This window comes from Aristolochia californica, unplaced genomic scaffold, assembly GCF_029961685.1.
Source record: "Aristolochia californica isolate CCGP_79_NKW_82.1479 unplaced genomic scaffold, dmAriCali1.0.hap1 SCAF_16, whole genome shotgun sequence".
Lineage (NCBI taxonomy): Eukaryota > Viridiplantae > Streptophyta > Magnoliopsida > Piperales > Aristolochiaceae > Aristolochia > Aristolochia californica.
In genome coordinates, this window is record NW_027181837.1 from 3,090,990 (window position 1) to 3,214,270 (window position 123,281).

Genomic DNA, 123,281 nt, shown 5'->3' on the forward strand with positions numbered 1-123,281 from the left:
GCCTTAGCGATAGCTTCAGCCCAATCAAGTCACACGGGGCAGGGAGCACTCCGCAACCGTACGTGCTGCTAGGGATTTCCTGGTGCACGTATTGGGATGGTTGTAGTGAACGGTTTAAGGTTAAAATTAAGTTATTACTTCAACCATGGAATATTTTTAGTTAATTACTTGAATAATATGAACATTATGTAAAAAATATTTTAATAATTATTTTACTTATTAAAAAATATTTTCTATTTCATAAAAATAAAATATGTTTATTTGATGATTATTTTTCTAAACATGAAACTTATTATATTTATAAATATTAATTATTCACTTTTTAATGTTAGACTCAATTTATTAAGTGAAATAAAAATGGGATAGACCTAAGATTCAAGTAGGAATGAACTCATTATATTTCAAAATTCTCTTTTTCTTGTTCTCTTCTCTCTCAAATAATATATTTGTTTCCAATTCTTTTCCGTCGGATTATTTTCTAAAAATTTTGAACATGTCATGTACGTCTTGACACACTTGCTAGTTCATGAACAAAAAGAGTATTTTTTCTTAATTTAATCTCAGTGGTTGCCACACTATCTAAATGCGATAGGTAAACTACTTATCGATTCAATATTAGGGCTTGAGTGCATGCTTTTGGTGAATGATTTCAAATAAAAAACAATATAATGTTAGATATTAATCTTTAAGTTGGCTTTTAGAAGGGTATTAAAAGGTATTGTTTGTTATATTTATTCGAACGATTAATTGCAAAACTGATACATGAAAATATGAAATAGTTGAAAAGCTTATAGTTCATTGTCAATAACATTTTTTTAAGCTTGGTTAATTTCATTCTCCATATTCCTTTTGATGATGTTCCAAAGACTATAGTTGTTGAGGATGGTGGTTCAAATCAAGCAATATGGTGCATTACTTCATAACACCATGTTTAGAATAGTTCTACATTGACTTTGGATTAAAACAAAGACCTAACTTCGGTCAATTATATCGGAAAAGACCGACTCAACATATAACAAGAGGGCATCCAAGTTTTCAAGACAATAAAAAAAAAAGTGTCCAACAAAAATGACAAATGCACTTCAAAGTGTCACAAAAGTGATCAAGTTTGACAATCCCATTGTCATGAGCAAGTTACTCCAAGAAAGCTCATTTATTGAGGTTTTAAAGAACAATAGTTATTGTACAAGCTATGCAAATTGACATTGAAATACTATACAAAAGTAGTCATCGAATTTCGAAGTAGACAAGCTAGTGGTAGGCACATCTTGGGTTATTTTCGTATAGATTTTAAATTATGTCGAAAACTTCAAAAATCAGAATTTTGATTGGTAGCTTTGAACCGGAGGAGATTTGTCTTTCTGGTAAGACTTTCACTTGGTCCAATAGGCAACGACCTCCTATCCTTTCCAAGCTGGATCGCTTCTTCATCACTGGTGATTGGCTTAGGTTCTATGAGAATGCATGTGGTTCTGTTTTAAGCACATGTTCAAATCATCAGCCAAGTATTGTCAAACCGAAAGGGGGCAGGGCCCCATTTGTCGAGTTTGGGGCAGAATTTTAAGAGGCTACAATGTAACAAGCCATCATGCTTTTACCATTTCTAGTCATATTTTGATGAACAAAAAATCAGAATTTGCTGTCATCTTAACTCCATCTGTTTTTCCTTGAATTGTCCTCTAACTCCATTTATGACTCATCTTTGTGCTGGTTACTCGCATTTATTATTTTTTCTACTTGCTTTTGATTTCAAAGCTATTTAATGTGTCCAACCATAAAAAAAACAATACCTCGTTTGGTATTTGAGGTAATTAGGCTATTTTGCTTGACATAGTCTTCATGATAATTTTAGTTCATGGAGTGTATAGATCTTGCATCAGCAAAAACAGAGACTAAAGAAGCCAATGGCAAACACTACAAAAAAAAAAACAGAAGCAGATGGCAAAATGATTTTTCTCCTGAGCAAAGACATTATTCAAAGAAAAAAAATACACGCAAAAAAGAATACATACAGTTTCACCAATAGTCACCACAGGAGCAAGACCCATTTTCAAAATGGTGGAAACGATTTCGATCCCTCACCACAATTCTGCGGCCTGTTATCTTTGAAATCAATTTGGTGACAGTATGACAATCCAAACAGACTCGAAGGTTCTTAACAATCCTAATTGTTGTCCCTGGCTTTGTACTAATAAGTCCATAAGCGATTGCTAACTTCTCACTATGAACTTGGAGCACTCTCTCTTTCTCTGACTCGTCAATGTCATGCAGCACTGTCTCAGTTTCCGGAACATACCCTTCTCTCTTGAGCAAAACACCTAATTCTTCCAGCATATTATAAATTCCTTTGATCTTCTGGTGTTTCGTATCCCCAGCCACGAATTCATGTGTCTTATTGTCAACTTGGATTAAGCTGCATCCAGGCTCCTTCTGAATCCCCTTATCTTTCATTAGAGTCCTCACTCGAGCAACTTCTTCCCATTTCCCTGCCGCTGCATACAAGTTTGATAGCAGAATGTAAGTTCCAGAATTTGCAAGATCATTTTTCACCAAGAAATCTGCTATTTTCTCTCCCAAGTCCAATTTGCGATGAAGTGTGCAGGAACCCAGCAGTGAGCCCCATATGACAGGATCTGACTCCATCTGCATACTGTTCACTAGCTCATAAGCTTCCTCAATGTAACCAGCCCGTCCCAGGAGATCAACCATGCAACCATAATGCTCAATCTTTGGCTGAATTGCATACTCCTTCTTCATCAGTTTGAAGAAACGACGGCCTTCGCTTACCATGCCAGCATGACTGCAAGCACTCAGTATACCAATAAATGTTATATCAGTGGGCTGCAATTGCAACTCACACATTTGAGAAAATAACTGGAGGGCCTCTTGACTACGCCCATGCATTGCATACCCAATAATCATCGAGTTCCAAGCAACCACATCCTTAATAGTTATTCTGTCAAACACAGAACAAGCATCCTCCAGGTTACCGCACTTGCAGTACATATCAATCAACGCAGTCTCCAATTGTAAATTGAGCTTAATCTCGTTATTCTTAATATAAGAATGGACCCACTTTCCTAATTCTAAATCACCCATCTGCGCACAGGCAGATAACACCCCTAGAAGCGTCACGCCATTAGGTCTCACCTTCTTCCTCAACAACATTTCTCGAAATAACGCCAAAGATTGTTCAGGCTGGCCATGCTGCGCATATCCATCGATCATGACGTTCCAGATCACAACATCCTTTTCATGGCTCTCATCGAAAAGCATCCTTGCTTCGTTAATATCACCCAGCTTGGTATAACAAGTGATCATAGCGGTCAAGGAAACCAAGTTTTTAACAGGCATCATATCAAACACTTTACGTGCAGAGACAACATCCCCGGCGCGAGTGTACGCATCAAGCAGAGATGTACTCACGTACAGGTCGCTGACGAGCCCGAGCTTCAAAACATGAGAGTGCAAAGCAATGGAATGAGGGATAGAGGTCGACTTGAGAAGCGAAGAGAAGGTGAATGCATTTGGAGAGACCTGGAGGGAGAGCATTTGGAGAAAGAGGAGAAGGGATTGGTGGGGCTGAGGGGAGAGAGCGTATGAGTCAATGAGAGACGAAAAAGCGAAGACATTGGGGTTTTGGGAGCAGTTGACTACTGAGTGGGCGGAGTGGAGGAGACCGAGAGACGCATAGGCGCGCTGGAGCTTGAAGGAAATGATTGGGTGGTCGCCCCATCCGCGACGGAGGAGGAAAGCGTGGGCTCGAAGGACTTCATCAGGAGTCCGGCATTGGGAGGCGAGGAGTGATGCTCGTTCGAAAGAGAGAGACGGAGCACCGCCGGCAAAGGTGGCGAGTGCGGCCATAAAGGCCGTTCGAGTGACTTCAGAATTTCAGCAAATGGCGCGATGATTTCATGATCCAAGGAAGTCCGAAACTGCAAAAACAAATAAATTAAATTAAATAACGAGTAATATCCGAATAAGCCTTTTTTATTTCCAAATGCTGCTAATTGGGTGAAAACGCCAAGGTTTAAATACAATTAATTAATTTAAATATCCTAACAATCTCGATTATTTATCAATTACTTATAATGCACTAGAATTTCGATGTCTTAATTAGTTATTATCAAAATGTAGTTGTTGATCATGACAATCTCTTCAATATTTCATTCTATCTTCTTCGATTGGTTGTTTTCAGTTTAATGGAAGAAGATTATTTGAAGAGATTCTACTTGTGAGCTTCATCGTTTCAAGACTACTGCCTCCGTCAGCAAGCTATACTCAAATAAGCCGAACTGGTTCATCACTTCTCCACCTATAGTACGTTTTTACGGAGAATTCTTCATATCGAATCGTTGTAATTGATATTCAATCTAGAAAGAGAGAAAGTTAATGTTTGTTGTCAAGTTAGCTCTACCTAACATCAAACGAAGAAGTCTCGTGGCGATTACTTTGGCTGTCCTTCACTCGCCTCTTATCTGGCTTCATCTCCGTCCCGGAGCAAGAACCCAGAAGCCAGAAAAGAGCACGGGAAAATCGTTAAGGAAGACGAAGGATGAAAGTTGGTCTGGTTGTTCTACCGGTCCCGGGACGAGGCCACATCATATCAACCGTCGAATTTGCAAAGCAGATTAACCGGCACAACCACTTCTCCATTACCATCCTCACTATGGCTCCACCAATTCCAGGCTTTCACACCCTCCCCGCAACCTTCTACGAGTCTGTTGCCTCCTCCGGCCTCGATATCAACTTCCTTCATCTCCCACCGGTCGATCCGCCGAATGAACCTGCCATCGAAGTCTTCATCTCACTCTACGTCGCCAGACACGCCACCCACGTTAAGGATTCCATTGTCCGCCTGCAGTCGTCTATCCGAGTTGTGGCTCTCGTGGTGGACCTCTTTGCTACTACCATGGCAGATGTGGGCGACGAGCTGGGTATTCCCACCTACCTTTTCTTCACATCTGGAGCGGCCTTGCTTTCTCTCATGCTGTATTTCCCCACCCTGGATAAGAAAATTGAGTCTGAGTTCGAGGACTTGGAGGAGAACGTAGACGTCCCCGGACTTGGATCTTTGCCACCGCTCGTCATGCCGACGCCGCTGATGAACCGAAAAAGCGAAGGATGCAAATTGTTCGAGGAATTCGGTCGGAGGTTCAGATACATGAAAGGCATTATAGTCAACACCTTCCGGGAGCTGGAGCCGGCGACGCTCAAAGCAGTTGATGAAGGCCAGTGTTTACCGGATTATCCGACCCCGCCAGTCTTCCCGGTGGGTCCGATCCTTGCCCTAGAAGATCAGGATCCATCACATCCCTGCATCACATGGCTAGATACTCAACCTCCCCAGTCGGTCGTCTTCCTCTGCTTCGGAAGCGGGGGTGCCCTGCCGGAGCCGCAGGTGAAGGAAGTAGCCCTCGGACTCGAAAGGTCAGGATACCGATTCCTGTGGTCGATCCGGACGCGCCGTTCCCCCAGTTTCACCCTTCCTACAGACGCTGACCTGGACGAGGTCCTGCCGGAGGGGTTCATTGGCCGCACCAAGGAACGTGGCCTCGTGTGGCCGCGATGGGTGCCGCAAACGGCCATTCTATCCCACGAGGCTATCGGCGGGTTCGTCTCCCACTGCGGGTGGAATTCGACCTTGGAAAGCCTGTGGTTTGGGGTGCCCATACTAGCTTGGCCACTCGCAGCAGAGCAGAGATTAAATGGGTTCGAGCTAGTGAGAGACATTGGGGTGGCTGTGGAGCTGGAGATGAACTACAGGGGGCAGTCGTTGGTCGGAGCGGCGGAGGTAGAGAGGGGCGTGAGGTGTTTAATGGGTGAAAGTGAGAAAGGGAAGAGGGCAAGAGATAAGGCCACGGAAGCGAGAGCGGCGAGTCGGGCGGCAGTGGATGCAGGGGGGTCGTCGTTCGAAGCGACGACGCGCTTGACTGAACAGTTTCTGGCACTTGACGTTTGACGGGGTAGGAAAAAGTGTTAAGGTGAAAGTGAGAGTAAAAAACAAAGTTAAAGTAAAAATAAATTAATTTTTTGTGTTAGTGCGGTTAATATAAAGTGTAGCTTCTTTGTGTTTGTGTGCCCATGGAAATTGGAGTGAAAGAAAATTATTTGTTTGTGTTAGCGTGCCAATGGAAAATGCAATTAAAGTGAATTACTTGTTTGTGTTAGTGTACGCAATGGAAAATGTACTTTAAAGTATTTGTTTGTGTTAGTGTGCACAATGGAAAGTGTGATGTAAAGTGTAAATTAATTAATTATTAATATAATATTTTGATATATCTGACTATTAGAAAATTAAATTAATATTAATTAATTAATTAATTAACTATATTAAATATAATAATTAAACATATGCTTACTTTTATACTATTAAAATTGTAATCAAGTTGTAATTTTGTAATATCTAAATATGAAATAGTTATTTAAAAAGGATATTCTGTTAAATAAAGTTAGTCTATTAGTAATATCAAAATAATATTAATTTATTAACTTAATATATAAAAAGTAAAATATTTACACAAATAGTTACTTTTATAATATAAAAAAACTTAATATAATTATTATATTAAAAGTGTTTAAATTCTCACTCTTAAACTATTCATTATCCAACGTACTACATAAACAACGAAATAATTAAAACAAAAATACCACAAATATAACTCAATCACCTATTTAATATAAAAAACCTACAACTGTACAAAATACAACAAAAAAAAAAAATTTAATGCCATTAAAACATAATAGTGAATAATTTTGTCACATATGAATTGCTTATACATCTTAAAAATATGATGCTCTTGAAGATTGTACCGAAGACACCTTCTAAGTGTTTATTTGAGTGCCCACATCATCCTCGAAATCATCATCATTATCACTATCTTCATCTTTATTTGCGTTGTTATTTTCACAAAGTTCTCCACCAGAATCATCACTTGAATCATGTTCTTCATTTTCAAAAAAATCCATGTAATCATCCTCCATGCATATATGATTATGCAATACATAGCAAACAATCACAATTTTAACCTGGACTTCAAAATTAAAAGGAGGAACATCTTTTAATATTTTGAAACAAGATTTTAAAGCCCTAAATGTACGCTTGATAGTATTCCATAAAGATGAATATCTTCGGTTAAATTCTCTTTCATTTGTAGGAGTATTATCTCCAAATTCTTGCAAGTGATAGTGAGTCCCTCAATAGGGAGCAAAAAATCCTAGACGATTTACATATCCAACGTCTACCAAATAATATTTGCATAGAATAAAATATTTATCTATCATAAACTAATAAAAATAATAATAAATTAAAATAGACAAGAGAAAGAAGTGACATTTACCCTTAGAAACACAAAGTTTATCTTCTCTGGTTAATGTTGACTTCAATACACGTGAATCAGCTACTGATCTCTCCCATCCAGCAAGTATATAAGTGAATTACATGTCAAATATATATGCTACCATTATGTTCTATGAGAGGAAACCCTTCATGTTCCAGAATCTTGCTTGTTGATCAAACGGGATATGTGTTATAATATGAGTACCATCGATGACACCAATACAATTCTAATAAAAAAATTTCATTAATACAAATATATATTTCATATTAACTGAAAATTATTCATCAAACAACTTTATATTTACCTTAAAGTAAGGATAATAGATATCATTGTTCAAAATCTTTGAATGAGTATGTTTTGAAGGTCGCTTGATGTAATCAGATTGTAGTTTGACAATAGCATCTAACACGTAGTAATGGTTCAATTTGATCTTTCAAATGTCTCTGAAATAACACTGTATGATTGTTGTTGACCATAATGAGACAAAAATATGCAAGCTATTTTTTTCACATATATTGTCCTTGTATCAAATAAGAGTCCTCTATTTTTCAAGATTCCATCCAACTTGAGAAAAATAGTTTGATTCATCCTATACACTTTTCAAAATCTAATAGGTGATCTTTCTAATGCTTTCTTTAAATATCGTAGACACCCATATAATAAGAACGTTGTACTCGCCTATTATGATCATTTAAGTATAAACTGACAAGGGCAAGTACAGTTGTGTAAGCTGCAATAAAAATACATATTTTTTCCCTATCTGGTAGATTATCCATGGGTACATGCAATATTAGACACTCGATATTGAAAATATGGTTCAAACACATTCAATTATCTATGTTTGAACGTGTCAACACAACCTGTACCATTAAAAATATCTCAACATCTACGTATTGAATACAAAAATTAACTCATATCAATAAATAATTTTCAACCACTTTGTCATACCAAAAACACATTCAATTTTTACCCACATTCATGTCAACGGTTAACCACATACACATGCACTGTTTATGACAAATACTCATTAATCAACGTCATTCATACAAAATCAAATGTGTCTCGTAAATACAGGTTAAAGCTGTCAACATTTATGTGTACGTCTATTACATTGCATTGAAGTTACACATCAACCAGTCATACTGATCTTCTTGTGTCATCTTGACAAACATATCCTTCTTATCTTTGGTGTCAAGCAACTGTGGGGCACAAAATTTGACTTCTCTAAGCAAGTTAGCTATTGCCTTGACGACTTTGAACCATGGAAGTTGTGCATCAATATGTATGGGACTAACGACCCTCAAAAGGGTTGATGACATATTGCTAATGGCATCAACGACAATTTTAGCATTGTCAGTAAATGGTTCGAATCTCTTCCTATGTCGAGTAGCAGAAATTCTATTCCCAATATTTCTTGGTGTTTTGCTTCTCGAAGGATCCTCACTAGGAGACTTTACACCGTTAGTTATTGGGAACTCCTAATTGAATCATCTTCATCTATGTCTTCAATCATTGAGCCTTGTGCAATATTAGGAAGGTTTTCTTCTGACTCATCACTTGTTTGACTTGTTACCCCATGACAATAGAATTTCTAATAACTACAACCAATTTTTCATATAGTGGACAACCTTCCCGCCTATATTTATCGGCTTCTCTGTGCTCCTACATGAAAAGTCATCACTTAAAAAACTTAAAAAATCCTAATTAATAATGCAAGAAACATAACATTTTATGTTATATTTACAAACCTTTATGTAATTTTGTCACACTATCTTACTTGGGGTGATTTTCTATGTTGTTGGATCCTACCCAAAGCCGCTAGTGTTGAGGCACGTTATCACGATTTGATAGGTTTTTTTCCAAGTCCACATGCGGTTTTTCAACTGTTCATTCGTCTTTTGGTTCATTGTGTCCAAATTAAACATATTCACAAAGTTGTTGAAAACTTCATATTTCTAAATTGCATTGGGTATTTTGTTACCTAAATTGACTTGCTCAATGAGAAAATCAAGCATTTTACTGTCTTCCTTACACGTCCATGAGTCATACTTTCTCTTTGAAGTTTCATCCATAATGCCTTTACCATTTCTCCTTCCAGTCATCTAAAGCTCATGAAAAGTAAATAATGAATAAAAAATAATTTGTTTTTGAGAAATAGGAAAGGAGAGGGGAAGGGAGAATTTGTATTTGAAGCACATAATGACCGCCCCCCGACTTTGCCTTACCACTTAAGGGAGAATAAAAAAGGGGAGGTTGAACAGTGATAGCAGAAAACTTAATTCACAATTAAAATTTTTAGCCATGAACTTTTACAAGAAATTGGTTCTACATAAAAAAGTAAAACTTTAATTCACAATTTGTTTGGAATTACACAGCTGATGGGAGGAGCTCTATAGAAGGCTAGAATGAAATGTATGTAATAAAAATATAGTAATGAAAAAAATTGCCTCTTTATACTATTGTTACAGAAATGTATGTTGGAATAAAAACTGGCATATCCACTAGGAAACAATAACACCGAAAAGAAAACAAGATACCGCCAATATAAAAAAATTGAAGAAAGATTTAAAATAATGTTTATGTTTATAAAAACTGGCATATCCAGTATCCAGTTTGATGCCTTCTTTGCAGAGACAAAAAACACCTTCAGATTTTGAGGATGACAAAGGAATAAGCAACAATGATAATATGTGTCAAATGGCAAGAAACAACTAAGAGATGGAACTAAAACCAGCAATACATGGATAGCATGAAGGATGATAGCATAGCCATTTCAATTATTTATGGTACATTTTGTAAGTAGCCACACTTCTTTTCTCAATCTTTAGTTTTTCTCATATGAAATAAAAACCAATACCTCTGTTAGACTATCCAAAATTGGTGTTCAAACCAGAAACTATAGCTCTACACCTCAAAACTTCAAAGAATGAATCTCGAAACTAGAAACTAGAGCACTACATCTCAAAACCAGAAACTAGAGCACTAGATCAATTTGGATAACCAAGCAAAAAATAAATCTCAAAAAGGCTTGGCAATAAGCCTACATCTTGCCTAAATTTAAGTGACCTAATTTGTGGAAAAAATAGAATTTAAAAAAAATTAATATGCTCCATATTGTCTAAAAGGGTTCCAAGTCCAAATCTGACCAATTAAAAATAATTTTGAATAAGATCTAGGCACTGGTGGGTGCCCCAAATTTGACTTGATTTCAGACATATGCAATGATACAAATTCATTTAAGCTGCAATGGTAATAAATCACTAGTGGTAAGTTGGAATACAAGCAAAAAAAGAAGAAGCACTATGTGGGTTGACTAAAACAACAAGACAATGATGGTCAACCCAACTTTGATAGCTTATCTGCCAAGGAAATCAACAGACCTACTGATATGTAGCCAACTATGAACATTTTTTTGTGAGTATAGATATGGCAAAAGGAGTTATAAAATGCCTCCAAGGAGGCTTGAGAGAGCTCTTGCACAGCTAAAAATAGCCTCATACCTTTGATTAATAGTGAAAATCTGCAGAGAACAACAACTACCCAAACTATAAGGAACAAAGAAGAAACTAGAGAAATAGGAAACAAACTACCCTAGAAATAGAGCAATTTCATCGAAACGTTCGAAAATGGAAACGAAAATGGAGTTATGAAAAATGGAAATGGAAAATGGAGTTCTAAGAAAATGGAAACGAAACATAAAATGAGAAGAAGAACGATTTCAGCCTCATACCTTTGATTCCCAGGAAGAAGGGTTTACCTGTTGAATAATTCATATACAAATCAAGAATTCAGGAGTTGGAAAAACTGTATATTCAAAAATCAAAATGGCTTACAAATAGCCTTACAGAGAAACATAAATTCTTCCATTTAACATTCTGGAAGAAACAGTCTAAGGAATAAAAATAGTCCCAAATGAATAGGTCCTTCTAACAATTCTAACAACTTTAACATCCTCCCTTAAACTAAATGCTTTTAGCAATCAATTTACACCTGGATCTGAACAAACACCCAACAAATTGCGTATCTTCAAGAAAGCGTCAAGCTTTAATGGCTTTGTCATTATATCTGCAACTTGCTCCTGCGTATGACAATAAACTATCTTTATAATTTCATCTTTTGTTAGCTCACGAAGGAAATGAAAAAGAACATCAATGTGTTTGCAGCGACCAAACATCACTGGATTTTTAGAAAGTTTGATTGCTGAACTGTTATCACAGTAAACGGTTGTGGAATCATGTTGAGCATGACTGAGATTTTCCAATATCCTTCTTATCCATATTGTTTGACAGTCACATGAGGTTACAACAATGAACTCAACTTCAGTAGTGGACAAAGCGACTACAGGTTGTTTCTTCGAGGACCAAGACACTGCTCTTGAGCCTAACATAAACACATAACCTCAAGTGTTTTTCCTCTCATCTAAATCCCCAACATAATCACTATCTGCGTAGGCAATCAATTCCTCACTTCCTCCCTTCTTTTAGAACACACCAAAATTAATAGTACCTTTCAAATACCTTAATATCCTCTTTATTGCTAGGAGATGAAGTTTAGTAGGGCAATCCATGAATCTACTAATGAGACTCATACAAACATAGCATCTGGACAAGTGGCAGTCAAATACATAAGACTTCCCACAATTTTCTTATAGAAACTACTGTCTATCCTCACTCCATCTCCTTTTTTCATGAGCATGAATCCAAGAACTATATTGCAAACTGGGTTGCACTTGTCCATGTTGAACCTCTTCAATACTTCCTGTACATATTTCTTTTGACTAATAAATATGTTATCTGATCTTTGCATCGCCTCAATGCCAAGAAAGTATCTCATTTTTCGAAGATCAGTCATATCAAATTCAAACATCATGTTTTTTTAAACTCAGCAAGCATAGACTCATCATTCCCAGTAAATATAAGATCATCCACATAGAAACACACAATTAAGATCTTACCTTCATTTCCAGTCTTGATGAATAAAGTATGTTCATGGTGGCATTTCTCAAATCCTTCTTTCATAAAATAGGACACTATACGATTATACCAAGCTCGTAGAGCTTGTTTAAGTCCATACAAGGCTTTTTTCAATCTTAAAACCTTGTGCTCATTGCTTTTCTATTCATAGCCAAGTGGTTATTCGGCAAATACTTTTTCACTTAGTTCACCATGCAAAAAGGCTGATTTTACGTCTAATTGGTAGGTTGTCCATTCCTTTAGAGCTGCAAGAGAAATCACTAGTCAAATTGTATCTAACCGAGCTCTAAGTACAAAAACCTTAGTATAATCTACTCCATGTTTTTTAGTGTATTCCTATGCGACCAACCGGACTTTGTACTTATCCATTTCTCCATTCTCATTAAGCTTTGTCTTATAAACCCATTTTACCCCAACCTTCTTTGCGTCAGTAGGTAAGTTTGTCAACCCCTACGTATCATTTCTCTCTATGGCTTCTATTTCTGCATCTATTGCTTTTCTCCACTTCATACTTTTCACAGCATCACCAAATGAGATTGGGTCACGACCTGCAAACAAAGCTTGCTATGTAGTATTTTCTTCTTCAGAGAGACCTTTTCCACTTTCGTAATCTCTCATCCAAGCTAGTGGCCTTCTAACTCTTTCTGCATTCTCATTACTCCTATTTTCTTCATTTGACTCATCTGAATGATCACCCTCTATATCTTCTGTTGAATTGTCACGATGATCAGTTTCTATGTTTCCTCCATTGTTATTTATTTGGAGGGATTCTTTGTCACTTTCTCCCCAATCCAGATCAGCTATAATAGATTCTTCATAACTCTTGCTCCAATCCCAATTGTTTTCTTTCTCAAACTTCACATCTATGCTTACTATTATCTTCTGAGAAACTAGGTCATACAATCTGTATGCCTTTGATTCCTCACTAACTCCGAGTATAATACATCTCACACTCTTATCATCAAGCTTAGTCCTCTTATTATCAGGAATATGAACATGTGATATGCAACCAAACACCCTGAAATGATCAACTGATGGTTTAATTCCACTCCAAACTTCTTCTAGAGTCTTGTTTTTAACTACCAAAGTTGGACTTCTATTCAGAACATAGATAGTCCAATTGATTGCTTCAGGCTAGAAATTTTTTGGAATCTTTCTTCCTGAAAGCATGCTTTGAACCATATTCATAATGGTTTGATTTTTTATCTCTGCAACTCCTTTCTGTTGTGGAGTATATGTTGTAGTCAGTTGTCTACGTATACCATTTTTTTTACAAAAATTTGTGAACTTGTGTGATGTAAATTCTCCTTCACGATCAGTGCAAAGACATCTTATATATGAACTACTTTCTTTCTCAACACGACTATTATAATTCTTGAAAGTAATAAAAGCATCTGATTTATCTACCAAGAAATAAACCCAAGTTTTGCAGCTAAAATCATCAATGAAAGTGATTAGGTACCTTTTCTTTCTGTTTGAAGTAGGGTTGATTGGTCCATAGATGTCGGCATGCACTGGTTGAAGATTCTGAGAAGCCCTTCATGTGCTCTCTTTTGGAAATGGATCTCTACATTGTTTTCCTACCAAACAGTCTTCACATACCGTCGAAGGAGTTGTGAATTGAGGCAGTCCATTCACCATTCTTTTTTACTAAAGAGTTTTTAAGCCATTGAAACTTAAATGTCCATATCTAGAGTGCCAAAGCGGAGCTGGATCCTCTATAAAAGAAAAAAAACATATTCTTTTTGCTATTTCTAGGCAGGTAAGATGAACATTCTGTTTGAGGTCATTGTAGTCTCCATGATCAATCCTCTCTCAGGATGATGAATTTTACATTTCCCATGTTGTATGAGAATTGCAAGCCCCTTTTCTTGTAGTTATCCAACACTTAGCAAATTCGTCTTCAGTTCTTGAAAATAAAACACCTCAGTGATGACCTGCACAAGTCCATTCACCAGTATTCGTATGCGTCCTTTTCCTATCACAGCCATGCTTGATTCGTCTCCCACGCATGGAGAAAAGTTCCTTTTTTGCCACACATATGAGTGTTGCAACCTGAATCAAGAAACCATAACTCCTCTTTACTAGCTTCCTTGGAATTCACATATACCATTAACAACATTTCTTCATTAACTTTTACATAGTGTGCCTTTGTCTATGCCCCCTTTGTTGGACATTCATATTGAAAATGTCCAAGTTTATGACACTTGTAACACTCAATGGTAGACTTGTCAAAATTTTGCCTACCTCGTCCGCTCCCTCTAAATCCGCCATGACCTCATCCTCTTCCTCCTGATTGTCCTTCATAAGTAACCTTCAATGTTTGTTCTTCCATAACATGACTATTGATGCGTTGTTCATGCACTAGAATACTGCTTTATAACTCATCAATGGACAAGGTGTCTAGATAATGAGACTCTTCAATAGAGCACACAACATAGTTGAATTTTGTAGTCATAGATTTGAGAATCCTTTTAATTACCACAATATCCTCCTTTTTCTCACCACGAACTCTCATCTTGTTAGCTATAGTAATGGTTCAAGCAAAATATTCATTTACAAATTCTCTTACCTTCATGTTAGGTACCTCAAATTCCTTTTGAAGTGCTTGTCCTTGTACACACTGCACCTGTACCGTCCCTTTGTACTTTTGCTTCGAGGAGTCCCAAATATTCTTCGATGTATTCTTATTCAAAATAGTCTCTAGAACTGATCGATCTCCTGCTTATTGAAGCTCCCTGCGTGTACTCCTTCTAAATTGGTCGACTGTGAAGGAAAGGAGCTCCCGATGCCAAATTTGTGAAGTGTTCGGTTTTCTCCTTGCTCTTTTGCTTTGGCCTCTTGTCTTTCAGTTCTTTCTTTTTTGGGGGTCTCTTATTGAGATTTCTTCCCTTACGAAGAAATATAATCTTACCTTCTCAGTACATATTCTGTAATATTTGTAATTACGTGATTTCCTTTAATCACTCAACTCTCCATGTATAGTTTGTAAAATGGTTATTTAAACCGATGATGTGAATGATAAAATATGAAAGTAATTGAAGTAATATTTTTGAGTTTGTATCAGAGCAGGAGAATCCTATTCTCCCCCTTGGTATCAGAGCAGGAGAATCCTATTCTCCTTCTCCTTCTCCTTCTCGTCGTTGAACGAAAGCTCTGTCTGTAGTTTCTCAGAGCCGAAGAACAGAGCGAAAGCTCTGTCCCGAAATCTCAGTCACCGAAGAACAGAGCGAAAGCTGTCCCGAAATCTCAGTTACCGAAGAATAGAGAAAGCTCTGTCCCGTAATCTCAGTCGCTGTTCGAAAGTTTCGTCGGTCGCTGACAACCTCAGCCGAGCCACCGCTCGGCATTCAACTTTGTCGTTGAAAAAAAAAAAACAAAGTAGGTCTGCTTCGTGAACGAAGAAGACGTTGTTTGTGTTTCTCTTCGGTCGTGGCTGTTACACAAAATCGCCCCCACCTGAACTCCCGAAATCCGCTAATGAACCGCCGCCGAACCACCTTCCAGCGATCGGCCTTCCATCAGAAACCATCGTCGACCGACGACGAAGAGCCTCACCAGCACCGCACCAACGTGCATCTCGAGGAAGACGAACCTACTCGAGTAGACCTTCCAGACGTCACCGACGACAACGACGACGGTCTTCCAGCAAACCGCCAGCCCAATCGGCGTCAGCGAAGAGGAAGAGAGGCACCGTCTCGTCGAAGAAGACAAGGTATAGGAAATTTAATTTCTTTCCCACATAAACTTAGGTCCCGGTTTTATTATTTTGCTGAGCGACCCAGTCTCGGACTGGACCAAGATCAACCCAGCAAGAGTAAACAAACCAGACCAGACCGAATCTTTTCACGGACCAGACCAGATCGGACCAAAAATAGAGACCCAAATCGAGTCAACCCAGTGACTGAAAGCGAACCGGACCAGTATTTTTGGGTGACCGAATCTTTATTCATCAAGACCGAATCTTTTCACGGACCAGATCAGACCGGACTGAGAGAAAAAAAATATTGATGAAGTCTTATTTAAAAAGCGGACCGGACGAAACCAGATTAACCCAGTGAACAGAAAGCGAACCGGACCAGTATTTTTGGGTGATCGTCACCGATCTTCTTGCATCATGTCGAAGGAATCAAAACCAGAGAATATTTGTACTCACTATGGTGAGACTGGGCAACAAAGTCAAGATGTTATGAACTTATGGGTATCCAGAATGGTGGGATCCTACTAAAGCGCCTCACAAATGGAACACTAAACCAAATAATCATGCTTCCGTTGCAGTTGCAGAACCCTCCACCTCCGCTACATCCGGTAAGGTTCTTAATACTTCCACTCCTATTAGAAATAGTGAATGGATAATTGATTCTGGTGCTACTGATCATATGTCCTTTGACAATCATCATGTTGAAATTATGAAACCATCTGAACAACATATTGTATCTACAATAAATGGTACTCCCTCTCTCGTTATTGGAGAAGGTTCCATCACTCTCACAGAAAATCTGAGTCTTGATTCTGTATTAGTTGTTCCAACCCTCCATCATAATTTATTATCAGTGGCTCAAATAACTCAAACTTTGCATTGTATTGTGATTTTTTGGCCTAACCATGGTGTGTATAAGGACATTCGAACTCAGAAGACAATTGGTTGTAGTACTAGAAGGGGGAAACTCTATTACCTTGATCTGAAGCCAAAAAGTCCTCAATAGTTAGCTCAAGCATGCTCCGTGAATAAATCTACAGAAAATGAGATTTGGTTAAGGCATAAAAGTTTGGGTCACTCATCTTTTGGTTAGTTAAGGAAATTGTTTCCAAAACTATTTGCTAGATTATCTGTTTCAGATTTTAAGTGTGAGGTATGTTAATGGACTAAAAGCCATCATATTCCATTTCAAATAAGCATGAATAGGAGTCCAACACCCTTTATGATTATCCAGTCTGATGTATGAGGTCCAACAAATATAGCCTCTCTAAGTGATAAATGGTGGTTTGTTTCCTTTATTGATGATCACACCCAGATGACTTGGATTTGCTTAATGAAATCAAAAAGTGAAGTTAGTTCACTGTTTTAACAATTTCACAAAATGGTAGTCACTCAATACCATTCTACAATACAAAATCTCCGCAGTGACAATGGTAGAGAATTTATTAATCAAGGTTTGAAAGAGTATCTAGATGATCATGGTATTAGTCATCAAACTACTTGTGTGTACATGTTAAGTACCTAGCCAATACTACCCAAAAGACCGGCCTGTTAGGAGCGGAAGACATAGGTACTTAACCCAGGACCATAACATCACACCCCTCCTTCACGGGCCGACGTCCACGGTGGCCCACTTGCGATGGCCCACTCTAGCGATGGCCCACTCCACCAAGGTCGCCCCCTTCGCAGTCACCCCCTCTGGGATTCGAACGAGCGACGAGGGAGCTAGCTCTGATACCAAATGTTATGCACCTAGCCAATACTATCCAAAAAATCAGCCTGTGAGAAGCAGAAGACATAGGTACATAACCCAAGACCGTAACATAATATGCCAATTTTGAGTGGATACTGAACAAAAAACTTAAAACCAGTTTCCTGCACATCAAGATCATTAAAAAAAAAGAAAAATGCCAAACTCACTTTTCCCCAGTCTTGATTGTGTTGTGTAAGTTTGTTAGTAAATCCAACTAAAAAAACAAATCCGTGTAAACTACATTCTAAGCATATCTAGGACACTGAAATTCCTTTCAAAATTAAGCCTCTTAATTTTCAGATAGAATAGGCAAGAAAACTTCATTTTTCAAAAACCTAACTACTTTGATATTCTTCAAATTGGTTGCATCAGTACTACTCTACAACTTTTGAGAGAAATTATTAACAAAACCTAACTATAAACATTCTCTTCAAACAAATACACATGCATAATTAAGAAATGATCCACAAAATATAGTTCAATAAAATGTGTTTTGTATAACTAATATAAATCATAAATAAAAATATTTCATAAAAGAAAAGTGAGAAGATAGTAGTATTGGAAATAGAAGTAATAGTGGAATGAAGCAAAGAAACAGTGGTAGTAACAAATAAAGAGTCCATGGAGAGAGAGAACCGAATGAACCAATTCGTAATTTGGAAAAAGCAACAACCAACAACAACAATGAAGAGCTTCATTCTTCTATTGAAGACTATCAAAAACACATTTAGTTGAGCAAGAGTAGTAAGATGTCTTTGGCAATGAGTAGAATGAAGTATAAAGAATCATACAAGATTTTGAATTAAATAGAATGAAGAAGCAAGCCAAATCAGAGGAGAGTGGAAATCGGAGGAGAGGTGAGGAAGAGCAAGGGAAGGGAGAGGAGAGGGAGGCAAGGAATTGAAGGAGAGGGGTTGACGGAGATCATAGAGGAGGGGAAAAACCGGTGGAGTGGAGAGGGATAAGGAGAGGGCGAGGGACGGAAGGGAGATGAGACGGAGGAGAGGGAGAGAGTTGTACCTGATCGAAGACCGAAGAGAGTGTTGAGAGGAGGAACATAAGAGATAAATCTAAAGAGGAAGTGACTTTGCATAAACGAATTAGGTCAAGGCATCGAACATATTGGAGCATAATGCTTTTCAAGGTAGGAGATTTTTAGCATCTGATGGCTGGAAAACCTTACTTGGAAAATCATTTGTTTTTCTAGGTAAGGTATTCTAGGTAGATATGTGTTTCCTGGATAAGTGGCGCACAAATGAATTTGTAAAACACATTTATACCTAGACAACGTTTTTTTTCCTTTTCCTGGAAACGAGTTTAATAGGGCCTTAAGGTTATTCAGAGCCAAACTATTGAAGTTAACCATTTTAGTAAGACCTAGGAAAATAAACCACAGATATTCCACACATTGTTTAAATATTGAGAAAATTTTAAAAAGATAGTGGATTTCAAAAAAATTAAGTATGAATAGCCAATATATTAGCTTTCCGTGACAGGAGTTTCTTGAACTTAACTTTATCAATTTGGTATTTCACCATCCTAATTTGAAGTTAACTAGTCTTGAACTCAAACTTTTATGCATATATAGTGAGAATGTGGGACAAACTAAGTATTAGTCTTACATGAAAGTTCCATTATAGTAGTGTCTTATAGATATGTATATGTATCTTTGCCAGTCTCTTCATGAACAAACCCTAATTCTTTATTTGTCTATTTTTTTTTATAGATTTCAGGGATATATTACAAAAATATGATCATGCTAGAAAGAATCATAACTGTCACTTGGTTGATGATTCGTCACTTCAACTGTGTCAGTGCTCTACAATGCTGACAACCCTTTTTATTCTTTTTACCAACTCTTCTTTTGTGTAATTAATGTTATTTTTTCTAGTTCCATATTGATTGGCTGTCCTTCACTTGCCTCTGATCTGGTTTCATCTCCACCTCGGAGCAAGCCTAAAGCCAGAAAAGAGCAGGGGAAAACCCGTTAAGGGAGACGAAGGATGAAAGTTGGTCTGGTTGTTCTACCGGTGCCGGGACGAGGCCACCTCATATCAACCGTCGAATTTGCAAAGCAGATTAACCAGCACAACCACTTCTCCATTACCATCCTCACTATAGCTCCGCCCGTTCCAGGTATTCTCACACTCCCCGCTACCTTCTACGAGTCTGTTACCTCCTCCGGCCTCGATATCAACTTCCTTGATCTCCCACCGGTCGACCCGCCGAATGAACCTTCCGTCGAGGCTTTCATTTCGCTCTACATCGCTAGACACGCCACCCACGTTAAGGATTCCATTATCTGCTTGCAGTCGTCCATCCGAGTCGTGGCTCTCGTGGTGGACTTCTTTGCTACTACCATGGCAGAGGTGGGCGACGAGCTGGGTATTCCCACCTACCTTTTCTTTACATCTGGTGCGACGATGCTTTCTCTTATGCTGTATCTCCCCATCCTGGATAAGAAAATTGAGTCCGATTTCGAGGATTTGGTGGAGAACTTAGACATCCCCGGGCTTGGATCTTTGCCACCGCTCGTCATGCCGACGACGCTGATGAACAGAAAAAACGAAGGATGCAAGTGGTTCGTGGAACACGGTCGGCGGTTCAGATACATGAAAGGCATTATAGTCAACACCTTCCGGGAGCTGGAGCCGGCGACGCTCGAAGCAATTGATGAAGGCCAGTGTTTACCAGATTATCCGACCCCGCCAGTGTTCCCGGTGGGTAGTCCTTCCAGGAGGGAACCCATCCTATAATTACTTTTGCCCAAGCTCACTTAACTTCGGAGTTCTGAGTCAGATACCTAACCAATACAACCCGAAAAGACTAATCGTTTAAGGTGCGGAAAGCCGAGTATCTAACTCAGAACACAAACTCTAACAAGAGTGGACGGAACCACTTTGACACCCACCCCGCCCATTCTGGAGCCGCTTCTCACGGGATACGAACACGGGCCGTGGCGTGCCTAACTCTGATACCATGTCAAAGTCCTAGGCAAGAGTCCTTCCCAGGAGGTCACCCATCCTATAATTACTCTTGCCCAAACTCACTTAACTTCGGAATTCTGAGTCAGATACCTAGCCAATACAACCCGAAAAGACTAGTCGTTTAAGGTGCGGAAAGCCGAGTATCTAACTCAGAACACAAACTCTAACAAGAGTGGACGGAACCACTTTGACAGTCCGATCCTTGCCCTAGAAGATCAGGATCCATCCCATCCCTGCATCACATGGCTGGATACTCAACCTCCCCGGTCGGTCGTATTCCTCTGCTTCGGAAGCAGGGGTGCCCTGCCGGACCCGCAGGTGAAGGAAGTAGCCCTCGGACTCGAAAGGTCAGGATACCGATTCCTGTGGTCGATCCGGACCCGCCGTTCCCCCAATTACACCCCTCTTACAGACGCCATCCTGGACGAGGTCATGCCGGATGGGTTCATTGACCGCACCAAGGGACGTGGCCTCGTGTGGCCGCGATGGGTCCCGCAAACGGCCATTCTATCCCACGAGGCGATCGGCGGGTTCGTCTCCCACTGCGGATGGAATTCGACCTTGGAAAGCCTGTGGTTTGGGGTGCCCATACTAGCCTGGCCACTCGCAGCAGAGCAGAGGCTAAATAGGTTCGTGCTAGTGAGAGACATTGGGGTGGCTGAGGAGGTGGAGATGAACTACAGGGGGGAGGCGTTGGTCGCAGCGGCGGAGGTAGAGAGGGGCGTGAGGTGTTTGATGGGGGAGAGTGAGAAAGGGAAGAGGGCAAGAAACAAGGCAATGGAAGTGAGAACGGCGAGTCGGGCGGCAGTGGATGCCGAGGGATCGTCGTTCGAAGCGGTGACGCGCCTCACTGAACAGTTTCTGGCACTTGGACACTGAGGGGGCTTAGTGATTTTCGCTTTATCGAAAGTGAAAGTGAATGTGCAATTTTGAGTGAATTACGAGTGTGCTGAAATGAAATTGCAGTGTGAAATAATTTCTTATATTAGTGTTTACAATGGAAATTGCAATGCAAAATAATTTCTTATGTTAGTGTTCACAAAGGGAAATATAGTAGAAAGTGGAGTGATTTTATTAATAAAATATTATGATAAATTTAAGGTTCTGAAGATACTTTTATTAAAGTTTTAAATTAATCAAATAAAATATTTATTTAATTTTTATAAAAATATTTTAATCTATTTAAATATATAAAATTAGTATACTTAAAAAATCATGGTTGCTTTTTTTAATCAAATTCTTATTTTTACGATATCTAAATTATCACTCTTAAATTAGTAATTTAATATCATATTAAAAGTCTTGAATATAATAAATAAATGAAAAGGATATATATTAATAAATTAATATAGATTTTAAATTAGTCTAAATTTATAAAAAACTAAAAAAGTAAAACAAAATTATTAATTTAATTAATAATAAAAATAAAAATCCTTAAAAAATATATTGACTTCTACAAAATCTAAATAATCACTCTTAAATTAGTAATTTAATATATTATTAAAAGTCATATATATATAAATACATAATTAGGGTATTTTATTATATAAAAATACTTTGATAGATTTAACTTTTATAAGATGGTTATTACTTTTATCCACTATTGTTAATATCACTATAAATATTACTAAAGTTATTAATATACTTTTCTATACATATCATCATTTAATTTATTAAAACGATTAAGTAAATATATATACATATTAGTTAATTATTAATATAAATTAATTAATACTAGATCATAATAACACATGATTGTTTAATAATATAATAGTTCATTATTTAATAATATTATTAAATTCTAAATTATTTACCTATTAGTTAATTATTAATTGTAACCACTAATATAATTTATTAACTATTTAAGTATTAATCAATAAAATATATTAGTAATTTATTACAATTATTATGTTTATTTTTATTACCATAATTTTAACATTAATTATAGTACACAATTAGTTATTATACCAATCATTAATCATTAATTTTTAGCCAATAATTGTCATGGTTTTATTAATAAATTATTTAGGTGTCTACTATCAACCATTAATTAGTAATTAATTAACCCTTCGTTGTTAACTACTATTAACAATGGTAATGTCGGATTTCCCATGAAAATTCCATCATCAACTCCCCTTTGTCGCCCTTGAAAATAACACCAATAAATCACACAACAAAATATTCAAATGTGAGGGAAATGGGGAAAATCATAAGGTATGTAAAGAAGATGGTTTTTTTTCCTTTATTCTAGTGGTGTCGAGGACTGTGGAGACTAAGACCCAATAGCTGCAATGCAAGAAAATTGTTTGAGGGCCAAGGAATGAAAGAAAAATTGAGAGAAATGAGAAAGAAAGGAAACAACAAAGCCATGACTATTAAGCAGAGGAGGAAAAAGACATTGTAGAGATGAAATCGAGGTTAGAAAAGAAGGAGAGGAAATAACAAGCATGGAAAAAGACATTGTAAAGACCATTAAGCACCGAAACCAAGCATAGAAATAACACATGATTGTCATAAAAGGAGGAAGAAGACAACATCGAGGGAGGAAGAGGAGGGATGAGAGCTAAGAAGCGTCGTGATTACCTCCCAGGAAGTGAAAGACATAAGATGGAAATAACAAAGAAACAACAAAAACATTGCAGTGAAAGCGCCAAAATCAAACATGGAAATAACACAAGATGAAACCAAGGGAGGAAGAGGAGGGATGGGGACTAAGAAGTACCACGATTACCTCCTAGGCATCGACAAGTGGAGCATCGAGAGAGAGTGAGTGTTGAGAGGGAGGTAGAGAGGAGCATTGAGAGAGGGTCAGTCGAGAGGGACGCAATGACGAGTGTCGTGAGAGAGCGAGTGAAAGTGAAATCCGAGGGTAAACATTAATATTTTACTTTCACTCGTTTGACACGGGAGTGAGTGAAAGTGAATTACACAGGTGATTAATTTTTAATTTAACTTGTTGAACGCACACTAACGATTTTGAGTAAGTGAAAATAATTTTACATTGATTTTCACTTTCCCTTAGTGGGCAAAATCTCTCCACTCTCCTGTAATATATGTACCAACTTTCTGGAATGTCAACCATGAATGACTATGCTCTCCATAGAATTATAGTAGTTAAATGGGAGAAGAGGAAACATTAGTTTTTAGTATTTTAAGGAGAGGGATCAAGCACCACTTATACACCTTAATTGATTTTTTATTTGAAAAGAATAATCATAATACTTAAATTATAGCATTCAAATACCTTCACGAGCTAATACAAACTATTAGTTATTGAGGCACGTCTCCCCTTTCAGTTGTCCATGAAGACGAAATAGTCACATGAACCAATGAAGAAGAAGAGGATAGAAGCACACTTAACCTTGGGCATTAGTGTCCTTGGTTGGACATTTATATCCCAGGAAAAGCAAGAAATGATACAACAAGCTTTTCCTAGGAAACATATTTTCAAGAAACTTTCAGATAAAAACCTGTAAGTTCCTTACTAGGAAATTACATTGAAAATTTTAAATTTTTACAAGGAAAATTAAATAGATCTATTATTGCCATTTCCAAGGAAATAAATAAAAATTGATAATCAATCTCACATTACCATACTTATTCAATAAATTTTTAGTAAAATAAAATGTCAAATACAAAATTCAAAAACTTTTAATTTAAAAAAATAGTTCATATTAAATCAACTATTGTACTATATAAAATTGTCCCACATTTGAGCTGCTATATTGTTACGAAAATGGTTAGCTAATCTAGCTTATTCATTTTTCCTTCTTCTCCCTAATATTGAGACAGTAGGTTTGTTAATTAGTTCCTCTAAATCATATTCACCCCCTTCTTGATTTTGTCTAAATGCTACATCATCCCCAATAACATCTATTGGTTCCTCTCCTTCAATCCCTTCATCATTGCGATATGATATCATATAAAATTATAAATGATACAACATGCAAATACAACTTTCACTTGAGTCTTGTATGGCTATGGAAGTGCTCGATCCAAAATTATAAACTATTTGTTAAACACCTAGCTAATACTATCCAAAAGACCGACCTAGTAGGTAGCGAAAAGCCAAACACTTAACCCAGGATCGTAACATTACACACCCCTTGAAGAAAGTGTTTGCCCTCAAGCTCTTACGAGCCAACGCTCAACAAGCTCCTCCGTTACGAGCCGCGTCCACGACGGCCCACTCTAGTGACGACCCACTCTAGCGACGACCCACTCTGATACCAAATGTTAAGCACCTAGCCAATACTACCCAAAAGATCGGCCTTGTAGGTAGCTGAAACCAAAAACTTAACCCAGGATCATAACACTATTGTTTCCTCATACAAAAAACCTGCTTAATTATGCTTCTTAATGATGAATGACGATGGTTGAATAACTCTGTTGTAGTTTGAAGAAAATGATTTTCATCATATTCATTTAAATGATATCTAGTTGAAAGATAAGATGCCCAAAAACCATGCAAGTTAGCATAACTAGCATCTACCAAGTAATATTTTCCTACAATATGAAACAACAACAGTGATTAATCTGAATCAAGGTACCATGCACAAAAATAAATAAATAAAATAAACATATTACCCCTAGGGACGACAAGCCCGTTCGATGCATCCAATGCATGCATCAAAATGCGAACATTAACTACTGAACCTTTAATTTGAGTATCACCTTTATTTTTTTATGAACATTTCTACTTGAAGGAGGATGTATACAATCATTTTTTAATTTGAGTATCACCTTTAATATTCTATTGAAATATGTACTAATAGTCTAAATTAAACATCTGAAATGTTCCATTGACACTGGATACCTTTAGCCTTGACCTATGGTAACCATAAATATAACAACTTGTTCTTCAACTTTAATGTTTTTGGTATCCACAAAAGTCTCCTATTTCTTATAAAATTATAGAGGTTGGTAAAAACATATGGTCACATCCTATACACTTGTCAAAACAAATGTTCTTTATGCTCCAACATTAAGCGTATATGAGCCCCTTTACCCAACCTAATTTTTTTGAGGCGCATCTACATTTTCAAAATAAATTGATATTAAGACTAGAGAAGTTATCATATGATAACTAAAGCAACAAAAGACTCTCAGTGGTAACAACCATGGTACTCTTGACACCTGTATAATGAAAAAAATCTAAATACCAATCTATATAACAAACACATACAAATTAAGAATTCATTGATACCAACCTGAAAATTCACATATATTACTAATAATTCATATATAACATTAAAATAGTAAATTTTCATTATCAACAAGAGAAATCAAAACATAAAAGTCAAATTATAAAAATCCATAACATAATGATTATAACATGAATAAACTAACATAATATTTTCCTCTTTTATCCTCATATTATCCTCCTATTACGTCCTCTTATTACTTCCATCTTCATAGATGAACTTTAAAAACTCCTTCCTTTTTCCAATATCATATCGAACAAATAACACTTTCTTTTTATTTGTATCCAACAAAGAAGGACACAATGGCAAAGATTTGTGTCCGAAGTAGGAATTTCCTGAAAAGCATCAATTAATTTATTTGCTTTAGAACTATTACCAACTTTTGCTAATTTTTGAACTGCATAAGAAAGTTTTTCTATACAAGCCACCATTGCTTCCTCCTTTTCCCCATTACTCAATCTCAAAGTTTACGCTTACTCAACAAAAAGAGTTTGATGACCTTGACTATGACTACTAGTTGAGCCACCTCCATCAATTGATCCAGGTATTTGTTCAATCCTTAAATCCATTACACCATCATATCCTATTTGCACTTCATCTTGCTCATTATGACTAACTTCTGTAGCTTCATTTGTTTCACTTTCACAACCTACCATAACAGTAAAACTTCCAATTACTAAATTTTCTCCAACCACAATATAGAGGAGTTCATAGTTGCAAAAACATTGATGTCTAAAGTGCTCAATATCATTGTTTTTTCTACAAAAAAAATACAAAATAAAATTTCACCAAAATATCATTTAAAGTCTATTATGCAATAAATCGTAGTACATGACATACAACCTGAATAAACTCTTCCAAAACATGTGGAGGCACTTCAATTTGCTTAATTTCATGGTCCCACGTCCATCCACTTGATGATAGTAGTATGACTAAGTATTATTTTTCCATATATTTTTATGATTGATAACATTATCTTTCGTCTCTTCTCTTCCTGTTTGGTCTTTGAATTCTTGTAGCACTTTGGGCCATGTATCACTCCTCCATTGGCCATTTCCTAACTAAGATCCGTTATAGACCTCCTTAGACAACATAATAAGCATGGTCATATCATCATGTGGAGTCTATGTTTCATATTATCCCATATTCGCTTATCACTGCCTTTAGACATCTAAAGGATACCATACCGTGAATTTTACTAAACTCTTTTTTTTAGAAAAAAATTATTAAGCACTCTACTAGAAAGACATATCAAACTTTAAAACTTCAGCCTCTGAAATCCTCTTCTATCTACCAAAAAGACCGCCCATATAACATAAATTAATTTTTTTTCGTGACTTTCACTTCTTGTGCCTCTTCTCTCACGAATCTATCATTTTGGCTCATTTTCCCCATCTCCCACTTCCACCCAATTCACAACATGAGCCTCATAACTTCCATTTCAAAAAGGAATTTTATATACAAAAACAATCCATTAAAATTACAAGACATCGCATATTGTTGCACAACAACACAATGTTTGCAGTACCAACTATGCACAAGTGAAACATTCACACACAATTACAATTCCTTGTAACCCACAATTAAGATAAATATCAGACATCAAATTTAAAAATCCAATATAAAATTATAACACATATAGTCAATGTTGTACAAAAATATTTCATACTAGGCAGCTATCATTATTTCAGGTTTCTAAATGTTATAACATGTTAATTAAGCAAAAGAAACTGATTAAGCTTTCTTACCATATGTAGAAGATCACAATAGCCAGAAACAAATGTGCCTTACAACTTGTAGAGAGCAACCCCTTTCTTTTGTTCCTGTTTGAAAAATTTTCACATTCAGTCTAAAAACACGAAACTAGTTAATATCCACTTGGGACTAGATAAAGTAAATATAAATAACCCTTACAAAAAATTCAAGAAAAAAACCAGTAAGATTCACCAATTCCGTATTCTAGAATGGCCAAGATCTCCTGCTCATGCTGACACTACCTGTTCCCAAAGACATTCTTAGTTTTCATTAACTATTTCCATGATTTTCAAGAGAAAACAATAATTTCAGCATTAACCTCAATTCCTTTCAATATTTTCTAAACAGAGCTCCTTCAATTATGTAATAATTTTGTAAATATTTTAGTTTGGGGTGTGAGATTGAAATAGTTTCATTATTTGGAGACCAAGTCAAGTACAAGACATTGGGCCCATTCATTGAATTCCTTTATCTTGTAAAGTAATATAAAATAAGCACAAATACCAAACATACATGCGGTGTCATCAAGGATGTTGAATGCCTTTAATTTAACTTTGCTATAAAAGTTCAAAATAGAAGGATTGCCATTCCAAAAAGGATCACATTTCACTAATAAAATTAGTGAGAGTAAATCAAGTTGAGTTCTTCTAAACTCACCAAGCTCATTTTTCTCAATTTTCAAGTCTACAAACAAATCAATATATAAGGAATTGCATCAGTTGTGAAGCATCAAGATGCTTGGCTTAAGAGAGTGATGAATCCTCCAGAGTCGTTATCAAAAAGAGTTTCAGATCCATTTTCGAAGTTTAAATCAAGATTACCCTATGTATACATACATAAAATACTTTTTTGAAGAAGTTCAAGAAAATAACAAAGTTGGTTCCATTCAATGTATCACCATAGAATGCACGAGTCCGGCCAATATATCTAGCATCTAAGGAAAAATATCTTGGACACATACATAGGTCCACATCTAGCTAAACTATTTCACACCTAGGATGAGATGTCTTGCATCTCATACCGGATCATGGACTACTCGGGTACTTTGTTACGAACCTATGGTAGAATGAAAAGGTTGATAACATCATACTAATTCAAAAGATAGTATATTATTGTGTTTCTAAGAAAATCTCTCTCTTGTCATACTTCCTCAAAAGAAGCTACCTCTAAGTTCCATATCTCTTGCAATGCAAATAAACAGTTTGCGACCACCCGAGAAGAAACCACATAATTCTAACTAAGCAATAGGTTTTGTATTGGAAGCTGGCATAAACGTTCAATTCCATTATACGGATGTCAATATCTAAACCATATAAGTCAGCAGGGGCAAGGGAAAGGCAACACATTTGAACCAGCATATGTGGATCATGAGTTTAAGAAAGATCACTCATTTAAAAGGATTAATTTTCTTCTATATGATTGAAAACAAGAGAACTATGTTCCTGAAGGAAAAACTCGACATAAATGCACTGAAGAAAAGAAATTTCGAGAAATATTCTTGTAGAAAAAATGAAAGTATCTGATTCACAATATTAAGTTTAATGCTCCATTCAATGGAAAGACCAATGCAATAGTGCAACATTTTTGGCAGTTAATTCCTTATTATCTCAAGTCAGTTTCATTTCCAGATAGCACATAATACACCAATTTTGAGTGGATACTAAATAGAAAATTTAAAAGCAGTTACATGCGCATCAAGATCATTAAAAAGAAAGAAAAAAAATAAACATGACAAACTCACATTTTCAAGTCCTGATTCAGCAATAGTGTTTACATGTGTGTAAGCTTGTTAGTAATAGTGGAATGAAGCAAAGAAACATTGGTACTAACAAATAGAGCGTCCCTAGAAAGCGAGAACCGAATGAACCAATTCGCAATTTGGAAGAAGCAACAACCAACAACAACAATGAGGAGCTCCTTTCTTCTGCTAAATACTATCTTAAACATATTTCATTGAGAAAGAGTTGTGAGATGTCTCCGACGATGAGCATAATGAAGCAAATAAAATCATACAAGATCATAAATTAAACATAATAAAGCAACAAGCCAAATAGGCAGAGAGAGGAAATTGGAGGAGAGAGAGAGAGGAGGGAGAGGGAAGGAAGAAAATGACTGGGGTTGATGAAGATCACAGATGAGGGGAGAAATAGGTGGAGAGGAGAGGGTGAGGGAGAGAGTATTACTTGATTGAGGACCGAAGAGATCATTGAGAGGAGGAGAGTGTCATGGAAAAATTTAAAGAGAAAGCGGCAAATGAATTAGATCGAGGCATTGAACAGATTGAAGCCTAATGTTTTTCCAGGTCAAAGATTTCTGGTGTCAGATGGCAAGAAAACTTTACCTGAAAAATCATTCATTTTTCCATGTAAGGTTTTTCAGGTAGATATGCGTTTCTTAGAAAAGTGGGGCACTAATGTATCCAAAAAAGACTTTTCTACTAGGAAAGTTTTTTTTCGTTTTTCGAGGAAAGGGCACTAATAAGGCCTTAGGGTTCTTCGGTGCCAAACTATTGAAATTATGCATTTTAGTAAGACCTAGGAAAATAAACTATAGAAAGAAATCAATGTACCTTATGTAAATTCAAAATAATTAAATTTCGTGTTGATGTATACCTCTTTAACAACAACTTTTTTCATAAGTTAAAAAAATAATAATTTAAATAAGACTTAATAATTCAACTTTAGACAAGTATTCATTATCTTCAGAAGATATTTGCCTTTTGAAATACAGAAAATAGTGTTCAATAATAAGCAGACTTCCAACTCCAAAATAAGTAAGAACATGAGAACACGAGATAGTGTGTTTCTCCTTCTCACTTGAGGATCTATATATAGGCCCTTTATACAGGAATGTTGAAAAGACAAAAAGCCTCTCACATAGTGTATATTGAAGACTCAAACGTGCTACGCTAGTTGCAATTTCTAAAACAGCCCATCACCTCTTCAAATTAAAAAAATTATCATATTCCACGCATTGTTTAAATTTTAAAAATACTGAGAAAATTTTAAAAAGATAGTATATTTTGAAAAATCAAGTATGAATAGCCAATACAATAGTTTTCAGTGACAGGAGTTTCTTGAACATGAACTTTATCAATTTGGTATTTTGCCATCCCCAATCTTAAGTTAACTAGTCTTGAACTCAAAATTTTATGCATATATTGTGATAATATTGGACAGTCTAAGTATTGGTCTTACATGAAAGTTCCATTACAGTAGTGTCTTATGGATATGTAGCAGTATCTCTGCATGTCTCTTCATGAACAAACCCTAATTTTTTATTGGTCCATTTTCTATAGATTTCAGGGATATATTACATAAATATGATCATACTAGCAAGAATTAATATGGGTTCACTAAGATATGTATCATTAATCTCTTTGATGAAGTGTTGTTCAAGTTTATGCACACTCTATCACAATTTTTTTTCCTATAAAATGTTTAATTGGTGCTAAGGAGGGCAATACAAGTCGTTGCTTACAGCTGATGGCTAGCAAAGTGGAATGCCATCAGAGGCGAATGCTATCTGATTGATGTGTTGAGACGTACCATTTGATGATTTGTCACTTCAACTGTGTCGGTGCTTCTTTGATGGTTCCACAGAAGAAATAAACTCCATCAAATTCTGAGTATCTTTTTAAGAAGAGAGTCTAGGATGAGCATAATAAATTACATTTTAGAAATTTCACAAGAATTGAATACTTACTATCATGGTTTCTAGGACAGTGAAGTATATCATCACTATTATTGGAAAGGAAAGGGAATGATGAGAATGGATTGAGATGCCATGATTTTAGTTGAATTAGTTGAGCATCGAGATCATAAGCAGGAAAGGGGAAAACAAGGAAGAAAAACTAATTGAAAAAGCCGAAGAGATGGATGATAAGATTAGGCTAACCACTTCCAATTTACAATAGATTAAAGAAAATCTTAACCTTTAATTTTTTTCTATTTTATCGTGCTATCATCTATGGTTGCCCATTTTCATTTTTGAATCATAAACAATGCTTTTTTTTAGGTAAATTGCATGCTTCCATGTAACTTGTTTTTTGGTATTAAGGGTAGGAATATGATCCTCAACTTTGCTTGAAGTCAACTACATATTAGAAATGACTACTATAGAGAGAGAGATAGAGAGAGAGAGAGAGATCAAACAGACAAACTCGGTGCTTTTGAGCATTCCTCCAGAATCTCCTATAATACTCGCTTCATAGCAATGTAACAAAAATTGAAGTAAAAAAAAATGGGAGGAGCCAAGGGTAATTCCTCCTCTTTTTGAAACACAACACGTCGATGACATAGCTCCCTCTGCATGGACATGTGGGACTTTGAGTCCAAGAAAGATGCATGGCCACCACCTGTCATCAGAACTTTCGGGCTAAATTATTTCCTAATTGTCATCTTCCTTTTTAACGACCGCGCCTATGGGCCCTTTTCAACCACATCGCACTGAACCTCCACCAAGATAAAACATTGGATGAGAGAGTTCTTATATTTCTTCATGTACAACTGATAAATTGAACCCAACATGAACCCAAAAGATTCTGGTCATCTCGGTTTCTGGTTTACTTTTCTAGTCCCATGGCTGCAATTTAGATCCTACCAAGCTCTAATACTCTCAAACCAAAAAGGAAAGAGGAGAAAATTGTTGGATATTAAACTTGACTGGAATCAAAGAATCGGTTGAAGGAGTTATTCTCATTTAAATAGTATAAATAATATGTCATTGGAAAATTATACTTGTCTAGGTTCCGATGAATCAAACCATTTATGAATTGAAGTTTTCTAGAATAAGTTATTGCCAATTTACTACAAATTGCTCAAAAAAATCGAAAATTCATGCATTCATTGATTAGTGTCTTTTGGTGCGATAAGATGTATTTAGATAATGTATTTGGTTATAAGTCATTAAATGTAGAAGTGTCTTTTGAGTAGTATAAATACCCATGTGCTCAAGCTTTGACAATGTAAGCAATTAAATCAAGAATTTTTTTTATCCTTTGTCGTTCTTTTTCCTTTCTCTTTCTTTGAGTTGCTTGCCCACCTTTGCTTCCAACAAAGTGGTATCAGCACATGGTTGAGAGAATGAGATCAAAGGGAATATCTCTTTCTTTCAATATCCATAATTATCCCAAACCAACAATGAGAGTTGGTTAATTCGAATGAAGTTTATACTTGGTTCTCAAGTATTATGGGAGATCGTTGAGAAAGGTTTCGAAGAACCAAAAAATGAAGCGCCTTTGCTAACAAATGAAAATGAAGTTTTGGAGAAAACAGAGGAACAAGGATCAATGTGTATTTACCATCAGTCATCAAGGGTTGGACTATGACATATTCGTGAGGGTTGTCAATGACACGAAATCCAAACAAGCATGGGATACTCTTAAAAAATCTATCATGGGAGTTGACAAAGTTAAGAAGATACATCTTCAAACTCTTGAGGGCTAAGTTTGAATAACTTTTGATGAAGGAGAATGATTCTATCTCAGATTTCTTCACTAGAGTCTTGGCGATGGTGAATCAAATGAAGAGGCTAGGAGGAAAGATTGAAGATGTTCTGGTTGTAGAGAATATTTTATGCTCCTTCAACTCAAAATTCAACCATGTGGTGGTAGCCATTGAAGGGTCTAAAGACGTGGAGTTCATGTCCATTGATGAATTAAATGGGTCATTACGAGCCCATGAGGAGAGAATGAATCGAGGCAAACAATAGCAAGTCAAGCAAGACTTGCAAGCAAAGTTCTCTCTCAAATCTAAAAGTGAAAGCAAATCGAGAAGTGGAAGAGGTCGTGGACATGGACGTGGTAAAGGAAGAGGTAATGATGAGAAAAACTTTATTTTTGAGAAAAGAAACCAGACTTTTTAAAGAGGTCGTGAAAGAGGAAGAGGAAGAGGCAACTATTGGAGAAATAATGAGGTAAGAATTGACAAATCTAATATTGAATGCTATTTTTGTGAAAAATATGGATATTATTCATGGGAGTGTCAATTCAAGAAAGTAGATGAAAAGTTAAAATTGATTGAGTACAATGAAGATGTTGAGGAGCCTACACTATTCCTTTCACTAAAGGATGAGCCCATGAGTGAAAATAATACATGTTACTTTGATAATGGCGCTAGCAACCACATGACAGGTGATAAAAGAAAATTTGTGGAATTTGACAATAATGTAACGGGCCATATACGCTTTGGTGACGATACAAAGGTGGAGATTAAAGGCAAAAGTATGATCTTATTTCAAATAAAAGGTGGTGACCACAAAATTCTTCATAATGTTTATTACATTCCCAAAATAAAAAGTAATATTTGGAGTATTGGGCAACGTTTGGAGAGTGACTACAAAATCACCATGAAAGATCGCTTTCTTTGGCTTAGAGATCGAGAAATTAATTGGGATGAAATGTCACAATGATAAAGAATTGAATGTTTATGCTTTATATGAAGAACATTGGAACAATTTGTTTGAAAGTTTGGATGAAAGATTCATCATTGATTTGGTACATGAGATTTGGTCATCTAAACTCTAAAGGACTCAAAGATTTAGGAGAGAAGAATATGGTGAAAGACATTCCAAAAGTTAATTATCACGATTAAGTACGTGAAGAACGCTAACATGGCAAACATTCAAAAAAGTTTTTTGAAACAATCCATTAGAAGAGCCACCACTTCACTTGAACTAATCCATGTTGATGTATATGGTCCTATCAAGCCTTAATCTCTTAACTATTAAAGGAGTTTCATTTGGAATTTGAGATGGAATATGTATAGTCATCAAGTTGTCGACATTTTCACAAAGCCTCTCAAATTTAAAAGTTTTTAGAAGCGGCGAATGCTAATTGGTGTTGCAAAGATATCAAGTATAAGAGGGGGTGTTGGATAGTAAACTTGACTGGAATCAAATAATTAGTTGAAGGGGTTATTCTCATTTAAATGGTAAAAATAATATGTCATTGGAAAACAATACCTGTCTAGGTTCAATGAATCAAACCATTCATAAATTGAAAATTTCTAGAAGAAGTTATTGCCAATTTACTACAGGTTGTTCAACAAAACCGAAAAATGCACGCGTTCATTGATTAGTGTCTTTTGGTGTGATTAAAATGTATCTGTTTATTAGCGTCTTTTGGTGTGATAATATGTATCTAGAATGTATTTGGTTACAAGTCATTAAATATAGAAGTGTCTATTGAGTAGTATAAATGCCCATGTACTAGGTTGTCCTCTCGTCTGGTCTCATCTCCACCTTGGAGCAAGAACCGAGAAGCCAGAAAAGAGCAAGGGAAAACCCATTAAGAAGACGAAAGATGAAAGATGGTCTGGTTTTTCTACCGGTGCCCGGACGAGGCCACCTCATATCAACCGTCGAATTTGCAAAGCAGATTAACCAGCACAACCACTTCTCCATTACCATCCTCACTATGGCTCCGCCAGTTCCAGGCATTCTCACCCTCCCCGCTACCTTCTACGAGTCTGTCTCCTGCCTCGATATCAACTTTCTTGATCTTCCACCGGTCGACCTGCCGAAAGAATCTTCTGTCGTGGCCTTCATCTCGCTCTACGTCGCTGGACACGCCACCCACGTTAAGGATTCCATTCTCCGTCTGCAGTCGTCTATCCGAGTTGTGGCTCTCGTGGTGGACCTCTTTGCTACTACCATGGCAGAGGTGGGCGACGAGCTGGGTATTCCCACCTACCTTTTCTTCACATCTGGAGCGGCCTCGCTTTCTCTCATGCTGTATCTCCCCACCCTCGATAAGAAGATTGAGTCCGAGTTCGAGGACTTGGAGGAGAACGTAGACGTCCCCGGGCTTGGATCTTTGCCACCGCTCGTCATGCCGACGTCGCTGATGAACAGAAAAAGCGAAGGATGCAAGTGGTTCGTGGAACACGGTCGGCGGTTCAGATACATGAAAGGCATTATAGTAAACACGTTCCGGGAGCTGGAGCCGGCGACGCTCAAAGCAATTGATGAAGGCCAGTGTTTACCGGATTATCCGACCCCGCCAGTGTTCCCGGTGGGTCCGATCCTTGCCCTAGAAGATCAGGATCCATCCCATCCCTGCATCACATGGCTGGATACTCAACCTCCCCAGTCCGTCGTCTTCCTCTGCTTCGGAAGCTTGGGTGCCCTGCCGGAGCCGCAGGTGAAGGAAATGGCTCTCGGACTCGAAAGGTCAGGATACCGATTCCTGTGGTCGATCCGGATCCGCCGTTCCTCCAATTTCACCCCTCCTACAGACGCCTACCTGGATGAGGTCCTGCCGGAAGGGTTCATTGACCGCACCAAGGAACGTGGCCTCGTGTGGCCGCGATGGGTGCAGCAAACAGCCATTCTATCCCACGAGGCGATCGGCGGGTTCGTCTCGCACTGTGGTTGGAATTCGACCTTGGAAAGCCTGTGGTTTGGGGTGCCCATACTGGCCTGGCCACTCGAAGCAGAACAGAGGCTAAATGGGTTCGAGCTAGTGAGAGGCATTGGGGTGGCTGAGGAGCTGGAGATGAACTACAGGGGGCAAACGTTGGTCGGAGAGGCGGAGGTAGAGAGGGGAGTGAGGTGTTTGATGGGGGAGAGTGAGAAAGGGAAGAGGGCTAGAGACAAGGCAAAGGAAGTGAAAGCGGCGAGTCGGGCGGCAGTGGATGCCGGGGGATCGTCGTTCGAAGCGATGACGCGCATCACTGAACACTTTCTCGCACTGGCACGTTGACGGGGTTCAGAGCATTTTCAAAGTGAATGGAAAGTTTGTTTAAAATAATATAAAGTAAATTTTTTTTTTTTTTTTTGTCTTAATGTGGTTTGAGTTATTTTTTATGGAAAATGTAGGGAAAAGAGAAGAATGAGTTTATTTATAAAATACACTGATAGGTTTAACTTTATTTTTTAAGTTTTATTTAATTTTTTATTTATAAAATAAATTAAATTATAAATTACAAAATTTTAAAATATTAATTTAAATAAATATAAAAATTATATACTAAAAAAAACATGGCTACTTTTATAATGTCTAAATACTTAATCAAATTCTTACTTTTACAATATCTAAATTAGTAATTTAATATAATATTTAAAGTCATGGATATAATAAATAAATAAATAGTCAATTTTATTAATAAAATAAGATATATTTTAGATTTGTCTAAATTAATAAAATAATTTAAAAAATATAATAAAATTATTAATTTAATTAATTATAAAAAATACCTAAACATAGATGTTTACTTTTATAATGTCCAAATGTTTGCTCAAATTCTTACTTCTATAGTATCAAAATTTTCACTCTTAAATTAGTAATTTAATATAAAAATCATAAGGTATGCAATTTTTCCTCTAAATCATGTTCACCCTCTTCTTGATCTTGTCTAAATGCTACATCATCCCTAATAATTTCTACTCGTTCCTATCCTTCAATCCCTTCATTATTGCGATATGATATCTCTACAAAATTGTATATGTTTACTACATGCAATGACAACTTTCATTTGAGTTTATATGGATATGGAAATGCTCGATCCAAAATTGTAAACCATTGCTTCCACATACCAAAAGTCCTCTTAATTATGCTTCTTAATGATGAACGTCCATGGGTGAATAACTCTACTGAAGTTTTAGGGAAATGATTTTCATCATATTCATTTGAAGAACGACAAGGTGCCAAAAAACTAGTTAACTTAAGACTGGAGATGGTGAAAGACCATATTGATAAAGTTCAAATTCAAAAAACTCCTGTCAGAAAAAGCTAATGTATTGACTATTCATACTTAATTTTATTTCTCACAATCTTGTGCTCTCACATTCTTACTTATTTTGGAGTTAGAAGTCATTATAAAATACTATTTTGTATTTCAAGATGCAAATCTCTTTTGAAGATAATGATTACTTGCCTAAAGTTGAATTTTTAAGTCTTATGTAAATTATTATTTTTAGTTAACTTATGAATAAAGTGGTCGTTAAAGAGGTATGCATCGACACAAAATTTAATTGCTTTGAATTTACATAAGGTACATTGATTTATTTTTGTGGTTTATTTTCCTAGGTCTTACTAAAATTCTTAATTCAATAGTTTGGCATCTAAGAACCCTAAGGCCACCATTTCCAGGAAAAGCAAAATAGTCATTTCCATGTAGAAATGTGTTTTCTAGATTCGTTTGTGCCCTACATTTCTAGGAAACACATATCTACCTGAAAAACCTAACGTGAAAAAATGAATGATTTTCCAAGTAAGGTTTTCCATCCATCAAATGCCAGAAATCTCTGACCAGGAAAAACATCAGACTCCAATCTATTCGATGCCTCGACCTAATTTGTTTCGGCAAAGCCACTTCCTCTTCAGATTTCTCCCTGACTCTCTCTCCTCATCTCAACGCTCTCTTCGGTCCTCGATTAGGTAATACTCTCTCTCTCCCTCTCTCTCTCTCTCTCCTCTCCACCAGTTTCCCCCCTCTTCTGTGATCTTCATTGACTGCTCTCATTCCGTTCCTTCTCTCCCTCTCCTCTCCCTTCCCTTGCTCTTCCTCTCCTCCAATTTGGGTTGCTGGTTCATTCTCTTTAATTCATGCTTCATCAACCCCTCTCATTCCGTTCCTTCCCTCCCTCTCCTCCCCCTCCTCTCCTTTCCCTTGCTCTTCATCACCTCTGATTTCCCTTGTTGCTTCATTCTCTTTAAATCATGATCTTGTATGATTTTTTTGCTTCATTTTGCTCATCACCAGAGACATCTCACAACTCATTCTCAAAAAAATGTGTTTAAGATAGTCTTGAATAGAAGAAGGAGCCACTCTTTGTTGTTGTTGACTGCTACTTCTTCAAAATTGTGAATTGGTTCCTTCAGTTCTCGCTCTCCAGGGCCCCTCTATTTGATTGTTTCTTTGCTTCATTCCACTTAGGGGTGGTATTGAATCGAGATAAGCCCAAACCTGCTTATGTTCAAGTCGGACTTGATTTAAATATTCTGAACTCGAGCTCCAGCCGAGCCTAGCCTTGAGCCTAAAATTGTAATCGAGCTCGAGCCCAATAATTTTAACCGAGTTCGAGCTCCAACTTACATTTAAAACTTTGCATTAAATACATGTTAAATAAATTGAATATAAAATTATCTATACACTCACAAGTACTGATAACCAAGATAAGAAAATAATCCTACCACTATCAATGTGAAAATTGTAGCGGACAGACTCTGTGTTTCACCAGCTGGGGACATCATCGAAATGCTTAGCCTATAGAGATCCTCCTCTTTCATGCCTACTGAGACAATCCCAGAACCATGCTTGATCATAAAAGCCAAAACTTGAGGTGTCACAAAGTATGCTGCCAAAATAATGTTTCCTTCCCCTTCACCATTTCATCGTTTACATCAATCACAAACTATTGGATGGAGGTGATTCAGATTTCAGAAGAACTGATCTAGAAAGTGATCTGAAGTAAACCCATAAAAAACAACCAAATGTCTATGATGAAAGTTAATTTCTATTTGAACAGTCCAATTGCTTAAGCGATAAATGCAAAATTTCTGAAATATGCAAAGTCACAGACATGCCCATGGCGCAAAGCTTCCAATGCCTTATCAATGGAGGGGAACCCTTCCGTAGGACGGCCAGGGTCACCCTCTGCATCAGTAACAAAGAAATCAACATTCTCATGCATTATTTCTACTTCTAATGTCTCAAAAGAAGAGATATTTGGCTTGTTGGACTCAGCAAAAATGGATCCATTTTCATTCTTCCCCAATGCTCCAAATCCATCTCCTTCTACTGTGTAGCAAGTCAATTTGAACCACCCTTTTTTTTTGTAAAGCCACCCCTAATTCCACTATTACATCTGTTTCAAGTACTATTATCTCCTCACTTTTATTTTTTGTTGGAAGATAGGCCCAAGCCCACACGATCAAGGAAGACCTATATATCTAAGAGTATTATAAGATGGGTCACACGACCAAGGAAGGCCCACAAGATGGACCCAAGAACATAAGAAGTAGGACCCACCATGATTACCACAAGCTGACATCCTTATCACATAAATTGGAAGATCGAGAAGGACTCACAAAGGTATCTTTATCTTATGGTCACGTCCTAGAAGAGTTCTAGTTTGAGTTATGTTTGTCTTTTATTTATATTGAGTTATTTAATTATTCTAGGACTTATATTTAACTGTCAGAGTTTGGTTGTAATTGGGACAAAGATAGTTTTATTGTAATACCCATATTGGTTGAATTTGGATTTGGCCAACTATCATATTTGGTTCCAGGTTTTCAAGTTTGTAGCATAAATATGTTTAATTTCTCTTCAAAGATGTAGAATAGTATTGATGCAACCTATTTAGAGAATATCAAAGCTATTGGAAGATAGGGCCCAAGCCCACACGACCAAGGAAGACCCATATATCCAAGTGTGTTGGAAGATGGGCCCAAGCCCATAAGACCATCGAAGACTTATGCATCCAAGAAATATAGAAGATGGATTCAAGGCCCACATATCAAGGAGAAGGCCCATAGGTCCAAATATAATGATGGCAGGATGGTAAATAAAGAGTCATCTCATAGAAATAGCATTGATGTAATTAGGTTAAAGTTCCAGGGTTAAAACCTAAACCCTAAACCCTAAGTTCAGGGGTATTATTATAATACAGTAGTTTCATTAATCTACAAATAGAGCTTCAGGGGGAGCGGGATTCGAAGGCGGAATGTGGTGCCCATCTCTGATACCATGTCAAGAGGCTGGCCAATACAACCTAAAAGTCTAGTCGTTTAAGTGCGGAAAGCCAACCTACTCTAGAGAGGTGGACCAGAACCACCTCTAACACCCGATTTCTATCAAGTCGAAGAAAATCATATCTCGTTGCTGTTTTCAGAAGTGTCTGCCGCTTTGTTGGTTAACAGTAGATTTAAAAAATTTCCTGTTGGGAAAGTTTCCATTTCCGTCTTCAAGATTTCTTTCTGGATTGTTTTGCTGCAACTTGAAACCGAGTAGCACCAGTTTGCCGAAATATTCGTTGCTACTCCTACCATTTCAGAAACTTGCTATCTGGAAAGATGTTGTCCTAAGACACTCTCTTGGTTTATAAAGAACCATATCTTTCTCCTCTGACTGGAAGCCAAAACTTTCTCGGCTGAATCGGAAGAAGACAGTTGTCGATTTCATGTTTCCTAAGTTAGGAAACTTATTAAAGCTCGGGCCCGAGCCTGTTCCAACCCAACCTGGACCGACCGCATTCCCAACAAACCAGCCAAGCTATCGACCCGAGGTTGCTCCCTTATGTTATGCCGGGTCAACCCAGACCAACTCGAACCGAGTCAACTCGGGTCTGGATCAGTTTGACTCAGGCCACTTATTTTTTACCTCAGTATACGTGTTTAAACCAAAACATATACATATTTTTGCAGCGACTCAGATATATTGGTCTACTATTTGACTCAAGGAAACCTACATATCCAAGTGTATTGGAAGATGGGCCCAAATTCATAAGACCAAGGAAGACCCATGCATCCAAGGGATATAGAAGACATGCTCAAGGCCTACAAATCAAGGAGAAGGCCCATAGGCCCACATACAACTATGGAATGATGGTAAATAAAGAATCATCTCATAGAGATGACATTGATGAAATTAGGTTAAAGTTCTAGGGTTGAAACCATAAACTCTAAACCCTAAGTTCAGGGGTATTATTGTAATATAATAGTTTCATTACTCTATAAATAGAGCTTCAGGGGGAGAGTTAGGACATCAAGTCCATAATATCTTCTTCCTTTGGTTTTTTCACCTTTTTCTCCATGAGCTAAATTCATGGAGTCCTGAAAATCAACAAAAAATAGTTAGGTTTTTGAAAATTGAAGTTTCCTACCTATTCTATCTAAAAAGTAAGAGGCTTGATTTTGAAAGGAATTTCATTGTCCCCGAGATGCTTAGTGTGTAGTTTACGAGGCTCTATTTTGTATTTCATGGGTTTATAGTTGGATTTACCAACAAAGTTACACATATGTAAACACAATTGCAGGATTAGGACCGAGAAATATGAGTTTGTCATTTTTATTTTTTTTCTCTTTTAATGATCTTGAATGCACATGTAATTGCTTTTGGCATATTATGTACTCCCCGGAAATGAAACTAACTAGAAAGAATATGGAATTAACTGCAAAAAAATGCATTGGTCTTTCTTATACTTAATATTGTGAATCCATTACTTTCATTTTTTTTGAAGAATATTTTTTTAATTTTTTTTTTTATCAAACAAATTGTTGATGGTATGTGAATGGTTCCAATGAGCTCTTTTCAATCTTTTTTTAACTCATGATCCATTTATCCCAATGAGTCATCTATCCAATAGTTGTAATTGAGATTCTATCCTGCTATTCTCTATTTAAGTATTCCGAACGAATCTTTTTTTGTTGCTGTGGTTGTTATTGCTGATGTTTCAAAGAAGGGAATCTTTAGAATACAAAATCAAACAAAATCAAACAAAATCCAATTAATGGATTATAAAAATGAAACAAAACAACAAACGCAGAAGTGTCTGGGCGGGCGATTAATACAATTAATGGAGGTCCCGCAAGGGCTCCAAACAAAACGAAAAAACTAAAACACAGCTGGTCTTAAGAGTTAGGTCTACCGAACAACAAACGCAGGAAGTGTCTGGGCGATTACTTTTGCTCTTCTTCTCTCGCCTCTTATCTGGTTTCATCTCCACCCCGGAGCAAGAACCCAGAAGCCTGAAAAGAACAGGGGAAAACCCGTTAAGGAAGACGAAGGATGAAAGTTGGTCTGGTTATTCTACCGGTGCCGGGACGAGGCCACCTCATATCAACCGTCGAATTTGCAAAGCAGATTAACCAGCACAACCACTTCTCCATTACCATCCTCACTATGGCTCCGCCAGTTCCAGGCATTCTCACCCTCCCCGCTACCTTCTACGAGTCTGTTGCCTCCTCCGGCCTCGATATCAACTTCCTTGATCTCCCACCGGTCGACCCGCCGAATGAACCTTCCGTCGAGGCCTTCATCTCGCTCTACATCGCCGGGCACGCCACCCACGTTAAGGATTCCATTCTCCGCCTGCAGTCGTCTATCCGAGTTGTGGCTCTCGTGGTGGACCTCTTTGCTACTACCATCGCAGAGGTGGGCGACGAGCTGGGTATTCCCACCTACCTTTTCTTCACATCTGGTGCGGCGATGCTTTCTCTCATGCTGTATCTCCCCACCCTGGATAAGAAAATTGAAGCCGATTTCGAGGATTTGGAGGAGAACTTAGACATCCCCGGGCTTGGTTCTTTGCCACCGCTCGTCATGCCGACGCCGCTGATGAACAGAAAAAGCGAAGGATGCAAGTGGTTCGTGGAACACGGTCGGCGGTTCAGATACATGAAAGGCATCATAGTCAACACCTTCCAGGAGCTGGAGCCGGCGACGCTAAAAGCAATTGATGAAGGCCAGTGTTTACCGGATTATCCGACCCCGCCAGTGTTCCCGGTGGGTCCGATCCTTGCCCTAGAAGATCAGGATCCATCCCATCCCTGCATCAATTGGCTGGATACTCAACCTCCCCGGTCGGTCGTCTTTCTCTGCTTCGGAAGCAGGGGTGCCTTGCCGGAGCCGCAGGTGAAGGAAGTAGCCCTCGGACTCGAAAGGTCAGGATACCGATTCCTGTGGTCGATCCGGACCCGCCGTTCCCCCAATTACACCCCTCTTACAGACGCCAACCTGGACGAGGTCCTGCCGGAGGGGTTCATTGACCGCACCAAGGGACGTGGCCTCGTGTGGCCGCGATGGGTCCAGCAAACGGCCATTCTATCCCACGAGGCGATCGGCGGGTTCGTCTCCCACTGCGGGTGGAATTCGACCTTGGAAAGCCTGTGGTTTGGGGTGCCCATACTAGCCTGGCCACTCGCAGCAGAGCAGAGGCTAAATAGGTTGGTGCTAGTGAGAGACATTGGGGTGGCTGAGGAGGTGGAGATGAACTACAGGGGGGAGGCGTTGGTCGGAGCGGCGGAGGTAGAGAGGGGCGTGAGGTGTTTGATGGGGGAGAGTGAGAAAGGGAAGAGGGCAAGAAACAAGGCAATGGAAGTGAGAACGGCGAGTCGGGCGGCAGTGGATGCCGGGGGATCGTCGTTGGAAGCGATGACACGCCTCACTGAACACTTTCTCGCACTTGGACATTGAGGGGGCTCAGTGATCTTTCAAAACGAAACCAGTGGAAACTGAATGTGACTGAATCAGTGAAAGTGCAACTTTCAAGTGTAAAATAATTTCTTATATTTGTGTTTGCAATGGAAAATCTTGTAGAAAGTGGCGAATGACTTTATTAATAAAATACTCTTATAGATTTAACGATAGTTTTATTTAATTTTTAAATTAATAAATAAAAAAAAATTTAAAAAAATATTAATCTAATTAAATTAAAAATAATAATATAAAAATTATCTTTCTTAAATTAGTATTTTGATATAATATTAAAAGTCATGAATATTAAAGTGATTAAGTTAATATATATTATCATTTAATTTATTAAAGTGATTAAGTTAATATATGTATGATATGTCTTATTAAACTATACTAGAACATAATATAATAGTTAATAACACATGAAAATTGCACCATCAATTCCCCTTATTTTAAAGAGAAAACAACAAGAATGGAAAAAGACATTGCAAAGACTATTAAGCGCCTAAATCAAGCATAGAAATAACACATGATTGTCAGAAAAGGAGGGAGAAGACGAAATCGAGGGAGGAAGAGGAAGAATGGGATAGGAACTAAGAAGCGCCGCGATTACCTCCCAAGCAGTGAAAGATACAAGATGAAAATAACAAAGGAAACAACAAAGGCATTACAGTGAAAGCACCCAAATCAAGCATGGAAATAACATAAGAGGGTAAAAACAGGAGGAAGCAAACACAATGCAGTGAAGAAGAGGAGGAATGGGGACTAAGAAGCACCACGATTACCTACCAGCCGTCGACGAGAGGAGCATAAAGAGAAAGAGAGTGTTCAAAGGGATGCAGAGAGGGTCGGTCGAGAGGGACGAGAGGAGCATAAAGAGAAAGAGAGTGTTCAAAGGGATGCAGAGAGGGTCGGTCAAGAGGGACGCAAAAAAAGTGTTGAGAGAGAGAACTGAAAGTGAAATCAGAGGGTAGTAAACATTAGGAGCGAGTGGAAGTGAATAACATAGGTGATTAATTTTCACTTTAGGGGGGTTAGTGCACAATGTAAGTTCAAGGGGAAAGTGGGAGGGAAAGTGAAGTTCTTTCCCTAGGGAAAGTGAGAGGGAAAGTAAAGTATTTGTTTGAGTTAGTATGCACAATGGAAAGTGCAGTGTAAAGTATTTATTTATGTTAGTGTGAACAATGTAAAGTGTGGTGTAAAGTGCAGATAAATTATTTATTAAATAAAATATTTTGATATATCTGACTTTTAGAAAATTAAATTAATATTAGTTAATAAATAAAATATATTAAATATAAAAATCAAATATCTATTTTTTTAAAATTTATTCATCAAAATATCTATATTTGACCAGGTCAAAACGGTCAACGAACCAAGACATGGCAAAAGAAAAACAGCAATTGGAGAAGATACTTTTCTGTGGAAAATAGAAAACAAGTGGGAAGAATGACCAGTGAATTTAAAGATAGGTATTTTATTTTATTTTAAAAATTATCCCGACATGGTTACTTAAACAAGTAAGAAAAGCAGAAGAGGCGGCGGCAGCACGAGCGAATTGGTGTCTGATCGTCATCTAAATCGCGGAGCCATCCGCAAAAATCCAGAATCGAGAAAGCGAAGGGTAAGAAAGTAGAGGAGGATGAGCATGAAGGAGGGTTTGGTAGTTCTCCCGGTGCCGGGAAGAGGCCACCTGGTATCGACCGTCGAGTTTGCAAAGCTCATTAACAAGCACAACCACTTCTCCATCACCGTCCTAACTATGGCCCCTCCCTTTCCTGACCTTCCCATAGTTCCCGATTCCTATTTCGAGTCCGTAGCCTCCTCCGGCCTCGATATCAACTTCCTGGAACTAAAGCCAGTCGATCCGCCGGACGATCCTTCTTTAGATGATTTCATCTTGAGCTACATCGACAGCCACACTTCCGATGTGAAGACTTCCATCCTCGGTCTGCAGTCGTCCATCCGAGTGGTAGCTCTCGTGGTGGATTTTTTTGCTACTACCGTTCAAGAGGTGGGCAACCAGCTGGGCATTCCCACCTACCTCTTCTTCACCTCCGGAGCCTCCTTGCTTTCTCTCATGCTGTATCTCCCAACCCTGGATATTAAAGTCGAATCCGAGTTCGAGGACTTGGAAGAGGACGTAGAGATCCCCGGGCTTGGGCCGTTGCCGCCGCTCGTCATGCCGGCGCCGTTGTTGAAAAAGAAAAGCAAGAGATATTTGTGGTTCGTGGAATCAAGTCGGAGGTTTAGATACATGAAAGGCTTAATAGTCAACACCTTCCGGGAACTAGAGCCAGCGGCGCTCGAAGCTATCGCTGAAGGTCGGAGTTTACCCGACTATCCCACCCCGCCGGTCTTCCCAGTGGGTCCGGTTCTTGTCCTAGAAGAGAAAGATCCATCACATCCCTGCATCACATGGCTGGATAATCAGCCTCCCCGGTCGGTCGTCTTCCTCTGCTTTGGAAGCATGGGTGCCCTCCCAGAGCCGCAGGTGAAGGAACTAGCCCTCGGACTCGAAAATTCGGGACACCGATTCCTGTGGTCGATTCGGACCCGGCGCAACCAAAATGTGTTCTCCCCTCCCACCAACGCCGACTTGGATGAGGTCCTGCCGGAGGGGTTCCTTGACCGAACGAAGGAGCGTGGCTTCGTATGGCCGCGATGGGCGCCGCAGACGGATATTCTATCCCACGAGGCGATCGGCGGGTTCGTTTCCCACTGCGGGTGGAACTCGACCTTGGAAAGCATGTGGTTTGGAGTGCCGATACTCCCCTGGCCACTCCGCGCAGAGCAGAGGCTAAATGGGTTCAAGCTGGTGAGTGAGATTGGGGTGGCTGTGGAGCTGGAGATGAACTACAGAGGGCAGTCGTTGGTTGGCGCATCTGAAGTAGAAAGGGGCGTGAGGTCTTTGATGGGGAACACCGAGGAAGGGAAGAAAGCAAGAGATAAAGCCATAGAAATGAGGGCGGCGAGTCGCGCAGCAGTGGATGCAGGAGGGTCGTCGTTCGATGCTTTGTCGCGCCTTACTGAGCAGCTTCTCTCTGATGGACTATGAGAGTTTAATTCCCATATTCTCAAGTTTCCAACGGAATGTCGACCATGAAAGTAGGGCTTTCACGAAATTCTGCTTCTCACATGATGTTTGATTAAATCTGTACCTGGATAAAATTATTGTAGTCATGAGGGATTAAGAAAGATGAAATGGAATAAAACGGAAAACTGCTCGTGTATGAAATGCGAAAACTCCTACAAGTTTTTTTCCGACGGATCAGCAATTACTCATCAACCACGATTAATTAACTCCAAAACAATCTTTCTGATTCGCTTAAATACTTTCTTATTTCTCGACCGGGTAATCTGACACAACCAACAAACCATCACGCTCTGCCTCGCCGAGAAGTGATGTTGGCCCCATGCTTTTGTCAGCTGTGGCTACACATAGAAGGCCCTCTTTTTGCCATGTTTTGCTTCTGGATATTTCATAGAGCATTCATTAGAAGCACTAGGAACACTCCATTATGGGTGGCATCGAGCCGAGCCGAGCCGAGCCCGAACCTGCTTATGTTTGAGTCGAACTTGATTTAAATATTTCGAGCCAAGCTTCGAGCCGAGCCTCGTCTCGAGCCTAAAATTGTTATCAAGTTCGAGCCCAACGAGTTCGAGCCGAGCTTCGAGCCTCAACATACATTTAAAACTTTTCAAAAAATATAGATCGAATAAAATGTATATAAAATTATACATATATTTTATGTAAAATTGGGCATGACATTTACATAAAATTGGGCATAACCTCTACTTAAAAGTTAGCATAATATATATAATACTTGTATAAAATTTGGCATAACCTCTACTTAAAATTGGGCATAATCATAGTCTCTAGAAACGTATTTCTACTAAAATATCTTTTCAATTTATTTAAGAGTCATGAGGAAAGGACAAAGAGTTTTTTTTTTCCCTGTTTATGATCTCACATGTAGGGGTGGCTTTGAATAAATTATATATAAAATTATGCATACATTTTAAAAAAATATAATGATAGGGGCGGTTCAGGATTGAATTTCAATAATGGATTAAAATGCACCAATATTAATATTTTTTACTCCAATTGTTGTCTAGCTTGTTTTGTAATTTTTGAATCTGGCCATAATTTATCATGGCGTCCTTAGTGCCCTTAGATAAAAATTTATATTCTAGGAAAAACTAAAAATATTTTTCCTATGATACATATTCCCAAAAAAACCTTTAAATAAAATCTTATTACTATTAGTGACTTATTAGAAAATTAAAAGAAATATTTTAAAATTTTCTTAGGAAAGTTAAATGGACCTTTTATTGTCTCTTCTAGGGAAATAAATAAAAATTAATAATCAATCTAATATATTATTATACTTATCGATAAACTTTGAATTAAATAAAATATCAAAAACAAAATTGCAATGAAAATTGCTTAATGCCAAAAGTATTACAGCATCAACTGTTAAATACTTATTCAAAAATTTTCTATACAATTTTTTACCCCATCTTGGTACGAAAAATCTTACTTAGAAAATTATATGATTTTTAATAAAAAATTTCAATTAGAAAAACAAACATGAGACACTAATAGTTTATAGAAAATTATTTCTATAAAATTTATTTTTAATTTTTTCCAGAGGAAAAAGTTTTTTATTTATTTTTTATTTTATGATCTCGCACGTGTGAAATCGTACGTGCGAGATCATCTTCTCGAATGGGAAGGGGGAGATTATTTCTCCCATGTTCTGGTTTTCCGCCGAGACGCGGAGGGAAGGGGGTTACGGCACCGGGGAGGACCTATCGTCGAGGATGACGGCCACGACGGAGTCGGCGGCGACGGAAACAGAGGCGACTGCGAGGAGAGGAAAAAATCGAACGGACGGCCACAAAGGCGGCCGGCGAGCAGCTGCGACGGCGGTATAGACGCCGGCGAACAACTACGACGGTGGTAGAGGCGGCGACAACAACCGATGGGAGGGATCGGCGGTGACGAGGTGGGAGGAAAAATTTCCCCCCCCCCTCGCTTTCGCTCCCTCTCCCGCTCCCCCACTCGCTCGCGACCCGTAACCGAGTCATACCGATCCGACTCATTTCGAGCCGGCTCGCGAACCGACGAACCGAACCTAGCTTCAGTCAAGCTCGGCTCGTTAAGGTAAACGAGCCGATTTTGGTGCTCGAGCTCGTTAAATAACGAATCGAACCGAATCGATACCGAACCCAACCGAGCCGGCTCGCAAACCAGCTCGGTTCGAAGCCACCCCTAGCAAGGACGAAAGATTTCGTTGGCAATCAAAATTCCTTGGCTGAGCGAGGAAGAGCCTCTGATGCTTCGGTTTGCGGGACAAGCGAAGCTTTGGACAGATGCGGCCTCATTTGGCAATGGCCGTCTTGGTGCCATGATTTGGGGCGGCGGTGTTGCTTATGAGAAAATCCAACTGACTGTTATAGTTTGTTTTTACCTCGCTCTTGCTGTTTTTTGTCACCCTACATCTTTTTGTATTACATTGAAGGAATCAACTCTAGATTGTTCATATTTAATCCGAAACCTCGTTCTTATGTAAGTAAACTATGATATATAGTCCCAGATCATGGAGATGCAAATTGGAGGACGTGAGAAACTTGAATATATTATGACAAAAATACCACTCCCACAAGAAACTGATACTTCCTATGCAAAGTGGTATTCTGAAAATCAAAATGTAAGGGGTAGTTGCTAACCTCTTTGTCGCCAGATATTATGAAGTACTATATTCGACTACGCACTGCATGTGAAATCTGGAATTCTTTGGCCAAAACTTTCTACGATGGGTCAAATAAATCATAACTTTTTTCATTGAATGAGAGAGTTTTCTCCACCAAATATACTGGTTACCCTCTATCAACATATTATGGTGATCTTGTAGAAAATTTCCAAGAACTTGATCATCATGATAGGATTATAATGAAAGATCCTAATGATGTTATTGCCTATAGAGAATTCGTTGCAAGATTGCATGTACACATTTTCTTAAACGGATTGGATGCAGAATTCAAACAAATCCAAGGCGAGATTCCTAGAAAGGACGTGATATTATCCTGAATAGTATAAATTCATTTATTTGCTTAAGAACTATTACCAAATTTTACTAAATTTTGAATTGTAGCAAAAAGTTGTTTAATATAAGCCACCTAGGCTTAGTTCCTCTCCCCCATTACTCTATCTCGAAGTTTATTGTTGAATTTAGGATCCCTTTTCCAATATTCCAAGCAAGGGAAGAGAGAAAGAAAAAAGAGAAAAGGGGAAAAAGGCTCTCGAGTAGAGAGAAGAAGAGAAGATGAACAATGTATGTGCCAAGCAAAGAGATAGAGATTTACTCAAGAGAGAATAGTAGAACTTGATTAATTCCGAATTACAACACCTCTATTTATAGTAGAGGAAGTGATAGAGTCCTTATACAATTAACCTTTAAATCTCTTAATTACCTTCTAACTCTACTCTCTAAGATAAGTCTATGATGAAAAAATAACACAATCTAATAGAGTTCTAATATAAGCTGAACTATAACTCTTCTTTAAGAACGTGGACATAAGGGAGGAGGCCAACTCGTGACCTTATCTTTGTGGGTCTCACATAATCGTCCACCTCATATTGATAAGATTTTAGCTCGTGGTATCTTTGTGGGTCCCATTTGATCTTTAAGTTTTCTAATCATTTCAGCTTGTGCTTCTTATTTTCTTAACTTGTGCTAGCTTGGGTGAGAACTTTTCTTGGCATCCCACATCCTCATGGTGGATCCCACCAGCTCGTGCACTATGGTGGGTCCCACATTATAAAACTCCCCCTCAAGTTGGTGGTGAGAAAACATCATAGATGCCTAGCTTACTGCAGATGGTAGACATATTCTTGTGAGTGATCGGTTTGGTGAGAATATCTACAACTTGGTTTTGTGATGATATATGCTTTAGAGATAAAAGACCCACTTGGAACTTTTCTCGTATAAAATGGCAGTCCACTTCAATATGCTTTGTTCTTTCATGGAAGACTGGATTCAACGTAATATGTATTGCTGTTTGATTATCACAATATAGGTCATCGAATATTTTTTGTACAATCCCAATTTAGTGAGAAGAGATTTCATCTATAGGAGTTCGCTAACAGTGTGTGTCGAGCTTGCATCGAGCCGAGCCGAGCCCGAACCTGCTTATGTTCGAGTCGAGTTTGATTTAAATATTTCGAGCCGAGCTTCGAGCCGAGCCTCGTCTCGAGCCTAAAATTGTTATCGAGCTCGAGCCCAATGAGTTTGAGCTGAGCTCGAGCCTCAACATACATTTAAAACTTTCCAAAAAATATATTCGAATAAAATGTATATAAAATTATGCATACATTTTACATAAAATTGGGTATGACCTCTACATAAAATTGGGCATAACTTATATATATAATATGTGTATAAGATTGGGCATAACCTCTACTTAAAATTTAGCATAATCTATATATATAATACTTGTATAAAATTCGGCACGACCTCTACTTAAAATTGGGCATAATCAATATATATAATACCTGCATAAACACTCCATAAACACTCCATAAAATTGTCTATACATTCCATAAACACTTCATGATATTGTTTATACATTCCATAAAATAATCAAAACACTCCATACACAGCGTTACATTATAAATAAACTCCATACAATAATCAAACACAACAAAATTAAATAAAATATCACTATCAATTTACAATCACCCAAATAAAAACTATAAATCCTTTAAATAAAATCCTATTACTATTACAGACTTATTAGAAAATTACAAGAAATATTTTAAAATTTTCTTATGAAAGTTAAATGGACCTCTTCTTGCCTTTTCTAAGGAAATAAATAAAAATTAATAATTAACCTAATATATTATTATACTTATCGATAAATTTTTAATCACATAAAATGTCAAACACAAAATTGCTATGAAAATTGCCTCATGCCCAAAGTATTATATCATCCACTGTCAAATACTTATTCAAAATTTTTCTATATGGTTTTCTAACCCATCTTGGCAAGAATATTTTACTTGGAAAATTATATGATTTTTTAAAAAGAATTTATAATTAGAAAAATATTTTGAAAAAATATGAGGCACTAATGGTCCCTATATTTCTATTAAAAATGTCTTTACAATATTTATTGAAATAACCACTAATAGTCTCTAGAAACGTATTTCTACTAAAATATCTTTTCAATTTATTTAAGAGCCATGAGGAAGGGACAAAGAGTTTTTTTTCCCTTGTTTATGATCTCGCACGTATGGGTGGCTTTGAATAAATTATATATAAAATTATGCATATATTTTTAAAAAATATAATGATAGGGGAGGTTCAGGATTGAATTTCAATAATGGATTAAAATGCACCAATATTAATATTTTTTACTCCAATTGTTGTCTAGCTTGTTTTGTAATTTTTGAATCTGGCCATAATTTATTATGGCCTCCTTAGTGCCCCTAGATAAAAATTTATATCCTAGGAAAAACTAAAAATATTTTTCCTATGATACATATTCCTAAAAAAACCTTTAAATAAAATCTTATTACTATTAGTGACTTATTAGAAAATTACAGGAAATATTTTAAAATTTTCTTAGGAAAGTTAAATGGACCTTTTATTGTCTCTTCTAGGGAAATAAATAAAAATTAATAATCAATCTAATATATTATTATACTTATCGATAAATTTTTAATTAAATAAAATATCAAACACAAAATTGCAATGAAAATTGTTTCATGCTAAAAGTATTACAACATCAACTGTTAAATACTTATTCAAAAATTTTCTATACAGTTTTCTACCCCATCTTGGTACGAAAAATCTTACTTAGAAAATTATATGATTTTTAATAAAAAATTTAAATTAAAAAAATATTTTAAAAAAATGAGACACTAATAGTTTATAGAAAATTATTTCTATAAAATTTATTTTAAATTTTTTCCAGAGGAAAAAGTTTTTTTTATTTTTTATTTTATGATCTTGCACGTGCGAAATCGCATGTGCGAGATCATCTTCTCGCGAGGAAGGGGGAGATTATTTCTCCCCTGTTCTAGTTTTCCGCCGAGACGACACGGACTGAGGGTGTTACGGCGCTGGGGAGGACCAATCGTCGGGAATGACGGCCACAACGGAGTCGGCGGCGACGGAAGCGGTGGTGACGGAAGTGGCGGCGACGGCGAGGAGAGGAAGAAATCGAACGGACGGCCACAGAGGCGGCCGGCGAGCAACTGCGACGGCGGTATAGACGCCGGCGAACAGCTACGACGGCGGTAGAGGCGGCGACAACAACCGATGGGAGGGGTCGGCGGTGACGAGGGGGGACTAAAATTTTTTCCCCCCCTCGCTCTTGCTCCCGCTCCCTCTCCCCCGCTCGCTGGCTTGTGATCCCGTTGTCGATTCATACCGATCCGACTCATTTTGAGCCGACTCGTGAGCCGACGAACCGAACCTAGCTTTGGATGAGCTCGGCTCGTTAAGGTAAACGAGCCGATTTCGGTGCTCGAGCTCAATAAATGATGAATCGAACCGAGCCGGCTCACGAACCGGCTCGGTTCGAAGCCACCCCTATGTGTCATGGCTCTGTATTTTGCTTCTATACGAGACCGTGCTACTAGGGGTGACTTCGAACCGAGCCGGCTCAGTACTGGCTCGGTTCGATTCGTCATCTATCGAGCTCAAGCAGAGCTCGAGCACCGAAATTGGCTCGTTTACCTTAACGAGCCGAGCTCGACCGAAGCCAGGTTCGGTTTGTCGGCTCGCGAGCCGGCTCGAAGTGAGTCGAATCGGTATGGATCGGTATAGGATCGCCAGCGAGCGGGTGAGCGGGAGCGGGATCGAGAGCAAGGGGGGAAGATTTTTTTCCTCCCCCCTCGTCACCCCGACCCCTCCCATCGGTTGTTGTCGCCTACTCTACCGCCGTCGCAGCTGTTTGCCGGCCATCTCTACTGCCATCGCAGCTGCTCACCGGCCGCCTCTGTGGCCGTCCGTTCGATTTCTTCCTCTCCTCGCCGTCACCTCAGTTTACGTCGTCGCCGCCTCCGTCGTAGCCGTCATCCCCGACGATAGGACCTCCCCGGCGTCGTAACGCCCTTCCCTCCGCGACGTCTCAGCGGAAAACCATAACAGGGGAGAAATAATCTCCCCCCTCCCTCGCGGGAATCTCGGCGAAAAACCAGAACAAGGGAGAAATAATCTCCCCCATCCCTCGCGTGAAGATGATCTCGCATGTGCGAGATCATAAAATAAAAAAATAAAAAAAATATTTTCCTCTGGAAAAAATTAAAAATAAATTTTATAGAAATAATTTTCTATAAACTATTAGTGTCTCATGTTTTTTTAAACATTTTTCTAATTGAATTTTTTATTAAAAATCATATAATTTTCTAAGTAAGATTTTTCGTACCAAGATGGGGTAGAAAACTATATAGAAATTTTTTGAATAAGTATTTAACAGTTAATGCTGTAATACTTTTAGCATGAAGCAATTTTCATTGCAATTTTGTGTTTGATATTGTATTTAATTAAAATTTTATCGATAAGTATAATAATATATTAGATTGATTATTAATTTTTATTTATTTCCCTAGAAGAGACAATAAAAGGTCCATTTAACTTTCCTAAGAAAATTTTAAAATATTTCCTGTAATTTTCTAATAAGTCACTAATAGCAATAAGATTTTATTTAAAGGTTTTTTTGGGAATATGTATCATAGGAAAAATATTTTTAGTTTTTCTTAGAATATAAATTTTTATCTAGGGGCACTAAGGGGGCCATAATAAATTATGGCCAGATTCAAAAATTACAAAACAAGCTAGACAACAATTGGAGTAAAAAATATTAATATTGGTAAATTTTAATCCATTATTGAAATTCAATTTTTAACCTCCCCCATCATTTATATATAAAAATGTATGCATAACTTTAAAATATTTTTTTAATTATAAATTCTTTTTAAAAATTCATATAATTTTCTAAGTAAGATTTTCTTGCCAAGATGGGTTAGAAAACCATATAGAAATTTTTTGAATAAGTATTTGACAATTGATGATATAATACTTTGAGCGTGAGACGATTTTCATAGCAATTTTGTGTTTGCCATTTTATGTGATTAAAAATTTATCGATAAGTATAATAATATAGTATATTAATTATTAATTTTTATTTATTTCCTTAGAAAAAGGCAATAAGAGGTCCATTTAACTGTCCTAAGAAAAATTTAAAATATTTCTTGTAATTTTCTAGTAAGTCTGTAATAGTAATAGGATTTTATTTAAAGGATTTATAGTTTTTATTTGGGTGATTGTAAATTGATAGTGATATTTTATTTTATTTTGTTGTGTTTGATTATTGTATGAAGTTTATTTATAATGTTATGCAGTGTATGGAGTGTTTAGACTATTTTATGGAGTGTATAAACAATTTCATGAAGTGTTTATGAAATGTATAGACTATTTTATGGAGTGTTTATGGAGTGTTTATGCAGGTATTATGTATATTGATTATGCCCAATTTTAAGTAGAAGTCATGCCGAATTTTATACAAGTATTATATATATATATATAGATTATGCCCAATCTTATACATGTATTATATATATAAGTTATGCCCAATTTTATGTAAAATGTATGCATAATTTTATATACATTTTATTCGATATATATTTTTTGAAAAGTTTTAAATGTATGTTGAGGCTCGAGCTCGGCTCGAACTCGTTGGGCTTGAGCTCGATAACAATTTTAGACTCGAGACGAGGCTCGGCTCGAAGCTCGACTCGAAATATTTAAATCAAGCTCGGCTCGAACATAAGCAGGTTCGGGCTCGGCTCGGCTCGATGCCACCCCTATGTGCTACTACATTTTGCCTCTTGCATCTCCATGTAACCAAATTCCCTCCAACCATTGTACAAAATCCCGAAGTAGATTTCCTGTCATTTGGGGATCTGGCCCAATCTGCCTCTGAGAATCCTTCGAGGTTGAAGTGACTATGATTTTTATAGAGAAACCCTCTTCCTGTAGATCCTTTAAGATATCATAATATCCTTTCAAGTACTTGCCAATGACTAAGTTATGGTTTGTGTATGTAATGACTCACCACACTTACTGCATATGATATATCTGGCCTTGTTATACACATGTAAATAAGTTTTACACTAGTCATTGATATTTTTCGATATCCACATCTTCTCCAGTACCTGCACATAATTTTGTATTTGAGTCCATAGGAGTGTCTGCTGGTTGGCATCTCAACATTCTTGTGTCCTCTAGTAGATCAAGGGCATACTTTTTTTGGGATAGCACAATCCCATATCTGGATTGCAATACTTCAATACCTAAAAAATATTTGAATATTCCAAGAGTCTTTGTCTTGAATTCAGCAAATATTTTTTCTTTTGTTTCCTGGATGCCCTCGGAGTCATCAACATATACTGCCAAAATTACCTTGCCTCTAGGTGTGTTTTTAATAAAAACTGAGTGATCTCTAGAGCATCTGTAAAATCCTGCCCGTATGAAGGCTTGATTAAATTTCTCAAACCATCCACTAGGGGACTGTTTAAGACCATACAGAGATTTTTTATAGTCGGCATACTGGCTCCCCCTCAACCGCATACCTAGGTGGTCATTGGATATAAATTTCTTCTTTGAAGTCCCCATTTAGAAAGGCATTTTTCACTTTAAGTTGATATACTTGCTAGGAAGAGTTAGCTACTAGAGATAATAACACACGTCTAGAGTTCATTTTTGCCCCTGGAGAGAGGGTTTCCTCATAATCAATTCCATGACATTGTATATAGCCCTTAGACACGAGGCGAGCCCTCATCCGAGCCACAGACCCATCCAGATTGTGTTTCACTGTAAACACCCATTTGCAACCGATGTGTTTCTTTTCTGATGGAAGTGGGACTAGAGCCCATGTCTGATTTTCATAAAGTGCCTGCATTTCTTCATCCATTGTTGCCTTCCACCCTAGACGTTTGAGAGCCTCCTGATAGGACTGTGGTACAAATATCAAAGAAATAGAAGAGAAAAATTGACAACATGCAGGGGACAGACGATGATGAGACACAAAATATGATATGGGATGAGACGTAGAGGGTATGGTGCATGATCTGGGTTCTTTTCTTTGTGCGATAGGATGAGTATCATATTTTTGGGCCAATAAAAATTGGAGAAGATGAACTTACCTCAGTGGGACTCGTAAACTCAGCAGGTGTGGTGTCAACCGGTGTTTTTGGGGGCCAAGAATTTTTTTAGCACTGGGCACAACAGGTCGAGGAGCACCTGGTATTGAAGATAAACGTGGAGGAACATTGTTAGAATAGTATGGAGAATCTTCAAAAAATGTGACATCCCTGGACACAAGTAAGCGTTGAAGAGTGGGATTATAACAAACATAACCCTTTTGTGTATGAGAGTATCCTAGAAAGATACACTTGATAGATTTAGGATCAAGTTCACTGTGTTTTGGGGAGAAAATTTAGACAAAACATTGACACCCAAAGATTTTTAAAGGCAGTGAAAACGGATCATCATTTGGTAACAATATAGAGTAAGGAGATTTCTTACCAAGAACGGAAGATGGTAGACGATTTATAAGAAAGCAAATGGTAAGGACTGGATGAGGCCAATAAAAGTATGGAACTTTCATGACATATAATAAACCTCGAGCTACCTCAAGAATATGACGATTTTTCTTTTCGGCTACACCATTTTGTTGATGAGTGTAGGCACATGATGTTTGATGGATAATACCATTTTCTTGACAAAAAAAGTCAAGTTCTTTGGAAATGTATTCTTTGGCATTATCAGACCAAAGCATTTTTATGTTCTGACCAAACTAAGATAGGATGAAAAAACTTAAAAATCAATAGTGTTTCAGAACGTTCCTTCAATAGAAACAACCAAGTGGTACGAGTGAAGTCATAAATATATGTAATAAAATACCTAACTTGAGAAATATTTGAGACGCCCAAGGGTTCCCATTCATCTGTAAGAATTAATGAAAATGGAGTAATACTTTTGACTTCTGGACGAGATGAATATGTACTCATTTGATGAATGAATGTCCCAACCGGTTGTGTAGCCTTGTCTCAATTTCACTGGTGGAAACAGTATTTATTTTTGGCACATCCAGGTAGTATAGCCTCCTTTGTTCACGGCCTCCTCCAATCACCTGCTTTGTTATAAGATCCTGAAATACACACGAAGTAGGTGAGAAGGTGACAGAGCAATTAAAATACTTTGTCAGTTGACAAACAAATAACAGATTCAAAGGGAAGGTAGGAACAAATAGAATATCAGTGAGCGGAAGTGATGGTGTAACGGAAGTGGATCCTTTCCCTTGAACCTTGGTTTGAGAACCGTCAGTTATGGTAACAAACTTATGTGAAAGACACAAACATACAAAATGTAATAAATGTATGTTACCTGTAAGATGCTCGGAGGCTCCTGAGTCAATTATTTAGGGTGAAGATGAGACAGATAGCATACTTGAAGTAGTAGTGGCAGCGGTATTTAATGAGGAACTTGGAGAAGAACCCATCATTTTCTGAAACAACTCATATTCTTCATCAGTAAAAATTTTCTTTTGAGTTGATTTTGTGGGCTGATCTTCCTTTGTCTCACCTACCAAGGCTTGAGTAGCCTTTGTCAAGTCTGAGTTGTCATTGGCATTATAACATATTCTCCATAGTGACCATTTTTTCCATAGTAATTCATTTCCTTGTAATAACATGTATCAATAGTGTGGCCATATCTCCCAAAATGAGTGCATTCTTTACACAATTTTTCCATGCTTTTGATTAGCCAGCTAATCACAATGGTATCATTTTTTAACCATATGTTATAAAAAAATGTCTCCTTGATCAATAGGTGGTCCATGATTGGTGAGATGACAAAGCAGGTCCTTTGTTATAAAAAACCTCTGAACCGATGTGGACCAACTCATAAAATTTGATACCCATCGTAAGGGTATTGTGGTAATTATGAGAATACCACCTTTACTACTCACATTTTCTTTAGCCATAACAGGCACTTCAACGAAAATAATTCTCCAAAAAATTCTAATTAAAATATCCAAGTAGTATTCTTTTAAACAACTTGGTGCATGGAGAAATTTAGCATTAACGCTAAACAATCATTATTTTGATTTTTTTCTAAGTAAATAACCACTCATAATAGACTCAATATCAATCTTCTATATCAGGGGAATCTTGTTCCCATGAAAAAAATATATTTGTTTCAACAATTTGATCATGGACTGGTCTCGGTTAATAGAAAATCCAAACCGACAAAACTGCTGTGATAGCTTCTTCTAGATCAGGAGGCATTCAAATCCACAATCTCATAAGATGAAAAAAATTCACATACTAATCTTTAAATCATCTTAAAAATCTGGAAACCAGTGGCATGAAGTAATAAAAAAAATAATGAAGGAACTTATCTCTCGCTTTTTTATCTTCCTTCACAAGGGGCCTTCTATGAGTAGTGTTGATCATATCTTCATAGAACATTCCTTTTGATGTAAGGATCCTAAATTTAATGCTCTGATACCATGTTGAATTTAGGATCTCTTTTCCAATATTCTGAGCATGGGAAGAGAGAAAGAAAAATGAGAAAAGGGGAAGAAGGTTCTAGGGTAGAGAGAAGAAGAGACGGGGAACAAGGTGTGCGCCAAGCAAAGAGAGAGAGATTTGCTCAAGAGAGAAATGTAGAACTTGATTAATTCTGAATTACAACACCACTATTTATAACAGAGGGAGTGATAGAGTCCTTATTCAATTAACCTTTACATCTCCTAATTACATTCCAACTCTAACTCTCAAAGATAAGTCTATCATGAAAGGATAATACAATCTAATAGAGTTCTAATATAAGTTGAACTATAACACTTCTTCAAGAACGTGGACATCAGGGAGGAAGCCAGCTCGTGGCCTTATCCTTGTGGGTCCCACGTGATCTTCCAACTCATATTGAAAAGATTTCAGCTCTTGGTATCTTTGTGGGTCCCACTTGATCTTCAGTCATCTAACTCATATCAACTTGTGGTTCTTATGTTCTTAACTCGTGCTAGCTTGGGCGAGGACTCTTCTAGGCATCCCACATCCTCATGGTGGGTCCCACCAGCTCGTGCGCCATGGTGGGTCCCACATTGTAACATGACTCAACAAAAGGAGTTTAACGACCTCAACTATGGCCACAATTATAGCCACCTCCATCACTTGATCCGGGTGTTTGTTCAATCCTTAATCCATTACACCACCATATCCTATTTGTACTTCATATTGCTCATTACGACTTACTTATGTAGCTTCATTTTTTTTCACTTTCACCACTTGCCATAGCAGTAAAACTTCCAATTGCTAAATTTTCTCCAACCACAGTGTAGAGGAGTTCATAATTGCACAACTTTGATGCCTTTTTTTCAACAAAAAGAATGTACAAAAATAAAATTTAATGATAATATCAATTAAAGTTTATTAAACAATATATTGTAGTACATGTCATATTACATGAATAAACTCTTCCCAAACATGTGGAGGCACTTCCATTAGCTAGCTTTCATGGCCTTAGGTCCAACCACTTGATGATAGCAATATGCTCATCCTTCTGTATTATTTTTTCCATATTTTGTTTTACGATTGATAACATTATCTTTCATCTTTTCTATTCCCATTTTGTCTTTGAATTCTTGTAGTACTCTGGGCCATGTATCACTCCTCCATTGGCCATTTCCTAACTTAGATCCTTTATAGACCTTCTCAGACAAGATAGTAAGTATAGTCATACATCATGAGGAGTCCATATTTCATATAGTCCCCATTGTCGCGGAGCAATTCCATCAAACATCTATAGGATATCATACAATGAATTTTACTAAACTATTTGTTTTAGAAAAGTATTAAGCACATTACTACTGAAAGGACATATCAAACCTTAAAAACAACCTCTCTCAAATCCTCTTCTATCTACCAAAAAGACCATCCACAATGAAACAAATCAATTTTTTTCTTGCCATTCACTTCATGTGCCTCTTCTCTCCCATCTCCCATCTCCCATCTCCCACCTTCGGCTCATGAGCCTCATAATTTCCAATTCAAAAAGGAATTTCATATATGACAACAATCCATTAAAATCACATGATAGTGCATATTGTTGCACTACAACACAATGAAAATAGTACCAACCATGCTCACGTGACACATTTGGACACAATTTTGTTTCCTTGTCACCCGCAATATAACACATAAAGCCAATGTTGTACAAAAATATTTCATACTAGGCAGTTATCACTAGTTCAGGTTTTTGAATGTTATAACAAGTTAATTAAGTTTTCTTACCTTATGCAGAAGATCACAATAACCAGAAACATATTTGCCTTATAGTATAGAAGCATGAAATTGATTAATATCCACTTGGGACAAGATAAAGTACACATAAATAACTCCGACAAAGACATTCTTAGTCTGTATTAAATATGTCCATGATTTTCAAGAGAGAACAATAATTTCTGCATTAACTTCAATTTTTTTAAACATTTTCTAAAAAGAACTCCAATTATGTAATAATTTTGTAAATATTTTAGTTTTTTGGTTCGAGATTGAGATAGTTTCCTTATTTTGAGATATTTAGAGATCAAGTCAAGTACAAGTCCTTGGGCGCATTCACTGAATTCCTTTATCTTGTGAAAGTGATTAAAATAAGCACAAATACAAAACATACATGCAGTGTCATCAATGTGGATGTTGAAGGCCCTTTAATTTAACTTTGCTATAAAAGTTCCAAACAAAAGGATTGACATTCCAAAGAGGATCGCATTTTAGTAATAAAAGTTCTTCTAAACTCTACCAACTCATTTTTCTCAACTACCAAGTCTCGAAACCCATCAATATATAAGGAATTGCATAAATTTTGAAGCATCGAGATGCTTGGCTTAAGAGATTCACTAATCCTCCTGAGTGGTTATCAAAAAAAGTTTTAAATCCTCTTTCAAAGTTTAAATCAAGATTAGCCCATATATACAGATAAATTTTTTTGTTGACGAAGCTCAAGAAAATAACAAATCTAGTTCTAGTCAATGTAGCACACCTAGCATTCATATCTTGGATACACACATGGGTCCACATCTAGCTAAACTATTTCATACATGGACTACCTAGGTACCTAGTTTCGGACCTATGGTAGAATGAAAATGTTGATAACATCATTTCAGTTCAGCAGATGGTATGTTATTAGCTTGCTAACCAAACCTATCTCTCTCTCTCTCTCTTGATGCTTCCTTAGAAGAAGTTGCCTCTAAGTTCCATATCTCTTGCAATGTGAATAAACAGTTTAAACTAAGCAATAAGTTAAGGATTGTAAGCCAAAATACAACATAAACATTCAATTCCCATTGTAAGGATGTGAATTTCTAAACAATATAATTAATTTATTTAAAAATCATATTATTACATATTTAATTACTCGTTTCATTACCTTGTATTTATTGTAATAAAATTTAAATGTTTAGTATTAAGTATTAAAAAAAAAATTTCTTATGTAATTAACACCTTGCATTATTGATTTAAGATATTTTATAATTTAAAAAAAATTTAAAAATTTTTTTTTAAATCATTTTTTATAGGTTCACGTTTTATTACTTTCTATTTATAATAATAAAATATAAAATTACGAATTTAAAACAGAGATTTACAATGAAATTAAATAATATATATTGATTTAAATATTGGAAGTATATATTTTTTTTTATTTTTCTTTTTTATAGTTGATCTATTTTTCAAGTGCATTAACCCCATTAATGGGAATCCTCCTTGAACTGATGCTGATCCGTCGGAAAAAAACTTGTACGAGTTTACACGAGCAGTTTTCCGTTTTATTCCATTTCATCTTTCTTATACTTCGTCCCAGATAACCACGATAATTTTATCCAGGTACAGATTTGATCAAACTTCAGGTCACTCTTCAACCTCAACGGAAAAGCAGAGTTTCGTGAGAGCACCTACTTTCAGGGCTGACATTCAATTCGGGAGAGAAGATGAATCTGTTTCAGGGGATCTGCCCCTGGAGACTGTAGAATGGAAATTAAATTCTCAGTCCATGATTGAGAAGCTGTTCAGTGGATGCAGGAGGGTCGTCGTACGATGCTTTGACGCCCTCACTTCCATGGCTTCGTCTCTTGCTTTCCTCCCTTCCTCGGTGTTCCTCTGCACATCAATCAGAAACCATTCACCTCTGATGGCGTTCCACTTTGCTTGCCATCGGCTGCAAGCAACTACTTGTATTGCCCTCCTTAGCACCAGTTAAACATTTTAAAGGAAAAAAAGACAAAAACTTTGACAGTGTCTATAAACTTGGACGACGGTTCAAGAAAGAGATTAATGGCACATATGTCAGTGAACCCATATTGATTCTTGCTAGCATGATCATATTTATGTAATATTTTGTGTATTTCAAGAGGCGAATCTCTTCTTAAGATAATGATTACTTGCCTAAATTTGACTTTTTAAGTCTTATTGAAATTATTTATTTTTGTTAACGTATGAATAAAGTGATCGTTAAAGAGGTATGCATCGACATGAAATTTAATTGTTTTGATTTATTTATGTGGTTTATTTTCCTAGATCTTACTAAAATAATTAACTTCAATAGTTTGTCACTGAAGAACCCTAAGGCCCTATTAGTGCCCTTTCTAGGAAAAGCAAAAAAAAAAAAAAAAAAACCCTTTGAGGTAGAAATGTGTTTTCTTGATTCATTAGTGCCCCCCTTTTCAAGGAAAAATATTTCTACCTAAAAAACCATACATGGAGAAACAAATGGTTTTCCAGGTAAGGCTTTCCAACCATCAAATGTCGGAAATCTCCTACTTGGAAAAACATCAGGCTGTTCGATGCCTCGACCTAATTCATTTCTGCAAAACCACTTCCTCTTAAGATTTCTCCTTAACACTCTCTTCGATCCTCGATCTGGTAATACTCTCTTCCTCTCCTTCTCTCTCTCTTCTCCACCGGTTTCCCCTCTCCTTTGTGATCTTCATCCACCCCTCTCATGCCATTCCTTCCCTCCCTCTTCCTCTCCATGGACCCTCTATTTGTTAATACCACTATTTCTTTGCTTCGTTCCACTACTACTTTTGTATCCTGCATTATTCTCTCCAACCTTTAATTTTTTGCAGTTAGGTTTTGTGGATGATTTCTGGCGATTTTCATCTTCTAAAAATGGTTTTCGATTAATGTATATTTCATTTCTTCTTTTCTTTAACTTGGTGGAGTTTCTCACTTTGGGTGCCTAGGAATCCAGAGACCTAAATTTTCTAGGTTTTGCTTCACGAGGATGGACTTAAATTTCAGGGCGTTTGAATACCCAAATTGGATTCTCCCACAATGAGTTTATGTCTAGTGTTTTCCCATTGGATCATGGTTCACAGATGAAAATTAATCTTTTTTTAATGAGTGATCTTTCTTAAACTCGAGATCCACGTATCCCAATGAGTCATACAAAGGAGAGAAGTGATCTTCGTATACGATCTGATAATGAATCAAACTTGTTTGGATGTTACTGCTATTCTATCTTTGATTGAGTACTTAATTTCCTGCTGTTCTTGATATTTCAAAGAAGGGAGAGATCTTTGGAATATAAAATCAAACAAAATCCAATTAATGGAATATAAAAGAATAAGCAGCCGCCATGGCTGGTCTTAGAGTTAGGTCTACACAAACTCTTGGCGATTACTTTTGGCTGTTCTTCACTCGACTCTCATCTCGTTTCATCTCCACCCCGGAGCAAGAAAAGAGCAGGGGAAAACCGGTTAAGGAAGACGAAGGATGAAAGTTGGTCTTGTTGTTCTACCGGTGCCGGGACGAGGCCACCTCATATCAACCGTCGAATTTGCAAAGCAGATTAACCAGCACAACCGCTTCTCCATTACCATCCTCACTATGGCTCCGCCAGTTCCAGGTATGCTCACCCTCCCCGCTACCTTCTACGAGTCTGTTGCCTCCTCCGGCCTCGATATCAACTTCCTTGATCTCCCACCGGTCGACCCGCCGAAGGAACCTTCTCTCGAAGCCTTCACCTCGCTCTACATCGCCGGACACGCCACCCACGTTAAGGATTCCATTCTCCGCCTGCAGTCGTCTATCCGAGTTGTGGCTCTCGTGGTGGACCTCTTTGCTACTACCATGGCAGAGGTGGGCGACGAGTTGGGTATTCCCACCTACCTTTTCTTCACATCTGGAGCGGCGTTGCTTTCTCTCATGTTGTATCTCCCCACCCTGGATAAGAAAATTGAGTCCGATTTCGAGGACTTGGAGGAGAACTTAGACGTCCCCGGGCTTGGATCTTTCCCACCGCTCGTCATGCCGACGCCGCTGATGAACAGAAAAAACGAAGGATGCAAGTGGTTCGTGGAACACGGTCGGCGGTTCAGATACATGAAAGGCATTATAGTCAACACCTTCCGTGACCTGGAGCCGGCGACGCTCGAAGCAATTGATGAAGGCCAGTGTTTACCGGATTATCCGACCCCGCCAGTATTCCCGGTGGGTCCGATCCTTTCCCTAGAAGATCAGGATCCATCCCATCCCTGCATCACATGGCTGGATACTCAACCTCCCCGGTCGGTCGTCTTCCTCTGCTTCGGAAGCATGGGTGCCCTGCCGGAGCCGCAGGTGAAGGAAGTAGCCCTCGGACTCGAAAGGTCAGCATACCGATTCCTGTGGTCGATCCGGACCCGCCGCTCCACCAATTTCACCCCTCTTACAGACGCCATCCTGGACGAGGTCCTGCCGGAGGGGTTCATTGACCGAACCAAGGAACGTGGCCTCGTGTGGCCACGATGGGTCCCGCAAACGGCTATTCTATCCCACGAGGCGATCGGCGGGTTCGTCTCCCACTGTGGTTGGAATTCGACCTTGGAAAGCCTGTGGTTTGGGGTGCCCATACTAGCCTGGCCACTCGCAGGGGAGCAGAGGCTAAATGGGTTCGTGCTAGGGAGAGACATTGGGGTGGCTGAGGAGGTGGAGATGAACTACAGGGGGCAGACGTTGGTCGGAGCGGCAGAGGTAGAGAGGGGCGCGAGGTGTTTGATGGGAGAGAGTGAGAAAGGGAAGAGGGCAAGAGACAAGGCCACGGAAGTGAGGGCGGCGAGTCGGGCGGCAGTGGGTGCGGGAGGATCGTCGTCCGAAGCGATGACGCGCCTCACTGAACAGTTTCTGGCACTTGCACCTTGAGAGCAGAATCTCTCCACGCACCTGTAACACATTTACCAACTTTCTGGAATGTCAATCGTAAATGGGAGAAGATGAAACAGTTGTTTTTAGTATTTTAACGAGAGGGATTGGGCACGACTCATACACCTCAATCAATTTTTTATTGGCAATTTTACTAAATCATTCAATTTTTAACAAAAATTAACGAAAATAATCATGATACTTAGATTATAACATTCAAATACATTCACGAGCAATTTAACAATTACTAGTTTGTTCACTTCTCCTTCTTCTCCTTGATATTGAGACTGTAGGTAGGTTAATTAGTTCCTCTAAATCCTCATAACCATCTTCTTGATCTTGTCTCAATGCTATATTATCCCTAATTACTTTTAGTGTTTCCTCTCCTTTAATCCCTTCCTCATTGTGATTTGATATCGGTATAGAATTGTGAATTATACAACATGTAATGACAACTTTCACTTGAGTTTTTATGGGTATGGAAGTGCTCGATCCAAATGTGTAAGCCATTGCTACCACCTACCAAAAGTCCTCTCAATTATGCTTCTTATTGATGTATGTCGATGGTTGAATAACTCTACTATAGTTTGAGGGAAATGATTTTCATCATATTCATTTAAATGATAACTAGTTGAACGACAAGGTGCCAAAAAACCAAGCAAGTTAGCATACCCAGCATCTACCAAGTAGTGTTTTCCTAAAATATCAAACAATAATAATGATTAATATGAATAAAGGTAACATGTAAAAAAATATATAAATAAAATAAACATATTATCTCTAGGGATGACAAGCCCGTTCGATGCATCTAATGATTGCATCAAAATGCAAGCATTAGTTGTTGATTCTTCCCACCCAGCTACTACAAAAGTAAACTCCATATTAAAATTACAAGCTGCCATCACATTTTGTGATAAGTAGTATTGTGTCTAATTCCAAAACCTAGCAATGTCTTTGCTAATAATGTGGGTCTTTATGTAAGTGTCATCTATTGCTCCAATGCACTTCAGAAATTTGCACATTGAAAGTTAGTATAATTGTTCTTTTAAATGAATAAATACACAAATAATATTACAGTAGTTGTTTACCTTGAAATAAGGATAATACTTATCGTTACCCTCTATTTTTAGATGAACATTTCTAGTTAAAGGAGGACATATGTAATCATTTTTCAATTTGAGTATTGCCTTTAGTTCTCTAGTAAAATATGTACTAATAGTCCATATTGAACATTTGAAACGTTCCATTGTCGGTGGATACCTTTGGCCCTGACCTTTGGTAACTATGGATATAATAACTTGTTCTTCAACTTTAATGCTTTTGGTATCCACAAGAAGTCTCCTACTTCTTAGCAAATCACATATGTTGGTAAAAACATACGGTCTCATCCTCTACACTTTGTCTAAACAGATGCTCATTATGCTCCAACATTAAGCATATAGGAGCCCCTCTACCCAATCTAATTTTTTGAGACATAAATAAATTTCCAAAATAAATTGATATGATAACTAGAAAAGTTTTCATATGATAAGTAATGCAACAACGACACTCTCATTGGTAGTAACCATGGTAATCTTGACATTTGTATAATGATAAAATATCAATCCCAATCTATATAAAAAACACATAAAAAATTAAAATTCATGGACACCTACATGAAAAATTCATATACATAACTAAAAATACATATATAACATTAAAATAATCAATTTTCATTTTCAACAAGAGAAATCAAAACATAGAAAGTCAACTAAAAAAATCCATAATGAATGATTGTAACATAAATAAATTAACATGATTTTTTTATATTATGTCCTCTTATCATTCTCCAATTTCTACTGTTTTCATAGAGGAACTTCATGAACTCCTTCATTTTTCCAATGTCATATCGAACAAATAACACTTTCTTTTCATTTGTATCCAACAAAGAAGGGGCACAATGGCAAAGATGTGTCTAGATTAGGAATTTCCTGATTAGCAACAATCCATTTATTTTCTTCGGAACTATTACCAACTTTTGCTAATTTTTGAATTACAACAGACAATTGTTCAATAAGAGCCACCGATGCTTCATCCCTGTCCCCCATTACTCGAACTTGAAGTTTATGCTTACTCAACAAAAAGAGTTCGATGGCCTCGATTATGGCTACTAGTTGAACCACCTTCATCACTTGATCCAAGTGTTTGTTCAGTCCTTGAACCCACTAGACCAACATGTCCTATTTTCACTTCATCTTTCTCGTTATGACTAACTTCTTTAGCTTCATTTGTTTAAATTTCACCACCTGCAATAATTGTAAAAGTTCTCATTGCTAAATTTTCTCCAACCACGATATAATTGCAACAACTTTGATGCCTAAAGTGCTCAACATCTTTGTTTTATACACAAAAAAAGTACAAAAATAAAATTTAACGAAAATATCATTTAAAGTCTATTATGCAATAAATCATAGTACATGATATATTACACGAATAAACTCTTCCCAAACATGTGGAGGCACTTCCATTTGCTTACTTTCATGGTCTTAGGCCCACCCACTTGATGATAGCAATATGGCCATCTTTCTATATAATTTTTGCTATATTTTTTATGATTGATAACTTTATCTTTCGTCTTTTCTCTTCCCGTTTTATCTTTGAATTCTTGTAGTTTCGAACCTACGGTAGAATAAAAAGGTTGAAAATATCTTTCCGGTTCAAAAAGTATATTATTGGCTCTCTCTCTCTCTCTCTCTCTATGCTTCCTAAGAAGAAGTTACCTCTAAGTTCCAAATCTCTTGCAATGCAAATAAACAGTTTGCAACCACCTCAAAAGACAATAACATAATTCTATTAAACTAAGTTATAAGTTAAGTATTACCTGATCAAGGGCCGAAGAGAACATTGAGAGGAGGAGATAACATCAGGGAGAAATCCGAAGAGGAAGCGGCTTTGCAGAAATGAATTAGGTCAAGACATTTAATAAATTGGAGCCTGATGTTTTTCGAGGTAGGAGATTTTCAATGCCTGATGGCTTGAAAAGTGGGGCACTAATGAATCCGGAAAACACATTTCTACAAGGCTTTTCTTGCTTTTCTTAGAAAGGGCACTAATAATAGGTCGTTACGATTCTTATGTGCCAAACTATTGAAGTTAAGCATTTTAGTAAGACCTAGGAAAATCATAGAGTGATTTCGAGCTGAATTTTATATTTTGAAATATTTAAATTATTTAAAATTAGAACAGGTTGTCTGTCACGTCTCGAAATAATGACATTTAATAATCTTTATTTTATGTCTCTCACATGTAATTGATTAATTAATTAAAATAATATAAGTAATAAAATACTTGATTCTTTTTAAAACCCAGAATCGAGAAAGACGAAGGGGAAGAAAGTAGAGGAGGATGAGCATGAAGGAGTGTTTGGTAGTTCTCCCCGTGCCGGGAAGAGGCCACCTGGTATCAACCGTCGAGTTTGCAAAGCTCATTAACAAGCACAACCACTTCTCCATCACCGTCCTCACTATGGCCCCTCCCTTTCCTGACCTTCCCACAGTTCCCGATTCCTACTTCCAGTCCGTTGCCTCCTCCGGCCTCGATATCAACTTCCTGGAACTAAAGCCAGTCGATCCGCCGGACGACCCTTCTTTAGATGATTTCATCTTGAGCTACATCGACAGCCACACTTCCGACGTGAAGACTTCCATCCTCGGTCTGCAGTCGTCCATCCGAGTGGTAGCTCTCGTGGTGGATTTTTTTGCTACTACCGTTCAAGAGGTGGGCAACCAGCTGGGCATTCCCACTTACCTCTTCTTCACCTCCGGAGCCTCCTTGCTTTCTCTCATGCTCTATCTCCCAACCCTGGATATTAAAGTCGAATCCGAGTTCGAGGACTTGGAAGAGGACGTAGAGATCCCCGGGCTTGGGCCGTTGCCGCCGCTCGTCATGCCGGCGCCGTTGTTGAAAAAGAAAAGCAAGAGATATTTGTGGTTCGTGGAATCAAGTCGGAGGTTTAGATACATGAAAGGCTTAATAGTCAACACCTTCCGGGAACTAGAGCCAGCGGCGCTCGAAGCTATCGCTGAAGGTCGGAGTTTACCCGACTATCCCACCCCGCCGGTCTTCCCAGTGGGTCCGGTCCTTGTCCTAGAAGAGAAAGATCCATCACATCCCTGCATCACATGGCTGGATAATCAGCCTCCCCGGTCGGTCGTCTTCCTCTGCTTTGGAAGCATGGGTGCCCTCCCAGAGCCGCAGGTGAAGGAACTAGCCCTCGGACTCGAAAATTCGGGACACCGATTCCTGTGGTCGATTCGGACCCGCCGGAACCAAAATGTGTTCTCCCCTCCCACCAACGCCGACTTGGACGAGGTCCTGCCGCAGGGGTTCCTTGACCGAACGAAGGAGCGTGGCCTCGTATGGCCTCGATGGGCGCCGCAGACGGATATTCTATCCCACGAGGCGATCGGCGGGTTCGTTTCCCACTGCGGGTGGAACTCGACCTTGGAAAGCATGTGGTTTGGAGTGCCGATACTCCCCTGGCCACTCCGCGCAGAGCAGAGGCTAAATGGGTTCAAGCTGGTGAGTGAGATTGGAGCGGCTGTGGAGCTGGAGATGAACTACAGAGGGCAGTCGTTGGTTGGCGCATCTGAAGTAGAAAGAGGCGTGAGGTCTTTGATGGGAAACACCGAGGAAGGGAAGAAAGCAAGAGATAAAGCCATGGAAATGAGAGCGGCGAGTCGCGCAGCAGTGGATGCTGGAGGGTCGTCGTTCGATGCTTTGACGCGCCTCACTGAACAGCTTCTCTCTCATGGACTATGAGAGTTTAATTCCCCCATTCTCCAGTTTCAAAGGGCAGATCCCCAGAAACAGTTTTATCTTCTCTCCAGAATTGAATGGCAACCATGAAAGTAGCTGCTTTCACGAAATTCTGCTTCTCACATGAAGTTTGATCAAATCTGTACTTGGATAAAATTATCGTAGTTATCTGGGATTAAGAAAGATGAATTGGAATAAAACGGAAAATTGCTCGTGTATGAAAAGCGACAACTCGTACAAGTTTTTACCGACGGATCAGCAATTACTGATAAACCACGATTAATTAACTCCAATATAATCTTTCTGATTCGCTTAAATACTTCTTTTTCCTCGACACAGTTCACCGAGGATTCCCATTCAGATGCCGAAAATCTAATTGATTAATGGGGTTAATGCACTTGAAAAACATAGATCATCTATAAAAAAGAAGAATGAATGCGAATTTTATGGTTTATAAAAATATAATTTACATGTGAACCATGAAGAAGCTCGAAATTCTAAAGGAGATTTGGCTCAACTGATTGGGGCTGATACTGAGGAAAGTGTCGGCATCTTTGTCAAAGGCCGTTCTCGTGAAATTTCGGCGACCCATTTTTCGGAAGACGACAAACGCATGCAAGCATGCTTTTGGTAGTCAAGGATTTAGATTTAAGAAACGCGGCAGGAAGGACACCGAGTCCAGTAAAACAGTAAATGCATACAGAGATACAGTGTAGAAACATGTACAGAGGAAAAAATCGAGACAGGATGTGTAATCTTTCGCAACCGGGGAACCTGACACAACCAACAAACCATCACGCTCTGCCTCGCCATTATCGAGAAGTGATGTTGGCCCCAAGCTTGTGACAGCTGTGGAATAAAAGCTACCCATGGAAAGGCCCTCTTTTTGCCATCTTTTGCTTCTGGATATTTCAGAGAGCATTCTTTAGAAGCACTCGGAAAACCGCAAGGACGAGAGACTTCATTGGCAATTTCCGCCATGGTCACTGAAGAACAGGAATGGGTTCTGGTTAGTCGCCCCAAAATTCCTTGGCTGACAGAGGAAGAGCCTCTGAAGGTTCGGTTTGCGGGACCAGCAAAACATTGGACAGATGCGGCCCCCATTGGCAATGGCCGTCTTGGTGCCATGATCTGGGGCGGTGTTGCTTCTGAGAAAATCCAACTGAATGGTATAGTTTTTACCTTTCTGCTTTTGTACATTTTGTCCAAAAGATCCACCCGAATGTAGTTGCTATATTCATGTAACATTGAAAGTACTGGAAACAATCTTGCAATGCACGTTGCATAGATCAATCAGTTATCTGAATGATAATTAAATAATGAAATATTCTTATAGTGTTTCAATCTGACTGCTAGGAATAGGCACCACAAGGTATTGATTTACTAGCTACTTATATGACTGATAAAATCAAGTCACAGGTTTTGTTCCGCAATGTTGAGAACAATCTCTGGGCAAGCTCTATTATGTGTGTGTTGTTTTTTACTTGATGTTAAAGTTTTCTAGCTCTGTTCATGGTAACTTTGTTATTGTAAGCAGGAAATGGTTATAATGGTTACCATGTGATTTCAGGGAAGTCAGGGTGTATGCAGATTGAAAATTGAAAAAATTAGTCACTCTATCCCTTGTTTCTAAACTCTTAGTTCGACTACTGGTTCTTAAATAACTTTCTTGTGCAGATGATACTTTGTGGACTGGGATTCCAGGAAATTACACAAGTTCCAATGCACCTACTGTTTTATCTCAGGTTCGGGAACTTGTTGATGTAGGAAAATATGCGGAGGCTAGCACTACTGCTATCGACTTGCAAGGTCATCCTTCAGATGTATGCTTCGTCTTTCTCTTTACTCTAGCTGATTACTTGTCTACAGGTGGTGCTCATCATATATTCTTTGCTAAATACATAGATGTATCAAACATGATTTTATGGCTTTTTCAAAACATGTTTTTGGAGGATTGAAAATACCATATTTGTTTGTGCCGATTTATTTTCAAGCTTTGTACAATGATTTTAATAGAATGGGTGCTCAGGTGACTTATATTTGATGACTTGCTATTTGAAAATCATGGCTCATAATTCACAAGACTTACTGCCAAAGACAGTGTTTCTTATTATCGTTCTGTGACTTACCGACTTGCAAATCGGGTGAGACAACTAGGTTTTTGAAGAGGTCTTTTTGGTTTGAGAAATGGGAACAAATCTTGAAACTAACTTGTAAGAGACATGGTTTGGTGCTGTCTGACTTTGCCAGAATTGGTCAGGCTAGGTTAAACTTGGATGATATGAGTCTGATTTAGGGTTAACTTGGTATGGATTTGGGTTCTGACTCTGCCTTTGGATTTGGGGTACAATACTAGGTCGCAGAACCATGTTACTTACATTTAATGAGTGTAAGTACTTGTACAGTCAGTGGTGTTTCTATCTATGCTTTTTCTAAACATGTTTAGATTTTCAATCAGGGTTTCCCTTAGGCATCTACATTATAGATTATGATACCCTATGTGTCTCAAAAGTATTTTCTACTGAAATTTCGTGAAACTATCTGCTGAGTGGTCATCAATTAGACAAAACCACAAGACGATTTGAGATTGTATATGGCAACTGTCATGCAGAATGGGCATGGTGAACTTGACCTTCAATCTGTTTTCTTGTTCTTATGTATTTTTATGCCATTTTTAAAATTTAAAGGTATAGCTTTTTCTCTCTCTCTGTGTGCGTGCACTTATCAGTGGTTCAGTTGAATGGAAGGATATTACTAAGTTAAAGTATGACGCATTAGAAGCCTTCCTGCTGGTCCTGCCATGGCTAAAAGCATCGTTGCTTCTTGCATCACATCCTTTTCACTGCAGACCTGGTGGCAATGAAAGGAAACCTTAGTGATTACTCCTCAGATTTTCATTTCCCTAGTAATTGAGGAACAAAACAAATTGTCATCTCCAAGTGTTGCTTGGTGAGGAAGTTAAGTTTCATGTTGGCATCTGTTTATTATGGCATCAGTTGTGTACTTGGAGTCCTATAGCAAGTACTTAGGAAATAAAGAATATCAGCCTCTCAGTTCTGTTAAATAGATGTGAAACAACATTAGTGCAATCTTCACTTGACAAGGTTCAATCAGTAATCACCACTACACTTGGGATTTGAAAATCGAATTTACTTTTCATGTTCGCAAAGGTTGTATCATCAGATATTTTGTCCATAAAAGTTTACTTTGTGTCTCTTCTGAGTTACATGTATTTGCATCTTTGTCCTATCCTTTTCCTATTTGATTGGTATAGAAATTTCGTGGATTAAGTGCTTTTGCCAGTTCTTTTTTCATATTAACTGTTTGATACTGTTAAGTACTGTTTGTTGGGGACCTATGTTGCTGGAGATCTTATATTCTTTTCTTTTTTTAACATGTGAAGGTTTACCAACCCCTTGGTGATATTAACCTAGAGTTCAGTGACCCTGATGCTGAATATTCTGAACAAACTTATGAAAGAGAGCTAGACTTGGATACTGCAACAGTAAAGGTTAGGCACTCCTTAAATGATGTGTTGTTCACAAGGGAACACTTCTGCTCAGGGGCTCATCAGGTACTTGTCACAAAGATTTCTGCTGATAAATCAGGTGCTCTCTCATTTATTGTGGGTCTAGATAGTAAGTTGCACCATCAGTCAAATGTCATGGGTGACAGCCGTATTGTCATGGAAGGAAGTTGCCCAGGAATAAGAAGAGCTCCGAAGCTAAATCTAAATGATAATCCAGAAGGACTTCAATTTTCTGCTGTACTTGAATTAAGAGCTAGTGATGGATCAGTGGTGAAGACCCTTGACAATCGGAGGTTCAAAGTTGAGGGCTCAAGCTGGGTTGTTTTGCTTCTAGCAGCAGCATCCTCATTTGATGGGCCCTTCACTAAACCATTGGATTCTAAGAAAAAGCCCACATCTGAAGCATTGAACACACTTGATTTGGTGAGGAACATGTCATATTCAGATCTTTATTCCTATCATTTAAATGATTATCAAAGGCTTTTTCATCGGGTTTCACTTCAACTCTCCAAGAGTTCCAGTGCTGCAGTTCAGGAAGAACAACTGAATGTTTCAAGTCAGTGTAGGAGAATAGGACAGGGTACATATGGAGAGACGAAAACTTATGGTGAAGATATTAATGGTGTTTCAATATCTTCTGCAGAAAGAGTGAAATCTTTCAAAAATGATGAGGATCCTTCTTTGGTGACACTTCTTTTTCAGTATGGCAGATATTTGCTTATTTCTTGTTCAAGACCAGGAACTCAAGTTGCAAACTTGCAGGGTATTTGGAACAAGGACATTGAACCCGCATGGGAGTAAGTTACCGAATCATTGTATTGCATTTCTTAATTTTTGGTTGTTGATGATGAAATGTTATACCTGGTGTTATTAATGGCACCTTGATAATCTAGCCAATCAGGATTTCTATAAACAATTAAATTCATTTAGAAAGTTTGGGCAGCTGTCCCATTCAGAAAATAAGAAAGGATTAAAAAGCAGCTAGAAAATTATGAATCAAAAGAATTTTCAAAAATAAATTATGAATTGAAAGAGAAATGCAATGAAACCTTTTGACACAATTTTACCTGTATCCTAGCCTGTCTATGAAGAGTAAAGTATTTTTTTAGAGGCTTGTAATAGAATGCATCCGGTCCTCATGGGGGGCATACCTCCAAAGATTTTGTTCAGATTTAGCGCAGCTGAAATGATCTTGAGTTGTGTTGGGTAGTCTGGTTTTTCATTGGTTCGACTTTAGCTGCAAGAGAAGCACGGATATTTGTCTATTTTGAACAGGAAGTATCTCATTAAGAAAGAGGAAAATAGTATAAAATAGAGAAGCAGATTTTGCATGTGAGAGAGCTTGATGATGGAATTTCTGTAAATGGTCCAGGACTGTTATTTTGGCTTGTAAAATATATGGGACTGGTTGCGCCATGTACCATACTTAGCAGTTTTCCGTGAATGGATTCGAGCAACCTGTAGTAATCTGTTTTTCTTTGATGCTCAAGTAGCCTAGACATGTTCCCAAAATCTTGTTGTTATTAAAGATCCTCTCTTCTCAAATATGACTTAACGGATGATCCTATTTCCCAGATTGGGACAGGATTCTGTAACCATCTATTAATTAACACACATGATTGCTGACGTGTGCCTTTTACTTTTTGATATTTTTGCATCTTGAAAGCTTATCTACCTTCTGTTATTTCCAGTGGTGCTCCCCACTTGAATATCAATCTCCAGATGAATTACTGGCCTTCCCTTTCTTGCAACCTTCAAGAATGCCAAGAGCCCTTGTTTGATTATATTTCATCTCTTGCAGTGAATGGCAGTAAAACGGCAAAGGTGAGATTCATTGTGAGACAAAAATCTAGAGCTTCTTTTCTTTTTAAGTCCCATGAGCTCTGCAGATTTCACTCTCTTGTTTGATTTATTATTTCGTCATCTAAGTAATGCCATATGGGTGGACATGTAGCCAAAACGGGCTCCTAAACTAAAGCCTAACAATTTTTTTTGAAAATGTTATGAGCTAAAATATAATTAGGATTGTCAAGAAACAAAGTAATCAAAACCCTCTGGTGCCACAAAATAGTTTGAACGAGATAGCTAGATCTTGCTTCTAGTAGTCAGTAAATAATCTCAAGGAGGATTATTTGATTTTTATTTACTTTATTTGATTTCTGTTTTCCTAAATGGAGAAAAAATCTAGATCATCTTTTCCTTCATCTATTCACGAATTTAGAAGACAGGTTGATGAAGGCCTTGGAAATTGTAACAAGCTTTCTAAGAGCACACACTCACGGAAAGGTTTAGTTAGTATCCCTACCTGTGCTATCTTCTAATGAAAGAGCACTGTAACTTTGCCTTTACTACCTTATACCCAGAGCTGCTAATACTCAAGTCTCCATAGGATTGCATGTCAACATTCTTGTACCATATTTCTTCTTTATTAATAGAAATTTGAATTGAAAGCTCATTTACTTTTTTTCATCTTTTTCTAGTTTTAAGTTAGGTTGGGTCTAAGTCCCACCAAAAATGGCTCACCGAAGTTAAGAAGTCTTTCCCTACTACTAATCACAGAATTTCTCTGGACTTCAACACATGTGGGCCTATTCCCACTAACATACTCCTTACAACCAAGCCTAAACAAAAGGATAGCGAGCATGAGATGTGGATAACATAAATAGGGCATGAACAACACCCAACAAACATACTGTTCTAATACCATATTAAAGTTGGGTCAAGCATATCCCAAAATGACTGGCAAAAGTTAGGTCGTTTCATCACTAATAACCAGATAATTTCTCCCTTCCTTTAAAGAATTGTGTTCTGTCTTTTCTCAGTGGTGGGCATTAATGCCCTCCTTCTTTTTGTTGTTTTGCGAAGCTTAATAAATTTTTCTCATCGTTCAAAAAAACATTTTTTGAGCTCAAGAATGAAATTTTGTGCAAATTTGTGATTTCTAGTCAATATGTTCACAGGTCAACTATGCATGCAATGGTTGGGTTGCTCATCAAGTTTCAGACATATGGGCAAAGACATCACCAGACCGTGGTGATCCTTTATGGGCTTTGTGGCCAATGGGAGGAGCGTGGCTATGTTCGCACTTATGGGAACACTATACTTACACCATGGACAAGGTTGGACAAAGAGCCTGTAATTTTTTATTTTTCTGGGAGGAAACCGTTACGGAAATATGCTTTTCATTAGATGACAAGATAACTTTTTTGTGTCTTTTTAAGCACATCAACTTTTGATTCCTTTGGAGGCTTGTCTCTTTCATGCATGTGTAGAGGGAATATGCGTCAATATTGCTTGCTGAGTTCAATTTCATCACGTAATTCACAAGTTTAAACATTATTCTTTGCTGAAACTCTGAAACTATTCATTTGTTGGTGGTAATTAAACATTAAATACTCCAGCACTTTTTAAAATGGCAAGATTTTTTGGACAATTGTTATTGTGATTTCTGTCAGAGTGCACTGATTCTAGCTTTATTTCTAGGGTTTTTTAAAAGATAAAGCCTATCCCCTTTTGCAAGGATGCACTTTGTTTTTGCTGGACTGGTTGATTGATGGTCATGGAGGACTTCTGGAAACTAATCCATCAACATCTCCTGAACATACATTTATTGCTCCTGATGGAAAGAAAGCCAGTGTGAGCTACTCCTCAACTATGGACATGGCAATCATAAGAGAAATATTCTCTATCATTGTTTCTGCTTCTGAGGTAATTATTACAAAGAGTGCTCCACTTTTATCTTGATAGAATTTCAATTCTAAGGACATTTTTCTGTGAAAATAGATTTTGGGAAGAAGTGACGATGATTTGGTCAAAAAAGTTAAAAATGCGGAACCAAGGTTAAACCCCACAAAAATATCAAGGGATGGATCTATCATGGAATGGGTAAGACAACTCTTGACTGGATTGTGATTTATACTTCTGCGGGTCCCATAACTTTTCAGCAAATGGCAGGCACAAGATTTTGAGGACCCAGAAGTGCATCATCGACATATTTCTCATCTATTTGGACTTTTTCCTGGTCATACTATAAGCCTTGAGAAAACTCCAGACCTCTGCAAAGCTGCTTCTAACACTCTCTACAAAAGAGGTTTGTTGAATATGTGCAGCAATTTATGTATACTCGTGAAAGTTGTGCTGCATGGTCCTAACTCAGCTGTATCTTTCTTGGACAGGGGAGGATGGTCCCGGCTGGTCAACTACATGGAAAATGGCATGTTGGGCACGTCTTCACAATAGTGAACACGCATACCGGATGGTCAAGCATTTGATCGACTTGGTGGATCCTGATCATGAAGCTGATTTTGAAGGAGGGCTTTATAGTAACCTGTTCACTGCTCATCCTCCATTCCAAATTGACGCAAACTTTGGGTAAATATCTTTCTTTGGACTTGGGCATTGGATAGAAGAACTCTACTTGAACTCGTCTCTTATCAGGTCATACCATACTTGTGGACGATGATTAGTGTAGTATCATGCATCATCATGATGCAACAAGTATTATATCAGATATTCTTGTGTAAGTGCATGACTTCACCACTAAATGCATTGTTGAGCCATTCAAAGAGATGACTGAAACACGCTGAGATTTTTATATAGTTTTTGTATATCTACCATGAATTATTATATGCCTTTAGAGTTCCATAAAGAGGTTCATGGTTCTAGAAAGTAACTTTGTCAGAAAAATGCATTGTCACTGGGTGAGCTGTTGACTGTGTGAGTAACTAGAAAGGTGAGATTATATTTGTAAAAAGCAGCCAATAAATTATATTTGTGAAAAAAAAATCAGCCTAGATGGCACTTACTTGAAACCAGTTTCCTCTGCCTTTGATAAAAGTTCTCTTAAACGATCAAATTTTGCTGCAGTTGATCAACAGTTCCCTTGTACTATGCGAGTATAAGAATAATATAGAACCATGGGGAACTGTAAATCTGTCAAAGCCTTGGTTGAGCCAAATCATGAGATGGAAAAATAATAGTCCTTGACAATGTACTAGCTCCTCCATTGATGGTGTGCTTGGTAGCGATGACCTTGAAACTATGTTCCTGAAGCTAAGGATCAAGCCTTTCTATCTTATCTAGTTAATTTTTGGCTAACGACGATACTATTGTTGTCTATAACAGTTTCACAGCAGGCATAGCAGAGATGCTGGTGCAAAGCACGATGAAGGACTTGTATTTACTCCCTTCCCTTCCTCGAGACAAATGGGCAAATGGCTGTGTTAAAGGATTGAAGGCTCGGGGTGGTGTGACTGTAAGTATATGTTGGAAAGAAGGAGATCTCCATGAAACTAGTATTTTTGCTACAGACCAAAATTCTTTTACAAGAGTCCATTACAATGGAACCGTTGTTACTACAAGATTCCTTGCCGGCAATGTTTACACATTCAATAAACAACTCAAGTGCTTGAAGACCTCCCTTGTCTCGGAGATGGCTCTTCCATGAGATGAAACCAGTTCAGGGAAAACCCAAGTTTTGTTTCTAATGAGTCCGCAAAGACCTGTTACTTATTTTTGTTCAGTTTGTGATCTTCTTTAAAAATAAAGTAATGTAGTCAATGATGTTGATTAAGTGTAAGCACTTTCACTGCTTGGGATTTCATCATTTTCATAAAAAAAAAAAAAGTGGGATTTCAAAAAAATGCTGAAGATTAAAAGTTAATTTTGTCTAATTCATCCAAAGTGATAAAATAAGATTAAATTAATCGATTGAAAAAAGAAAAACTAAATCGTTCTAACTGCTAGGGGCTGTTTGGAACCCACATAAGAGAAAAGGAAAGGGGAGAGAAAGGTATTTTTTCTTCTGAGAAAGAATTGTGTTTGCTTAGATGAGGCTCTCTATCAGCAAAACAAGAAGTATACTTTCATGGTGAATACGTCTTATTATGCAAAATAAGAACAAGATCATTAAGAGATCATTGCTATCAATATCCTTCAATATAACTCAAGCTTTAGATCTAAGAAAGATAATTTAAATATGAATTAGACCCATATAAATCCAATTTGCTAAATGAAAAACTCTTCCTGTAGGCTAGGAAAGCCGCTCTATTAGATTGAACTGAGATCACAGAACTTATTGCAGAAATTAGAACAGAAAACAAGAGAAATGCCATTTATCTTCATAACATATTGGGTTCTTTTATTTATTTTCTGTTTCTCTCAACTGGGTTCATAAGAAGAGTCAGTTTAGGGACACTTGGGTTTGCCTTCTTTCGTCTTCATATCTCTGTAACATGGACACTCATCCATGTTGTTGTAGGTTCCTGAAGGCACGCAGTGGCACTTGTTGCAGCACTTGTTGCAGTAGAACATGCATGGCTTTCTATGGGAAGTTGCCGAGCATCTAAACGAACACTTATTATCACATTCTGCAATCAAAAGCAAAGTGAAAGAGTTTTTTTGTGAATCAGAGTGATGAAAACCAGACGAAAACGAAGGCGGAATTAATATTAAACCTTCGGGAGGAACGTATGCTCCGGCCTGTGCAGGTTCGACGACAGAGTTTGCTTCAACGGCCTGTAAAAACTAAATACATAAGATAACAAGCGAGGTGTTTGTGATATCTGTACTCACTTATATAGATCGTAAGGAAGACGCCATTAATGGAAGACACAGAAGCCATTTACGTACATAAGAAACTTCCACAGCGAGCAGCAGTGCAAGCACAACAACGACAGGGACAACCGAGGAGTGAGCCATTTTCTCGTAGCTTACTACAATGGAGTATGCTCTTCCCAAACCTGCTTAAATAGATTAAGCGAGGAAGACGAAGAGACAGGTGGTTTCACCTGATTGATCTATGTTGATGTCTAATTGATTGCATTATTTGCTGTAATTTGGGTTACATTTGGAAAGAAGTTAGAAATTGTGCTAGCTAATTTATTAGGGGGGTTAGTGAACGTTTACGGTGAAAGTACATGAACTAGTAAAAGTCAAAGTCAAGTGAATTACTTTTTCGTGTTAGTGTGTTTAATGGAAAGTGTAGTAGAAAGTACTTTCTTGTGTTAGTGTGTATAATGAAAAATGTTGTAGAAATAAGAGAATGAGTTTATTCATAAAATACTTTGATAGATTTAACTTTAGAAGATAGTTGTACTTAACTTTTTAATTAAAAAATTCAGATAAATAATTTTAAATTTTAAAATAAATATTAATTTAATTAAATATAACAAATAGTATACCTAAATAAACATGGTTACTTTTATAATGGATAAACACTTAATAAAATAGGGTATTTTAATCAAATTCTGATTTTTATAATATCTTAATTATCACTCTTAAATTAGTAATTTAATATAATATTAATATATTAATATAATAAAAAATAAGGTAATTTATTAATAAATTAAGATAGATTTTAGTTTAATCTAAATAATTATAATTTACATGATAAAATAAAATTATTAATTAATTAATTATAAAATATTGAATACTTAAACAAAAACCCTCCACCACAAACTCAATCAATAGCAACGAATGAATAAATACACCCCAAATACACATCCCCAACCTCATATATATATATATATATATATATATATATATATATAAACACTTATTCTTGGTTTAATTGACCCAAAAAGTAAAACATAAACCAAAATAGTCTTGTTTAATATATTAAACTAGATCAGACATTTTTTATTTAGTTTTTATAACATAAAATAACTTATCAATATTTTTTAAAAAAAATTTATCCTTTAATTTTAATATTCTCGTTTTTACTTTATTTTATTTTATTAGTATTTATGTGGTTCAGCCCGAACATGTATAGGCCAAGTAAGTGTTTACATTTTTTACACCCATTTAATAAATAGGTCAGGTACAAGTCAACCTTTTAAATAACAAGTTTAAGTTAAAGCGACTCATTCTAACCCCTAAAGTCAAGAGTTATTAGACCTAAACCAGTTTAGTCGATGAATCGGGTCAATGGGATTAGTCTCCTATCAATTTTAAAGACTTGGAAAGGCATAAAACTTGGTTGACCTTGTTAAGCTTGCTAGTTTAATTGGTGAACCATGTGACCCAATATGTCATTGGGTCAAGGGAGAGGGTCCTTTGTGATAGGAGACCGGGGGAAGGGCATTCGTGGCCCTTCCTCAACAAAGAGAAGAAGGCTTGCTTCCCTCCCAAGTTTTTTTTTTTTTAAATAATGACAACATTAGGACAACATCAAGCTTCAACCAACTCTCAAAGTAGGTTTAACCCAACCCAATCACCTCATTGGCTCTATGTCTGCATCAGTTTTGATAGCATTGGTATTGTGGATTTGTTTTTTCATCTCACACAATAATAGAAAAGATTAGTAAAAGATATTGAAAATTTATTAGATGGTACAATAGTGCTTGATGGGTGTAGGGTTTGTTTTCTCATCTCACATAGTTATGGTACCTCAAGTGTAGGGTTCCAGTGATGCTTGATGGGTGCTATTGTCATTGTTTGTTCTAAGAGAAACATGCATAGCTTTTTCTCTCCAAAAATTGAAGAAGTTTAAGAGAAAAGAAAAGAAAGAAAATGCAAAGAGAAAATTTAGACATGTATCACTAGTTCATCAAGAAAGAGAAGAAAAGAGAATTTCATTTCAAGGATAGTATTGCTCTATTTCTCCCTACATCTTTTGCCAAATCATTCAGATATCAAGTACCAGCAATATCAAGAATCTTCTAGATCAAAATTTACTGATTCAGTTGCTTCTTCCTCAAGAAAACTAAATCTCATTTCTTGATCAACCAATTCTGTATGGTCATGTCTCCCTGCATCTTTATACATGTCTATTATAGCATGAAACAGTGATTCATTAAGCTCAATCTCTCCATAGTTCATTTGACCATAAACCCGCTTTACACCTTCCACCAGTCCAGCTTTCCCATAACAACCCACAAGATTGATGTAAGTCACTATGTCAGGCGCCACACCTTCATCTTGCATTCTCATATACATAGTTAAGGCCCTATCAATATCTCCTGAAGCACCATAAGTATAAATGGCAACATTATAGGCATATGAATCGAAAGCAACTTTAGCCTTTGCAAAGGCCTCGCATGACTTCAATGCCTCAGTATGCAAGCCTACCACAGAAAACACCAAAGTTATTATTGCTTGCCTTGCAAAGGGATTCCCATCCTCACAGGCAGTTTGAAGCTGAGTCACTACCTCTGTTCGAATTCCTCCTTGCGTCAACACTGTAAACATTATTTTAAAACTTGTCCAATCAGGCAACAATTTCCTACTCAACATCTGATGTAGAAGTTCAGCGCACTCCTTCAGTTGCCCATTAGTGGCATAAGATGTCAAGATACTGTTAAAGGAAGTAGAATCAGTCCATAAACCTGACTCCTGCATCTCTTCGGCAACATTGATTGCTTCATCAAGCATGCCCTTGCTTTTGTAAAGGTGCATCATAGTTGCAAATGAAATCCAATCAGCAAGACCTTTTTGTTTCAGAGCATTAAAAATGAACTCAGCCTCCTGAATCATCCCAAGATCAGAGTACATATTAATCATACTATTTGATGCAATAATGTCAGGGCCGCCTTCCAAATCTGTCATCTTCCCATAAATCTTTTGTGCTTCTTTTCAAAAGCCAACTTTACTGTAAGCCTTGATTAACGAAGTAAGCACTATCTGATTTACAGGAATGCCAGATTCCTCCATCATGTGGAAATAACGAAAGGCTTTGTCAACTTTGCTAGTTTCAGCAAATGCATTTATTAAAGCTCCATAGATGACATGATTAGGTTCAACACCAACTCTTAGCATTTCCTGGAGGATCTCGGTTGCATCAGAAATTTGACCTGGGCGAGCAAAACTTGCAATAATGACAGAAAAGGTTTCACACCGAGGTCTCATTCCTGCCTCAACCATTTTGCCCAAGAGGTCTTTTGCATTATCTGTTAACTCTCCACTTGCCATCATTTGAATAAGAGAATTACATGTACACTCATCTGGCCAAGTTCCAGAATTTCTCATGCTCCCAAACACAGATAGTGCTTTGTCATAGAGTCTAGCTTTCCTATATGCCTTCTTCATCGCATTGTATTCCGCTAAATCCTTCCTTTGTGAAGAATCTCTCTTTTGGGAAAATATTGCCTCAGCTTCAGACCAGAGGCCCCTCTCTACATAGACATCCATAATTGCAGCATAATTTTTTTATGAGATCCCTTCCCTAGTACAGTGCTTGTCAAAAAAGAGTTTTGCCTTCTCCAACAACCCCTCGTTAATGTACAGATCCATAACAAGGGGCAGCAATTGCTGGTCAACATCTATATGAGCTCTCTCTATTTCCTCTAACACATTATCCAATTCTTCAACCATCTTTCTCTTCCACAATATCTGGACTAGAATCCATAACACTCTTTGATCTTCCTATAACTTTTAAATACAGCGTCAATATCACCATCAACATTATATAAAGACAAGAAAATATTATAAGTTTTCGTGTCAGGTTTAAACCCCTTCTCTTCCATTTTATTGAGCAAAGACACCGATTCAGACAGATGTCCATGAGACCCACAAATATGGATCATGGTGTTAAAAGTTACTGTATTAGGCACTACACCTAACCTCAAAATCTCTGCAAAAGCATCAAAAGCATCCTCCAGACAACCTACCTTTCCGTACAAGTCAATCAAAGTGTTGTAAGTTGCAACCATCCGAGGCTTTCAGTTTGAACCCTGCTCATCAAAAGACAAATTTTTTTAAGGTGAAATGCACCCACCAGCCTTAAAAAACTCAGTAGACAAAAAATGTTTAAGACTCATTGGAGCCATAACAAATTTTTTTAAGGTGAAATGCACCCACCAGCCTTAAAAAACTCAGTAGACAAAAAATGTTTAAGACTCATTGGAGCCATAACTGAATCCAAATCAACAGACTCAAATTGAAGATTCTCCATTTGAACTCGGCCCATACACCAGTCCTTATAGAAACAATCAGCTCGATCAAATTCACCAGCATCTTTAGAAACAATCAGCTCGATCAAACTCACCAGCATCTTTTAGAACCTGGAGAACAGCATTCATAGTAACTTCGTCAGGGAAAATTCCCCTAATTTTCATAAGTTTGACCCACAGCAGTGACTCATGTAACAGTCCTGCCTTCCCATAAACATCAATTAGCATTCCATAAGTTTTATTGGTGGGAAAGACACGATTTCTTGCCATTTCAATCCAACAAAGACGAAGCTCATCCCACTGCTGCGCTCTACCGAGAATCCGCAGGACGACATTATAGTGAATAACGTTTGGCACATAATCCTTCTAAGACTTAATCCATCGGAAAATACGAACGGCGCATCTCCAAGCCCGCTATTCCTTGAGAAGCACAGTTTGTTCTTTTGGGCTGAGTTTTCCTAAGAAAGAATTGAAGGCTTTATCAATATCGCTTTCCACTTCTAAAGCTCCTCAAACCGAAGTTAATGCACCTGAGTACTTCCTCTTTACGGCATAGTTTGCATTTTTCTCAGGTAACTTATGGACGTTTGCTCGACAAATGAGGTTCTCAGACACACCCCGTTTTCCAACAAAACGTGGTAAGAGAAGTTACCTGTAAAACAAATTTAGCTTCGAAAAGAACGATGGGTGTGAGCGAGCCAGAGTTCCTTCGAGCTGCAGCAGGGCAGCGTCATGTGAAACCAGATAGAGAAGCACAACCAGTCGGCAAGAGAAAAACCCTGATTTGAACTTGGGAGAGACGGAGAGGGAGGGATTAAGAAGCAAGAATAGGGGAGCCATTTTTTTTCCCCGGTGAAGAGCGAGACCGGGACAAATATTGTTAATTGACCCGAATGCTAGAAATTTTGCTGGTTCTAATCGAATACAAAGTAGAAAGATAATTTTAGGTATTAACCATTAACCTATTCTAATATGAGAATTTTTATCAATTATGTATCAAGTTCAAGGAAGTTACGAGTCTTATACTAAATTTAGGATAATTACAAAGAGATCAAAAACTTACAATTAAGAGTTTTTTATTTTGCTTAATTATTGAATAATCTTGAAAATAAAACGTTCGGAGTAAAAATAAGACCTACGGATGAATCAAAAAATTAACTAACCCAACCCAATCCAATCCACAATAATGACCCAACCCGACCCGATCCGACACAGCTGCCCATTTTGGCTCTTTTCTCCTTAAACCCTACTGGACCTGAAACTTTTGTGCAAGATCCCTGAACCCTTCGACTGTTAAGGAGACATGGCTCTGCGTGGTTCCTTTTCTCGCTCCTTTCTCGCCGGTGCGAGAGCCGCCACCTCGCGATCCACTCCTGCAGGCCCCCGTGTGCGCCCTCCGCAGCTAGGTGGCCTTCGTCCGCCGCGCCGTTCCTTCTCCTCCCCCCCTAGGTGCGTGCATAAAACCTTTTGATGCTATGCTTCTGAGAGAATAACACACCCTTAATATGTTTACATTGTTAAGAGGTGAATTCAACAACTTCGTTTTGTTTCTTTTCGTTTTTTTCCATAGAGTGTTTCGAGCGCTTGGCTGTGCGCAGTCGCTCCTCCCGTTGCATACTTTGGTAGCCGGGTCCTGCCGAACTTCTCACCTCTCTCTCAACGCGCGGGCTTGTTGCGAGTTGTCTCAGGGTACCTTCTGCCGCACTTGTCCAGATCGCTAATGGTTGTGAGTCCTGCCATTTTAGGACCTGAGATAAATGGCTTGTTACTGCTTTATCTGTCTCATATTAATAAATTATTGTCGCAGGTCTTGCTTATACAAAAATCTAGGGAAGACTAGATACAAGTTGCTTTTTTTTTTTAAGTGGTTGCGTTGGTCATAAGTTTTGCACGGACGTTTGAGTTTTTGCCTATGATGATTAAGATACGATAAATTTATGTTTAACAAGCTTTTTTTGGTTGGTAAGAAAGAGTTTGGGGTTGGGATTTATAGGGAAAGGTGGAAAAGATGGGTGATGCCGGAGCCTCCCAACATGATCGCCAGGATGGTGCTGCATATTTGAGAACTGTAGGTCCTTTTTCCTGAATTGTTTGGAACTCAATTGCTAATTGAGGCATTCTCATAGGTAGTTTCACAAATAATTCGCCAAACAACATTATAGGGAACAAATTGAATTGACTGCAGCATCTGATGATCAAAATAATTTTGACGTGCGGCTTAGTTTATTCCTATTACTCATGATGTGCTTCCTCAAAACTTTTGTATTTGCACATTTCACAGATTGCTTTTTTTCTTGTTAAATATGGCATAATTCAATGTGTTTTATAATTTTTATACATTGTTTTGGGTTGTGGGTTTTATCCTATGGGTGTCTAATGTTTCACCAGCTTGCTTTATTCTATGAATATATTTTTCAGTAGCATGTTTTAGTCGTTATAATTCGTAGCAGTCAGCCCTTTATATCCTTTTGACATTCTATTCGATTATCTGGGTTTTGCGCCAATTGTTGATTTTATGCTTCGCTGATGGTTAAAAATATTTCTTGCTTTGTCCTTCTTGTCAACTGATGTGCAATGACAGTACTCTTGCCACTCTGAAAACCATGTTGTGCTTGCGATTTGATTTATTTATTTTAAGTTTCTAAAAATTTATTTAAGGAGGATCTGGTGGATTTGGTTTTTTTTCATAGGCTGTGTCTTCCTATTTGGGGGTTGGAATGAAAAAAAGGATGGGGCTTTGAAAGAATGTTGGTTATAGTGTTTGTTTCAACAGCATTCAGAAAAAAAAATTCACTGGGACCCATGGCCCTGATTTCATTTGTAGGCCTTCTTTTTGTTGGATTCTTACATGACACAGAATTATGCCTGCTGAACAAATGTGTTATTTTCCTCCGTTGTTTTTTTTTTGGTAAATATGTTATCATTTTATATTTGTGAATGAAGTTTTCTCATGGTTGTTCTTACCATGATATCAGCTTCATGGTTTTTTTTTTTTTTTTTTTGCTATTAATCACTAGCTCTACCTATATTGTGCCAACAACTATGCGGTGCTAGTCTATAAGAACTTTTATGTGTGATTCTTAATATAAAGATAAGAAATAAACCAATGAAGACAGAGATCGATCTGTAGTTTAAATATAATCTGGATTGATGGTTGAGATATCTCAATATCCTACCTCTGAAATGTTGCATAAGTATGCGCTTTCCTGGGTCTTTTAAATTGATAGCAAGATACCACTATGATATCCCCAAAACTACTGCTTTTCTGAAGAAAAAAATACTGATCTATACCTGCTGTTATATTCCTTCAGTAAATTCTAACTATGATGGTAAAAGAAGAGAAATGCTCTATAAAAAGGATATTATGACTATTTTATCGTATAGGCATGTAAGTTAGTCAATGTTGCCTTGCACAAGTAAGACAACCTACTTGAAAACCAGTTATGTTGGTCCCAAATAACTTTTGTTAGTCTACATTAAATTATTCATAAGTCCATGTCATAAAGGATCATACGATCATTTTTTGTTGTAATTTCATCTTTTCTTATGTATTAGTTATACTTGACTAGCGGAATTCAATGTCAGGGATACATAGGTGTTTTGGTGATATTAGTATTTGTGAGTATTACCAATGGCACGAGAACCAGGGCTGTATAAATATTTCTCCAAATCTTAGGGATATTTAGGTAATCAACCTTATCCAAAAGTACTTGAAAGTAGTGTTTCAAATAATTGGATATGGTAATAAATTCTATATCTGATAATACAACTGTCCAATGTTCTGAAAATTTTTAGTCTTTAATATGAATTCTGAAAATTATGCTTTGATATCAAATTAGTTGACATTGAATGGCATTGTAGTAATTTCATGTAAACATTGAAGGGCATATTTATTTTGAAGAATTTAATGCATGTGTTGAGAACTAGGAAGCGAAGATATTATGAGAAATTAAGAGAGTTGATAGAAATGGTTTGAGCATGTTCAAAGAGGCCTTGACAGGGCACAAGTTAACAAAGCTTATTTTTTTCAAAATGAAAATTTAAAAAAAAAAATTGTCAATGGAGTCTTGTCTTTATCAGTTGATGGACTACAAGAAATGAAGATAGGTTGAGAATGATATGGGTGACATCTTGAAGAAGAATAACTTATAGATATCCAAAGAAAGAGCAGCCAGAAAGGAGGATTTTTTAGTTCATCCAAAATTGTATTGCTTAGTTATGATTGTTGGATTTTAGGTTGAGCCTGATTCTATCGCAAAATGACTAACTAGAGGCTTATGGCCAACCTTATAAATCATTTAATTTTTTTCTTATTTTAGTGTGTGATTTTTTTCCCACTCAACACTCCCCTTCACATCCAGGCTTACACATAACGGGCCTGAGACGTGGGCATAAACCCTCTATTGGGGCACATAAACTCCTTCATAGAGCCCACAACACACACACTCTAACACACACAATCACCCCCCTCCCTCCCTCCCAAGTTGGAGCATATATGTCAAGCAATCCCAGTTTGGTACAAAACTTATTGAAGTTTCGCTTCCCAAGAGGTTTTGTGAAAATTTCACCAATTTACCTAGTGGTCCTAATATACATGTTAACGACCTTATCACGGCATCCCTTACAAAGTGAAGGTCAACTTCTGTATGTTTTGTTTTCTCATGGAAGATATGATTAATTGCAATAAAGATGGCTGCTTGGTTATCACATTTAAGCACTGTAGGATCTTCAGAAGCAAGTTTTAACTCTTTCAATGCTGATCGTATCCACATGAGCTCACTAATTGTACGAGTAATTGATCGATACTCTGCCTTTGTACTAGAATATGCCACAACGTTTTGCTTTTTACTCTTCCAACTAACAAGATTTCCTCCAACAAATACACAAAAACCTATGGTGGATTTCTTTTTTATTTTCAAACCAGCATAATCTGCATTTGAGTATCCTTCAAACTCTAAAAGTGATCTGGAAGAGTATATTTCTTTGATAAAGAAAAAAAAATTGATAAAATCTGGAGGAGTATATAGTACCCATTTATCTGCTCTCTTGAAATATTACGAGACTCTTTGTGCTACTTCAAGATGAACTCTACACGGAGATTCCATAAACGGATTTGTCCCACTAACAGGAAAAGCAATGTCAAGTCTCATGGCAGTTGCATATATCAAACCTAATCTTCTAGACATAGTCTTATTGTCTAATCAAGGGCTCTTCTCATCCAACTAATTTTGACCAACTTCCATAAGAGTATCCACTGGTTTGGCTTCTAATAACTCATACTAACATGTCAATAATATACTTCTACTATTTTTTCAAAAATAAAAATAAAAATAATATACTTCAACTACTCTTTGCTTACTCTTGTCAACTTCAATCCCTAAGAAATATTTGAGGGATTCAAGGTCTTTGGTTAGAAGTGTTTCACTTCCTCAATCTCCTTAGTACCACTTCCAGCTCTATGTGAAACAAATAAGGAATGATGATAGTAACTTCGTACAAAACCAAATGATGTGATAATTTTACTAAACTTATCAAACAAGGCCTTTGGACTTTGTTTCAAACGGTAGATGGATTTATGTAGTTTACAAATCTCCCCAACCCCTAGTAACATACCCAGGTGGTTGTTCCATATAAATCTCCTCCACCATATAGGAATGCATTCTTAGTGTCAAGTCAAAATAAAAGTTATGCCCTTAGTCATGAATCGGAGACCCAAGCATGAACGAAAAAATCAAAAGGACTCAAGTGTGAATGGGAATTAATGGAAGCTGCAAAAAACAGAGGTGCACTCTGTACTGACCGTCGCAGCGGACAGAGGCATCCATCGGCACCGGAAGAGAAAGGAAGCTTCCTTTCTCTTATTTCCGTAGTTGTCTCCCAATTGTCGTCCTCGATTCAGTGTTGCAAATCACCTATAAATAGAGGTGTTCTTCAGCAACAAATGGCATCCAGAGTAATACCTATTTCCCTGTTCGTTTTATTTTAGTTTCTTCTTCTGTACGTCCAGAAGCCATTGAAGCTCTTCTAAGAGCGTGTGGTGGGACGAAATCAGCTTTGTATTGAAATAAAGTTCAGTGTAGGCTTTCTTCTTGATTGTTGTTAAGAGATGGAGCCCAATTCGGCTAATAATCGATGTCCAAACCTCCCAAGAGAAAGGGCACAGAAAAAGCAGGTGGTTAACAATTTCTTCATTGGCATGGCAGAAAGGGCAAATGGGGTTAACCCCGAGTTGGCCACGAATTCTGAGATTATCAACATAGAGGATTTTGTTGCGGCATGCACTCCACATGAAAAATTTTACTTTAGGGGTGGGTGCTGACTACACGAGTAATCTCTCCTCGAATAACAAGGTAAGCGAAGGAGACTGAGAAGGAGCCACTTTCATCCAGCCACCAAATTAGTTTATCTGATTTGTTAGCTTGAATTCTAGCTAGTTGTCAAGTGTCCAAAAGGCAACTGGCTTCACAACCTTCAAGTTCCGATAGACCACGACGAGGTTGAATATTCCATCCCCCATTATTGGCGACTTCAGCAATGGTAATATTCCTTAATCTTGAAATTCTGAAGAGGCTAGGGAAAGAGTTCTGAAGAGGCGTATCACCCAACCACTAGTCCTCCCAGAATTTGATATGATGGCCATCACCCACATGGAATCGGACTGCAGATGAGAAAATTGGAGTAAGGAGATATAGAGATCTCCATATAGGAGATAATTGCCTTTTGTTTCCCCCTTCGGTCCACCAATTCGAAGTAAAGCCGAGCTTCGATAGCACCATATCTTTCCAGAGGTTTGGAGCAAATGAGTTGAGTATCCAAATCCATTTTAAGGAGCAAGGCATGGTTCATGTCCCTAGTAAGCTGGATTCTGAGACCTCCAAGGCTCTTTAGGAGGCAAACTTCCTCCCAACTAACCAAATGGTACTTGAAATCAGGGTGCTTCCTCTCCATAGAAAATGCTTCTTCATCATATCCGGTTACTGACAAACAGGAGTTGGGCAAAGCAAGAAGGATAAATAATGGTTTGGGATGTCAGCAATGCATGATTTTAAAAGAGTTAACCTTCCTACGTTGCTAAGTAACCGACCCTTCCAGGATGCAAGCCACAATTCCATATTTTCAAATACGACCCATGAACAGAGGAAGACCGAGGTAAGTACAAGGGGTGGATGAGATCGAGCAACCAAGTACTTCCACCATTTCTGAGAGGGAGTGGGATGCCAGCTTGTTGTCATTGTTACCATCCAATGCTGTGAAAACTGGAGCCATCATGGAAGCACTAGCCTGACCTGTTGGGCCCAGTACATGTTATTATAAACTAATTTAAATTTTATAGTTTAAGATAATTAAAATTTTGATAGATAGCTATTGTCCACATTATGCAAAAATACAACTTTGGCATGGTGATTTGGAGTCTGTTTCCATATACTCGAGTTTCAAATCCTCGATGTTTTCCTGTAAAATTTCTACGTGGGATTTTAAATCGTAAAACCAGGTGAAGTTTGCAGCTAAAAGTGCTTCAGACACCCTGGATGGCCCTTTATTTTGTCCAGATACATCAGTTATACCTTTTGCAAAGAAGTAATGTTAGAATATGGTACATGGTTCGATTGTGTATGCAGATGTTTTTTATTTGTTTCCCCATTGCCAATTTTTAGTATTCTGTGCTCTTTCCATTGGTTTTTTTCTTATTCTTTCCGGTTTCTATTTCTGACTTTATTAATTAAAGTCTCCAGACGCTATTTTATCTCTAAAAATTTGCAATTGAGTCACTACTCAACACCCATTTGTTGAAAGGACTTTACAGGTAACCTTCTCTTGGGTTGCATTTTGGACAAGTATAAAGGTATTGTGAATCCTAATATATTAGTCTATGAATATGGATATAATTCTTGTATTGACTGTATTCAAATGTCTAATCAAATTTCTAGTTTTTTTCGTTTTTTGAAATGGCGTGATATGGTACTGTATCTTGCTTGACTTTTTGAGATACTTGAACTTTTATCTCTTTCATTTTCCTGTGCACTATTTTTGCCCAAGTGAGTGTTGACAATAAACATTTTTTCAAAATTTTCTCTGCTTTGTTTGAAGGTACTTGAACAGCAGCAATACCGAAGGAGCAATTGTTGCAATTGCAGTTACTGTATCTGAGGAGGTGATTATAGAAGAGAGTTCCTTTGAGGACGTTCCCGTTTTTTAAATTGGCTTAGTAGGAGCAGTAAAAAACATTCTTTAGTTTCCTTAAGATGCAAAGATATAAACTTTAGTGCGGGGAAACCTTACATGAGTTATTGCTTAGTTTTTTTATCTAATCCAGATAATAGTTTCTCTGGACATATTTTCTGTCCTCTGCCTTTTTAATCTCCTCTGTGATCAATGGAGGTTCTTCACTTTCTCTCTCAAAAGGAAAATTAGAGAGCGAAGTAGTGTTATTAGACCCAGATTGGCATGTTAAATTGAGCTAAAAGGGACGCTCATCCAGATCAGAGGGCCTTCCCTTGTGGGACAAAGGAGTAGGGTATCTATCTTACCACTGAAATGGTCACCTTTAGAGTTAACTAGGGTCTCTGGTTTTCTTGCTATGAACAGCAAGGTTCCCTTACTCCCATAGGTGACGAAGAAAGGGGGAGTGGTGGTTTCCTTTCCCTTCTAAATTAAATAAAGATTAAATTTAATTATTTTAAAATATTTATTTTATTTAAGAAATTAATAAAAATTATACGTAATTAAAATGATAAGTTAAATTTTCTCCATAAATATTTTAAATCCGTGATAGAATAGTTTATTTATAAAAAAAGGGTAAAAAATAAAATTGGTGATAATAAAAAAAACAAGAAGAAGAAGGAAGAGGAAGGGTGAAAGGGAAAGATGGAATGGAATTTTAGATTTTATTGTTTTATAAGCAAGGGGTAATCTATTGTCATATTGTCAAACCCTTAGCCAATATAATTCAACAGATCGGTTTGTTAAATACGGAAAGCTAAGTACTTAATCCATCAGTGGTGGACGTAACTACCCAGTTCTGACAATTTCAATAAGTTGAATTAAGTTCCACTCTAACTTTCCAAGTGCACTAAAAAGAATGCATGAGGGTCTGTTTAGAACCCTAAGTTTAAATATTTCTATGAATTATTTCTACCTTCATAGTTTTGTGGCTAGTCTTCATTATTTTATATGACTAATAAAGACAAATAATTGATATTAATTTAGGTGAAAATGCATGTTTAAACACAAAATATAGATATATAAATATTAATGAAAGCTCTTCAAAATATCTCAACAAGTAAAGATATTTAAAAGAAGGAAAATTTGAGAAAATAAAAAATTTTAAACATAAATTTAAGTCACATGTATAGAAATAAATAATATTTATACTATAAAAACATTACCATTTAATTTTTTACTATAATATTTCTAATAAATTAAAATTACCACTTAATGCATACTTACATTAAAAAAATTAATATAAATCATATTATAAAAACCAACCTGATCACTAACTCGATAAATTGACAAAGTCTGGTACAATTGAAGTCAACCAAGTTATGATTGTAATTCTAATATCATAAAATAAAACAATTTTTAAATTTTTGTATGGAGAGGAGGGCAAAAGTAGGTAGTTAATCTAAGTTAACAATTACAAAGACGAAAGCAAAGATCGATAGAAGTCTATAGATTTAGATGATCGTATTCGAAATTATGACAACTCAGACGTTATGTGTTACATATAAATTTCAATGTTCGTCTAATGGAAGAGGGTAAAACCCATGATAAATAATTTCTACTAATTTTTAATAATTAATTTTATCATATCAAAAATTTTTATTTAATTTTTATCATTTAATATTTATTTGATTTTTAAAAATACTAGTGTTACATAATATTCAAAATTTTGAATACTTCTTGGTAACATTCTTGTAATTCCTCCCCTTTACTCTACCCATTTTTCAGTATGAAAATTATGATATTCACTTTTACTTTTCCACATCTTTCAATCTGGGATTGTTACTCTCGAACGATTTTGGGAATATCAAATTTGCTCCTGGGCTTTGATTTAATTCTCTAAATGCTCTATCAGGTTCTTTCAATCTCGATTTCCCACTGCTTTATCCACTTTTTTCTTCTACTTCGATTTCTATAGATGGAGGGAGAAGAGAGAGGCACCGCCATGAGTTCCTGGTTTGAGATTCTGAACTCCTGTTTGCTTAAGCTGTCTGATGGGACGAGAGCAATTGTCATGTCAGAAAACTCCCAAAACCTCTCCACCCAATTCTTATACTAACTATATAGATTTCATAAGATTCAGCCTACTAGATTAGTTTCGATTTCACTTCCCACGGGAGCTTCTTTTCAAGAACTGTAAGGAAAAGTTAATCAGCTCTTACCAGAAAGATCAAAATCTCTTGTAACTGATCAAAGCCAACTAGAAAAGACCACATTACCAAAGCTCAAACTCATTTATTGAAAGGAACTGAACTCTGCTAATGGCATTCAGTGTCTCCAAAAAAGAGTTCTGGACGGCATGGGCGATTTCTGGCCATGCATTCACGCCGTTGGAGCAAGATTTCCTGCTTGAGCTCATTGTACAATGAGAACCTTAGCTGACCTGACAGCTTAATGGGTCTCCTTGTCATGTGGGTTCTGTATCAACATCCTGGGGGAACCAGATCCACAAGCAACAAGGAGTGACAGAGACGTTAAGTGATCATAATACATTATTCTCACACATAACAGTGGCCCAGCACAAAGAAACTCCCAAGAATATGTCAAAAGCAGCTTAACAGAGCTTCCACTTTGGAGATTCGTGGGTCTTATCACCTTTTCCAATCTCTTCTCTAAAAAACTAGATAGCCTTTAACTGATAAAGAACACTGGCATTTGGGAAGAAAAAGTACTTTGATCAGTCTCGTCTGATCACTCTGGTCATCTATATGACATTCAGGGTTAGGTTAGAATTGACAAAGACACCATCAAGAGGAGCAACTTTAATGAAAAATCTTATCCTCAGGAACTACAAGAAGCTGGTATTATGGGTGTCAGCCTGTCTTAAGTAAGAGACACAAGAAGTGAAGGAAAGGAAAACAAAAAAAAAGTTTGAAGTTCCAGTGACACCACAGGAATTTTATCTCTGAGAGAGTATCATCAGGTATTTGAATTATTTTGATTAGAGACAACAAAACCAACCCCTTTTTGCAAAACTGAGCTCCCTCTTGTCTTCTCCTTGGATTTATAACAGCCAGATTCTCAGAATAAGTACAAGTGGTCACAAATGCTCTTCTACTGTGCATACACATTGCCCACTACTACAGGATGGCCAGAAAAGACACAAGAAGCTCCACACATAGATAATTGTTCATCTGCTCTTCATATTAAATTATAACACAAGAGAAAACAATTCAAAAACAAAAAGAGAAAAAAACAGAGCACCCACATACACCGACCTTTTATCTCCATTATTGGTATTTTACCGTGGGGCCCTGGTTTACAGCAATATAAATTGCATAAAGAAGCATCTCCACTTCTCTTACCTGCAAAGAAGAAGCTTATCATTCACACATTCATTTACAAGAAAAGGGGGAAAAGACCCCCCTTTCTGTGTACATATCTGAATATGTCCCTCTGCTTCTTTCCTTTCTTCCACCTAATCCAGAAAGCAAGTTACACAAGTTGTTTAACTTTGAATGGAAAAGAAAAGGAGAAAATCCAGTGCAGTTTAAAACTATGTTACAATTTTAAAGATTTGACCAATGAAGGTATGGGAGGAGCCATGTAAAGTTGGTGAAACTTTAATGGAGAAAAAGATGTGAAAGTATAGATCCAAAGCCTGACATGAGGAACAGTGAAGATGACACAAGCATTGCCCCTCGAATACCAGGCAATGCTTTGCGGGACCCTTTTGTTGATAGACAAGGAGATAGAAAACAAACTCCACTTCCTTCTCTCTTCTGATACCTCTCCCACCCTCAATTTATTCTTTCTTCTCCATGAGCTCTCTCCCCCATTATAAGGCCAACCCCCTCCACTCTGTGAGCCTCTACCACAAACCATATCTTTTTTCCGCTCTTCTGTGATCATATAAAGAACTCTAAGATGACAGACTTCGAATTGGAAGATGATGAATCAAGGGAGATGCTACCAAGCAATAACCAGGCCAACGGATCAAAAACCAGCTACGAGGAGGAGGGTTTCCAGGAGGAGGAAGGTGAAGGTAATTCCGAGGCCTGGCTGAACCTCAGCCTTGGAAGGAACGAGTCTGTACAAGCTGAGATTTCTGATTCACAGACGAAACCCACTTCCAGTAAGGTCTTCTCCTGCAATTTCTGCATGAGGAAGTTCTTCAGTTCCCAAGCATTGGGCGGGCATCAGAACGCCCACAAAAGGGAGAGAGGCATCGCCAGGAGGTCTCTGTCACACAGGATGGTGATGCTTGGCATGGGCTCGCTGAACGTGCCTCTGATCCGTTCTTTGGGGGCTCAGCCACACTCTATGGTACATAAGCCGCAGAAAGAAGATACAGGGGCTCGCATGGTGGCAAGATTTGACAACTCCACTAACGGATTTGGAACGGCCTGGACGCCGTTCATGCTCGAAGAGGCCATGGATATGATGTGGCCCGGAAGCTTTCGTGTGGAATTGCCAACCCCTAAGCAGGAGTTGGCTAAACTTGACTTGAATCTCCGACTTTGATGCGTGAATAATCAGTCCATACAGTTACTCGCTGCCCATTTTGTCTCTCGCTTGCTCTCTTCTGCCGTTCTTTTTTTTCCTCTGCTTCTCTGTTTCTTTCAAACATATAATTCCATAAACATTAGATGCTAACCGATTCCTAGAAATCAAAGAAAAAGTTACGAGAGCTTGAAATTCGGGATGAAGTAATCAAAGAAGACTAGAAGTTCAGAATGGAACTGCGGGAACTGCAACCAATTGTTTTTTTCTTGCGATTTTAGTCCAGTTAACCAAAATTCACGAGTCGATTCAAGTCTCTGGAAGTTTTAGTAATGAAACACATTACAGACGGCGGAAATAAAGCTTTTCCTGGCCGGTAAGGGCCCTGATTCCTGAAGCACCCATTGAAGACTAAAAAACAATTTGATCTTGTGAATAAATTTGTTCTCAGTACGTTCAGAAGGCACAAGCTGTTTCGTTCATATTTGGACAAAGGAAATGTTGGTAAAAATTATTAGTTTTGAGTTGTTTCCATTTATTAATCCCATTATCAGGAATTCTGATCACTCTGTAAGTTTTTATCTAAAGAGACCCCAAAGCAGCTAGAGGGCACCATTACCTTGGGCGATGGTTGATGTGATCAATAGGGGGGCAAGAAGCGCCTCTTGCTACTTTGGCCCGCAAGGAACGAAGCTTCCAATTAGAAATCCTTTACTCTTGGCCTCTTGCTGTAACTGCAGATAGCAGCGAAAGTTAAGGAACGAAGCAACGAAAACTGAGACCCAACTGGACTTTTTCTTCAGAGAAAAATTTAAAGCAAGCGGACTGGTAATAAGAGATGATAAGACGGGGATTGGAATAGCATTCAAACATGGAGTGTTGGATCTTTCAACCCTCCTGCTGCTTTCAATAAACCTCCATTCTGGTTTTTGAAAAACCATTGCTGGATCTTTAGAGGACCTCAGATTGCTTTTTTTTTTTCTTTCCATCACTTGACAGCAAAATAAATGTTACAATCAAAAGCAAATGAATGGATAGATAGAACTAAATCAAACAAATAACATCCGTCTTCCTGCACTTTGAGTCTTTAGGAATCTTTTCATCCCAACACCATCTTATGCTCCTTGCAAATCTCTTCAGAAATAAAATAATATGGTACATCGTAATGAAGCATATTCAAAATTGTAAATAACATATGAACCACAATGCGAAATTTCTTAGATATCAGTAACAAGGGAATGGGGTAATTATCCAATTAATTTAGCTGCTATCTAGCTATTCAGTTTTTAATGAAGAGAGATGCTGGAACTATTTCAAGTGGTATACAGCAAAAATTTCACGCAATGGCAACTCAACTTATTGATCACAGATGGAGTCATAGATTTTTTGGAAGATTATGAAGCTGAGAAAGAAATGACAAAGATATAAAGAAGCAGACAATGATAACAAAATTCAACAAGTTTTAAAGCCACTTGGTGATTCCTCCTTTTCTTTGAAAAGATAACAAAAACCTCTTAGGATAACTGATTGACTTAGTAAATGATTAGTCTCCAGAGAGGAGTAATCTATGAAGGACAAGTTCAAGGCCTCTTGGAAATTCTTTGTTAGATCTCCAGAGAGATGACAAAGACCTCTTAGAGATACTCAATTACTTGGTCAATGACATGTTTCTAGACAAGGGTAATCCATGGAGGATGACTTAAAGACCCACTGGTGATTCCTTGCAGAGTCTACAAAGAGATGACAGAGACCTCTTAAGGATAATCAGTTGTCTCAATCAATGATGGGTCTTCAGAGAGAGGTAACCCATGAAGAACCATAGTAGACTTGTCATATTTTTTATAATTCCTGTGTATAGGGGTATTTTTTCTAATTCCTGTGTAAGTTTGGCCAAAATTCAAAAACTGTTATGTGTGTATATATATATATTCAAAAATTATATCTATATATAGATTTAGATATAGATACATATAGACAGATTGGGGCAGAAATGAACATTAGAACTATCTTTTGTAATTTTTATGGGTAAGAATATTTTAGTCATTTAGGACAAAAAGGGAAAACCGGCCCAAAATCACAATTGACAAGTCTACTATGGTTTTGAAAAGGCCAATGCTAAAGAATCCAACAGAAGCCTATCATCAGGCCACCCATCACAAGAAGCCAGATATTAGTCGAACCAGGCCAGGCTCCACCTAAACTAAACCTGAATCATCCACTTGAAGCGTTGCTCAGGACGCGTCGTTACCTCCCCCGACGAAATTTTTTTTTCTCTCTAGCGCTCTCTTCTCCCTCTCGGCCTTCCTCCCCCAAAAATTTTTGTTCTCCCGTTCTCTTCTTCCTCTCGTCTTCGCACTCCCTTCGTCTCTTCTCCCCCTCGGCCTTCCTCCCCAGAAATTTTTTTTCCCTTTCGGCCTCCCTCTCAGCCTCCGTCGCAGAGCCGCCATCACCGAGCTTCCGTCATAGTTGCCTACCGCCGCTCCATCGCAGAGCCTCTCGGTCTCCCTCTCTTCTCCCTCTCGGTGTACCGTCTCCTCTGGCGTACCGTCCAGCTCACCAGAGATAGTTTGGACTACTTGCCTTCTAGTTCTATATCATTTTCATGAGCAGCTTCTAACATAGACATGCCAATTGGGACCTTTATAAGCTTCTCCTCGCTATCCTTGTCAATGAATGTCATTGAAATTCTACAAAATCATGAACAACAAGCATCAAATTATGGCTTCAATTCCTTGATTTTCAAATACCAATTAGTTACACTCAACCCCTAAGAAATTGCAGATTACGTCCAACTCCCCCACATATTGATAATTATACTCAATTCCCTCCTTGAAATTTCACTGCCGCATTCTTTTTCCATTCTAAAAAGGCACAAACGCCTTATAAACTCACATGTAACTAAAACAATCTATTAAAATGAAGTGTGGGGCCCACGTCTTCCCCCTTTTTTCCAATGTATTCTATGTGTATGTGTATATGAAGGAAAAGGAGGTCCCGTCCCCCACTTTCCTTCCCTTTTGAAGAAGGGAGTACACACAAGGGCTGGCAGCAGGAGGCAATTTCCTCCATCTGAACAAACAAGGGAACTGGGGGAGGAAGGAGAGGCTCCTCCTCTCTATACATAGAGGGAAGCAAGGCCCCTCCTCCCTCCGTCATTTTTTTTTTACAGACAGGACAAGCTCTTCCATTTCTGTAATTACAGAGAGGAGCACCTCTTCTCTGCATATGTTTCATCCTCAAAGGTGGGGTGGCAAAACCATCTGCCTCAAAATTAGACAGGGTTCTTCTATAGAACCCACCCCTGCTCACAGGGGGGTGGCTTCCCCATTCCCATGTTAAGTGGCTCAAAGCAGGTGTTTTCCCTACTTAACCAGCCCTATTTCCATTGCTAAGAGGGACTCCTGCCTTCCTCTCACTTTCTTAGCTCAATACGGAAGAGGGAAGCCTCAAGACATGCACCCACTTTCCTTTCCCTCAACCCGCTTCCCTCTTGGGGAAGAGAGGGAGGGAGTCCATCCACTCCACAATTCTCCCCCAGCGTTAAGGGAAATGGTGAAGCAACTTCAGCTAATGTCACCAAAAAGAGAAAAAAAAAAACTTAATACTTACTAATCGAGGAAAGGCATCTAACTTCAGCTAGTCATTTGGGATCAAGCTGGACCCAACTTTGACATGATAGAGATTCAAAATCATACAAGTAGTGTGTTTTAGTGTTTGCATGGAAAAGGGAAGAGAGAGAGAGAGAAAGAGAGAGATTATCTTTGACAAACAATTCAAGAATAAAAATTGATACCTATTTTTTTAAACATGAAACATTATTTTCTATAGAGATGTATGATGCTTAACGGTTCCAGTTACATGTAATTAAAAGACACATGTTTCCAGCTTTGTTGGATTTAGAGGCCAACATACCATCTGCTATTCATTTCAAAAAAAAAAAAAAAACATACCATCTGCTATACCTTCAGTTAGTAGGTTTCTTTTGGTCACTAAACAAATAAGAACTGAATATTTGAAGAATGAGGTTTGAACCTTCTGCTGCCTAAAACTGATTCTAAAAGTAAAATATTATCAAGTGGTCCAGACAAACAACAAAAACAACAATGGAGGAGTTGTACAAATATATATTAGAAACCAAAGCTTAAGAACTCACTTTTCTCTCTTCTTTTACTCCCTCCTGACCTTCCTCAGGTTTTTCAGTAGGTGTAGTCGAAAAACAATGCCTTATCTGAAATAGTTATGAAATGATACATGTCCAAGAATCAACTTTAAGAGTCAGAAATCTATAGCTGGATCATACAACATATCATACAAATTGAAAACCCAAAAATTATGCGATCCAAGAAAACAGCCTTTTGAACTAATTTTGTCTACACTAGCATTGATCTTTATCCCACCAATGTAAGACCCAATCACTTGAAAGTCATATTGGATAAAGGACATTTACCAGCAGTCATCGGTCTCCCATAATCAATTCAATTTAAAAACACTTTGGATGAGCTTTTCTATTACATTTTTCTTTCAAATAATTGTTGTTTTTGAAATACAACCATAACTTCCTCTATTACTTCTCCTTCCAAATATTGATTGAGAAGTCAGTATTTTTAATAAATAATAAAGAACAAGAGAAAATTGCATGCAAGGAAGGAAGTTAGTGCTTCTATGCACTGGAAAATTAGTGTTAGAAAAAAGAATTCACCTTCTTTCAGTGAGGTTACTATGTACGTGAGTGCATGAGGAAAGTGATGTCAGACACTAGTTTATCTGGATTTACAAACCTCATGCCCAAAGTCTGCAAAGGTGAAATCCATTCATAACGGGAGAACGTTCGCTTTCGGTCAAAATGTTTCATGTAAAATGAGGTGGTATGATTTACCATTATAGTAACCTCAGATTAATACTTAAATATTATGCAGGCCTACTTCCAGCAAAACAAAAAGACACCTCAATTTGTAAAATTAGATCATCCAGGAATTCAGATTTAGTTTATCTTTACCTAGATGCTTCACTATCCCTCTTTACCAAGCTTACCCATACAATATCCTTTGAAGACAGGTTACTCAGATGTAAGTGTCCCAAGCATGGAACGATTTTGCTAAAGAAACAAACTCCTAGTAGCAAACAGAATATGACTAACAGAATGTTGGAGAAAACGATTTCACCGAAAGACCCTTGTGCAGATATGGCATTGAATCGACCTATCAAAATGAGAAAACTCCATGTCAGAAAAAGAGAAAGACATTGTCCCAGAAATAATTACAAAGGCACCATATTGATAGGGTCATGATTTAACATTCTCATTATAAGGAAAATCACATGCGACCAACTTCATTCATAATATAAACAATCAGTTTTTTTTTCCAGAACAAAGAAAAAAGAAAAGACAAGTAGAAATTTTTGCTCCAAGGACATAGGAAAAAAGGATTTGATCATAAGAGTATTGATATAGAGACTGGACTTCCTATTGCTGTGATGTATGATTGCTTGTACGTTGTAAGCCATCAGTAAAAAAAACGTTAAAAGGTAGAAAGACAAGTGCGTTCTCATCAAAGAGCAACGTCATAACTGCATGAATATAAGAGACTACTGGAACAAGGGTCAGATAAAGTTAATTGACCAACTGCAAAGAACAAGTATTTAGTTCAAAAATCAAGAACTGCTCGATAGATCAACTTGAGGTATTCAACAACGTACCCAATTTCAACTCCTTCGCTATCCAATCAGCAGCTTTTTTTTTTTTCAAATGCAACTCGAACTTGCAAAGTAACACTTGGCAAATTGCCAATTCTGTTGCAAAATAAATTCCTTTTTTGATTGAATCAAAATACTGTTCAGCAAAGGAGAACTTGAGCAAATTCCTAATCAAAAGACAAACTCTAGAAGAGTTGGAACTTGGAAACTAACCGAAAACAGGAAGGAACTGAAACTCCTTGAAGACGACGAAATTTTTTATCGTCGGTAGCTCTTGGATACGAGTCATCGTCTTTATCAAAAAGGGTAAGAATGTCTCATGACGATCTTATAGAGAAAGAGAGTTCGGGAGTCGGGAAGCAAAATTACCAAGCGCTGACTGCGGAGTGTTCGGATTTGAAACGAGGGATGTCATTGATCTCTTGATTGTGACCTAATTATCCGCACAAATGACTTCTATCTCCGGATTATCGCTACGTGTAACAATTGGAACTTTTTACCGGATATGACTGGCTTACGTCAGACACACGTATTTTAATTTTTGAAATTTATATTTTTCTAAATACGACAAACGAGAATGTGAAAGTGGTTTAGGGGATTAATTTCCCCCAAATCACAAAAACAAAGTGAATGAACTACACATGAAAATGAGTATGCCCACGAACCGTCGAAAACTTTAGACAGAAGGAAAAGGGGAGGGGCACCTCTTCAGAAAAGATTAGCATGACTCCTGCACAAGATAACATGCACAAATGGAGAAATTATTCAACAGGCTTCTTAACTTCAGTTTTGCTGATAGTTCAAGAAATATGTTGACTGGCATGCTTCTCTGTCTAGCATCTTTCACTAATTCTCAAATGAGTCTGTTTACATTGTCAAAAATGAGATAAGGAAAGAGAAAGAGAAGGTGAACCAGGTATAGTCAGAGGCAGATGTTATGTGCCATCACCATAAATACAGGAAGACATGGAATTTCGAATCCATGCAAGAGAGAGAGGCTCAAATAACTCCTCCCATATTGTAAGAGAAAAACAGGATATTCTGATTACCCAGGGAACCTCAGTTTCTGGGTCTTCTTCATGATTACAGGGATTGTCTGCATGATGAGATTTGGGTCACTGTATGATGCTGAATCTGAAGAAAACCCTTGCTGCATAGTGCATACACATTTCAACCGATTAGAGACAAAAGAGAGGGAAAGAACAAAAGAAAAAAGAACTTGTTTATGCAAAAGATAGAGAGGTTCACTGATCTTAGATATATATAAAAACAGATCAGGCATTCTAAAATACAAATTCAGCATTTCTCCATTTCATTGAGTGGGAAACTTAAGGAGATTAAACTATCAAAGGTAAAATTTAAATGATAACTACACACCAATCCACGAGAAAGAAAAAAAGAGAAATTTTCCCAAAGAACAACTTGGACCATCTTGCACTTATTATATGTGATATGTCTTCCTAAATATCGCATCATTCTTCGTAATTCTTAGGTGGTGAAAAGAGTCTATTTCTGGTATAAGTTGTCTATCAATCAGCACTGCACTCCTATTCTGTTGGATTTGTCACTTGTCCATTAAGATTGCAACAACATATGCAGTCTGATGTAGGCTAACTTTGAAACCTCTACATTTGTGGGAGAGATTGATGGCACATGTTGCAATCACTGTTGTCAGGCTAGTCAATGGCCTTGATAATACCTATATATTCTCTTGAAACATTCTCCCTTCCTATACAAAGCAAATCAGATCTTTACATGGCCATGATTTTCCATGAGTCTTTCAATCAATTAAAACCAAGTTTAGGTTCTTATTCTCATGAATTCTCCAAATGTCCAATTACGATGGCATCATCATCCGAGTCTTGTCCTGATTATGTTGGGTCATTATTTAAGTCTTCATTTTCCATTTTACTCTGGAGTTTGATTATTTGTTGAGTCATATAAGAGAGAGAATTGCATTCATAGTTGATCTCCAAAACAAGAAAGTTTTTTTTTTTTTTGAAAAAGGATGTATATATTAACAAAAGAACAAAGAATTACAGAGGGACGGGGAGCAATTCCCTAACAACAAGAGATTGTAAGGAAGCTCCTGACTTGGCAAGCACATCTGCCACCGAGTTAGCAAATCTCAGAATGTGAGACCAAATACAAGAAAATTGAGAAGAAATTTCAAGGATTTCCCGCAAGGAATCCCAATGGCGCCATGGGGGGAAGGAAGCCTTATCACACCAACCAATAACCACCTGCAAATCCCCCTCAATGTGAATAGGACTACTATAATGGTCACGGTAAACGCGAAGCCCATTGAGAAGACCTTGAATTTCTACCGTCGTTGAATCAACAATGCCAAGCGGGCCAGCATATGATAAACATTGATTGCCTGAAGGATCTGAGATAACACCACCAAAACCCTCCTTTCCGGGATTACCCTGGGAGGAACCATCAAAATTTAACTTAAGGAAACCAAGTTATGGGGGGGTCCATTCTTGGTCCCACGACTCATATTTGCAATAGTGTTCCAATTATCATAGATGGATGAACTAGCGAAGGAGGAGAAAGGCTTCTTAGTAAGGAGCCAAGTAGAGATCTGACCAGTCACACAATCTGCCACTCTAGACACAGAGTTACTTCTAGTATCAAAACGCCTCCGATTACGTTCATTCCAAAGTCCCCACAGAATAAAACTAGTGCATGCAGAAATCAGAAGTTTACCAAGCCCAAGAAGGGGAGTACCAATGAGCATCTTACTGAAAGAAATCAGATGCACTGACATACAGAATGGTAAACCCCATCTTAGTGAGAATGGAAGACCATACCCTCCACGAAAACGAGCAGTGGAGCAAAATGTGGTTGACTGATTCAACCTCAAAGTTACATAGGGGACAGAGAGGGTCAATTGCTGGATGACCTCTTCTTCTGAGCACATCTACCGAAAGTATCTTTCCATGGTAAGCACTCCAAACAAAAAATTTTATCTTTGGCGGGACATAGAGACGCCATGAAAAAAGAACCTCATGATCCCTTTGGTTTGTATGCCAACCGTTGATGAAGTTGTAAGTAGAGGATACTATGAAGATACCACTTTTATCAAGCCACCATATCATCTTATCTGCAATTAAAGGCCCAATCTGAATGTTTGTAAAAATTCCATCGACCTACTTGCCCCCAAAGCCTCGGTATCAGAGAGACCCCTTCTAGGGTGCAAAAGTTCAATCCATCATCTTCGAAAACATCAACAACCGATATATCCTTTCACAGAGATAGGAGGAGAATGTTCCTGTAAGTTGACTGTAAAGGCGCTTGACCCGTCCACCAGTAACATAGAATCTGAAAGCTGAAGAGAACTTGGGGATAAGAAGATATAATGATCTCCAAATTGGAGAAAGACTTCTCCGATTACCACTTGAGATCCACCAAGGAGAAGGACGGCCAAGTTTCGCAGATACCATTTCCTTCCAAAGATTAGAAGAAACATTGTTGTATTTTCACAACCATTTTAAGAGCATTGCCTGGTTCATATCCTCCCAAACAAGAAAGTAAACTCATTCTTGATCTTCCAACACCTCTTTTTAGTTACTCTCCCATAAGTTCATGGTGTGTCTAGTAGTTTAATCCCCTACTAACTTTTAGAAATCCTCATATTCCTTTCGTTATTGAATATGGTATTCCTTAATCTTCAAATTTCAACTAAATACTCTAGCTAATTATGCTAGACCACTTTTTTTCGAAAATAGCGAAAGGCTTTTTTATTAAAAAAAGAGAACAGACTCAAGAGCACATAGAGTGCAACATAAAGTAGAATTTGGCCAAAGGACAATAAAGATAGGAAGGGAAGGCCCAGAGGCCAAGGAGGTTTGATCAATCCAGCTTTGGCTAGTCAATCAGCAACTAAATTTGCTGATCTGGGTACTTTGGTCCTCATACAACATCATTCAAAAGAGAGGTCCACTATTTCATCAAAGACCTGGTTGAGGCACTGAGGAGAGGAGGAATTTTGGCTATCCCAGCCAATGACTAAGGCCCAGTTGCCCTTCACCACATTACTATTTAAAAAATAGATTCAAAATTTACTGATTGAAGACCAATTCCACATTGAGTGCATCCAATTAAACCTCCTTTCCAAAAATAATTTATTGTATGTATACAACTTGAACAAACTGTTGCAATGCAATTAGACGAGAACTGTGGGCTATTACCTTATGAAGTTTTTAAACAAATTTTGTAAGAACCAAGTTTTCAGAGTATGAACTTATATAAAGAATAAAAGGGTAAACTCACAGCAGATAAATCTTGAAAAGTTACTTCTCTCCAGCAACTCTCTCGAAGAATAATCGGGATGGCATGGGGATCACTTCCAAAACTACAATACAATCGTGTGTCCCTCAACCTCATAAGTACTCCATCAACTCTTAGCTGCAATAAGAATATAATGGTCAGAACAAACCAGATTTTTTTCACACATCCAAAATTCTTGTTAGGAATGCATTTACAACAAAGATCCCATGGATATATTATATAGATACCAAAGACAACAAGATGAGAGCATTCTCTCTGCAGCTATTTGTGTCAAAAATACAGAAGCAAACTGTCGTAAGGGTCATTTCCAACCAAAAATAAAAATAACAATGGAGGTCCAACATCTTCTGCTGATGGAATCCTACTTGACCACTATAACTTTTAACATTCCCCATACATAGATACTGTTTTTGACACTACATGATCAATTTTACATACAAATACTGTTTTTGACACCACATGATCCCTTTTATATATAGATACTGTTTTTAACGCAGTAGATTTTACCACATGATCGATTTTATTTTTTATAGTGCCACTCCTGATAAAACCTGTTGTAGTCAAAGGAGGGTAACTTACCCAGAAACGCAGTAGAAGAAACCAATAATTTGGCATTACTCTCTACAAAATTAAAACACAAGGAGCATAATCCGTCAGCTGTATAGAGAAAGAGATGCACAAACACAACTACTAAAGGGATTTGGGAAAAAGAACTCACCACTTTTACTGTTAAGAGTGACACTCCACTATCAGCTAATTCATCTTCATAGAGAACCACCTGTTCATTCAATTTAAAAGAGCTTAGCTATCAAAACCACAACATTTCCTGACAAAGAGCTGAACATTGCTCTTATGCTGTATAATTGCAATCCTAGAAACTCACTTCATCGTAGAAGAGAATGGGTTCTTTTGATGCCAATGCAACTAAATCAATTTCTTCTCTGCTATCCTCCCAACACAAACTCAAGTTTTTGTCACTTGCTTCAAGCTTAACAAGACAAAAGTAAATAATCATAAACAATAAGTCCACAAATGATAGAACAGATCAAAATAAAATAAATAATAAAACAGATCATCCTAATGCACACATATGCAGTATTTTGTAGATTCAAAGTGACAATTAAGGCACAAAAAGAAGAATGTAAGAGGTACAACTGGGAACGCATAAGGTCCTCCATCTAGGATTCGAACCCAAGAAAGGACCCCATAACCTCAAACAGAAACTTAACTAGTAATGCTGAGCCAACTAAATGGAGACGTTTTTGTATCAGCTCTGGTCCAAATTTCTTACATATTAATTTAGATAGTTTGACCACAGGATATCAAATACCACTCTTTTCTGTTGTCTGAGCTGCTGCAGGCCAAGAGTAGTTCCTTATGAAAGCAAAAACCCATAAGATGTTCATCTTGCCTCATATCAGTCAGTTCTTTGGTATATGCTAAACTATTTTCTCCTCGTAGATGCAATATTCCCTCAAGCACAATAGGTGAACCATGCCACTAAGTCAAAAAAATCCCACTTGTCAATCTTTGTCTTCTGTTAAAATTACTTTAAAGCAGCTCTAACGTTCTAGGCTTCAGAAACATGGATCTCAGCTTTTTGGCACTGTTTTCACAGCGCCAAGCTAGAAGCATCAAAGTCCATGCTTTGAACTAAGCTCCCATTTGAAAGGCATCCAAATAATGAGATATGGAAACTCTAACCAACTCAAAATTCTTTCATATCTTTTCTCCTTCAAAAGAATTACAAAAAAATTACATGAGAGCTGAATTAACCTTCTCTGGATCTCTGTCAATTGCTTCACCCCCACAATAAGGTGTAGTGAAGGTATAATCATAATCTAGTATCACCTGCTGAGAAGGCTTGCTGCAAAAACAAATTATGCCATTATCGCATGATATCATTTATCAATTCAAGAAATTTATAAACACCTCAAGCACAAAAAAAAATATTTTTTTAAGGATAATAAGAAAAATAGAAGTCATTAAGAGAGCCCAAATGAAGGGGCCAAAAGATTCAAAAGAGGGAGAATACAAAAGCAATAGCTCAAGGAGCCATAGCAATAAAAGAAACAGAAAAGGAAGCAAAGGGACAGTAAGCCATAAAACAAGGAAATCTGCCACTATGGAATCACTTTGCCCAAATGGCACAGAGTAAACAAGGAGAACAGTCCCCTTTGAGTCTTGAATTACTCCCCCACCACCCGTAGGCCCAGGATTTCCCCTAAAGCAGTAGTTATCAAAGTTGAGTTTCAACCAACCTTCTGGAGGAGGATCTCACGTGACTGCTGATTGATATGATGTGCAGATGATGAATGATTGATCGCCAATTTCTCCTTATAACTGAGTTGGGAGATGGCTGTATCTTTTAACTTGCTTGCCCAAAGTAGAATGCAATCAATTTTTATTTTTATTTTTTTGAAAAAGAAAATAGTTCTGAGACACTGAGAATGCAATAAATGATTCCTCTCATTCCAAGCATTCCAAGAGATCTCTGCATTGGTGAGCCCCCAAAAGTCCTCACCTGTTTTGCTTCAACTGACTGTTTGAGAGAGGAGGGAAAAGAAGGGGTAAGCAAGTCAAGAGCCCAAATTTAAGGGTGAAAGCACCCCAAATTTTTTGGATAACTGGGCAATGGAGAAGGAGGTCATTGAAAGATTCCAGTTGGTGCACACAAAGCTGGCAAGAGGGGTTGGTCCACGGCTCTTCCCATCTTAGAGAGCTGATAGCCATAAGGATATTGCCTTGGCACACCAACAAAATCAGGCCACTTTGGATGGGGCTGGGATTTTCCAAAAAGCATTCCCTATGGAAGAAGAGTCATGGTTGGCCCAAATGAGTAGTAGGAAGCAAATGAATAACAGCCAGAGGGGTCTCGACTCCACACCATGTTATCGAAAACCCAGCCCCTATTATATCTAGCTTTAAGAAGGGTGAGAAGATTCATAGCTTCCAAGGATTCCTCATCCATGAGAGCTCTCCTAGGATTATAGCCGTTGTTAGACTTATTTGACTGTGAGTCTCTAATAATCACAACTAGGTTTGCAGCCAGTCTATAGATGCACGGGAAGACACTAGCCAGGCAAACATCCCCAAGCCAAGTATCATGCCAAAAGGAGGTATGCTTTCCTCTTCTCACATAGATGTGGTAACCACACTCGAACAAAGACCACAGCATTCGGACAATTTTCCATAATCTAGAAGCACATGAACTTAGTTGTACAGAATTTGTCAAACAACTGAAAGATTTTTTTTTCCTATTTTGAGGCACAAGTGTTGATGAAAATAATCTCACAAGGTGTTAAAATTTGGAAAATCCTGTGGTTATTAGTTAATAAAAGGTCAGGTAACATTAGCTTGTCAATTTAGTACCAAGACCCAACTGTAACATAGTCTTAGAATTAAAAGTATGTTTAGTTAAACCTAGTTCCTATCCTGTTTATGTCATCTAATGTCGGACCCCCTATTCGTTTGTTTAAGCATGGCCATGAGGGGAAGTGTTAATGAAAATAATCCCATAGGTTTAAAAGTTTGGAAAAATCTTTTGCTTTTTTTAAAAGTAAAATGTTGTGGTTAGTGATGAAAAAGCCTCCGAACTTCAATTAAGCCATGTCAGGATGAACCCAATCACGGCTTTAACAATAACAACTAAAGAATATCGGGACTTCAATACTCATCAGGAACATTTCCAAGAGAAACTTGAGAAGACAGAATTGAAAAGAAGTAAATAAAATATCAGAGCAACTAAAATGTGTATCCCATGAACCTTCTAAATTTCCACTTGGCAGCAGCGGGGACTTCCACAGGCGGTAAACCTTCATGCTTCCACTCACTAAGAGCATCGAATGCGTTAAAAGAAATTTTGACTGCCGTCTCCTCATGTAAAAGAGTTAAAGAACTATCCCCAAATACCATCTCGGGTAAGTGGGACGTTCCAAGCTTTTCTTCCCACCTGCATGCATATGTCAACCTTCAAAGTACAGAAAATGAGAAAGAAGCCGGAAGAGAGAGTTAATCAATACCCTCTTCACTCTCATCATTAGGGCAAACAGCTTTGCATGGTTTGAAAGGTTAACTCAATTACGTCTATATTTCTGGAGAAAAAGAAAATTAAGTGACTCAAGAACATGTGGGACTTGCACATTTTAATCCCAGAGCACAAAAAACGGTTTTAGTGAAGTAAACAAGAAAAAAGAAAACCAAGGTGGCGCATGAACTGCGTACTGTTGGCGAGCAAGGGAATTGATAATAGGACGGTGGCGGGACTCAACGACCCATCCTCGGAGCCGCAGCCCTGACCGCCCGGCGGGCAGGATCTCCCCACCGGCCGCCTTGAGATTAGGTTCCACTTTTTCCCCAGCTGGCTCCGTCTCTGTGGGCTCTTCCATGCCTCCCAAGTTTCTCTTCCTCCCTCTCCCTTGGATGTTTAATTATGCTTTTAACTTTCTTGCTCCGCGAACGTAGATATATATTACTATAGACAACTGCAATTGACTTTCATGGTAAATGAGAATTGCAGCAGAAAGTTCCCGGCGAACCCATTACCAAATGCCACTGAATATTCTGCTAAAAATTAAAATAATAGTAGTTTGAAATAAATTTTTGGATGGAGTTTGTCTAACACTTCCACTAAGCATAAGAACTACTCGTATTTATTTATTTAATAAATATTAAATTAATAAAAAAATATTTTACGTGAATAAAGATTTTTTATCCATAGGTAAAATTTCTAATCTAGGGTTTAAACCAAATTTTTAAACGGAGGGATAGCCCAGCCCTTATCCAACCCGGGCCGGCGAACTGAGTCTCTGAAGCAGGAGCCACGGCTTGTCTGAATTCTGAGGTGACCGCCGGCGTGAGGGTACTCAGTAATGGCAGAGAAAGAGAACCGTGGAGATAGCGCAAAGGAAGACGACCAGATCGTTAACCCATGGGAGGTGTCTGCCAAAGATGGGGGGAAGATCGACTACGACAAGCTCATCGATCGCTTCGGCTGCCTGCGACTCGACGAGAGCTTCGTCCGTCGAGTTGAGCAGCTCACTTCTCGTCCCGCCCACGTTTTCCTACGTCGTGGTGTTTTCTTCGCTCACCGGTACCATTTATTTTCATCGAATTGCTTTTTGTTGGTGTTGATTTAATCCATTTTTATGTTGTTCACCTTCGTGAAAATTTGCGCTTTTTCTCTATATCATTATAGGGATTTCAACGAGATTCTGGACTTGTACGAAAGAGGGGAGAAGTTTTATCTGTATACAGGTCGAGGACCGTCATCAGAAGCTCTGCATTTGGGGCACCTGATTCCTTTCATGTTTACCAAGTAAGAATTCTTATTTTATTATGCCTTCTTTGTTGTTTTGGATTTGTTGCTGAAATATAAACAAGCCTAGCTCAAGCAAATAAAAAATTTTGGAACTTTTTTAATTTTTTTTATTTTTAACTAACTTCTGCCATGCTTCTTGTCATTTAAATGTTGCAGATATAAGGTTTAAGAATTCTGTTTTGATGGTATCAGTTAACCTTCTCACCGTTTCTCCTTGGTTAAAAAATTGAAAAACAATAGCTAATCTAGTGTATCAATGAATGCCTTTTCATCTTTTCTTTTACGGGCACGAAATGGTCGCATTATATCTGAATGACTTTTTAGGTCAGTATATTAATGCTAATTGACAAAAAAAAATGGCTTTAATGTTTTCTTCACAGTACTACTTTACACTTTGCTCTTCATCTCCAGCAGAATACCCTTTTAAAACACTATTCAATTATTAGCCAGAATGGGTAGCCTAATGTGCTTAATCTACAATTCTTGCTTAATACTCTTTACAGATATTTGCAGGATGCTTTTAAGGTTCCACTTGTGATACAACTGACTGATGATGAGAAGTGCATGTGGAAAAACTTATCGATAGAAGAGAGCCAACGACTTGCACGTGAAAATGCAAAAGACATTATTGCATGTGGTTTTGACATTACAAGAACTTTCATTTTCTCAGACTTTGATTTTGTTGGCGGGTAAGTTATAAACTTGTGAGTATGTCAATGCACTTCTTCTTTTCCTTTTGGGACTTAACCGTAAATCTTTCAATGCTAAAGCCCTTTCCTAGTTATCAGTGAACAATTTGGGCATAACATATGCTTTGTTTATTGATTTAGAAATTTTTGTGATGCACAAAGCTGTTGAAAGGGAAATATGAGTACTTGATGACTTTCGTGGTTTTCATTTTCTCAAACTTTGGTTTTGTTGGCAAGTATGTTAGACTTGTGAGTATGTCAGTGCATTTCTGTTTTCCCTTTTGGTACTTAACTAAAGGATTTTGAATGATAAAGCCCTTTCCTTGTTATCAGGGAGGAATTTGTGCATACATATGCTTTTATTGTTGGATTGGAAATTTTTGTGAGGTGTAAAGCTGATGAAAGGGAAATATGAGAACTTGATGACTTTTATAAGATTAGCCTTCAAAAGAGTTCTTCTTTGTTGATGTCATAGACACCGTCATGCTTCTTTTTTGAGTTTTGGCTTGCTCACCTTTCTTTGTGCTTAATAAACAGTTTTATAAATAGTAAGTCGTATGTGTGTGTCTGTGTGTTTTTTTCTTTTTCTTGTTTTGGTGTGCATTTGTGTGTGAGGGTGGGGGGGGGGGGGGGGGGGGGGGGGGGTTGCTTTTCTCAATTTGTGAATTTCTGCCTTCCTTGATGTTTTGACACTTTTGGCCTGTCCAATTCACTAACTTCGCATCAGAAATAAGTAGTGCAACAGTAGGAAATCCTAAGCTTACAGTTATTGTTACTCTCTCTCCAATAGCAAATAGAAGAAATATAAGCTTACAGTTCTTGCGAGGTCACTTTGGTCCTAAGTTGAAACTCAAGGTTCACTGACACAAGTAAGACATGCTGAATGGTATTGTACAAGTGTTATCTCTGGAGCTGCGAAAGCTTGGGTGAACCATTTTAACTTGCAGAGGTTGAATGTTAACTACTGCAGAGTTTTTTAGCAAAACTGAACCTTTGGGAGTCTAATTAAGTAAAGCCTAATGAGCTGGATAATTGTTCGCCTAAGCAGAACTTTATCTGTTCTTGAAGAGATTTTGGACAGACCCATTTAAGATGCATGTGATGGTGCCAAACTAGTATTGTATGTAGATAGCAAAGATGAAGCAAAAGATATTTCAGCTTTGTTTGGTGATTGGCCCTATTCGTATTTCTCTTTATGAACATAGACTGGTGTTATGGGTTTATGTTGTACATTAAGAAAGTTCTGTTTGTATCTCTCCCTTCAGCAGCTCTGACTGTATATATTTGGATGTAATGACAGATACAGATCAATGACTAACTATTTTGGGATAGGTAAAGGTACATACTGATCCATTAAGACATATGGTCTAAAGGACAAGCAGTACACAAACTTGACTCTTTATTCAGTGTATTTTCTCCTTTTCTGGTCTAGCCCTAGTAGTTAAGATGCATCTGTATTTTGTTGAACCTTGTTAAAACTTAAAGATCTATAATCAATGTTAGCCTTACATTTTGAATGTAGTATATATCATAAAGATGGATATGGCAGTTGGTAATCTTTTTTTCTTTCATTTTTTTCCATTTCTTATATTATGTAGTCGTGGCGACATTTTTATTCTTAAAATGTTACTAAGGACCTTGCAAGTAGTGTCATTTCTACCATCCAAAGAACAAATCATAATGTTCATACAGTACACAAATAAATTTATTGGAATGGAATAAAGTCACAAATTTTGCATAATTATGACGATTAGTTCTGAGAAAATCTGGCACTTCAGAGTGGATCATTGACCTTCTTGACATTCTTTGCAACTTTGGTCCATGATCAGAATTGTACTTATCTAGTCCAAGATTTAGGAGACGATACTATGACAATAGGTACTGTACTTTTGACTGTAGACAGTACCTGTAATCTGATACCTCACTCTGTTTTTTAAAGTACTATTTTTTTCGCAGTGCTTTCTACAAGAATATGGTGAGAGTTGCAAAATGTGTCACTTTCAATAAGGTGATAAATGATATTCTTTCTTAATTTGTCTGTGCTGAAAGTCTTGAGTGTCCTTCTTTCTTTATCATGAAATTGTTTCACTAGTGAATTTCAGGTTGTGGGAATATTTGGATTCACTTCTGAAGATCATATTGGGAAAATCAGTTTTCCACCTGTGCAGGTCTGTGCTAGCCGTTGATTTTTATTTTTTTTAGAACTACTCATTATTTGGAAAAAAGGGAAAGATGAAAAGATGTGTACTCTTGGAATTTCTGTGCAAATCAAGACACTGACATATTCTTTTCTGCAGGCTGTCCCCTCTTTCCCTAGTTCATTTCCACATCTTTTCTCTGGCAAAGACAATCTCCGATGCCTAATACCCTGTGCTATTGACCAGGTGCTTTGGCTTATAAGAACTTTGTTTATTTTCATCTGCTTGTTTCTCCAAAGAAGTTGAAGTAACTACTGACTATGTGAAATTCATAGACATTGGTGGAGGCTAGAACCTAGCTAGGCGAAGCAATTCCAGTCTTTTTTGCTTGCTGTTGAATCTTTTATGCTTTACATGATTGCCCATTTACTTTTACTCGATACAAGTCTCATTGTTTAAGAGATATGATTGATCATATAGAGTAGTTTTTTGGTGGAATTTAAAACTGTTTTCCAGCAGCTTAGTAATCTAGAGTGACTGTAAACACCATATTTCCCTTAAACTATTCTAACTTCAATGTTTGAGGCTGTCTTCACTATTTGTCAAAACAAGAAGAAGAAAGAGTGATTCTTAAAACAATAAGGAGAAAGAATAATTATTTTATTTTTGGGCTATTTCCTATCTTCTTGTCCTAATTGCTTCCACTGTTATTCTAATCTTTGCATGCCTACTGTTTTCTATTTTTCCTTTCATTTTTTCCTCTTCAGCCATTATCTTACATTGTTGTGACTTGGGCCTTTGGCTCAAAGGTCACATGGGGGGAGGGGGGGTTGGTTTCTGGTATGCGGTCTTAGGTCCAAATCTCACAAGGGTTTAAAGGTGGTGTGTGCGTGTGTATCTACATTCAAAAGAAAAAGGAAAAAAAATCTTACACTGCTTTCATTTTTCAGGATCCTTATTTCAGAATGACACGAGATGTTGCTCCAAGAATAGGTTACCATAAACCAGCACTGATTGAGTCCTCTTTCTTCCCTGCACTTCAGGTATTTTCTAGTTTGTCCTGATTTGAAGGCTTATTTATATTTTTGGGTTTACTTTATCACCTTGTTATGAGGTTGAATGCAACATTTAGGAGCATATGAGCCATTATGTAAGCAGAACCTAGTCCTTTGCGTTTCAATGTCTTCAAGGATAATATTCAGACGTTTCTAAGACTTAGGTCTGGTTGATAAATGCAAAACTGAAGCAATTTGCCATGCTTGAAAAAAACTCAAACTTTGGAGGGACACTCTCTGGCTCCAGCAGTCAGAAGATTGTGTATTTGGAAGAAAAACACTTGTTTTTGTATACAGAGTGTGTTGATGACTTGAACTGTCTTTACAAATTCTGGAATTTAGTTTCAAATTGCCAAATGCCAGTGCTAGAAGCCTTGGCTCAATAACTGCATTTTTTTTTGTAACAATGAGAAAGGAGGATTTGATTAAGAATGCTCCCAAGGGAGAGAGTTACATCAGGTGAATGGGCAACAAAGAAAAAGAAAAAAGAAAGGGGGTTCAAAGGCGGAAAGAGCTTCCAACAGCAAGGTGCTGCTGGAGAACCTTTCCGTCTCCCTATCTAAGGAATCAGAATGGCATTCGCACGCACATCAGAGGGTTTCTTGATATAAATTCTTGAGTTCAAGACTCATAGGCGTCTGGAGTATCTTGGTTGTGTATATATCTAATATTCAAACTAAGCTGATTGCATTTTGAAATATGGATTGCTTTTGTATATCTTCAAGAATGGTACTTTAAGTGTAGAAAATTGTGGTCCAAATCTTGAAGTTGAATGTCCATTTCCCGTCTTAGCCACTAAAAGGTAATTAATGTTAATCCAGAGAAATAGTGATGTTTTATCTGGATCTTTGATCACAAGATGGATTTGTTTGAAGTGATCAATTTCAGATAATTAGATCTTTCATTCATCCTTTCTTTTTTGTTCTTTCAACCTGCTGTCTCTGACAAATCATGAAGTCTAATATCTTTACTTCTTCGTGGAATTGCCAAACCTGCCCATTACATTAGCTTCATGGAGTGCCTTATGCTTGCCAAATCATGTCTTCTTTTGTGAACTGCAGGGAGAGACAGGGAAAATGTCCGCTAGTGATCCAAATTCCGCAATATATGTGACAGATTCTGCAAAAGATATAAAAAACAAGGTATACATTAAATCTTTGATCTTTTTTGTTCTTATCTAGAGGACCTTTTTCTATCTAAAATATGGCCTTTTAATGAAGACAGCACTTGATTTGATTTTGATATTATAAATTTAGCTTGAAAGATACTGTTAGAATCTCCACTGTACACAAGACTTTCTTTATTTCTCTCTGTAGTGAGGCCTACTTTCAGTGAAGCTCTTATACAGTGTGTGAGGTTATGGAATCTGTGCTTCTGTTCTGTAAGAAGCATATCAACAGTTTATTGGTTAGACTACTCAAATTTTATGAGTCTTGCCACCCTATTGGATTCCCTTGGTCCCTACTATTTTCCCCAGACTCAGCTATTCGCACATTACCATAAAATGTCAATGTTAGTCACTTGATGGATATGATTGCAAAACTTGGTAAAGGTTGTCACAAAATAAACTATGGTCATGATATCTGTTCTCTTTTGCCTCTCAGGCTACTTTTCCCCCATGTTGGTTAATAGAATTCTAGCCATCTGTCAACAAATATTTGTCCTTCTGAAATTTGAGTTAGGAGTTTTTGTTTTACTGACTTTGACTGTGTTAAAATTGTAGGTGAATAAGTATGCCTTCTCTGGTGGGCAAGACTCTATAGAAAACCACCGGAAATATGGAGCAAATCTGGAGGTGCCAATTTTCTGTCGTTTCTATTTATTAATAGCCTGAGTCAAGAAATATTATAAAGCCTTGTTATTTCCAAGCAATGTGTTCGCCATGATCCTCATCAGACAGCAGTTTAGTTAAAACTGAACTAGCCTCTGATTGATAGCTGGAAAGAAACCATTCCTTTAAACTAGCGGTGCAAATGATCCCCATGATGTCTTTTGTGGTGTGATGTCTATTGTGCATTAATTCTACATCTTTTCCTGTGCTGCTGAATCTCATTACGTTAATTGATGCACAGCAGATGTTGTATCTCTTTTAAGTTGATCATGGAAAATTGTATGTTTGTCAAACATTTAAATTTAGATTTTGCTCTGTGGATCTGTCGTCAAAGTTGCTTCTTGCTTTCGAGTGTTGTTCAGGTTGATATACCCATCAAATATCTGGGTTTCTTCCTCGAAGATGATGCTGAACTAGAACACATACGGACGGTTAGTCATCCATAAACCATTGTTATATTTGATACTGTTCTCATAGTGCAATGATGGTTTTACTATTTTTTATTCATATAAATCATACTTTTTGTAGGAATATGGGACTGGGAGGATGCTGACAGGAGAAGTAAAGAAACGTCTTATTGAAGTCCTAACAGAACTGGTTGAAAGACACCGCAGGGCCCGGGCTGCAGTCACTGATGAGGTAACTCTATGCTAAATATCACTGAAAAGAAAAAAAAATTATGTTGCATAGTTTTAGCAGAGATTGCCAGTTTGGAACATTCTTGCCAGAGAGTGTACTGCCTTGCTAATGTTGCTTTCTTTATGCTTTTAGATGGTGGACGCATTCATGGCTGTCAGACCTCTACCACAAATGTTTGATTAAATTAGTGATTATTACACATTGTAAGCATTCAGAGGATTAGTGGAAGATATAGGAGGTTTTTTTTCTTCATCATTTTTTTTCTAAAATGAACATTCGGGACTTCGCTTTCCATTTAGATATGGTCATGAGGTACTGCTTATAACTTACATATTTTTTTGAGTTGAAAAGAATATTGCCAGATTCCATTTTTCGTTCTAGTTAGCAACTGTTCTAACTGTTATACCAAATAAAAGAACTAATTAAAAATTTTGCTCTGAACTTGGGGAAATTTCTTTAGGAGAGGTGAAAAAAAGAGAGTTAAGGAGGGGGGAACTGAATTTTATCTCATAGGACTTCATGTCTGTGAGGCTGTCTATTTGGGTTTCAAGAACTTCTGATATCTGGTAGAAAGAAAGTTGTGTGGTAACAACGAAGTTTACTGCTGTCTAAAGGATGTAGTAGCAGATTGAGAATTCAGCTGAACATTATGTAGTATGAGCAGATAAGGTTTGAGAAGCCCTTAAATATCAACTATTCACAATGATGAAAATTGTTAAGGAGGTTATTTGTATGTAATGACCTCTATAAGGCAAAAGTTGAGAGTATTGTATGTTTTGTTGGAAGTTCGTGTCCATGTCTCAAGCATGTCTCAAGTATAAGTTTGGGCGCAAAGGAGAATGTTAAGTGGGAAAAAGTTCTGCACGGGAAAGTGTTAAAAAATAGTTAATAAGTTTTATGGTTGAGCAAAAGGCCTCTTGAGTGACCAATCACCTATATCTCTTTCATCCCATGAGTCGAACTAGAAAATTTTGGATTGCAAACTTCAATATATCTCTTTGAAGAAAAATTATATTAAAAAACAAATTGTTGTTCCAAAAGTTAGAATCAGAGATTTTTTTAGGTGCATATTGTAGTATTAAGATTTGATATTTGATCTTTCAGGGACTAGAGGTTATCTACTTTGCACAACTAGACTTTCCTTGATTCCAATCTCGGTTTGACTAGAAATTTGTTGTGTTTGCAACTGGAGTTAAAGATATTTCATAAAAAAATGTAATTTAGAATTTAGAATTTAGAATTTTCTTATAGATGGCACAAATCATTGTATGATTGAAGTTTCTTTTTACTAGATCTTATTACTTTCAATGTTGATTTTTCCTAGAAATTTTGAATTGGTGAGATGTTTGTTGTTTTCAAACATAGTCTCAAGGAACTTTTAGACAAGGTGTAACTAGTAACTTAAAAGATAGTGGTGACAAATATTTAAAAAGTTAGCTCTAATACCACTTTATGGTAGTTCCAACTTATTAGAAAAATATGCGAATTCCTAGAAAACACAAAGAGATAAAAACATGTTTAGGGTTCTCTAATCACCTTTTACATATTTTATTCTTTATATTTTGTACAAGTTATATTTCTAACAGTCCTACTCAATCAAGAAGCATTCTTGCTAAAGTCCTAATAACTTATCCCTCTTCAATTCTACCTTTAAGAAGGATACTAACACAATCATTCCACACCTCCTCAGTAGTAATTTTTTCTCTGAATACTTGTGTTCTTTATATTATCATTTTTTTTATAAATTACCACTACTAATTTAGAGAGTAGGACAGTGGTATTTGGTGGATGTTTTAGATGCTAATATCTTTGTACTATTTACTTAGAAACTACACAAATAACTACTTAGGAAAACTTCATAAATTTTAGGGTAATTTCCTACTTAATCCTTGATTTCTTAACTTCCAATAATTAGGATAAATGTTTTTTAATAGCTAAAATTATTTTTTTCCTTAACCAAGGCTAAGGGGAATTGTTTATTTGAAACCTTTTTTAAGCAAAAAAAAAAAAAATTATCTAAATTATATAAAAAGAAATATGGGCCCCCTTTTGTAAAAGAGAAGAACTGCCTTCCACTCATTGTGTAAGTATTGCTTATGTCTGACAATTTTATCTGATTATCCATTCTATTATTCTATACATTCATATATAAACGGATTTGGAACCAAAAAAATTAGTTAGGAAAAAATGTATCCACCTATCTAGAAACTGTTTATTAAATAGAAACATTATTTCATATTTAATTACCTAATTACCAAAAAGTATAATGCAATTTTATAGTTTTTAGTCCATCCTTTTGTAAGTATAAGAAAGGATCTTTCCATATGTGGTGGATTACTTTAAATAACTTTAAAATTACTTATTTATGTATTTAACTATAATCTTTCTACTATGAGTTTATAATTTGTATAACTTTGTTGCTACATTAAGTTATTTTTAAACTTGTAATTTACCAATTTATTTACATATTTATCCATGAGTAATTAGGTAAATAGAAACCTATACCCGCCTCAAATGAAGCAGAAAAAAGATAGATATCAAATAATTGGAAAGAAAAATCATATTACCTTTAATTTTTTAAATATAAGCGTTAAATTTTCAAGGAGGAGTATGGAAGAGAGAGAAGAAGAGAACGTGGAAAGGAAAGTCGAGAAAAGAGTGAAGTACTAAGAGAGCATGTGTAGATTTGATCTGTAAGGGAAAATATGAGAGAGGTGGTATGCTCTCTTACATTGTGGCCTAAAGGAATAAAAATTGAATCCTACTAAAGATAATATTTTTAATTAGACCTTAAATATTACTTGCAAAATTAAGCATAAAGAGACAAAACATAACTAGAAAACATTCTCCTTTAGGCTACCTTTTTTTTGTGTTTGCTTCTCTTGTGAGACTTGTCTTTCATGAGATTTACCTTAGACTCAATGAAACTTGTGCAATTAAAGGAAACATGGGGTTCGTCTTAAACTCCTTGATATAGCTTCTTCAACAAAACTTATAGTAGTATTTGAAATTAAAACAAATTTTAGTTCATATTTAAAAAATCCCGATTTTGATTATGTCATTATGCATTTTCCCAGATGTCCAGAGAATATTGGCACTGACTCTATTTCAAATAGTTTGTAATAGTTTTTGTCTGTTTTTATCCCAAAAAATACCTTCATGGTCCTAGACCCTTCAATTTATGTGGGAAAGATGGATTTGCTCTTGGAAATCCATGACTACAAAGCACATCCTAAAAGCCATAGAACCATGTCCTAGATGTTCATTTTAAGCTATAAATGGAGTGCTTGAGCATGATCGAAAGTTTCATCATAATTGAATCCAATCTACAAGTTATATCCTTTATCCACCAACCTCCCTTACATTATTCTAGAGCATTGTCCATGTCTTCGCACTGTTTCCCGTGTCTTGTTCTAGAGCATTGCCTCAAATTTCTTCAACCATCACATTGACCCCTTTGCATCTTGAGCCCTCTATAGGGTTCTTTGATTGGAACTTGCATTACTTAGGAAAGTTTAAAGACATGTTGACCATGTTTGTTATGTAGTGCATTGTGATGCAAGGCATTCTTATTTGGCATAGGATCACTAGGGGGCTGCCTTAAACCAGTGGGTTGAGTATGGGTA

At 37.5% G+C, this 123,281-nt stretch overlaps 12 protein-coding genes and 2 pseudogenes across 14 annotated transcripts; 10 read left to right on the plus strand and 4 right to left on the minus strand.

Annotated features, from left to right (window-relative positions):
- Positions 1–1,961: 1,961 nt before the first annotated feature.
- On the minus strand, positions 1,962–3,907 carry LOC137953739 (pentatricopeptide repeat-containing protein ELI1, chloroplastic). Its single transcript, XM_068801233.1, has one exon. It carries the CDS (start codon positions 3,862–3,864, stop codon positions 2,017–2,019), a length of 1,848 nt encoding a protein of 615 aa, XP_068657334.1. The 5' UTR covers positions 3,865–3,907; the 3' UTR covers positions 1,962–2,016.
- A 530-nt stretch (positions 3,908–4,437) lies between these two features.
- LOC137953200 (malvidin galactosylase UGT88C3-like) lies at positions 4,438–6,201 on the plus strand. Its single transcript, XM_068800474.1, has one exon. The coding sequence runs from the start codon at positions 4,556–4,558 to the stop codon at positions 5,960–5,962; it is 1,407 nt and encodes a 468-aa protein (XP_068656575.1). The 5' UTR covers positions 4,438–4,555; the 3' UTR covers positions 5,963–6,201.
- A 13,508-nt stretch (positions 6,202–19,709) lies between these two features.
- LOC137953718 (malvidin galactosylase UGT88C3-like) lies at positions 19,710–21,729 on the plus strand. The gene is made up of 2 exons (XM_068801198.1): positions 19,710–20,490; positions 20,947–21,729. Exons 1-2 carry the CDS (start codon positions 19,770–19,772, stop codon positions 21,630–21,632), a joined length of 1,407 nt encoding a protein of 468 aa, XP_068657299.1. The 5' UTR covers positions 19,710–19,769; the 3' UTR covers positions 21,633–21,729.
- Positions 21,730–35,015: 13,286 nt separating this feature from the next.
- LOC137953552 (malvidin galactosylase UGT88C3-like) lies at positions 35,016–36,416 on the plus strand. The gene has a single exon (XM_068800982.1). The coding sequence runs from the start codon at positions 35,016–35,018 to the stop codon at positions 36,414–36,416; it is 1,401 nt and encodes a 466-aa protein (XP_068657083.1).
- Positions 36,417–42,280: 5,864 nt separating this feature from the next.
- LOC137953353 (malvidin galactosylase UGT88C3-like) lies at positions 42,281–43,955 on the plus strand. Its single transcript, XM_068800718.1, has one exon. The coding sequence runs from the start codon at positions 42,448–42,450 to the stop codon at positions 43,852–43,854; it is 1,407 nt and encodes a 468-aa protein (XP_068656819.1). The 5' UTR covers positions 42,281–42,447; the 3' UTR covers positions 43,855–43,955.
- Positions 43,956–45,407: 1,452 nt separating this feature from the next.
- LOC137953648 (malvidin galactosylase UGT88C3-like) lies at positions 45,408–47,092 on the plus strand. Its single transcript, XM_068801105.1, has one exon. The coding sequence runs from the start codon at positions 45,497–45,499 to the stop codon at positions 46,910–46,912; it is 1,416 nt and encodes a 471-aa protein (XP_068657206.1). The 5' UTR covers positions 45,408–45,496; the 3' UTR covers positions 46,913–47,092.
- A 17,619-nt stretch (positions 47,093–64,711) lies between these two features.
- LOC137953553 (malvidin galactosylase UGT88C3-like) lies at positions 64,712–66,118 on the plus strand. The gene has a single exon (XM_068800983.1). The coding sequence runs from the start codon at positions 64,712–64,714 to the stop codon at positions 66,116–66,118; it is 1,407 nt and encodes a 468-aa protein (XP_068657084.1).
- A 3,390-nt stretch (positions 66,119–69,508) lies between these two features.
- On the plus strand, positions 69,509–71,109 carry LOC137953930 (malvidin galactosylase UGT88C3-like). Its single transcript, XM_068801490.1, has one exon. It carries the CDS (start codon positions 69,509–69,511, stop codon positions 70,916–70,918), a length of 1,410 nt encoding a protein of 469 aa, XP_068657591.1. The 3' UTR covers positions 70,919–71,109.
- A 595-nt stretch (positions 71,110–71,704) lies between these two features.
- LOC137953804 (alpha-L-fucosidase 2) lies at positions 71,705–80,068 on the plus strand. Its single transcript, XM_068801320.1, has 10 exons — positions 71,705–72,084; positions 72,593–72,738; positions 74,319–75,241; positions 76,136–76,268; positions 77,405–77,563; positions 77,928–78,152; positions 78,228–78,329; positions 78,399–78,534; positions 78,620–78,815; positions 79,569–80,068. The coding sequence occupies exons 1-10, from the start codon at positions 71,895–71,897 to the stop codon at positions 79,888–79,890; spliced, it is 2,532 nt and encodes an 843-aa protein (XP_068657421.1). The 5' UTR covers positions 71,705–71,894; the 3' UTR covers positions 79,891–80,068.
- A 2,927-nt stretch (positions 80,069–82,995) lies between these two features.
- LOC137953446 (pentatricopeptide repeat-containing protein At1g73710-like) lies at positions 82,996–85,138 on the minus strand (annotated as a pseudogene).
- On the minus strand, positions 82,996–85,975 carry LOC137953447 (pentatricopeptide repeat-containing protein At1g73710-like; annotated as a pseudogene).
- A 639-nt stretch (positions 85,976–86,614) lies between these two features.
- Positions 86,615–93,664, plus strand: LOC137953678 (uncharacterized). Of its 3 annotated transcripts, XR_011112407.1 has the most exons (4): positions 86,615–86,782; positions 86,904–87,022; positions 87,327–87,401; positions 93,422–93,664. XR_011112407.1 is itself a non-coding variant. In XM_068801142.1 (3 exons), exons 1-2 carry the CDS (start codon positions 86,637–86,639, stop codon positions 87,052–87,054), a joined length of 297 nt encoding a protein of 98 aa, XP_068657243.1. In that variant the 5' UTR covers positions 86,615–86,636; the 3' UTR covers positions 87,055–87,059; positions 93,422–93,664. The 3 variants fall into 3 exon arrangements, 2 of the variants coding, with proteins under 2 accessions (XP_068657243.1, XP_068657244.1); XM_068801142.1 differs by lacking the exon at positions 87,327–87,401 and having other exon boundaries at positions 86,904–87,059; XM_068801143.1 differs by lacking the exon at positions 87,327–87,401.
- A 10,735-nt stretch (positions 93,665–104,399) lies between these two features.
- Positions 104,400–112,424, minus strand: LOC137953214 (TIP41-like protein). The gene is made up of 8 exons (XM_068800498.1): positions 112,208–112,424; positions 111,750–111,935; positions 109,760–109,850; positions 108,867–108,971; positions 108,702–108,761; positions 108,563–108,604; positions 107,966–108,100; positions 104,400–104,837 (listed from the first exon to the last, which is right to left on the minus strand). The coding sequence occupies exons 1-8, from the start codon at positions 112,369–112,371 to the stop codon at positions 104,733–104,735; spliced, it is 888 nt and encodes a 295-aa protein (XP_068656599.1). The 5' UTR covers positions 112,372–112,424; the 3' UTR covers positions 104,400–104,732.
- A 359-nt stretch (positions 112,425–112,783) lies between these two features.
- Positions 112,784–120,018, plus strand: LOC137953213 (tryptophan--tRNA ligase, cytoplasmic). Its single transcript, XM_068800497.1, has 12 exons — positions 112,784–113,075; positions 113,181–113,300; positions 113,807–113,992; positions 115,949–116,000; positions 116,095–116,160; positions 116,290–116,376; positions 117,081–117,173; positions 118,247–118,327; positions 118,909–118,980; positions 119,379–119,447; positions 119,545–119,655; positions 119,788–120,018. Exons 1-12 carry the CDS (start codon positions 112,855–112,857, stop codon positions 119,836–119,838), a joined length of 1,209 nt encoding a protein of 402 aa, XP_068656598.1. The 5' UTR covers positions 112,784–112,854; the 3' UTR covers positions 119,839–120,018.
- Positions 120,019–123,281: the final 3,263 nt, after the last annotated feature.

What these genes read in the sequence shown, in the direction of transcription:
- LOC137953739 (XM_068801233.1), bottom strand. Translation starts at nt 3,864, where the DNA reads ATGGCCGCACTCGCCACCTTTGCCGGCGGTGCTCCGTCTCTCTCTTTC.
- LOC137953200 (XM_068800474.1), top strand. Translation starts at nt 4,556, where the DNA reads ATGAAAGTTGGTCTGGTTGTTCTACCGGTCCCGGGACGAGGCCACATC.
- LOC137953718 (XM_068801198.1), top strand. Translation starts at nt 19,770, where the DNA reads ATGAAAGTTGGTCTGGTTGTTCTACCGGTGCCGGGACGAGGCCACCTC. An exon ending in CCCGCCAGTGTTCCCGGTGG is followed by an intron (nt 20,491 to 20,946) that starts GTAGTCCTTCCA and finishes ACCACTTTGACA; the next exon opens with GTCCGATCCTTGCCCTAGAA.
- LOC137953552 (XM_068800982.1), top strand. Translation starts at nt 35,016, where the DNA reads ATGAAAGATGGTCTGGTTTTTCTACCGGTGCCCGGACGAGGCCACCTC.
- LOC137953353 (XM_068800718.1), top strand. Translation starts at nt 42,448, where the DNA reads ATGAAAGTTGGTCTGGTTATTCTACCGGTGCCGGGACGAGGCCACCTC.
- LOC137953648 (XM_068801105.1), top strand. Translation starts at nt 45,497, where the DNA reads ATGAGCATGAAGGAGGGTTTGGTAGTTCTCCCGGTGCCGGGAAGAGGC.
- LOC137953553 (XM_068800983.1), top strand. Translation starts at nt 64,712, where the DNA reads ATGAAAGTTGGTCTTGTTGTTCTACCGGTGCCGGGACGAGGCCACCTC.
- LOC137953930 (XM_068801490.1), top strand. Translation starts at nt 69,509, where the DNA reads ATGAAGGAGTGTTTGGTAGTTCTCCCCGTGCCGGGAAGAGGCCACCTG.
- LOC137953804 (XM_068801320.1), top strand. Translation starts at nt 71,895, where the DNA reads ATGGTCACTGAAGAACAGGAATGGGTTCTGGTTAGTCGCCCCAAAATT. An exon ending in ATGGCAGTAAAACGGCAAAG is followed by an intron (nt 76,269 to 77,404) that starts GTGAGATTCATT and finishes ATATGTTCACAG; the next exon opens with GTCAACTATGCATGCAATGG. An exon ending in ATGGATCTATCATGGAATGG is followed by an intron (nt 78,330 to 78,398) that starts GTAAGACAACTC and finishes AGCAAATGGCAG; the next exon opens with GCACAAGATTTTGAGGACCC.
- LOC137953678 (XM_068801142.1), top strand. Translation starts at nt 86,637, where the DNA reads ATGGCTCTGCGTGGTTCCTTTTCTCGCTCCTTTCTCGCCGGTGCGAGA. An exon ending in TCCTTCTCCTCCCCCCCTAG is followed by an intron (nt 86,783 to 86,903) that starts GTGCGTGCATAA and finishes TTTTTTCCATAG; the next exon opens with AGTGTTTCGAGCGCTTGGCT.
- LOC137953214 (XM_068800498.1), bottom strand. Translation starts at nt 112,371, where the DNA reads ATGGAAGAGCCCACAGAGACGGAGCCAGCTGGGGAAAAAGTGGAACCT. An exon ending in AATTCCCTTGCTCGCCAACA is followed by an intron (nt 111,936 to 112,207) that starts GTACGCAGTTCA and finishes ATATGCATGCAG; the next exon opens with GTGGGAAGAAAAGCTTGGAA. An exon ending in TTCTTCTACTGCGTTTCTGG is followed by an intron (nt 108,101 to 108,562) that starts GTAAGTTACCCT and finishes TTCTTATTGCAG; the next exon opens with CTAAGAGTTGATGGAGTACT.
- LOC137953213 (XM_068800497.1), top strand. Translation starts at nt 112,855, where the DNA reads ATGGCAGAGAAAGAGAACCGTGGAGATAGCGCAAAGGAAGACGACCAG. An exon ending in ATTCCTTTCATGTTTACCAA is followed by an intron (nt 113,301 to 113,806) that starts GTAAGAATTCTT and finishes TACTCTTTACAG; the next exon opens with ATATTTGCAGGATGCTTTTA. An exon ending in TACCCTGTGCTATTGACCAG is followed by an intron (nt 116,377 to 117,080) that starts GTGCTTTGGCTT and finishes TTCATTTTTCAG; the next exon opens with GATCCTTATTTCAGAATGAC.